Source organism: Colias eurytheme, chromosome 18, assembly GCF_061535395.1.
Source record: "Colias eurytheme isolate Ceu_HAF_F1 chromosome 18, ilColEury1 Martin Lab GWU primary, whole genome shotgun sequence".
NCBI classification, from domain to species: Eukaryota; Metazoa; Arthropoda; class Insecta; order Lepidoptera; family Pieridae; genus Colias; species Colias eurytheme.
This window is the reverse complement of record NC_142997.1, coordinates 5039883-5142172: the sequence shown is the minus strand read 5'-3', so window position 1 is coordinate 5142172 and position 102290 is coordinate 5039883. Positions and strand designations below refer to the sequence as shown.

Genomic DNA, 102290 nt, shown 5'->3' with positions numbered 1-102290 from the left:
GCTCCAGCGAAGCGCGACTGTGTTTGGCAACACAACAGCAGCAAACATAATGACATAATTGGCGGAGGAACGTTGGGGGGCGGCGCGGGGCGCATGCGCTGGTTTGACGGCCAAGGTCGAGGCCGCGCGATTCTGCCGCGCACCGCCGCGTCGGCCAGTCTATCTTGCGCGCCCTCTTTCTGGAAACAAATTCTATGAGGGATATATGCGCAATTAACCGCGAGTGACCAAAGTTTTCATAACAACGTGCCCAAGAAAAGGTAATTGCTAAATCACAAACGAAAATTTCAGATATATGTGAACACTTGCAATCGTAAGGCATTGATTGAGTAATGTTTGTATTCACCATGTTTTATGTTCATACTAGACACGTACAATGTACATGTACCTATTCAGAGTTATGAAATACCTTTACCTACGGATAACGTTCGAGTCGATACTTCTAACGTTCGTTATTTACGAAGTCTATAAATAGGTAGACAATATTGCATCGGCTTCCATCTTCGTTTGAGGATTAAAGATATACCTAGGTACCTACATAGGCATAAGTAAAATCCGCTTAGCACATGACAATGTATCATTTATTTTTAAAACATTTCTCAGCTCTACTACCTACCTAGGATAGGACACCACAAAAAATGTCCAAAATCTCAATGTAGGCTGAACATGCATAGTCGCATAGATCATAATTACCTGGCCAATCTTATACTCTGTAGGTACAAAACAGTACGTAGTACATAGGTACTATCTCTATGACAAAACAAAGGATATTACGTAAGCAAAAATAGGTTGACCCTGACTGACAGATGTGCACAAGGTTTGTTCGAAGGTGTCTAGGTAATAAGTAATTTTTTTAGTAATTGTCATACAAACATGTTTGTGATTTTTCAACTAAAGAGCCAGAGCTTGACCGTTCTATATAATATACCAATACCTACCTAAGTGTTTTGTAGTAAAAAAGGGAGACGCCATCGTTATTTTAAAATGGCGGATGCTGTAGGCCAGCTGATTATGTACCTACTTTCCATCTTAATATTGTTGGATTCGTATTAATAGGTATCTTCTTATTCTTCTGCCTACGTTGGTATGAGCTTTTAAACAATTTAAATTGCTAAATAAAAAAAGTGATAGAATACAAATCAATCTCACTCTTTTCTGATATTCATAAAGTTCCTCTTTTAGACTGAGTAGGTACTTAGGTATAGGACATATGTAGGTAATAATATAGGATGCTGACGGGGTCACGGAAGAATTCTACCATACCCGTGCCCCCGTCGTTGATGCGGCTTGACGGAATACAGTGGGGTTTTGGTCGGTAGGAATCCGACATAACCCACGGCCCCTTCCCCGGAGGCCGTGGGTATCTATGCAAGATTTCCCCGCTTAAAAAAAAAAGGTAATAATATAGGATAAAGTTATTTTTCATGTTTCAAGAACATCTAAAGCTATCCAAATTCAATAAGACCAATCGTCTTTGTTCTAGGTAGTTAAAGTATTGAAAATATTTCACAAGAGATCGTTAAAAAGCAATCTTTATTCTTTACAGAAAATGATCAAAGAGTAAAAATTATAAAATAGGTGCCTACTACCTACCTACCTAGTCAATTTATGAAGACAATACAGAAAAACAAAAAAGGTAGGTAGGTACCTACAATGTTTACTAAATATCAAATAGGTATAAGAAGTATCGTTGTTCTTTACAACGTTGCTTACTGCTTACCTATCATAGAGAAAAAATGCAGACTCAACGGTGTTAAATAGTATCTCATGTCCGGAAGCGGTATTCGATAAGGCTGAAATATAATACCAAAGAATGCGCCTAAGATAATAATATTATATAATAGGCCTCAAGGTGCAACTCGCATCGTTACAAAACTTACAAAGACAAGCATTTACTGAACGCTCAATCAACCTCATTAATCTATGCATATGGCAAATTTCTTTAGGTCATTTTGAAATTATATGATGCGTTTCTAGTCAATGTTTTTTTTTATGTCTATAAATATTTAATATATGGGATATATTATATATATACGTCATATACATATAACATATAACACAGATATAACATGGGTTTTAAGCTTAGAAAAGTAGTGATACAGCCATTTGAAATTGTATTAAATTATTGCTCAATTTACTTTTATTTTAATCTCACACGTAAATAGGTACCTATAAGCATTGAGATATACATATGGAGACGACACCGCCTACACCACGTCTTATGTTCCGCTCACCATAAGCCATATGGCTTCACTGCACGCTCATTTTTTATTTGTTATATAGTGAAACGCATCAAATATGCCTTCGTGTGTGTTACGATATTGCACAAATAATACGGAAAAGTGACTAGCATAACTTTTCATCGTTAAGTACCTAACTAGATAATAATTTTTAAAAATTTGAGCAAAAAAATGGCGCACAGATTTTGTTCGTGGTGTCTCCTCCATACGTAGTAAATCCCAATGCCTCTAATTAAAAAAAATTAACAACATTCGCAATATATAATTCCGTGCCAATTACAGGACTCAAATTATTATATGTATATGTAAAAGTAACACGTACATCCCGGGGAGCTAACAGCCATTTTGCATGACATAATCTGTGTAAATCTCGTTGTATCTGTGTGTGTAATACGCTTGCGTATCCCATCCCCTTATATAGGTCAGGGGGAGCGGGAGGGTGGTACACGTAGGCGGCACATCTTCGTCCCTTATCGACCGCACCCCATCTTCTCCTGAATCCACCCACGAGTTAAAAAAATATTTATGGATTCTCCGGTAAATACAATTGACAGATCTAGTTATATACGCCATTTTGCGTTCGAGCATCGAGCTTCTTTCGTTCTTTGTGTTATGTTTGTACGGGGTTGCTGCGTAATCGGTTTAAATACGCTGAAAATAGACGTTTTAAATTACTGTTAAAGCAGTTTTGTTAGACTGTTAACTTATTATACATTTATTTTTAAATTTAAATTCATTGGTATAATAATAAATTCGAGTTTTTATTTATTTTGATTTGTAAAATATCTAATTATGCTTTTTATCTAACGTTCTAAATTTTTTTTTGTACATCCGTATCCGTATGTTAAACTGAAGAATAAGAATAATAAGTATATTAATATTGAATTATTATATGAGATATAATTACGACATTTACGTTATGGTCCGGGAGCCAGCAGCAGATTTTATGACCAAGTTCCTCTCAAGCGGTAATTAGTAAAATGCATCAAAGTATAGTATTATGAAGCCTCGTGAACGTCAGCTGGAGCTCGGTTGGGGGGAAGAGCGGTTGTAGCCTCCCGTATCAGCTGACGGTTTTTCCACCAAGATACAGCCAGCTGACATATATATTTATCCACAGTTACATATAAGCTATCATCAGGTAAATTTTTGTTTGAGAGGAAATAACGGAAAATAAATTTTTCTTTAAATTTAACTTTCATGTTCGAGACACCAGCTGACGTATAATACACCATGTTGTAACCAGCTGACTATTTTTTTTCGTTGAGATATTGGGTTAGCTACAATTTGACAAATTTTTAGCTGAGAGGAAATGAATGAATGAATGTATTTTTTTTCTTATGTGCGTGGGAGGCTACAACCGCTCACCCCCCCAACCGAGCGCCAGCTGACGTTCACGAGGCTTTATAATACTATACTCTCATGCGTCTGACGAATTATATCTTGAGAGGAAATAGTTAACCAAATTTGCACCTGGCTCCCTAACCATTATCAGTTGTCCTGAAAGCCTTAAATGATTTATAGAGCCATGTAATTATTTACATGGCATAGATTATGTCAAGCATTGTATGCGTGAGATTGATATTTGCATTAAGTTTTGGTCCTTAGCGGTCAATGAAAACGTTTTAATAAAGATGATGCACAATTAATTAATTCAGTGCCATCATAACCATGGTCTATTACGCAAAATTTAAAGGCGCTAAAAATTACAGTTAGATTTGTCTGATGTTGTTCTATGCTTGTTCTATGAAAGACATGTTCTATAGTAGAGCCATTTTAATAGAAATAGAAATAGAAAGCGTTTTATTTGCCACCATGTAACTCTTAGTAATTAATACACAAAACAGAAAAAAAAAGATAGTAATGGAGGCAAAAAGGACTCCCCGTCAGCAAAGCAGCAACCATTGAACCATTATTAAAAATGTATTGCTGCACTGATTTTCAGAGGAGACCAACATTTGACCAACAATAGGCAACATAATTGACAGTTCAACAAAATTCAACAACGTAATCTAGTTACTTCGTAGATTTCACAATAATTTAAATGTAAACCAGTGTTTGAAAATATTTTTTTTTGGATATAAACTTTGTCTTATATTAACCTTCCATTCATCCATCATTACGCCAGCTTCAGTAAGACACTTTAATAGTTCTAAGTATAGAATTTTCCAAGTAAATCAATACAACAAATGTATATTCGCAATCGTGTGGCTTAACCTCGCTATTAACTTACATTGAATTATCGAAACAAATTTCGTTACTTATCTCTTTTACCAAAAAATCACAATAAAACTCATAATTCTAATAAACTATGCATGAAGAAATTTAACCACTCTATATACATCTTATAATATAAAAATGAATCGCAAAATGTGTTGGTAAGCGCATAACTCGAGAACGGCTGAACCGATTTCGATAATTCTTTTTTTATTATATTCCTTGAAGTACGAGGATGGTTTTTATGTAGAGAAAACGTAAATATGTAACCACGGGCGAAGCCGGGGCGGACCGCTAGTACATTATACATATCGTCTTCGGAGGCTCGGGGAATATGACAGTTGCCGAACAGTGTGAGTGACGAATTTTTCTATGCGCATTATCAGTTTGGGAGTTATGTATTCTGTTGTATTTTGTTATGATATGAGCGCCGTTGTTTGTACATAACGTTCGGATCCACTTATTGATCGGCAGATACTGGACTGTTATCGTGTTTAATTTAAATCTATCTATCGCTAAATGATAATATGTATATGGGATGATGTTGAGTGTATTTTTTATCCTTTGATGATTATTGATGAATTGAAGATCAAAGGGAAATCATAATTAATATTTTATTAATAGCAATAGATTAGATGATCAAATTATTTATAAAAAACGACCAAAATACCACGATAGGTACCTACAGATATTTCTTTGCTTTTACAAATGCAGAATCTTATATTATCGCGTATAGTTTTACATTATTAGATATTTATTAAAAAAAAGACGTGTGGCACTCGGGGACTGCCGCAGTAAAGCTATTACCCTTTAGTTCCTGTGATCTGTGGCTATTACATAGCATGCCTTCAAGCCACACCTCCGTGTCCGTCGGAGTGGGGATCGTGAGGTTTTTTCGTTACGGAATTTCTCGATCCGGTCCCCGCACTCAAGGCCCGCTATAGAAGCTATGCAATAGCTTAAAAAGTCAACATTTTTGTACTCTAAACAAAATTAATGAACTAACAAATACACATATATAATTAATAATTAAAAAAAGCTATATTCTGACCTTAACAAACAAGCCCTTCAAGTTAGTGGGTATAAGCCCGGGCTTAACATTTTATTGATAACTAGCTTTCCGCCTGCGGCTTCGCCCGCGTTTTCAAAGAAAAACCCGCATAGTTCCCGTTCCCGTGGGATTTCCGGCATAAAACCTAGCCTATGTTACTCGTGGATAATGTAGCTTTCGAATGGTGAAAGAATTTTTAAAATCGGTCCAGTAGTTTATGAGCCTATTCATTACAATCAAACAAACAAACAAAGTTTTCCTCTTTATAATATTAGTGTAGATGAGTAAACAGTAAACACTGCTCGTAAACATGTTTTGTATTACTTATCTATAGGTATAATATAGACTTTATCAAGATTCTATTTCGCAGGGCACACCTAAAGATAACTAACTACATAGGTATATACAGGGTGTAATCGTTAAGTGTGCACAGGCGATTTTTCCGTGAGTATTACAGATAACAAAAAACTTTAAACTGATATCGAAAGTACTTAACCTAATGAGTAAAATGGCGGTAATAAATTTTTAAAAATAAATCGAGAAATATCAAAAAAATTATCTTTAAACCCTCCCATACATTAAGTATGAAATATGAATATCCCATATACATATTTTAATATGAAACATTTTAGCTTTCTTTTTCTTTTTTTGGTTTTCTGCTTTAATTACTTCGCAAATTTGAAGTGACATTTTCCACGTTTTTCCGGACATTTTCATGCATTTTCCGGATATTTTCCGGGAATTTTCCGGACATTTCCCGGACATTTCTAAGGCATTTTCCGGGGATTTTTCAGGCATTTCCACGCATTTTCCGTACATTTTCACGCATTTTCCGGGTATTTTCCAGATATTTACCAAACATTTTCCGGACATTTCCTTGACATAGCCTGTAAATGCCTGGGAAATGTCTGGAAAATCTCCGGAAAATGAGTGGAAATTTCCGGAAAACCGTGGAAAATGCCTGGAAAATCCCTGGAAAATAAGTGAAAATGTCCGGAAAATGCGTGAAAATCTACGGAAAATGCGTGAAAATGTACGGGAGAAGCGTGGAAAATGCTCGGAAAATCCCCGGAAAATGCCTGGGAAATTCCCGGAAAATAACCGGAAAATACCTGGAAAATGTCTGGAAAATATCCGGAAAATGCGTGGAAAATTCCGGAAAAACCGTGGAAAATTCCGGAAAAACCGTAGAAAATGCCTGGAAAATATCCGGAAAATTCCGGAAAACCGTGGAAAATATCCGGAAAATGCGTGAAAATATCCGGAAAATGCGTGAAAATGTCCGGAAAATGCGTGAAAATGTACAGGAGAAGCGTGGAAAATGCTCGGAAAATCCCCGGAAAATGCCTGGGAAATTCCCGGAAAATAACCGGAAAATACCTGGAAAATGTCTGGAAAATATCAGGAAAATGCGTGGAAAATTGCGGAAAAACCGTGGAAAATTCCGGAAAAACCGTGGAAAATTCCGGAAAAACAGTGGAAAATTCCGGAAAAACCGTGGAAAATTCCGGAAAACCGTGGAAAGTGCCTGGAAAATCCCTGGAAAATATCCGGAAAATGCGTGGAAAATTCCGGAAAACCCGTGGAAAATTCCGGAAAAACCGTGGAAAATTCCGAAAAAACCGTGGAAAATTCCGGAAAAACCGTGGAAAATGCCTGGAAAATATCCGGAAAACGCGTGAAAATGTCCGGGAAATATCCGGAAAATGCGTGAAAATGTCCGGAAAATATTCGGATAATATCCGGAAAATGCCTGGAAATCCCCGGAAAACGCCTGAGAAATGTCTGGGAAATGCGTGGAAAATCAGAAAACCAAAAAAGAAAAAGAAAGCTAAAATCTTTCATATTAAATGTATATGGGATATTCATATTTCATACTTAATGTATGGGAGGGTTTAAAGATAATTTTTTTGATATTTCTCGATTTCTTTTTAAAAATTTATTACGGCCATTTTACTCATTAGGTTAAGTACTTTCGATATCAGTTTAAAGTTTTTTGTTATCTGTAATACTTACGGAAAAATCGCCTGTGCACACTTAACGATTACACCCTGTATATATATTATTGATTCATGCCTTATGAGTAAAGTTACATTATTGTTCCGGGATCTATAGTCTCAATATACGTAACATTTTCATTTTATTTATCTTCTTATATATAAAATTCTCTTGTCACAATGTTAGTCTGCATACTCCTCCGAAACGGGTGGACCGATTCTCATGAAATTTTCTGTGCATATAAGTCTGAGAATCGGCCAACATCTATTTTTCATATGTACCACGGGCGAAGCCGGGGCGCCGCGCGGCGGCCCGCTAGTTTTTTTATAATATAAAATATAACGTATACAACCTACAGTTTGTAACGCGAAAATATATAATCTCACAAATCCGGCATGACAACAGTACCATTGATTCATTACACAAATAACAAGGCGTCCTCGAAACACTGAACTCATGCTTTGTCCGCATGTGCCTATTTTTTGCTATTTGCTACTCGTTATTATACTTGAATTATATTGAAACGTATATTATGTGCGTGAAAGGAAGTTTTACGTAATGCTCTTATGTGGAAAACATGCATGTGATGCTATGAAATGATTTAAAAGAGCAACTATATATATATATGTATATCCAACTTAAATATTTATATATATATATATATATATACAGTAGCACCTCGTTAAGTCGAACCTCGATAAGTCAAAAACCTCCAAATCTCGAAAAAATGTCTTGTTCCCTTCCCTTCAAACCCGAAAACCTCCGTAACTTGAAATCTTGGCCCTCTGTTAGTCGAAATAATCACCGAGTCCCTCCAAGCCATTTTGGTACATATTTTCACTCTATAACTCGAAAAATTAAATTTGACCTCTGTATCTCGAACATTGCAACATTTTATTTTACAATCTTTATAACTTGATCATTTGGACTTTTAATTGTTTCTTAGAAAACATTTTAGGAGTATACGATAATAAATTTATGAATCAACTAAACACGTGTTTGCATTAAGTAGGTATCTGATGACGAAATTATTAGATTCAGTAGCTCAGAAAACCGATACTAATGATTAAGATGACATAGAAGACGTGAATAGTACATGCGCTCCATGCGTTTCCATCAAAGAGGCAAGAACCGCATTGAATACCTTACGAAATTTTATAGAGCAAACCAGTATCTCTGAAGAAGAAGAATTTTCTGTTCTTTATAGATTAGATAATGCTAGAGAACAACCAAATTATCGAAAGCAAAAGAAATACTGACTTTTTTTAATGCCATATTTTAAAGTGAAACTTTTATTACATCTTTATACTATGAGGTAGGTATAAAGCAGTGTTCGGAACCGTACGATAATTATCGTACAAATACGGTAATTTTGTGCCTAAGTTTCACTTTTACCGTGGTTTCATAAAACCACACAACATTTTTTATTTTAAAATGATTTGAAATAATGTTGATTTATAATAAATAAAAACATGTTTGTCACCTCTGCAAGTTGAATTTTAATGTACCTACTTTACCTCTCTAACTCAAAATTTATAAGAATAAACCTCAAACTCTTTATGTCGAATCAAAATTCGCCTAAGTCGAAATCCTCCATAAGTTGAAAACTCTATAACTCGAATTTTTTGGCGTCTCCCTTGATATTCGACTTATAGAGGTGCTACTGTATATATATATATATATATATATACCCTATCACGCGTGGTAGGGTTAAGAAAAAGATGGCGCGTAACGGAAAAATTTTACACTAAATTTTTTTCCAACCCCGATAAAGAAGTTTCAATTAAAAAAATAAATCTAATTAGCGTTATTAATAGGATTGTCTTGCACATTACGCATCCGTCGCGGTAGTTGATAGTACAAATTTACAACCAGTTGAAAATTAAACAGCCACGGTCACCGCGTCCTTACGTGGGTCTAGCAAAAATGCATCACACCGCACACGTAAGAAACTGTATCTGGAATGCGTTATTTTTATAGATTACCAATAACCATGAAAATAGTATCCGCGTCTACCTTTTGATATATTTCAGAAGAATGGATAGTGGATTCTATGTTATCAACAAGCGAATATAGGTAACAAGTTTATTTTGTTGTATTGCTGTTCTACATAATATATTGTGGTAAAGTTTTAATGGATTATTGTCATAATTCATTAATAATGAGGAAAATAATTAACAAGTCAATGAGTACGAGTGTTTATTAACATATTTTTGCCCTAACTATGTCGAGTTTTCATTTTGATCATACTTTCTTTTTTTTTAAGATTTAAATATTCTTCTGCGTATTTTAATGTCGGTTATCCATTAGTTTATACTAGATTTGCCACGTGTTGGCTCAATTTCAGAAATATTTAAAACAGTTTCCATTCATCCATCAAACTCTCTTTAGTTTTCGCAGTATCAAAAAGATAGCAGTCAGTACAATTTTGAGTTCCTTAGGTATCTAACTTCACTCTATTATAAGCTATAATTGTAAAAGACTGGTATAGAGAATCCCATAGTATCTCCCCATAGAAGTCGAGTAAAAACGGAAAATTTGCGTAAACAATGTGGCTAGGAACTCAGCTGGTGGAGGGCGCGCGCCTATCGATTGCCACAAGGGCAAGGCCACCCGCTCCCTTGTCACTGCCGACGGTCTGAAACTCTTGTATTTCACGCATTTCGTTTGCATTTTGTGCAACTTTCTGAAGGTGTTTTGGTGGACGTGATGATTAGTTTCGGTATAGGTACAATGAAAATGGATGCATAGGTACTTTTTTTTGACCTACGAAAAATAACCTACGAATTTATATAATATTTTGAAAAATTCATCTATTTACCCAAAGTATTCCGATACATAATTCACGCCACCATTACAGGTCTCAACCCTCGTCATTCCTGCTGCGGGAACATTCTTCTAATGAATGGAAATTATTTATAGATATAGCGATACATTGAGAATATGCATGTGGAAATTTTTAACAATGCCCTAGTTGGTTTGACGCACATAGTCAGCATCTGTGAATAATTACATCTCAAACAGAAACGCCATTGAAACATTTTGCAAATTATTAACTTTTTATTTTGTATTTCTCATTAGACCGTATGTAAGATGTTTAATCAGAATTTATTCTCGTTTTTGGCAAACAATATGTAAAATTTAATTTAGATTAAACTTGGTTATTTCACCTCTGTTTTTATGCATCAATTTCTATTTTAATAATTTTTACAAGACATTGAATATTACATAAAATTATATTTATACACAAGAAAAACATATTAAAAAGCCTCCCAATTCCATCACGTGTCGAATTTAAATATGAAGAGTCCTTGCAATCTCCAGTGATCGGGACCCACATCAATCAGCCCGAGCCGTCCACCCGTATAAGTCGATCGAGTTATATTTGCGCCCTTGATTCATAATAAAACGCTACTTCTGTTACCGTGGAAATCGTGCTCGATAGACTTCCCTGGGCTAGTCGAGATCGCGCATGCTCGCACCACATCGATCTCTGCCCCCATGCCCCCCCAGCGTGGGACGCCACATCATCCGAATAATTTCGTAACAGCTCAATGGAGGTAACCGGTAATGAAACAGATGTGATGGATTTCGCTCCGGCTGAAGTGAGTGCCTGCTATTCATAGCGATTATGTGATTACCGTTTTCATGTTCTATTTCATGGAAATTCGGCTTTGTCTTTGTTGTTATCCAAAAACTATCAATGATGTTTGACAACAATACATCGACTAGATAGCCAATTTGATAAGATATCTTAATGTCTAATAATAATCTCTTATTCTTATTTCATTAATTTATCGCCTTATTCATAACTGTACTTAATTGTTAAAAATACTGCAATAAAATTATTTTACCCTCCCGCTGTACACATATGCTCACCATATGAGCAATGGATAAGATATTTTAAAAAATCTAAAGATAAACGACACATCGTTTACTGGAAAGCGTAAATTGATTAGCCGGGCCAGTGTGGATATGGAATTAAATCGAAGAAGGGTTGGTCGAGGTGCAGATCCGTGGCACAGAGGTGATCTCAGCGAGGCGGAAGGATGGCGGAGGGAGGGGCGGTGCAGTTGCCGGTGCATCACCACGCCGCGGGCGGGGCCCCGCACCCTCGTACCCCTCGACCCGCGCCGGCCCATTGCCAAGTTCAATGCCAAGGTCATGCGCGAGCGAGTGCGACTGCGCGCCGCAATGCAGGAGCGGCCAACAGCGCGGCTCGCCGTCAGTACCACGACGACGCCGATGCATACCGCATCAAGGCTTTTAACATTCATCAACAATTAACAATATCAATTATTTGTACCGTTATCGAAAAATCATTTCTTTGTTAAATTCGATGTATTTTGCGGCGCGCATGATCGCCGGTGTCGAACGACGTGTCAGAATTCCGCCGGTGAACAACATGTGCAGTTTCTGGCGCGCGTCGAAGCCGGCTCCCAGTTATGCAATAGCTTGAAAAAGCCGGTAAGCTATAGGTTAAGTTGTTAAATCACTTTATAATTTTAGTCTAATAAACCTATCGAGTGCTTTGGGAATTACAGAGCTACATAGGAATTCAGAAAACTTCAGATAGGAATTCAGAAAACTTAAATCTAATCATAAATGTGTTAATGCTCAGCTCAATTCATGCCGGTTAAAGAGTTAAACAAAAAATGCAAGTGGCTGATGTAAAATTAAAAGTTGTTACGTGTCTAGCAGCCGTAGCCATGTTTGTTCTACACATTAGACATACTCGTACCTACCTTAGATTAGTCAATTTTATCTGTGTCGTATGTACATTGTACATCGAATGATTCATTGAAATATCTTCCTTATCGCAATTTCAAACTTAATTTATATGAGAATTATAATAATCGTAAACTATTTCTTGAAACAAAATACTTAAATATTTAGTGTCCATTATCCGTCTTTGTTTTTCAAATTCCTGAATCCAATTTGATGGAGTCGGGACTATAGTAACTATGTAAAATATTCGTCAAAGAAAATGGCTGCCAAAATTCCTGTAGCCCATCAAGGCATCAAGGGCATCAAGAATCCACAAAGGGACCGATACACTGACTCGTATCCTGTTGGCGAGTTCGCAAAAAATGTCGATCTCACAAGTTCAAGGCAATCGGGTGATCCCAGCCAACGCTAGTTTGGTAGGCTACGTTCAATAATCACTACTTGTAAATTGACTGTGTTTGGTACATAGGTATGTTTTATTATCATCTCATAAGCATTTACGTGTGAGCTGAGATTTGAAGTGGTTTTTGATGTTCCTAAATAATAGAATCTTTAGTTTGTACTTTATGAAAATGGATAGAAGAACAATAATTAATGGTTTGAAATTATGGCAAGTGTAAGTTTTAACTTTAATTTCATTATTGATCTTGAAGAGTAGTAGGTACCTATGATTTGAAATCTTAAAAAATCATGTTGATATTTTTAGAGGATAGTTAACAACAATAAAACATAGTTTGGGGCTTCCCACATTACATCGCTTACCTTGAAACGTGCTAGGCTCGTGAAGCCTCAGTAATTGTCACAAATCATTACTTAAACCTGCGTATAAAGCCTCCTAGCGGATGGAGGAAAATAAATCTAAGATCTCACTGTTTTCTTAGATTTATATGATTTTATTTTTCTTAAAGGCAATTATTCTGAATCGTTCTGATATTCAAGAAGTCTTTTTTATAACCTTCCCACAAAATTGCTTGTCATAAAAAAGAACATCAGCATGTTCCGAACTTCTCAGCTCCCTAACAAAATCATGAAATAATTCAGGAATAGTTTTGGCGTCCGTAGAGGTAACAAAGGCGGTTGTTGTGTACAGAGCGTTTTATCGTTCATTAATCAACCTAAAACCGGATTATTCAAACTACGGGTATACAATATGCCAATTTTACATTAGTTGCTGTTTATGCGACCAAACTTGGAACAACCTTCGCGGAAAATAAATAATGTTTGCATGAGTTTGAGCGTCGAGTTGTTCGCTATCAACAATATCAGCTGACGACTAGCGCGTCACGTTGACGTATAGTTCAATTATGGCGGACAATATGGCCGCCAGTTTATGTTTATTTACCAGTATTAGTCACAAGCCACATTTGCAAGAAATATGAATGTTTAATATCTGGAAGGCATTTGTTTTTATTTTGAATTTATTAACACGGTTCTATATGATTATCTATCTACTACCTACTGACGTCTTCATCTGTAATGTACCTAGTACTATTGATTTTTTTATTGCAAGGGGCAAAACATGTTTACGCTACGTGGAGGATATTTTTATTCAATATTTTATCAAGACTAGTCATTGGAACAACAACTTCTTACCAATTTAATTTTTCATCCTTTATTTATGCGCACTTTTTAGATTTATTAATTGATCAAAAAGGTGCCATTTAGTTAATGCTTCAAACGTAGTTATGCATAATAAAACGTTTATCATCACTCTAGGTACCTATAAGTAAGCAATGATCTTTCTAGTGACTTAAATACATTACACTACCTACTAACATTTTACAAAATTGGATTGTTAGGAAGTTTCTCAATATCTATCTTCCCTCTAGCAGTTCCTTTAATACAAATCTAAAAATAAATCTGTGATTAACAGATTGAGGTACAATACAAATTTGAATTGTGGTTAGCTACCTAGTTGATCTACAAATAATGTTCAATATTTATCATAATATTCTTTTCTATTGACCTTTGTTGGAATTGTACTTTGTACTTGACCTATGGCAATTATAGTTGTCATCTATATTTTCAGTATGTACTCGATTTGTTAACTGTATCACGTTGTACATGAATCATGCCATTCATTAGCCTGTTCATTTTGATTAGAAATCATTCTGTAAATAGTCACAATACTTGAGCCCTAATTTTCCTCTTGTCTTCACAGTCTTCACGTTTGATCTTTCCTTGGACAGTTTGGTTTCTTACCTAATAGACTTTTCTTAAAATACGCATTACCAGTTACCACTTATTCAATTATCAGCCAGCAATAGTACTGTTTTTTTAACAATGTTGAAACCTTTATGTCTATAATTAAAGTACAAGACATTTTTCTCTTTAAAACCATAAGACATAAATTAAACATGACATGTAACACCATCATAATTACTTCTCTGTTACCAACAATAAAATAATACGTAATTGTAAATTCAAGGTCAGTTATATAAGTATCGTGGAATTTACACACGGATTGTGGTAAAAACAATTTAACGTCACTCACCACTTCCAAACTCGAATATTTCGGTCATGTCATAATGTAGGTACCTAGAAATCTAGAAATAGATCATGTCCCATCAGTGGGAACGTATATTATATGGGCTGATGATGTCCATGCCCAGAAATAAGAACAAGGCAAAGTGATAAGTAGAAGGAAACCGCCGCAGATGGATATAGGTAGGTCAAAATCCAACGTCCATGATTTGGAAAGAGAACTAAATCATTGTTTAGAACACAGAACATATAATATATGTTCTGTGGTTTAGAACAACGATATCCTAGATTGGAAAAACTTTAATAATCGCCAGCTTACCATCTGAGTAGTTATCTTCTTAACTAAAAATTACTGTAAAAACCTATTTTAATTTATATTAATGCTTCAAGATTTAACTTCGTATAAAGACTACAAAATACAACCATTCTTTGCTAGCCCCACTTTTATTCATATGTCGTGGTCATATCGTAGATTTGCTCATTTCATGATATGATCGATCATTTCGTGAAATGGTCGCATTTCATGAAATGCTCGAATGTCTATTGGCCACATCATGATGTGGTTTGGGCAAATCAATGATAAGAAATCGTTTCTCGATATGGCCCACTAAACGCGCGGTTTTTTCATGAAATGATCAAAATTATTTGATCATATCGTAAAATAGTTACATTAATTATTGGTAGAGGCGCTGCAAGCGCTGTGTTTATGTGATAAGATGGCGGCCGCCGCGCTGGCGAAAATTTAATTATTCGCAGTTTAAAACTTCATAGTTCATTTTATTACAATATGAAGAAAGTCATAGCAAATAATTTACGACGAAGAGGTTCGAGTACTATGGAAAATGCGGATATCTTATATTGAGGAAAAAATGCGTCTAAAATCGTTTACATAAATATATTTATATATCCTATGTTATTATAATTGTTCCTTTTTTAAAAAGCGATTCGCTTCTGGCACTCGCCGGCCGCTACCGCGGCACGCTCGCTTTGCTCGCTCGGCTCGTGCGTTCTTTATTAAAGTCTAACCTAACCTAACCTAAATGTTTTCTATTGCAAAAACCATTCGCTTCTGGCATTCGCCGGCCACTGCCGTGGCACTAACTTATATGACAATAAACAAGTTCTAAAAATATTCAGAATTTTTTAATGTTTTATGGACTTTATATATTTTATACGATCTGGCCAAATGTGGATGACCATATCGTGAAACGTTGACGATTTAACGATCTGACCAAACCATGTTGGCCATTTCATGAAATGCGACCATTTCGTGAAATGGCCACTCATATCATGAAATGATCAAATCTACGATATGACCACGACACATACATGAACAACACGATTAAATTACCACCGGTTTCGATACATCATAATCAGGTAGGTTAACAAATAAATAGGTATGAGAATTGTTCCCAACGATGAATCACAGTGGGTGAGACGGTAAATAAACGCGAAGAATGGCTAAATGTAATGATAACCCTATATGTAGCCCTGAATCATGAACATACTTAATACTGCTTAATACAATAAGTTCTTACTTACGAAGTTCTGAGTTTGAATTGAGTAATGGTTAAAACTTAAAACCAATCGATTGAAAAAATTGGAGAATACCATTGCGGTAAATATTGAGGTAACTATTAGTTATTAGTTATGTCAAAAGAAAACAGTGTTATGTCATAGACCTTGGCAAGCGAAACTGCAGTAGTAATATTTTAGTACAGAAGTACAGATTTGGCAACAAAATTTTCTCCTTGTAGCCAGGTCAGCAAAGTACGTAATACATTATGATGCATAGATCATATTCATAGTTTAGAATTTAAATCATTGCCAAATTTGAAATACGATGTTGCTTTTTCCTGCCTAATTAAATAAGAAAAACAATTTCGTAAAATATCATAATTTCAATTAATACTTGCTAAAGGAGATTATATTTGAAACATGTATCATATTGAAATGTAAGATTTGATCCAGACGACAAATGCCGACCACATGGAGCATGTGTTAGTTTTCAGTTCGTAAAATTTTACAATCGTGAAGTAGAATTAATCTCGCACGTGTACCGAAATTAATTCAACCTCATAAATACATATTACCCCAGTGCGGTCGGAACTTACAAAACATTGGTTTGTTCTGTTTCTGACAGAGCTTTACTACTCGTTGCATTATTCATTTGTCGGTTGCAGTTAATTCCGTTTTACATCTTTCTTTTTATATTGACGGCACTCTTTACATTGTAGTGGAAATATTAAGGATTTTCATTTAAAATAAGCAATGTACTCCCTACTCTAATATCTAAATTTCTTTCGAGGCATCTGATTATATTATAGGCTTTTCAGTTCGCACTATTAATTTTAACACTAGTACGTTTTTTCTTCTACATAATATGCGGATTTATATAGGTTCTTCGTAACTGTAAACTTATTTTTTTCTTACATATTTCTGAATCTGATAAAAATTACCTACTACTTGCACGTGATGTAGCTTCGCTTGACGTTTAACTTAATTATGCAGCTCCTGGTTTGTATTTATTTTACACTACAAATACGTATTTATTTTTCGTGTAGAATTTAAAAAAAAAGACGTACGGGTTGCACTCCCGGAGTGCCGGCAGAAGTGAAAACTTGATCATTAACGTTCAGCATGTTTGATATTTTGGAATGCTATCCGTCTTACGCATGGAATATAAGGGCTAAAAAAAATCCGTCTTACGCTTTTTCGATCAGGCCACGTGTCCTGACGCGAGTTTAAGATTTTATACCCAACGCCGCTAAAGAAGTTTTCACTTCAAAAATGTATGTGACTCAGTTCTTTATATAACCGGCGCTTATTTACTTTCACAAAACAAAGATGTACAACAAAAACACAGACAGACGCGCTAATGGACAAATTGCGAGGTTCGCAAAAAGAGCAAAGCTGTGTCAGCGGTTCGCGAAACTAAGAATATCCAGCTTTATTAATCAGCCGTCACATTAAAGTGGGCTTGTACTAAAGTAGTCCAAGAGCCAATTTATAACTCCCTTTTCATTTGATTTTGGAATCTTTCGGTTTTAGCTCTTGCCTGTTATGAGCAAATATTTTCTTCTAATTAAACGTCCATGCTATCAATTAATTTAAATACATTGTTAAATTTTTAACAACTTTTGATAGTTTTGTGTTATTTCAATTAAATTGCATGATACATCTAATTTGAATACAGTCGTGTGAAACACGTCATTGAGTAATTTTTATGAATAGAATATTTGTAAAAATTCTCATAGTCGTCAACATTATATAAAGCTAACTCAAATTTCGCTTATTTTAGCAAATAACATGAATGCATGAATGGTATGCAGGCCAGACCACCTGTAAAATGAGCTCTGAAGCTAGTCTGCGTGTGTGTGAGTGAAGTTCACACTTGTGTATTACCATGTTTGTGTGCTAGCGAGTGCGACTTGCGAGTGCTCGAGATGCACATGCGCTCGCGGGAGGGGCACGGCCACGGCCGACGAGACCTTGAACGCGCCTAGCAACAGCGCTTATTTATTTCTGTTTTACTCGTCTCCCCGCGTTTACTTGCAATTTAAAAACAGAACGTTTTATGGAGTCGTTACAGCAGAGAATGCGAATGTCAGATGTTCCCTTAGTTAAGACGCTGATGTTTATCGCGTCAGCGCACGATTTTATTATACAAATTTGTATTGTGACAATTCACATGTAAAGATCTAGTGATATTTTATCGCGAACTCGCAGCGCGTCCTTCTACCTTGCTGACTATTGTGTATTAATGAATTTTTATTAAATAAAAAACGAGTGTGCTTAACCACAATACCAATGTACGTATCGGATGTCCAGCGGCTCAGGGTCGTTCAGTGTAATTAACGACAAGCAACCCGCATGGTAATTGAAGCCTAGGGAGTAGGGCTGTAAGTTTACGCTATTTTATGGATTACATTTTTTCCGTTTATTGTAAATAAGCACTAAACGCTCATGCGTTTTATTGTTCTTTAATTGACCTTGAACAAAGTAAAATTATAAATAATAAATTACTGGAGAGTGTATTTTTAAAGTTAGACACCAAAATAAGACACAAAATATTTGGTATGCAACAAAATAAGAGATATTTTATGTATTTAGATTACAATCGAATAAAGCAGGATCTTCATTTTATATTTTATGTGTCATTTTTCATTTCCTCTCATCTACTAAATGTTATCTTAATCAGAGTCAAGATACAATAGTTAATTGGCGTAACAAAAGCAATGTTTAGCATAATACAAAATAAAACCGACACACGAACACTAAAGGTCACGGCCGGAGCTAGGCTACACGAGTCGGGAAATCAATTTAGCGCTATCAGATCCTAGATCCAGGCTCGCCCGGGATCGCCCTTTGACATTTGTGTGGGCGCCCAGACCTGCGCAGTTACAGGCTACAGCCACCCCTACACCCTGCCGTGGGTAGCAGGGTAGATGACGTATGTACGCCTGGCTATTCTATTTTTAGGCTATTTTATTAAAAGCAATGTAATTATATCGTTTCCATCATAAATACCGAAGTGACGAGTTGTGAATTCAATGGAAACTAAATTGATGTTTTGGGATATTTTTAGCGAGTTTTTTTTTATGATATGAATATAAACTTGACTGGTATGCCGTAAATATTCGATTTTCATGCTATTTTTGTCCAATTTTAGCTTGCCTTATTGCTGTAAAATTAATTAGGGGCTATAACATTTTAAACTGTGACTAAAATAACTATAAGCTTTTTGTCGAGCTTTTTAAAGATGCTGTACTACTCGTATGAAATTGCATGGGCAAATGAAATTTTACTTTATCTAACTGAATAATAAAGACAAATAATTAAACTCTTAATTTTGACGGATAAATTTGATAGCGGAACGAAATAATTGGAGTCGGCAGATGTTCGCGTGAACAAGATTTGTGATGGTACAATTCAGTCACGATTTTTTCAACTGTTTGTAAACATGACAGGTATTTCTCTTTTTTCGCATTTAAATTAATTTAAGAGTCAAGCAGTAAACTATATACCTATACTAGCGGTCCGCCCCGGCTTCGCCCGTGGTACATATGAAAAATAGATGTTGGCCGATTCTCAGACTTACCCGATATGCACAGAAAATTTCATGAGAATCGGTCCACCCGTTTCGGAGGAGTATGCAGACTAACATTGTGACACGAGAATTTTATATATAAGATATTAAATGCATTTACCTTATTCATACCGCTTTGAGTTAATGGTGTTTGAAGAATAATAAATAATTAGAATTGAACATATTATAATGAAGATGCATATGATTATAATAGTCATAATAAGTACGGTTTTGTTTAGAATGACATCATTTTATTGTGCTTTATTATATTCCCCTGTGATGAGATGCATCTTTAGCATATTAATAGCAGCAAATCATAATCGTTTAACTATATACCTACACTTGCATAATAATTTTATGTTTCTTGGCATAAATGCTACATTAAGATTTGTTGTGATACAAATTCTTTGTAAATAACTACATAAAATACTTGTATTATTTTTATTTCAAAGGTTTTAAAAAATCATAACCATATTATGTAGGCAAGTAATATGTATTTCTATTAAATAAAGGAAGAGACGTAGATTTTGGATATGTACACAAATATACCTGCTTCCTATCCCAACTTTCTCAATGAAGGTTTGCCAATAAGCAGATATTTTCATCACGATACAATGTCTATGCACAAGTACATTGTATTATCTCTATGGAAACTATCTGTTTGCAGAAATAATTGTAATTTTCAAGTGCTTCTGACGACTATGTAGTGTTTAGTTTGTAATCTGTTGACGTAGTCTCTCATACGATCACGATAAAACATATCGAAGCACATAGAACATATTTATTCAATGTTTCAGAGTAAATAATAAGCTTAATTAATGCTAATTTTTATTGTCATCGGTTCAGCTATTTACGAGTATAATTGATTTGTGTTCATTGAAATATTATCTTAAACAACGATTAGTTTGAGATTTTAATAGTCTTTCTTTTTTTTCAGATAAAACAACATATTGCGCCTTTGTTCCACATGAACTGTAAGTTAAACAAATATTTAACATTAGTTTATTCTATTTTATTTATATTAAGTAACAAGTCAATTTGTGAAGTGAAAATACTACGGTAATTATTCAAAATGAAAATGAGCATTACTAAAAAGTAAAAACCATCTAAAAACTACGAGTAGATACTTGATATAACTTAAAGTCGAATTTATTAAAAGACAAACAAAAAATTAAAATTGTACATATATATTACGTATAGGTATAGTAGTGATATTGGATCCTTTCAGAACCTGTTTAACTAGATACAGGGACTTATTTAGCATAATAAATCGATAGATCAATTAAATTATTAAGATGTTAGAATAGCAAATGACACATACTTGTGTATGATTAAGATTTAAGATGTTAGCTCCAGAAAGTTGACTTTCTCGAAATTAATGGCGTCATATTAAATTTAAAAAGACCACAGGACGGTACTGAATAAAAATTCCCCTTTAATTTACGCTAGATTATATTAATTTGATGAACTTTTTTCAGCATTTATACACATTCTATGACTAGCCAAGTTGCCATGGTCTGTAAAGTCACTATTCTAGAAATAAGTCTGAATATCGATCAATGAATGTAAATATCAATACGAAATAACACAGTTATTAATATATTATCCACAATGAGATGTTGTTTAAAATAGCAGCTCAATAAAATGTTTACAGGGATAGTTCATTCATTAAAAGTTCAAAGGGAACTTCGTGCGGAATTCTTCTAGTTAACCTTTTGTTCATTATTATTTATTTGTCTCGTGTAGTCGTGTAATTAAAAATTGTTACAATGTTCAACCAAAGGAGATGTCCAAAAAATGACCCAGAATCGACAGGAATGAAATGTGTACCAATGGATTCGTAATTAAATATAATATAATGTAGCAAAAGCAGTAATCCTGAAATCGTTATAGTATAGGAGCTAGGAGCAAAATAAATTAAGTAAGAAATTCGTTTAAAAAATCAAAAAATAAGTTTACTTACGTCATGTTGTAGCTTAATATGACGTTATAATAATGTTCACTTCTTTTATACATGATAATTATCATCAACACATTTTAAAAGCAACAGCAACATAATAACATCATGTTCAATCACAACATAACTGACTAAAGATTCCGTTATTAGTAGTTTTTATTTTGGTTCAAGATACTACAATTGCTATAGTACTGTGTGTATTATTGGTGCCTAATTCTGTGGCTAAGGATTGGAAATAAAAAAAAATAATAGGTATAGTATAGGAGTTAAAAGACAATAGAACTGAATAAAAAATCATTTGAAAATTATTATGATGTGGATGAGATTATCGTTGTTATTATAATTTTAATTTTTAATTGATTAATTGCTTTTGCTGGTATATTCATGTGTAACACAATTTGTTGTAGATTCGAATGTAGTTGTTATTATAGATAGGTAGATTATAATATCATTAAAACTTAATAAAATTAGACCTAATTATAAAAATAAATGAATAACAACGATATTCTAATACACAACATAACGAGTTTTTATTATTTTCAAACGATTTTTCACTTTGTTTTTTGGCTCTTAGCTCCTATACTATACAGATTTTTTTTTCAATCTTTAGCCATAGAATTACCAATAATACATAATATAGTACTATAACAATCGTAGTATCTATAAAATAAAAGAACAAAACTACAAAATCGAGTTTTTGTTATGTTGTGCTTTAACGTTTTTGTTTCGTTTCTTGTAAAATATGATATTTATTAAGAGTAACACAAGTGACAAAACATTATAACATCGTCATATTAAGCCACAACATAACGGAAACTTATGTATATTATGTTTTTTAAGGAATTTCTTAGTTATTTTATTTTGCTCCTAGCTCCTATACTATAACGATTTCGGAGTTGCCCCCTTGGTAATATTATATTATACTTCAATGCGAATCCATTGGTACACGTTTCATTCCTGTCGATTCTGGGTTTTTGGTTCATACATTTTTGGACATGTCCTTTACTTTTATTGTCATTCTTTGTATTGAGCAAATTCGTTAGTCTGGTAGTATTTGATAATAAGATTGTACCTTTTTTTTTAATTAAAAAACCTTCCTTCCTTCTATAATTACATTAGTTTTAATTTATACGACTAATATTATAAACTTTAGAATTGATAAACACACATGTTATACCTATGTGTATAAAAATTTAGGAATTTCCACTGCGGTTAAAAATATAATGGTGCATTTTTAAAAAGTAATACCATACATATTTATATACAAACTAGCTTTCCACCCGCAGCTTCGCCCGCGCAGTCAAAGAAAAACCCGCATAGTTCCCGTTCCCGTTGGATTTCCGGGATAAAACCTATCCTATTTCCCGGGATAAAAAGTAGCCTATGTCCTTTCTCGGATATCAAAATATCTCTATACCAAATTTCATGCAAATTGGTTCAGTAGTTAAGGCGTGATTGAGTAACAGCAGTAACAGACATTGAGTAACAGACAGACAGACAGACAGAGTTACTTTCGCATTTATAATATTAGTATGGATTTATTAAGTTGATATTGATAATAAATATTCATAAGATGACGTAAATATTGCTTTACGCATTTCTTTTATCGGTCAAACTTCCAAAAAGAGACCTCTTCTAAGTTGTAAGACTTGTAAGCATGATTTTTATGAGACTAAACTATTTATTTTTATTTTTATCATTGATCGTAGGTGTGTTGACACGTGTATTGTATATAAACGATGATGTCATTATATTATAGTGTACTGATAAGATAAAAATATTGGATTTTCTGTCGCAGACGAGTGTCGCGCAAGTTATAATAAACAGGTATAGGAACTAGGAAGAAAGCGTGTGAAATTGTTAATTTTTATTCTATTGTAGGTATTATTCATTTTTGAATAAATCGCAGTAATATAAATAAATCATCATTATGCATCAATAATTAACACAAGTTAAGTTGTTAACAACTTCACAAGCATTGTACCTATACTAGATGATTGTTGTTCAAGGATATTCCTTTTGTAATACCTATTTGTATTTCTTATGTGTGTGAGTAATGTTTTATTTATTCTGATCAAATTCTTGTTGTATGTCCATTTTAATTTCATCTTTAATGTTTACCGTAATAGAGTTCATATTGTTTATTTTTTAATGGGCCTGTTTTTGGCCTTAAACTTCGTTTTCCCATTCCCATTCCCACATTCCCACAAATAAAAAATTCCCATTCCCACAAATTAAAAATCATTACTATATTGAATACCTTCATATTATACAATATTAATAACACATTACCTACAATATAATTTTATAAACCCAAAGCCCACACTATGTACCTATTACTAGTTATAAAAAACGTGGAACCTCAAGACATGACGTAGATCAAGTGAGATAACATAATATGCATCCAATTTGCACGTGCCGACGTGTACGTGTACCTATGTGTGTGTGTGTGCAGCTGAGCGTGTGTGCGCGCCTCAAGGTCAAGATTGGCGCGTGGTGTGGGGAAGACCGACCCCTTGTTACGTCGTACCTCCCTTTGAAATGTATTTTTACATCTGCCGATTCGCTCAAACAATAACAATAATAATAATGTGATTATTTGACGTGCAACGGAATGTGCAAGTATGAAAAAAGTATGTCAGGCTTTGCCATTTAAATTAATTTAAGTAAGTACATAGGAACACGATATAAAAAATTAAGGAAGTAAAAACATTTTGTAAGGATTAATAACAATTACCAGTAAATTAAAATTACATTTTCATGACTGGTAGCAAGCAGTAACATAATGGTAGTAGTTTTAATTATACATACTTACCTATATTATTTTATTTAAATTGTACTTAATTGTATTATATATTACGTTGTAGAAGTTTGTAATTTCAGTTTTCCTTAGAGTTTTAGTAGGTATGTACCTAGTTACCTACATAAGTATTGTAGTATATGGGTCAATCAATTTTTAAAGGTCCCGATCATAATTTTCTCGTATTTTTTTTTTTACTTAATTTTCAGCATTTTACTATTTCATTTAGAAGATAATTCTTCGTAGATTAAGATTATATAAGCAGCAGTGCAGTTGATTTAATACATTTGTGGATTTACCTTCACGAACCGATCTATGCACGGGAAATAATGTCCTTTGGACAACTTACACAATAGTACTTTTTTAAATGTTAAATTCCCTTAAGAATTAAAACAAATTCTTCTAATATTAAATAATAAATAATATTTTGATATTTGTTCTATTTACACCCAAAATACGAAATATTTTTATTAAAATTGAAACGAATGATGTCTTTTGAACAACCAAATAATGTTTCATATATAAAAAAGTTTCAGTAAAGCGGAAATAGTGATATTTTTTACAAAAAATTATTAAGGCGAGGTTGTTACGTATCGCATTATTGATTTTACTTAATTAAAATGAACTGATTCTCGATATAACTGAATGAATGAAGTATAATGTGATTTTCATATGGGGACATCTTAGTTGTAGTAGTAGCGTCTTGATTTTTGAAATGTTAAAATTACAATTAAACTAGACATAAAATCGCGTAATAAAAATGTGTTCCCGAAACAGCCGAGTAATAAACAAAACATGAACTATTTAACTGTTAAAGTATAAGTTTTATATAATTATTGTCCTAGGTACAACCAAATTGTCCATGGTACAACCACTTTGGTTGGCCCAGTGACTGGTTGTCCGCGGGACATTTTTAACGTTTTGAGCCGCCAAGCAAATACTATTGTTATTTTATATATTAATCTCAGCTCACACTAAATTATAGACGAAAGCGCATCTCGTGTAGTATAATTGATAACAATGCATCAAGTACTTATGCTTTAATCACAGTTGTCTGACGGACTGACAATAAAGCCACCCCACACTCACCAACATCGCTCGGACGACTGTTGCCGTGATTTTATACAAATCAAAATGGCGTTTGAGCCCGACAGTTAATTGTTGTGTTTAGCTTGTTGTTTAGGAATCTACCGCGCCATTTGTGTTTTGTTTCCATAACTAAATTACGGTTGTCTGTGAGACCTGTGCCATGTAGATGATTTATGGGGACAAAAGTAAAATGCCTGAAAAACGTATTATATCCAATAAAAAAAAAATATTTGTATGTTTTTATATCAATAATCATGAACTGAATCAAGAAGTCTATTTGGTATTTATGGTCGTGATAGTATGTGTTCGTGATGCGAAGTTTGTTTATGCATAGTAGCTTGGGGACAAATGTGATAGTACTGGAAAATTGCATTTAGTCTCTGGACAACCATGAAACTACGCACAAATTAATAAAGCAAGTAAAATATTGTTCACAATAATGTTAGAAAATATTAAGAGGAATATAATTAAAACCAATTTAACTCTTTCTGATTTCATGTTTATTAATTATCGTTCAGGGACATGATGCGTGTACCGTCGGACCATTAAAAGTTGATCGACCCATATAAGAACATAATATTTATTTTTGCCTTATGAAGAAGAACACAAGGATGCATACATGTGTGTTTTTTGAGAATTGTTATGTACAATTATTAATAATAAGTGCGTGATGGTTGAAAGATAATTCTTATTAAGTTCCTAAATGACGCAAGTGTTAGGTAAACTTTGACGTCAAAACTGGTTTGTTTTATATTCTTGCTGACGCACCATACATCTCAACCAAGATATTATTGGTAAAGATTCGTTGTATCTTTATAAAAACTCTTAAATCGAGAGACTAGAGACCTCTTTATTCAGTATACGAAATCAGAGTGAGTAGAGTAGTAGTAGAGTTAAATTTAACTTGGTTCAGTTGTAACGCCACAGGTGGCTCTGTAAACTTACAATTCGTTTCTTGAGTTTACACAATAGATGTCGCTAGTGTGCCAGTTTCATCTCTAGTTTTCAAATTGTTACATGAAGCCTGAAGGGGCTTAAAATATAATCTATTTGTATATTACGAAAATGTTATAAAATTATTAGTGTATTAGTAATTATTATGAGTTCGGGTAATTATTTGGTTTGCATCTTTTTAGTGTAATAAATATATGTATACATGTCGTATATATGTCGAGTTGTATTTGTGAAATAAATTAAAAAAAAGAGAATTTACTTCTTGTCACCATATTTTTTAGTTCATAGAAACAAACATCAGACGTATGAAGATAAATACGTACCTAATATAGCATGTATGATGTAGCATAAAATTTGGTTGAGAAATGTGGTGAAACACAATTAAATAACTTTCTTAACAGAAATATACGTTAACATGCATTATTTGTATTATTTAATTTGAAAATAAAAGCAAGAATTATAACTTTGCTACATGAATAATGTGCAGAAATGTTCGGATTGTTTTAATTGTTGACATGATATTTAATTATACCATTATTGTTTTATTAACATCATTGTTACTACCTTAATGTAATTACGTGTCATGTTTGTTAGCGTAAGCGAATTTACAGACAAAAAAAAGTACGAAGAAGAAGCTATCAACTCGAAGAAATTACCACTTGTAATGAAGCCTGAAATCTCCATTCTAGAAGATTCTGGAAAATCATTGAAACCTAGTCCCAGGACTATCGAACGACCGGGTGCCACGCTGTGCTCTCTCGGGATTAGTGGCGAGTGAACACAGCTGGTGGTATCTCAGTTGTTCCGTAGTTCGCCCCGCTCCCTGTTCCTGGAAACTGAAGAACGCAAGAACCTTCAAGACGCTTCTAGAAGATTCCAGAATTATCCAGTCTCCTGTTCGTTGCAACAATTAGTAATCAGATGAATCAGCTTCATTACCAAGTTTTAAATTGGGTTTTTTGTATATTTAGATTTAAGTTTAAATAATTATTTTGATTGTAATGGTGTTGATATTAATATAGAAATTAGAAATAGAAAGATGACCACATAGAAAACTAGACTTTATGTTTGTTATTGTTACGGTAGTATTTACAATTTGAATAATTAAGTACCTACCTATTAATTATTATATCCATACTTAGATTTAATTTTTCCTATTATAGAGACCATAGATTAGCTATCGACTACCTATATACCTAAGTGTACGATTTCTCATATTCAGCCATGTACTAACATAAACAGATTCTTGAATAATCTTTCATAATTTATTTTATTAATTTATTTATTTAGATAAGCCTAAAATAGATGTGATTTTAAACCAGAGAAAGTGAAGCTTGGACTTTTTAATTTTTATGGTTATTATTGTGTGGTGGGGCTAGTTTATTAGTAGGTATAGGTACATAATATATTATTCAGTGTCTAATATGTGATAGTTAAGTTTAATAATTAATTTTTTTTTAATTATTGTACGTTCAACACATCTACAATCATTGAGGTTTAAAAAAAGGTTTCACTCGGCAACATAATGATAATTTCTAACCAACGTTCTTTAAAAAGTTTAATTAAATAACTATTACACGAAATCAGACAATCTAAAAAGCATAATTTATACAAGAATTACTCTGCAACTTTCCTTTATGAAAATAATCGCAAATGATTGCATTATTTTAACCATCTCGGCAAAGAATACAAAAACATAACACGTTCTCACGAAGACGTCACGTGAAATTGTCGTAAGTTCCTCGGAGAAAGTATTATTTACCGTTTACTGGATATTCTTTTATATACCCGAGTGTTAATCGAGTTAGAGAAAAGACGTTATATTGATAAGTAGTGGCGAATGCAGAATGTATGGGAGAACTTCTGTTGAGTTATTGTGTATCGTAGGTAATGCTAATTATAATTGACACAAGAACATAAATGAAATAAGGTTGTTTTAAAGTAGAAATACCAACTTGAAATTAAGGGGCCCTGCTCCGAAATGTATGTTTCTAAATCATGGTTTTTGGATAGAAATCATCATATTTAAAATCCTAAAAAAATATATAGCACAGATAAACGTTTGATCTAGTGACTTTTTTGGATAAAAACACAATATTAAACATTTGACTCGATCAAAAAAAAATCAGAAGTAACATCGATTTTAAAAGCATAATCAGTTTTATGAGAATTAGGGGAACGCTATGTTTATGAAAATTTGACATTTCATTTACTAATCAGGTTTTACAGGGAAATTTTTGGATAGATTTTTAATTTAGCCCTTATTTTTTTCTATATAAAATATAATACGTAAAATGCGACTCGCGCGCACCACGTCAGTGCAGCCAGAGTCCAGCCGGACGTTATCGAGGGAGGACCTGGGGGGTAACCGGCACCTTTAGAATAACAGTCTTATTATGGGTACGTTTTGTTGCGTTCACAAAATAATCTTACTTTTTTGGCACCGGGACCTTCTAAAACATATGGAAACCAATTGCAACAAGACTGTTTCGAACGGTTTCGAGACGTCAATCGAAAAATTGGAACCGGCACGCTCTCTTTGACATTTAGCATTCTTGTTATAATGTCAATAATGACAGTTTTAAGCAATTTTAGTGAAGTTGTAAATATGGAACTTTTATAACATTATTTTGAATATTATTAAAAGAATACACATCAAATTTAAGTGAAACGTATGTAGTTGGAAATCTATTTAATAAATGAAGCTTTTAAAGAAGATAATACATTTATTATATTAAAAATGCAAAATTAACATAACTACATCGGGTTGTTCCAAGAAAAGGCTTCAAACCTTTTGATTTAAGAAGAATCGTGTAAATAATTTATTATTGCGAAGTGCGCAATCATCACGAGTCTCTATGAGATATGGGGGCATCATATTATGAACAATCTTAAAATACAATTATAACCTACAGATTTATCTGTGTAAGATAAAAGTAATGTAAGTACCATACCCAATGCAAATCTTAAGAGTATATTTAAAAATACGTTTGTTTATGTACACATTCTCCACTTGTTATTTCTCTATATAATAAAATGCAACCCTAACTACTTACTTATTCTCTAAACATAAATTTTATCTAATACCTACTTAATGTAAATCTATAAAAGATTGTTTATTATTTCTTCTTGATTCAATTTATTTTATCATGTTATATTATTTATATAATAAAACACTTAAAAGTAAATCTACACTCAAATGCACTACCCATATTATACTTATGTTAGGGATCTCATTTAATTTTGAGAAATAATACCATTATTTATTTCCAGATTCTACAATCAATTCCGAGCACTAGGGATAAGATTACCCAGCGTAACCACATGGAAGCATTGATAGTATTCAAGAAGCTATAAAGTGCCAGCGCAACGAATATATTTTTTTCAATAGGAAGCAATATCATGCTTTAAATGTATTAGTGCAATTAAAAACATATTTTATAAATCCAAAATCTTTATTTAGTCCTTTTTATTTATTCATTGACAAAACATTTGCTCCTTTACTTCTCTTGATAACATTTATATATAAAAAAATGTAATAAAACATGGAATTATTTGAAAATAGATTCAATTCTATTTTGATTAAATATTAATAATTAGGTATATTACTCAAATCCAAATTTGTAAGTAAATAGCATATTAAAAAGACCCTTGATTAAAAAAATAAAGTCTTATTTATAATACCAGCCTTTAAAACTTAAAATGCAATAAACAAAAACTTTATATTTACATCACAATGAATAATTCCTACACTAACAGTTTAATGGTATTTATATTTTTATTTTAAATTTAAATCAATTATTGTATTTGCATAATATAGAGTAGATAAATAATTCAAAAACTTGCAGTACTTATGTATACTTTTAATTTCATTTTTATTAAACTTAAAAGTTAAAATGAAAACAATGTAGGTACTATATTAATGTACAATTAAATTTTTACATTTTCTTTGAATATTTTAAGTGTAGACATTGTGGCGCCTCCCCCAACTTGAAGTTCTCACTACCACATGATCATCTCCCAAGCCGGTACTTCCTTGTTCAATGTTTGGGCAAGCCGGCAATCAACACAACTGTGAAAGATAAATTGGATTTAAACTGATTCTTTGTTGCTTTAACATTTAATAAGTACATTTAATATGTTTACTTTTATTATTAAAGGGCTTGTCATGGTGTATGTAATTTAAGATGTTTTTTTAAACAATGTCGGTATAGTTTGTTAAATAATAAATACTTTATTTGTTAATCATTTTTCAAGTATTTTAACATTTTAGTTGTTTATCTTGCAATTCTTAATATCGTATTAAAAAAAAGTTAAATGTGTAGGTGTGTAATTCCCACAGGTAATTCCTTACAAAACTGTTAATATAAGTAGCTTCTAACCAAACATAGATAGGTTTGCTTATAAATTAATATAAATATTTACTTTTGACCAGCTGCTCTAGTTTTTGTGAACTCCCAAATCATTTGCACTTAAACTTTCAGCAGAGAATTCTATCAACTTCGTCTCATCATAACTTTTACCTCGTTGGGAGTTATTCATGTACCTATCTTTGTCTTTGTAATTTCGGGGTCAGGGAGCTTCGCGCACTCTGCACAATGTTCTGCTGTAAGTTAAATAAAAATTACTTCAATTAAGTAACAATAATCAAAACAGACGAAATTATGCAAAAACCAAAACTTTATTCGTAAAAATATATCTCTGTAGTCTGTTATCATAAATCGTCCTTACTCGTACTTTATCTTACCTTGCTATTTCAATATTGCTTTTTCGCACTTTCTCATTTATCCAGAGATGAGATTCACATATTTAAGTTTATGTTTATCTGAAATTTTAGATAATAATATGAATTATTAGGACAGTGACATGACATTTTGATTTTTGACGTTTAATGTTCGATACAAATCATTACGACTTGGCCTAAAAGCCTCGTAGCCAAGCCATTAATCTTAAAAAAATAGACAAAACTTCGGAATTCATTCGCTCTTTGGACATTGTAGGCAATCGTATAGTAATCATGTTGAAAAGGCTCCCGGTACCAAAATAAAGTAAGATTATTTTGTGAACTCAACAAAACAAGGTTGTTATCATAAAAATGGCGGTGATTGAAAATTAAACGTCAAAAATCCAAATGTCATAATCACTGTCCTCGTATTATTATCTAAAATTTGGATAAATCAAATTGAAAAATTGCGAAAGATAAGTAATATGCATTAAAGAATGCATGAAAGAGGCATGAAAGAGCAATTGAAATAGCAAGGTAAGATAATATACGAGTAATAAATATATCTAAAACATTGGACGATTTATGATAACACAGATATATTTTTACGAATAAAGTATTGGTTTTTGCATGATTTCGTCTGTTTTGATTATTGTTAATTGAAGTAATTTTTATTTAACTTGCAGCAGAACATTGTGCAGAGTGCGCGAAGCTCCTTGACCCTGAAGTTACAAAGACAAAGGTACATAAATAACTCCCAACGAGTTAAAAGTTATGCTGAGACGAAGTTGATAGAATTCTCTGAAAGTATAAGTGCAAATGATTTGGGAGTTCACAAAAACTAGAGCAGCTGGTCAAAAGTAAATATTTATATTAATTTATAAGCAAACCTACTTATCTATGTTTGGTTAGAAGCTACTTATATTAAAAGTTTTCTAAGGCATTGTACCTACACATTTAATTTTTTTTTAATACAATATTAAGAATTGCAAGATAAACAACTAAAACGTTGAAATACTTGAAAAATTATTAACAAATAAGGTATTTAACAAACCATACCGACATTGTTTAAAAAACTTCTTTTTAGACGTTTACATACACCATGACAAGCCCTTTAATAATAAAAGTAAACATATTAAATGTACTTATTAAATGTTAAAGCAACAAAGAATCAGTTTAAGTCCAATTTATCTTTCACAGTTGTGTTGATTGCCGGCTTGCCCGAACATTGAACAAGGAAGTACCGGCTTGGGAGATGATCATGTGGTAGTGAGAACTTCAAGTTGGGGGAGGCGCCACCATGTCTACACTTAAAATATTCATATTTGTATCATACATCTAAAAATGTAAAAATTTAATTGTACCTTAATTATAGTACCTACATTGTTTTCATTTAAGTTTAATAAAAATGAAATTAAAAGTATACATAAGTGGTGCAAGTTTTTAAATTATTTATCTACTCTTTATTGTGCAAATACAATAATTGATTTAAATTTAAAATAAAAATATAAATACCATTAATCTATTAGTGTAGGAATTATTCATTGTGATGTAAATATAAAGTTTTTGTTAATTGCATTTTAAGTTTTAAAGGCTGGTACTATAAATAAAACTTAATTTTTTTTAATCAAGGGTGTTTTTAATATGCTATTTACTTACAAATTTGGATTTGAGTTATATATATCTACCTAATTGTTTTTAATAAATATTTAAGCTAAATAGAATTGAATCTAATTTCGAATACTTCCATGTTTTATCACTTTTTTTTATATAAATGATATCAAGAGAAGTAAAGGAGCAAATGATTTGTCAATAAATAAATAAAAAGGACTAAATAAAGATTTTGGATTTATAAATGTTTTTTATTGCACTTAAACATTTAAAGTATGATATTGCTTCCTATTGAAAAAAATATATTCATGTTGCGCTGGCACTATGGCTTCTTGGATACTATCAATGCTTCCATGTGGTTACTCTGGGTAATCTTATTCCTAGTGCTCGGAATTGATTGTAGAATCTGGAAATAAATAATGGTTTTATTTCTCAAAACAAAATTAAATGAGATCCTTAACAACAGATTACATAAGTATAATATGGGTAGTGTATTTGAGTGTAGATTTACTTTTATAGTCTTATATTCTATATAGGTAAATAATAACATGATGAAATATATTGAATCATGAAGAAATAATAAACAATCTTTTATAGATTTACATTAAGTATTAGATAAAATTTATGTTTAGGGAATAAACTGTAGAGTTGCATTTTATTATACAGAGAAATAACAAGTGGAGAATGTGTACATAAACAGACGTATTTTTAAATAGATTTGCATTGGGTATGGTACTTACACAGATAAATCTGTAGGTTATATTGTATTTTCAAATTGTTCATATGATGCCCCCATATCTCATAGGGACTCGTGATGATTACGCACTTGTTTACTATTTAGGTACACGATTCTTCTTAAATCAAAAGGTTTGAAGCCTTTTCTTCGAACAAGCCTATGTAAAGTTCTATTATTATCTGATAACTGTCAAATTGTCAAATAGATCGCAGTTCGCACCGGTCCCAATAATTGAGTGAACTATTACGAGTGACGTCATCAAAATTGCTAGAAAAACAAAATCAGTTTAACGCTGCAACAAGCTTGCGTTAAGGGTGTCACGGTACGAAAAGACATAGTAATGTTATAATAAGCTTGCTATAAGAGATGCCGGTTACCCCCCTGTGCTAGTTTTGCTCCCGACCACGTTGCAGTCGCCGCTCGCGTATTAGAACCGAGCGGCGAGTAAAACGGCGAGCATGTCACGGTATAAATAAATCAGTAGTTTGATTTTGTTAGTTATCCTAGGATTATTGTTGTAAATATAAATTAACTTCTTATTCTATACTATTAAACGAACAATATTTGCATATTAATATATTTGTTTGTAAATACAGTGTGGAAATTTTCGATGGGCCCTGGGTGAAAGTACTAGAAATACTGGAGATAGCAAATTTCCTTTATTTTTAAAAAGAAATAGAACTGCATTCAAAGATTTTCAAAAATTCATTTTTTTCGACCGGGAATCGAAAGAACTATTAAAACCGCATCAAAATCCGTTGCGTAGTTTCAAAGATTTAAGCGTACAAAGGGACATAGGGACAGTGAAAGCGACTTTGTTTTATACTATGTAGTGATTTAAAATTATGTTTTAAAAATTACCTTGCCTGAGATCCTCTTTTTTATGGGTTATTGAATAAGAATAGCGGCAAAGTTTTGAAGTACTAGTAGAAAGACTATTATGATGTTGGTTGATCTGTATTCAATGAGTATGACAAATATTATTTTTATGAAACAACAATGCAAGATGGCGCCGACGAAAATTTGACTTTTTTCATGATGGGTGTCATTTTCATGGTTTTTGGGGTAGCTATTAACCAATATGAGGTCAAAACTAAAATCCAAGATGGCGCCGACGAAAATTTTACATCTTTTCGTCATGGGTGTCATTTTCATGGTTCTTGGGGTAGCAATTAACGAATATGAGGTCAAAACTATAATCCAAGATGGCGCCGACGAAAATTTTACATCTTTTCGTCATGGGTGTCATTTTCATGGTTTTTGGGGTAGCTATTAACCAATATGAGGTCAAAACTAAAATCCAAGATGGCGCCGACGAAAATTTTACATCTTTTCGTCATGGGTGTCATTTTCATGGTTTTTGGGGTAGCTATTAACCAATATGAGGTCAAAACTAAAATTCAACATGGCGCGGACGAAAACTTTACATCTTTTCGTCACGGGTGTCATTTTCAAGGTTTCTGAATTCTGCTTGAAAAATATGTAAACGGTTGTAAGAAAAATATACTTACCAAATTATCGACTAGTCCATTGAATGAATCCTTCCAAGGGGGGCCTAGAGTGCGTGAGTTAGTAACGTAAGATGTTTCTTCGGAAACATGTCAAAAGTCCCTAGGTTATAAACATACTAAAACCCTGGGACACTAGGAGGAGCCCCGGAGTGGGGGGAGGGGGGAAATGGGTCTATTTTTTCATTTTTCGCTTAAATCTCAAAAACGGTACATGTTAGAGAAAAACTTTCAAGGAAAAGTTGAAAGGCCATAGAATTATCTACAAGTTGTACCTAAATCATTTTTTCCTATATCCTACCGTTTCTGAGTTATACGCAGTAAAACATGATTTTGGCTCAAACAATTTCCACATCAATCGATCAAAAAATATTTCTTTCTTCCAAAAAACTCAAATGTGCAACTTGTGACCAGTACTGATAGATTGCTCTTAATTAGGTCTATAATTGGTAAAATAAACACATTCCTCCATGGAAGCCTTTAGGAGGAATCGATTGTCAAAATATTATATTAGGGCAGTTGGAGTTACTGAACTTGATCTTTTTATTTTTTTCTTCCAAAAAACTCAAAAGTGCAACTTGTGACCGGTACAGATAGATTGCTCATAATTAGGTCTATCATTGCTAAAAATACCAGATTCCACCACGGAGGCGTTTACGGGGAATTGAATTTTATCAGGGTAGTTACGATACATGAACTTTTTATTTTTTTTCTTCCAAAAAGCTCAAAAGTGCAACTTGTGAAGTTGTGACCGGTACAGATAGATTGCTCATAATTAGGTCTATCATTGATAAAAATACCAGATTCCACCATGGAGGCGTTTACGGGGAATTGAATTTTATTAGGGTAGTTAGTTAAAAAGTTCATGTATCGTAACTACCTTAATAAAATTCAATACCTCCTAAACGCCTCCATGGTGGAATCTAGTTTTTTTATCAATGATAGACCTAATTATGAGCAATCTATCGGTACCGGTCACAAGTTGCACTTTTGAGTTTTTTTGGAAGAAAAAAAATAAAAAGTTCAAGTATCGTATCTACCCTAATAAAATTCAATTCCCCGTAAACGCCTCCGTGGTGGAATCTAGTATTTTTATCAATGATAGACCTTATTATGAGTAATCTATCTGTACCGGTCACAAGTTGCACTTTTGAGTTTTTTGGAAGAAAAAAATAAAAAGATCAAGTTCAGTAACTCAAACTACCCTAATATAGTATTTTGACAATCGATTCCTCCTAAAGGCTTCCATGGAGGAATGTGTTTATTTTACCAATTATAGACCTAATTAAGAGCAATCTAACAGTACCGGTCACAAGTTGCACTTTTGAGTTTTTTGGAAGAAAAAAATAAAAAGATCAAGTTCAGTAACTCAAACTACCCTAATATAGTATTTTGACAATCGATTCCTCCTAAAGGCTTACATGGAGGAATGTGTTTATTTTACCAATTATAGACCTAATTAAGAGCAATCTATCAGTATCGGTCACAAGTTGCACTTTTGAGTTTTTTTGGAGAAAAAAAATAAAAAGCTCAAGTATCGTAACTACCCTAATAAAATTCAATTCCCCGTAAACGCCTCCGTGGTGGAATCTGGTATTTTTATCAATGATAGACCCAATTATGAGCAATCTATCTGTACCAGTCATAAGTTGCACTTTTGAGTTTTTTGGAAGAAAAAAATAAAAAGATCAAGTTCAGTAACTCAAACTACCATAATATAATATTTTGACAATCGATTCCTCCTAAATGCTTCCATGGAGGAATGTGTTTATTTTACCAATTATAGACCTAATTAAGAGCAATCTATCAGTACTGGTCACAAGTTGCACATTTGAGTTTTTTGGAAGAAAGAAATATTTTTTGATCGATTGATGTGGAAATTGTTTGAGCCAAAATCATGTTTTACTGCGTATAACTCAGAAACGGTAGGATATAGGAAAAAATGATTTAGGTACAACTTGTAGATAATTCTATGGCCTTTCAACTTTTCCTTGAAAGTTTTTCTCTAACATGTACCGTTTTTGAGATTTAAGCGAAAAATGAAAAAATGGACCCATTTCCCCCCTCCCCCCACTCCGGGGCTCCTCCTAGTGGCCCGGGGTTTTAGTATGTTTATTACCTAGGGACTCTTGACATGTTTCCGAAGAAAGATCTTACGTTACTAACTCACGCACTCTAGAACTTTTTATTCAATGGACTAGACGGTAACATTGGGGATTTGTAAATAGCTGTCTCAAAAACCTTGAAAATGAAACTCATGCCGTAAAGATGTAAAATTTTCGTCGACACCATCTTGGATTTTAGTTTTGACCTCATATTGGTTAATAGCTACCCCAAAAACCATGAAAATGACACCCGTGACGAAATTTTGTCAAATTTTCGTCGGCGCCATTTTGGATTTTAGATTTGACCTCATATTGATTAATAGCTACTCCAACTCTTTGAAAATGACACCCATGACGAAAACATTTCAAATTTTCGTCGGCGCCATCTTGGATTTTAGTTTTGACCTCATATTGGTTAATCGCTACCCCAAAAACCACCCACATTTGCTACTTAGGAAAAGTTCAGATTTAAAGATATCATAGGTAATGTGACGAATAAAATTTATTTCATTCCGACCGTTTCTCGGAATAACATACATTTACTAAGAAGGGTTTAATATATTGCCGGTAACATAATATTATGATGTATGATAATAATTAATAATTCATAAAAAAGTATTTTATACATTTCTTAAAAAGCTTCGATATTGTATACAATAATACAAATCATTAATTGATTATTATTCAAATTGTTGTAAAATAGTCACACTTTTTTAAGTTGGTTGAATACACTAACTTACTTATTACATACTTATAGTCAATTATTATTTTGCCTTTTTTATTTGTTTTACTTTTAATTATTATTACCAATATTTTCAGAAGAAAATAAATTAATGTATCCAGAACGAGAGTTTCATTTTAAACTTTAAATGTATGTATAAAATAGACCAAAAAATTTTTACGAGAAATTAACAATAAATTATCTTTTATATTGTTTCTATTGATTTGAATAATAAAATAAAATTTGAAAAAGGAATGTTTCCTTTCAGAAAAATTTGCTATCCCTAGTATTTCAAGTACTTTCCATTCAGGGCACATCGAAAATATCCACACTGTATATATACAAACAAATATATAAATATGCACATATTGCTCGTTTAATGGTATAGGATAAGTAGTAAATTTATTTATCAACAACATTCCTACGATAGCAAATAAAATCGAACTACTGATTTATTTATACTGTGGCATAATCGCCCGCCTTCATAGGTCACCGGAGTTCATGCCGCGCCGGCTCCTGCGCAACGCTGGCGCGAGCCATCTCAGTGCCGTAAAATGCCTAAACTTTCAGTACAAAGGGCTCTTAAATGAAACAAAACATATAGGTACGTTCTATGTATTCTAGACGTTTGTATAAATTTGTACTGCTCAGATTTTTTCCTTCACGCAGCCAATGCAATAAAGATTTTTAGGGCATTGGTCATTAGGAGACTGTTATGGTAAATAAATTGTCGGCATACATAAAAGAAAATTTATTCCACATTCCACGTCAGGAAAAATGACAAAAACTCCACTATTTCATTAGAGAGAAGCAATCGACATATGTACTTGTATTGAGTTATCTTAGTGCTACTGTATAATCAAGTATGTTCAGTTTATTTCCACTGAACGTTATCAAAACAAACTTCTCTCTATTCTATCTAAATACTAACTACGCACTTTATTTGTGTTTAAATGGTAAACCGTAAAAATAATATATGTGAAACAATGACTGACTTTCTAAAATACTGTCCAAAAGTTTGGCCTAAACATTTCAACCAACAAGCATATTTTACAGGTCAAGCTGTATTTTCTTCTTATTTTTGTTTTATCGAGAATAGGCATGACGACAGTATCCTTATATGATCGTATTTGTTTTTGTAATGGAAAATGTATAATAAATAAATTAAATATAGCGACTTAGAAATCTTAAAAACATTAAGATTAATGAGATTATCAATAAAATAAAACATTGAAATTCTGAAGTTCGCCATTTTGACTAAAACACGCGTGACGTCACGCATAAGTAAACAACTCACGTCAGATGTATTTTGTTGTTATGAATATGTTGAGAATACGCATTTTTATTTATTTTCTATTGTTTCACGTATGCTTTATCGACTCAAAACAGAAATATAATTGCGAATTCACGAATACATGGTTCGGGATTCTCCGCGCCAACTTTATACAAAATTTCTTATTATTTTTTCGCTTGAAATAATTACTAACACATTTTTGAGCATTATTTTTATGTGGATTCACACTGCAATACTGCACACCACTTATAAACTTTGTAATTCGTTCCTATAACACATATTACATAAAGACTTTTTTAGTTTTCTTCGCAATGCGTACAAATAATTACGTATTTACCAAAGTTTGACGTCACGCCTACGCCATGACAACTGCGAGTTGTTTTGGCACAGATATTAAATATTTTTTGAAAAATGGCTTTAATCTTCGTTAAATTTAAGTATATTACCGAAATATAGGGTTTTTCTTGTATAGTAAACGTATACACACATTATGGAAGAGAATTTCAAAATCTTTCGTCATGCCTATTGTTATAAATATTACAATTTCCAAGTACCTATAATTATCTTTTTATATTCTGTACAATGATGTACCACTGAACTCACAAAATTATCGAATAAGTACAGATATTTAAATCATGATACCGATAGTTTTGTGCCCTAAAAAGAATGGGAATCTATATTATCACATCAAGTGGGTAAATTTTAGTTAACACTTCACAGAGGGATAATTATTGTTGTTTTATCCCGAACCTTTGTGTAATCATTTGAATTTTTATCAATTATTAATATAGAAATTCGTATTTCTGTATTATATTGATTTAGACGCTATTTTTTATTTACGCGTAATTGGAGGATGTACGGAAGCTATCTAGGTTCTATGAGATAATGAGAAGTACCTACTCGAACATCTATGTATGTATTGGTTTATATAGCAGGCTAGCAGCTATTTCAAAAGTAGGTGTTCAGATTAATTGAAAAATTATTGTAAACATTATTCACCAGCGAAAAGCTACATAAACATAATATAGTTGTTGGTTTCAGATGTATCATGTATGTATGAGAATTAGATCTCCATGTACATGAATAATCTATTAGATTAGTATTGAAAAATAAGTCGATTGCTTTTCCGTCCGTCTCATTTCGAACAGCGGTAGATGTTTAGAAATTCATATCACAACTTGTATAAATATGAAAGTCTCTAAGGATGTTTAGGAATGAAAATGGTTGTATTATTCAACTAGATATAGCACCGTTCTTATCGGAACTTCGCAGAGGAAAAACCTATAAATGTATGCACATATTATTTGTAATTTAAATCATTTAGATGCACAAATGTATTATAAAAATATATATATGTACCTACAGGATTCATAATAAAAATCCGCACATATTTTCTGCAAATTGACGTCAAACGTATTTCTTAATTTCTTGTAGTTTTATGCATATACCATTCATTTGGTAGGTATGGACCAGCTCTGTAAATTGATATGATTTTTGCGGGTATATCTGTATTTACGAATTTCTTACCTATTCGAAGGCAAACTACGTCGCAGGCAGATAGTTATAGATAGTGATAAAATAATGAACGTATTAGCTTTGGCCTTTGCTAAGTTACCCCGTTAGTAAGAGGCCTTACGTTTACGGTACTGGCTTCCAGTGAAAGTGGTTATGAGAAATATTACGTTGTTACACGCTCCAAGTTAACGCGTGTGAAGTGTTTTATTGTTGCCGACTATTTGCTACTAGCATTATTTTGATGCGCACTACCTGACTAATATAGTATTCACGGAACGTTAAATTGTAATTTTGTCATAATAAATATCAGAATTATTAGGCAGAACCATTTATGGACTAATAAAAACAGAAAGTGTTTTTCCCGATTCTATAAAAGATGCGTCGATTTCAAGTTAATGTGTGTGTTATAAAATTGACTACCTACTTTGTTTTTGCTATATTAATATAAATATAAATCTCCAAGGCAAAAGATCGCCTCTCAGTACATAACATACCTCATTTACATCCCTAAACAGGTTTTCGTAACGCGTCGGTTTGTACGCTCACAGCTGAGAGATTAATCAAACACGAGATATATAACTATTAAATAAAATAAATTGTACTTACTACTTACATTGCTATTTCTATACTTTGCTCGTAATAAGACCAGAGATCTAGTTAAGGCGCCCTAAGAATAACACTAGAGGTTGTAACTGTAAGTAACTTAATTTAAATTTACTATCTGTGGCTTCTATAGGTGGATACTACTTACATAGTAAACATAGTAAAATCAACAAATTAAGGTATAAATAATAAATGTGTGGGAAATAGGCCGAACAACATAAACAGATAGCATAATTAAGGTGTAAAATGTAATAAAGTGAAAGGCAGTTTTTGACTAGCATTATATTCAAATAGTGGTTTTTAAAAGACGTAGAGGCTGTACAAAACATGAAGAGAAATCGTTAAAGCCCTTTAAAGAAGCATAATTACTAATATTGTTTAATAAATGAAATTTAGGTACCTAGTTATCTAAAATAATTGTATGGAGAAATATTTAAATAATTTCTCTTTGAATACTTCATCAAACCCTAAAACTGAATCACAGTCGCCTTTGGAGTACCTACATGTAAATAAAGAATAATAATAAAATCAAATTGAGTGGGTACGTAAGAGTCGCCTGTTCTTGAGATGATGAAATCGCAAGGAAGTCTACATATCCGCAGGTATATCCGTTCAACATCCTTAAGCTGCGGACAGACGGGCAAAACTAGCAATTGTACCTACTTATGTATTTGTGTGTAAACGGCCTTAGAAAATTATAAAACACGTTATGCTATTTATGCCTGCAGAGTGTAACCTAACATTATTAAATATCGTTTGGTTATAATGATTAAAAATAACTTTACAATAATGGATTTAGGTAAGTATATGTGAATTATCAAAATCGGATTAGAAACTTTCATATGTAACAAGATATAAAATATAAATATGTATTGCTTTAAATACTAATTTTAATTAATTTATTCTTTATGACTAGTTGGCTATCTTAAAATAGAATGACCATAAGCTATGATACTTTCCGGAAGCTTTCCGGACATCTCACTTTTCTCAACTGTGGTATTAATAAAATTCGCTAAATGCTCACGTTAAATGGTGGGATAAACTAACAAGGACACTTTCACATTTATAAAATAATAAAGATTACACAATATACACATAAAATACATTTTATATTAAGATATGACACTCCGAAATTTCACCATGACCTTTATAGACTTTTAAATGTTAATAAAACAGTAAATAATTGAAGTTTTAACAACATTTCAAGCTTCACGAATCAGATGAAGTGCAGCTTATATTGTTCATATTGTTCATATTGTTCGACAGTGTACTTACAATAATATCTAAAAGTATGAATAAAGGAAATAAGTTGGAAATTACAGCGGAATAAATAAGAAAATACGTTGACAAATTGTCCCAATAACCCAGTTACGTTATTAAAATAAAGTAATTTTTTTTCATATAATAACGTCTTACTCTCTGTAATTCAATCAGTTTAAAATTAGTCTTAAATGTTTATAAAAGGGTCGAAAGCTTCAATAAAATGAAAACTATTTGATATAATTAACTTTAAAAACATGTACGAATATATTATGTAGGTATTGTTTCTTTATGATAAGTATTATTAATTATTCTCCAAAAATAAAATACAAAATAGGCAAAAGCTTTGTCTATTATATTAATTCTATGTACAACTATAACGATATGGCTTACGAAAGTTTGGCAAATGTGAATTACAATTTCATATATCTGAGACCATATTTTGAACTTAGCAACACTCTGAGGCTGCTGTGAAAGTCACCGAGTACCTATTCATAAATCTTGAAAGTTGAAACTTTTTATATATATTCTCATACGAAGTTTTAGCTGAAACGATTCTACTTCAGCTATATTTCTCTCTTCTTCTTATTTATAAATCGTTAGCCATTATTCTAGCATTGTTGAAGCAAGTATTAGCTTAGAACAATGTACGGTCACGTAGACATGACTGTATTAGTAAACCTTGGTGGTTCTTGTAACTAATTTACATATTTGATGTAATACCACTTTATAGCACGTGTATAAATACGACTATTTACGATTATTTGATTATTTTGACTTAATAATACATATAAATAAAAACAGTGTATGCGAACGGATGTTATGAGCTGTTTTTAGTAAGATAAATAGATTTTTTTATACAAGAAAACCTGTTATCTTTTCTTGGAATTATAAAAATAGATTGTCAACAAAATCTACCATTGAAAAAACATTAGATATGTTGTCAGTTTCCTTTGGAAGTGGTTTCTATTTTTACTTAAAACGAAGAAAAACGTGACTTCAGAATTATTTTCAAAAAGTAAAAAAAAAATGGAAAAGAACTTGAATTGCATATAAGTTCATGTTCAAGTGTCTGTCGTCATCTATGCCTTTTGTTAGATACTAAATCAGTTTGCGTCATTGGGCGTTGCACAGTGCACTATGAACTCATAATAATCATCACGAAAAGTAGTAGCTAGGTAGACGTATGATCTACTTATAATATATAGTATTTTTGGTATAATTTTAATAGGAGTTAACTTTACGTTAATAATGAAAAGTTTAATAGGCTAATGAAGTACCTATACAATAAAAAAAATGATAAAACATTTCTAGTAGCACTTGTGTATATTTTTTTACTTATTATATTTAATTCAATATCCATTGTGATGTTGGTTTGGAATACCGTTTTCCATCTTGTTATCTCATCTCTTCCCTGTTCACATACAAACTTTACGATTCTAATCAAAGAGTCAAAGACAAAAGACTGTTTAGAGTTTAGACCTACCATGTCTTGCGGTATAAACTCAGGTAGAACATATAATAGTTTCTTAAAACTTGACACTGGCGAATAGTTCAATCTTATTGCTATATTAAACGAAAAAAAAAACAGGTTTTGTCAACCACAGAGTCCCAAAAAATATCATTGGATAAAAAAAATGAACATGCAATATATATCATAATATTGTATTGTGTCTTGGCGCCTTCGAGTCTAAATAACTTTGGCTGGGGGCTCACAGAGCAAAGCCAACACTTGTATGCCAACTGTCGCTGGCACAGCCCTTGGTTGCATAAATTGCAGCAAGGTCAGGTCGAGGTGAAGATATCGTGATATCCGTTTGAATCAAAAAATCATAGACAATGATCATTTTATTATCTATGAACAACATAAATACAGTGTCGAAGAGGTCTAATTTCTGACGGGAAAGACACGACACGAATCATCGATAAATTATAAACAGGCTTTGATAATACATGAGTCCATAAATATAGAATAAGTGTATGTTCACCTCCATAATATAAAGCTCAGTTTTGTCCTTTAACCTATGTATAACGAAGTAGATAGTTTACACAAAAATGGCCAGAACGATTCATTTATTATATGAGCTAAATTGTAAATCAACAAAATTAATTCACTCTGTTACTAATCTTGTTAGTTTTGTGTCCAACACTAGTTATTTTCTTATACGACAACAATGCCACAAACACGCCAATGCGATACTTAATGCTTTTAGCCGTCAGCTTATAAAAGGCCACTGAAAATTAAAGCAATTTATGTAACCGGGAAAGCTTTCAGCATACAGTAGGCACTGCGACAAACCCGGTTACGACATATTCAATTATCTGTTTTTAAAAGCACCATTACTGCGACTGGACCTTTATGCGTATGCAATATTTTCGCTTGGTAATGTTCAAATTACGTATACATTGATTTTCTTTTTAAATTTGTAAGATACTTTTCGTTATTACCTTAATCTATAGGTATAATACGGAAAAACCCGGGATTTTCCTCTACGGACAAAAGACTACTCGTAAATGCAATTGTTCAGTTTGCCATTGTGTTAAGTTTATCCGGTCCAATATAATAAGAAATTATGAGTATTTTAATATTATATTTTCAAAAATGTTTAAAAAATACATATTCATCAAAAAATCCGATATTGCACATACAGAAATCCATTCTTTGTATAAACCGCGCCTGCGGACTCAGCGGGGGGATAAGTTCAAGGGCACCAGGAACGTCGAAGCAACAGCTGGATCGATAGAGGCTTCAATCGGAACTCTCCTCATCGCTATAGCGACCTGCAGCCGTGACCTGGAAGGGGGGAGGGGTTGCATCGAGCGGCCGGGCTGCATCGAGCAGTTATTTCGGTGCACCTCCATCGTCGCAGTCGTTCGCCGCGCCTCGTATAGCGCGCGCGCTTTTCACACTCGATGCAAGTTACCGCCCCCGTGCACTCTGCTTTTTATATCGTGTTTTTAATCCTTCAATTATAAAAATATATTATTTTCATATCAATTAAATCAACAGTGCTCCTAAGATTTACGCGCACCTGTTGCGCGAGGTGAAACCGCGTGGAAAACTCTTTTTCTCAGTAGCGGACGCGACTACTTTCACCGTTCACATTCCGCGCCTACGACGCGGACGTTGCAAAGAACCAGTCCATGTTACTTTACACTAAGTTACTGCTAAACTTGATGTGTCAAATTTGATATTTTACTGTGCGTAAGGTATTGTATGATGTCAATAGATGCTTGTGAGAATAATCGGCCGTTTGGGATTTCGAATTCATGAAATCTGAACGTAAATGTACCGATCGGCCCATCTACCCCTGGCCACACGTCATGTGATAATATGTATTATCTAATGAGCGTCAATTATACATCTGGTTTTCGTTCTAATCTTTGTATAGTGAATGCGCTGTAATGTGCAATTGTCGCGTTACGCAAGGGGGGATGCGTTGAAATAGTTTGCTGATATAATTTAGAATGTTGTGAAGAGATGAGTTGCAGCTGGCAATTGGCCAGGGATGCAGCTCTGAAGGTCGCGGGGCGTGGGTGGGCGTTAGGGGGAAGGGGGAGATTATGTATGACTGTTATGCGCAGGTACAGAGGACCTCCATCTCTCGATATGTAGCCTTGTAATTGTTATTCGATTTGTTACATCTAGATTGCAAATTCTGGTCCCTAGGCAATTGTTGCAGTCGCCATTTTGATCACAGCACCGTTTCAGTTGAATGAAGCCGCTTGATGTGCATTATGAATTATGATGACTTCTAATCGTTATATAATGTTCACAGAAAGTAAAGTCCCTGTACAATACAGTCATCTTAAATGGATGTGAATTAAGCAATGAGGAAAAACCTCAGTTGTACATCCATTAGTAATTGTCTGCAATTGCATCCACGTGGAACATGGACCAAATTTTAACTGCTTATATAATCACAAACTAAAGTCCTGATAATGGTCGATGCAATTGAATTCATGCAACTTCCTTGCAGATTTAGACGACCTTCGATATGAAGCCCTTCTTCTACTGAAGTATTTTATTGGAGCTCTTTGTAATCATGCATGTACATTTCGTTTTAAGGAGTATTACTTCTCTATTGTACTTATTATATGTGATGATCTAAATTTCGTGATACTCTTATACATCCTCCAATACAATCCACTACAATTTATACTAATTGAAAAAATAATATCTTCTCAGCATTGATTAGCAATTATTTCATAAGCTTTGTATTGAATTGTATTTCTTCAATATTCGAGGCGTCATTCAAAATTAATTTTAAATTCATTGCAATCTTGGGCACTTAACGTTAAATTTGGCCGCATGAAGTGACATTTACTTGCGTGCTGACGTCACTGATGGACGATCGACATTATCACTTTCATCTCAGCCAGAACTCGTATTCGGGCGTACGTGTACATCTCGATTGCGAAACGCATATAAAGCACACACGTACAAAACTTTCGCTGCGGGACCATTGACCGTGGTTCGACTTTCTAAATGTCGTAACTACGGTGATCGCCCCGACAATTGTAATTCGTGATACGCCTCGACGGTACACGCGACGCTACCATTTTTTGTAATTCCTCAAATCCGTGGAAAGTTTGCGATGCAATTAATTCGTCGAAACTTCCCTCTGTAATTGGTCTGTGGATGTGTACAGTATACACCGTCGCGACTCGAGCGACTAACGTCTTTGGCAACCCACCTGTGGAATGCAATGAATGGTGACAAGCCTTCACAAGTACCTTTGCACGGCATTGAGGCCGTTCCTTTCTTTTCCCATAGAAGCCAAACACGATTTCATGTTGTTATTTTGTATAAGGTTTCTTGAATAACCTAAGGCATATTAGCGATAGAATGTTCCAAGAGAATTTACGACATTGCCACTGTAATAAATGCCAGAATATCACTCATTCTCATTTTCTTCGTGTATTTGATTTATAAATTCTCATAATTGTATATGATTTATGCAATATTACAACCCAGTATTGTTTAAATCAATCAAAGATGCCTACTCGGTAAAATATAGAATTAGAAGTTTTATATAGATTGGTTTGTAGGCCAGAGCAAAAGGCCACTACCGCAATCAAGTAATACATACCGCAATGCACAATAAAAACGTATTCCCTAGATTCTGTTACCAGGCTCCGACCTGACCCTGACCGCATGTCCTAGGTTACCTAGCTGCGTCCTTGGGCGCTCTGCCAGCTCCCCCCGCCCCTCATCTGGAACGCAAGCGCAGGAAATCACCCATATTGCCAATCGACTTCATCAATAGGCATTCAATAACGAACATTCCTCACTATTGGTTGATGCTAGGCTATCTATCTCGTTCTATATTTTTCTCTATTCATCGATGAGTATTGAATATCCGCTCTATACAATATTATCATCGATTTATGGCTCTTTGTTACTGTTTACATTTACTGAACATAGACTTCTTAATATTAAACATAATAATATGGGTTATCGTTATAAACACATTCATCGTGTTCATCAGTAATATAGAGTTCGATTTATGCTTGATTAGTTTTAAATTATTTAGTTTTATTTCATCTTGAATGGATCAACAATATTAACTATGAAATGGTCCTTCTTGTGTTGAAAAAATTAAACTTTACAAAACAATATCAATTTATAATTTACACATAATACAATTACATCTATTATTAACACATGTTGAGCTGACATACTTTATTGTTTCTAACCCAACTTATTTGATACCATAGTACATAATTGATTACGGCCGACAGTAACTGGAGTAAGAATATGAAATGTATTTTGTACAATAGTAGAGTAATAAAAATCAAAAACTTTACTTTGTATTATTTTGAAATACACATCGAAAAATGCTAATCGCGCAAAATGTTGATGTTCAACTAAATGATGAGACATGTGGAACATATTTTAAAGATACATAAGATTTTTAGATTTTCCAGAATCAGTAGGTAGAGTAAAGATTACAATCGTTAATACGATGTTAAAATTCATAAGAACTGTATTATTCAGTTTAATATTAGAAGTACATAAATGCAATAACGTCCGGTATGTTTTGTTAAAGCAATGCATAAGACTGTGGAGGTAAAGTGCAGTGCAGCAGAGCAGCACACGCGCAAACCAAATGATCTGCTCCGAAGCTGAGAGGCGTGAGTCAGGCGACCTTGGGCTCACACCGCCGTGTAAACCCACCTAAACACTGTAATATTTTATTGGTTCACCGGCCAACGAGCGGTGACAGCAGCGAGGTCATCGGGCTCTACCATCTAGTTCCAAACTGAAAAAATTATAAATAAAAACAAGATCTTTATCGCGATATGCAATTTTGCATGCAATGTAAACAGTTTTATTTGACAGCTGGGAATTAATGCATTTTATACTGTTTTGTTTACTCTCGTCTTTTGAGGTTATTTTCTGGATATAGAATGGAATTGTTTTTGCAATGTTTTCGCGTACCGTCGTGGGTTGGCCGTCGAAATGGAGCATCTATTTGTGGCGTTTGAGGCCCGCGGGCGACATTATTGTAACAAACATTTATATACCATACCTTACGCACAGCATTTAACCTATAAAATATAGTTAATATATTTTATTTTACATTGAAATTTGTATGATTAAATACCGATGTATAGAGCAGAGTGTACGGTGACCTAGTTACTGATGCATCTAACGTGTGTCGAATGTTATCTATTAACGTTTGTTGCCTCTCGCCGAATTCTGAATCGAGCTAAAGACAGCAAAGCGTAACCGTTCACTACAAATGAGATTACGTGAATGTGTTAAGGATGAAAGCGAGATACGGGGAAAGTGAGATGCGTGAAATGAGGCAGAGAAACTGCGCGGTGACAGGTGGGCTCTCGGCGAGATCGTCGAATGGCCCGCTCGGCCGTCGCGGCTGGGTTGCGACAACGGCCCGTCTGAATAGCGTATTTCAAGCCGGCTCGCTCGCTGCACCGACCGCTTTGCGAAACCGCGGTTATGCAAGGCGTGCCGGTGCCAACTCGCGGCTCGCACGCCGGAAGGAAAAGTGGAACGAGTCGCAGTGAGGCAGCCGCGCGCGCCGCCTCTGCACGCGCGGACTCCAGTGAAGTGCCCCAGTGTCGTGTTAGTGTCGCTTCTAGAACGTTTGAACTGTGTTGCGCAAGTCCTACGCCTACAGTGGGATTATTTTAAACTAGATAATTAGACGACCTCGCCGCGAGACCGTGCCGCGACTTAGTCGCAACCCCTATCACTGTGCTTAACGACACGTGCAAAAATCACTGTCCGTCACGTGTATTGTCTACACGTCTTCCACTATTCACATATCTTCACTAATGCTAAGTTTATCATCTATAAATCATCCCTTTTTTATGACTGCACTGAAAGATTCATTTAAACTCACAACTATATTAACAATTTAACTAAACTTTTCAGTACCGGCCTCATTAATATTTCAAGTTTCCTAACAAACGTCTGTCCACTTAGAGGTGATTACAATTCATTTGCGTTATTAATATTCGAAACGAGTTAATTATTCCGTTTTTATTAAGGATGTGCTGTTGAAACAAGAGGGAAAGTGTGCTTCAGACCGTGGTGGTTTCCTCGAGCCACTCGCTAAATCGTGACTCGTGCGCAATCGATACTCACATCCGACTTTCGATAATATTATTTGACTGTAATCACTAATTTATTCGAACCGTCCTACTATCGTATTGTACACGGTAGGTTGCTATAAAAATAAACGTCTAAAAGTGTAGCTGTCAGTCGATCGGTTTACAAGCGTCATGTAAAATGACTATAGTCTTTAAACATTGTTGAAAGGTCCCACGCGTTCTAAACTCACACCGTACTAAGCCTCTATCCATGTATTCAAGGACGTTTTAATAGTGTGTACAATGGCAATCAAGCGACATAATTTATCATGTGCGTCGTGTTCTATGCTCGTTGCACAATGCAGCTTATCTAGCCGAGAGAGCTAACAATTATTTGTCCCACTTTCTTATTGGGCTCGACCGAATATGTTTGAGCCGATTCAATGGAAGTCTAATTGATTGACATTTACATAAACATTATGGGACTTCATATATTTTAATGCGCTTACTATTTTAAACCAATTCCAAGAGACCGCGACACCAGTAGTTAAATTACATTGCGCAACATTGCTAGGATTCTCCATCACATTAATGTCAAAGATGAAGTTCTGCACATGATATAAATAATAATAATTACTCGTAACGAATGCGCAACAGGACGTATGCATCATTGCGTCATTCTTTAGTATGCATCGCTACATAGTGTAGGCGGGCCACGCTAGATCTACCTAGTGCCTATTACTGCTGCATTAGTCCTTTATTCATTGAGATAATGACACAGAGTCCGTCTACTTTAATGCATTGTATTGCTGTGTGCAATCATGCTTCTGACTTGATCAAGTTTCACAAGCGTTGTAAGTAGGGATGTAACGATACCGATACCGATACCGATATATCGGCCGATATATCGGCAAACCGATATATCGGTATCGCCGATAATAAATCAACCGATACCGATATTTTTTTATTAAATTCTTTCTTTTCTTTTATGTTTTTGCATTGTATTCATTCATATTGTTTTATTTCTGTTTCTGTAATAGTGTTAAGGAAGAGCGGAACCTCCTGACACAAGCATTTTATTTGCTTACTAGGAGTGTTCCAATCACAAATTTGTTTATGTAAAGGAAAGAAATAAATAATTTTGAATTTTTTTAATTTTTAACGTGATAACGTTTTTAAAATCGTTTTAGTCGGGTGACATGTTCATAAACTTGTGTCACACCGAAACCTCACGAGCGCGATCGCAGGTATAACGAGAGAGAGACGGACCGATGTCCCGTTTCATCTCGAGCGCTGCCACTGCATTATGTTATCACGTAAACATCTCGATCGTAAACCTACTTTACAAACAACCAATTTTTTTGATATCAAATAATTCAAAAATCCGCGCCCAATGAACGATGCGGGAGGACGCCCGCGCGTGCGCACTTTGTTTTCTGAAAAAACTCTACCAATTATAGTAAACTTTTATTAGGTACTGATTGTATGTGTATTACTTAAAGTTTAACTGACTTCGTAAAATAATAATACTAAAATAAATGGTTTTGTTGTTTTTTGATTTGGCATTTTTATTAAAGTGAAACTTTTATTACATCGTCTCAAACTTTTTGGTCTGTCTGAAAAAACTCTACCAATTATAGTAAACTTTTATTAGGTACTGATTGTATGTGTATTACTTAAAGTTTAACTGACTTCGTAAAATAATAATACTAAAATAAATGGTTTTGTTGTTTTTTGATTTGGCATTTTTATTAAAGTGAAACTTTTATACTCGTCTCAAACTTTTTGGTCTGTGTAGCGCATGTCGCGTGTATCGCGGCTGCCGAGTAGGTATACCTACTCGGCAGCCGCGATACACGCGACATGCGCTACACAAAGCAGTGTTCGGAACCGTTCGAACAGTTTCACTTTTACCGTGGTTTCATAAAACCACACAACATTTTTTAAAAGAATACGATTAACAGTTGTCTCTGTTAAATGTTGGTAACTTTTTATGCATAATTCACTATTTATTTTTCTACCAAGCCATCGATATCGGTATCGGTATCGGTATCGCCGATACATTACTACAAATATCGGTATCGGTATCGTATCGGCAAAATCATGTATCGTTACATCCCTAGTTGTAAGGATTACGTGTTAAAAGTTTTGCCGTGGATTGTTTGATGAAACCAATTTCATTTTATCGATTTAAAGCTTTGTTTGGAACTCATGTATAAAATTAAAAAATACCGTAAAATTATATGATTCGCCATACGACGAAGACTGTTTAGGGACATCTATTGGACATTAATATATTTTACGATTCAAATGAAAATGTTTGTTTTGTTGGCGTAATAACTGCCTCTAAAACAAAACATTAGTGCAGCAAAGCCATTTGCAGTTCAAATATCTACTTGAAAGTAATAAAATCTATTATTCTATCCATTAGATGGAGGGCTATGTCAGTCGGAGCTCGGCTGGCGCAAGGCCGCGAGCGCGAGTTTGACCTACTTAGTTCACCTTTGTTTTTAACCCGAGCTACGCGAAACTCGACTTAACATTGCATAGTAATTATAGGCAATTGATGCTCCTCGATCGAATGGAATTATAATCTATTGATATGGAACGCTTTGTGTTTAAAGTATAGGTTCAGCTAGACACATTTTAAATTGCAATTATTAAATAGAGTCTATTCCAGTCATTATAGCGTTCAATGTAAAATGTTAAAGCAATATTCTCTGAGTGCATATGGACTATTTTCGTTAAACAATTGAATTGAAAGTTAAAATCGACGAACAGCTGTGCATTCAATGCAGAAATGCATCGTGCTATCGCCTCTGTTAACTGTTTGACTATACTTATCATATTTGCTCTATACTTCGATATTGATAAATAGTATTTATTTATTATTTACACGTGTCATTTTAGCATGATTTCCATTAGTAGTACGTCACAAGAAAATTATGTTTAATTGTGTTTTGTAGCGAGGGCCTTTTAATTGATGAATGTTAGGAGTGTTTCAATTTCATTACATTACATTGTTTAACATGCAACAAAACAGATAATGCATTTCGATTGATATTATTAATTTTAATTTAATAATAATTTGCCGGCGAATGGGTGCAATGGTTGCTACTTGCTAGGTTTTATATTTTGCATCGTCATAATGTGTAATGGTGGCATTGTCACGTTCAATTTTTTAACATTTTATTCACATTTCACCTATTAAATCCATACTAATCCATAATAAATATTATAAATGCGAAAGTAACTCTGTCTGTCTGTCTATTACTCAATCACGCCTTAACTACTGAACCAATATGCATGAAATTTAGTATAGAGATATTTTGATACCCGAGAAAGGACATAGGATAGGTTTTATCCCGGAAATCCTACGGGAACGGGTTTTTCTTTGTAAACGCGGGCGAAGCCGCGGGCGGAAAGCTACTTCCTATTAAATTGAAGAGGTAATGGAATTTAAGTAAAACGATGTAAACTGAAGAGTTACTTTCAAAGCGTGCTCGTGGAAATTAAACCGTAAAATATTAATAAAATTGTATTGCTAATTAATTCTGCGTAATAAAAAGTAATGCGCGAAATATTTGGATTTATAATTATGATATTTTCTTTTATTTTAATGTCACGTTTTCTCCACACTTTCTTTATATTCTTTAAATTACAAACTTTCAAATCAGTAGTAGATGAAATTATTTAAAAAAAAAATTACAACGCGTGCTTGAAATGGAGTTTGGATACGTGATTAACATTATTTTCATAGTCATAATATGTTGCGACATTACACCTCCATTGTAATGTGTTAACAAGCCTATTCACTATGAATACTTAATAACGAGTAATCAATTAAATAATCTGACAATCGATACGCGACTACAATATTAATCGAATGAAATCAGCGCAATCCAATTAAATAGGGATCTTTTGTTTCGTGACGATCATTCCTAACATCTATCTGACTTATCGACGCACTAACACTAATTATGCTTTAGCTTATAAAATAATAGTGACCCATTAATATAGAGGACAGTAAGTGATAACGGCCAAGACGATCCGTGATGCATAGACAGTTTAGTGCCGCGACTAGTGAACTATCGATATCGACGTTTTCAATACGCCCCTGGGTTCGTGCCAGGAGTGCGTTTGCAACGCACGCGACAAGTTTGCGTTAAGGCAAAGTTGACACTGTAAATGCACTATCTGGTACGACACCCAGGCGCGTGATGCGACGCATCAGACCAACTATTCGGAACATCGGCTACAGTTCCTTGGAACTGATACGAACTATAAGTGCTTTTTAGATTACAGTTCATTTATTTTTCTTTCTATTATGTAACCTTAGTACTATTAATAATTTGTATTATTATATTTTATTTATTTACGGATGTGTTATTTTCTGCTTATTTGATATTAAATTTTACAATTTTAGATTTTTTGTTAATAATTTATTTGTGTATTGATGTAAGCTTTTGTATTTTTTATTTTTATTTGATATGTCTGTTATACCTTGTTTATTTTTTGTATTTTAATGCCTTATTACAGCGCCTTTTCTGTATTTTGGTTTGTTTTATTTCTTAAACCATTTTATTTTGTACTTTTCAAATGTATGCTTTATTGCCAACCGATAGTAAAATTTCAAAAGCATTAAAGTTTTGATATTTTTAATACAAATTAAACCCTATTGACACATTCGACATAATGTAGAAGTAACTACAAATTTCATCAAAGTTCATTTCCGAATAGTTTCTGAAACAAAATATTTTTTTAAGAAATCATTTGATAATGATTATACAATTGATAAACATGTCACGTTCTTAATACATATTTGCAGCTGACAACAAAAGTAACGTTGCATAAATATTATTGCAGACAGTATTGGCAGACGTGTTCCAGATAACTACTTGAACATAGATAATCTCCACTGACACTTAATAATTGGACGCATACATTGTTGCAAAGTAACCACATCTAGACGTTGTTTTAAATATAGCACTATCGAGTATCGATAATTTTATCACATCACTACGCTATCTTCGCGATGCAGCTGTTAATTAATAGAACTATCAAAATAGAATTATTTAACTATTACCTTATCGAAATGTGTTTTATAATAATTTATAGACACATTTGTGTTTACGTTTTGATAACATTCATCAAAGAGCGAAAATCCAATATTTTCTTGAAAAATCATTGCATGTATTTTACACACTTTTTTACAGTAATTTAATAGTAACTTTTAAAAGACATATTAATGAAAAAAACCTTTACATTAAACAAATCCCGATTCTGCCTTTATATTTGTCACATAAATATATTTTTTGAAACCCTAACAATACTTATGAAATTCCAACGAACAAGAGAAGTGTAAAAATGTAAAGTATATTTTACACTATTTTATTATTGGATATAACAGGACAGTGGGTCAAGTATACATGCTCGGTACTGGCGAAGCCCTATGGAGTAATCTCATTTCACTACAAGTGACTATGCTCAGATAAAACCACACAAATACTCTAACAATTATAATTTATATCAGAATAGCCCTTTACTTAGAGACACGACTTTGCTTAAATAGGATATATTTATAGGTAGATAATAATTTGAATAATTTTCACATTGTTTTAGTTTTGTTGGTGATAAATAAGTAGTGTGGACATTTTATTTTGAAAAGTAGAGTCTCGAGAGAAGATCATACATCTGCCAGAATTTGACTTACTTTAACATTTTCACTATTGTTTTATAATTCATGGTACACTTATAATCCTCTGATAATATGTAATAACTTAGTTTTTGAGTAAATTTATTTGAAGGAAAAAATAAGTTCAACTATATCCCATAACCCATTTATTATATTGAAAATAGTGTTTCTTACATTTGAATTATTTTATCTTAAGCAGACGAGATGGCAGTTTTGTGGAGCCTGGAGGTTACCTGAGTTCAACATAATTAAAATAATTAATTCATTCGTTTCCTATAGCAATTAAGAAACGCGCTTCTCTCAACCTTTTAGAACGATGAACTAAGCATCATGGGTCGTAAATCGTAATACCCATCATCGTTATAAATATTTTTTCTAATATAGCCTATCTTTCAAATCAAAAAACATTTTTTTTTATTTATAAATCTAGGATATCACTATCAGTAGGTACTATCAGTAGGTACCCATGCCTTTATTATTGGCGAGTCATTTTTTTATTATTCCTGGGAACTTACATGTCAACTTACAGAAATCATCATATGTAATAAGAAGGGGTTTTTATCATTTACAGATACATACAAGATAAACTTTCACCAATTTAATACTATCTATGTTATTCTGCAGATATTATTCTGTGCTTTGTTTTATTTTTGCTAATAAAATATTTGACTCATTGTTGTTTTATTTATTAGAACTTCGCTTGTTTTTAGTTTTAAATATTATTTATTGCTTATTAGTTGTCTGTTTGATAATGACGTCACCCAGTATCTAAAAGTATTGACCTACTACAGAGTACTTGTAGTAATTAGAAACAATAACATCTATTCTATAATGTACTTTCACAGATAATAACGTCATAGACAATAATATAAGTAATAATTTTCTGTGTTCTTTACGAAATTTATAGGTCAGTGTGGCTTTTCATTTTATAGTATGAATATTACTTGATTAAAACAATGATTAAAACCTTTAAATATTACGTTATACGTATACGATACAACCACAATACAGCTTATTATTATTTTATTATAAAGTAACTCTTGCTTACCACAATTATTTGGCCATGAGGCATTCGTCGGATCGGTCGTTATGGAAATCTTTGGGGGAGGCCTATGTCCTGCAGTGGACGTCTTAAAAGGCTGGAACGAACGAACGAACGAACGAGGCATTCGTCACTCAAAAGCATACCTCAGGTCAACATCTTTTGGATGGTTTTAGAGAAGGATCTAGATTTCCATTTCAATAGTGTTCATTTATGCTTCTATTCATCTCTTTATTTAATTCTATACCAAAAACAGGAGAGACACTTAATACATTTCAACTTTTGGTGATATTTTACCAAGTGAGATATATACGAATACGAGTAGTATGTATTTTCATAAGAAACGATAAACATGCAGTCTGTTGAACTATCCATTGATTTAATTAGAATTCGAAGTAGTATTAAGTATGTAAATCAAATAGTCACCTGCTTAGTTACATTGTTTATACTTGTATTAGTTGCAAACTGGTCATTATTTTGAATATTATGTATTTCATCAAAGGCGATAGCTATTCTGAAAAATGTTTAATTGTTTAATTGCATAACATCACTTCTTAAACATTGTGTTTTTCTCCAATCTCTATTATATTTTTTCACGAAGCTAATGTCTATTTATTTCATTTCGTAAAACATATAAAAAATTGCATTTTAAGCCAGCCTGAAGCTGATACCTAGGTATTTCAAGTTTATAGTCTAACCATAGACAAATATATGCTCTAACATGGCTCTAACGTATAGATATGTATTTCCAAAGGGTACGATATGCGTGACTGCAATAGAAAACGATAGTTATGCCGCAAACGTCATTATTAATATCTTGGCCGCATAAAATGTAAAATATCGACCATACATAATTGATCACAATACACTGGTTCAACTATTCCAACACATGCTGCAGGCCTCACACACTTACCTAACAAAACAAGCAATGGACGTGTGCTAATTAGATACGTATCGCATCGGAAACGTGGGCATTAATGCCACAATTGCAACTTCAAGAAACTTAATATTACAACAAACGAAATGGGAAGTTATTCGATGCATATAACATTTATTCACTTTCAAATAGTTTGCGTAATGGCCAATTGATAAGTTCGTAACGAATGCTAAGCTGACTGCAGCGAATTCGGTCGCGAAATATAATTACTAATGAAATAAATTTCAGAACATTTTGAAACTACACTTAGATTTCTAATGTCTAGCAAAATATTAAGCAACGATTGTTATGTTTCGTAATATTGATAATATGTAGTAGAACTTGTAATAAAATTGAAGGTTGCTATTCGTGGAAAAGCTAAAATAGTGACTTTATTCACGCCATGTTCTCATGTTAACTATTTATAGTTTACCTGAACTTTCTTGAAATGCCAGATGAATTTATCTGGATCTATCTAATTGGGTATATTTGGATAGCATCTATTATTGAAGATACCTCAAATAATTGTAGTCGCATTTTAGGTACCTATAGCTATAGTGTCAACATGGTGTCAACCAACTAAGAGGCTACTAAACTTAAAACGTTTTTGAAACTTGAAATTCTCCTAGGCACATAATTTAATCTATCTATAATGACAGCGTGGAACGTCAACAAAAAAACGTAGATGGTTCAATTCGCAAAGCGAAATAATCTTATAATCTCCACAATAGCAATAATTAGTTGTTGGAAAAAATTGCACTCGACGTCAATGGCAGTGATGTCATACATTTGTATTATTCCGCCAGTAATGCAGACCACCTCATCATCACTTAATTCTGCGTGGAATTTATGGAATCATATTAAAAGACGCTTTAGTTAACGTGTTTTTTCTCGAACATTGTTATCACTATTTTGTATTTGATATTTCATTCTTGAAGAGCTGTAATATAACGAGTGTTTCGAGTAGTTTTTTTACGTTATTAATACGACTAATTCGAAAGCCTAATAAGGTCTACTGTTCTGCAATGATCTGCTTATATTCACCAACAAGGTCCTTCAAAACGGAACGCACATAATATGGTGCTCCTCCATTATCCTACTACATTGATACAGTGTAAAGTAGGTACCTACTGAGATAATAACGCGAATCAAAGCTGGGGAGAATATTATTTTTACTAATTTTCATTTAGAATTACCTATTTCCGAGTTTTTATGGTCGACCTGCTGATACCATCGATGGTTAGCCTAAAGCCTATTTGACACTTTGTGATACAGGTATTCTTTCATAGCTTACCTATCTGTTATTTTGACTAAAGATGAGTTAAACAAGACCCCAGAAGATGGGAAACTGGCCATTAATCTTAAAATATTCCTAACAATCAAACTAGCACACCTTTGTAATTTACTTAGCAAATAAGCAAATTTATTACAATGTATAAAATTTATCTATCTGTCTGTCTACTGAGACCAAAAGTTTAATATAAATTTATAAATTGTGTGTGAAATCTGGTGTAGATACATTTTTAACTTCGTTTATTTTCAATTGAACTTACCTTTTTGGAAAATTTATAATATGAGATGTATTCAAGTTTGCAAACCCCTGACTATTTAATTATTTTTTTTTTGACAATTTTCACACACGGCACAATCTGATCCCAATACTAAGCTTTCGCTTGTGTTATGGAAACCAGATGGCTGATAAACATACGTATATATAATTTTTAAATAAAGTATATAGATAATTAACACCCAGATGCAGAGCAAACATCTATGTTCATCACACAAATATTTGCCCCGGGTGGGAATCGAACCCACGACCTCTGGCTTGGAAGGAAGGGCCACTACCAACCAAGCCAACCGGTCAGTCAGTAATTAAGATGGTTCTAATTATAATAAACTAGATTTCCGCCCGCGGCTTCTCCCGCGTTTTCAAAAGAAAACCCGCATAGTTCCCGTTCCCGTGGGATTTCCGGGATAAAACCTATCCTATGTGTTATTCCAAGTTACCCTCTATATGTGTGCTAAATTTCATTGTAATCGGTTCAGTAGTTTTTACGTGAAAGAGTAACAAACATCCATACATCCATACATCCTTACCTACAAACTTTCGCCTTTATAATATTAGATTTGTAATATGTACCTACTTACCTCGTAGCTGGTACGAAGGTAGGTATGTTCAGTTTTGCACGCCTCATAAGCGAAGCGTTGAGGTGGGTACTACTGTCACTTCGCGCAAAACATCTGATTTTTCAAACTTAAAATGTCTTTATGCATCATACATTGCACTTGTAAGATAATACATACACACACATATTAAGAAAAAACACTATTTTTAACGTTCATGATATTTTTGATGTCATTTTTGTTATTTAAACTAGTTAAAAAACAGTTTAAAAAAGTTCTGTCTTGGACGTCCGTGTGTCTGTATGTGCGGATCCTTTTTCTTGTTAACACGATAGCGACCGAAATACTTTACTAATCGAGTCTTTTTTTTTCTCTTACGCTTGAGTATGCTCAGGAATAGAACCCTTTCATTTTTCAGGGTCTGATTCGATGTGGTTTAATTGTTATTAAATAAACAAAAATAATAATTAATAAATATTTATTAAAAAAAAATTATGAGGCGTGCACTTTTGGATTTTCCAAATTATTTAAACATATTATCCCACATGTGAATCGCAAGTGGAGGAAAATATAATTTCTTACTTAATTAATTAAAATTAAAATTAAACTTAATTGATAAAATATCGCCATGGCGCCAATTACATAATATGTATAAAGTACATTCTCTGGTCTGGTACATACTAATCATTATCACGTAGAAACGCATATAAAGATTGAGAACTTGTCTGACAGGTGAAACTAAAGGGCTTGCTGACATTCATTAGAAAAACGTGGTTAAATAAATTATAAACTGATTGGCTTCGAAATTTATTACTTTTATAATAATGAGGAATGAGAATAAATAAGCCAAGCGCCTATTGCAATTATTATATTTATCACCTAGCTATTAGTAATTAGTATTGAAAGTATAAATAATATTTCAGAATTCTTCATTAAAATACCTACTACATATTACCTAGTTGGTTAATGCTCACTTTTTGATAGAAAACGAGTAAGGTTTTATTTTGACCTCGATCACGACTTCTGTCTATTTCAGATGTTCTATTAATATAATAAAAGATCAAACTGTATGTTTGTGGTTCTAGTATACTGTATACCTAATATTAAAACTCACTTTCTTAGAATTTCATATGATGGATAGATATTTCACTTGTTTTTTTTATTTTCTTTAGAGAAACGACATGGAAACGACAACAGCATATTACTAGTAGTATTTAAAATTACTTAATTTATCTGACTGACCCATTGGTTAATTAGGTAGGTACTGATCTATAGCTCTATGATTAGAAGTGCCGGTTTAATAGCTATATGGACTCATGCATTTTAGACTCATTTCATATCATATAATATTATCTACAGGGTGTAATCGTTAAGTGTGCACAGGCGATTATTCCGTAACTATTGCAGATATCAAAAACTTTTAAACTTAAATCGAAAGCCCTTTACCTAATGAGTAAAATGACAATAATAACTTTTAAAAAATAAAACGGGAAATATCCAAAAAAGTTTCATTAAACACTCCCATACATTTAATTTTCCATACATATTGTGTTCAAAGCAAATGTTCGAAGTGACATCCTCGTTTTGGAATACCATTGTATTCCACATCGAGCTCTATTTACAGTTTCTAAATTAATTTTTATTAAAATTTGCGAAGTAATTTAAGCACAAATTAAAAAAAAGAGCCAAAATTTTTCATATTACATGTTTAGGATAGTCATTAGTCATATCTCATACTAAATGTATGGGAGTGTAAGGGAGTGTTTGGTGTAAAATTTTTGGATATTTCCCGTTTTATTTTTTAAAAGTTATTATTGTCATTTTACTCATTAGGTAAAGGGATTTCGATATAAGTTTAAAAGTTTTTGATATCTGCAATAGTTACGGAATAATCGCCTGTGCACACTTAACGATTACACCCTGTATATGTGCGAGAGATCTACAATTAAGGTAAAAGATAGGTATCCATCGAACTTCCCATCTTGAGTAGCAACACTTACTTATACGGAGTATGAATTTAATAATAATATTCTAATGTTTTCAACTCTTTTTATGTTTTTTGTTCAACATAATCGGAAGCAGAGGAAAAGCGGGTACTGCCCTGTTGTGGGGAGACAATATATTTTATTAAATGCAGTCATAGTTTTTGGTTAGGTCCATGTTAGGTCATACAGTTCTCCTATATTAATACGTCTTTATCCTAAATAAGATGTTACAAAGTGCGCATGTTAATATTATTAATTATCATTTTCAGGCTGTCGCAAGATCATGGAGACGTCTGAAGGTCCCCTACGAGATAACAACATGAAAAATCACTTCGCAAACAACGTGTCATTTCGGCAATAAATATAATTGAAAAGAGTATTAGAGTATCCAATAATATAATCAGGGTTAAAACTTTAAATGTGTGAAAGAGGGAGTGTGTTTTATTATCTCGGAACTGCAATTAATAAAAAATGAAAATAAAAGTTTTTTTAATAATTAATTAAAAAATGTCCTGTCCAGGATTTTCCGAGTCAACCCATTTTTAATACATTTTTTAATACACTGAATTTATTATAAAATTGGGCTCATTCTATTATCAAGCCGGTGAAGGTCGACCTATGTTCGGATCTTAGACCATTAAAATATTTGACAATTATTTTGATACTTTTTTGATGTAGTTGTATAACAGGTATAATCTTGGGTATAACCAAGGGTATAACAAATGATAAAAATTATAGATGAACTAGTTTAGACATAAAAAATTCTGAAAGCAGACATAGGGAATTAACTATCGTAATACATACTAGGTACTAAAATTTCAGTCAACTTGTATTGCTTTAGATTTCTGGATTCGTAAAACATATTTGGATTCAATACTGTATAGGTACATATTTAAATAAACAATGAACAAAGTAAGCTTATATTATGTCAGTAATTATGAACAAGATGTTTTTTCTTTACTAAGATGTTTTTTCTTTATACAACTATTCATTACAAAGGTTAATAGAGATTATTATTACTTAAGTATATGGCATTATATAGGTATTATAGTATCTCCCTATTTCGTAATTATACAGCATCTTTAGAACTTCAGTGCCTTAAATTAGTGCATAGAATAACTTTCATAGAACAAATATAACTACTCTAACAAAGTTTTCATTGAGAAAAGAGTCCAAAAACTGCTTCTGGGAAATTTATAGATTTATATTTATATGAAACTACCCTCATATATCCCATGCTACTTACAACTGTTCAATTTTCTGTGTGAAGATTTGTTACAGGGGCAGCCTCTTATCCTGTCTAGTTCAACACTTCAACTGCTACATGCTTACGAAGATTTAAACATTTCAAGACTTTCAAGACATTTGGGTTTACCGCCTTGGCAGTGTGGTTAGCTGGTTGTTAAGTGATAAGCAACAGCCACTAACGGCACTGCCTCTGCGTACTCCTGTATCACATCAGTTTGAAGATTCGTCGAGCAGAAGCAAGAAATATTCTTCGTAGATTATATGTTCATTCACTGAATTGGTTTTTTAATATTGTATGTTTGATAGTTATGCTGTCGTTAATTATAAATTTATAATATTGTGTATATTTAACTGAATTGTTTTTAATGTTGTATTTGTTGTTATGTGTTAGTAAATATGTGATCAATATGATCAATTCAATATTGTTTTTATCTAAATACCTTTAGGTGCCTTCATGAAATTATGGATACAAATGTGCGGAGTTTTATTAAAACGATATTCCTGTTATATTCTGAATTATTTATTTATCAATTAATTTCTGATAAAGCGATTTTTATGTTATTTTTATTTCCTCAATTTGTTAAATAATAAACTAATAAAAATTGTTTTCGAGTTGAGTTGAGCAAATGTAATGTTAATCGGTACTTAGTTAGGACTGTCTTCCTGAATAGGTAATAAATTATCTCGATATTTGGTTTGTGTAAATTATCTAATAACTCGGGCTTGCAAATATACTTCCAAAGGAAATGTTCCAATATAATAACACAATCAATGTTCATATTTTAAGTATCACAAAGATGTCACATTTGTTGCCTAATTAATTTTTTTTCATAGGTCGAGTATATTATGACGATCTATGTATCTATAACTATTGTTATTCCCTCATTTTTACAACGTTTATTTTATTGTTCAATTGGATAAAATAAATGTGAATATAGAATTTGTTAGTCTATTGCATATCCGAGGTTCCCCAATCCGATGTTACTACAAAATTGAACATGCCAAGCCTGCAGAATGTGGACTAAATCGCCATGGTAGTAGGCACGTTATAAAATAGTGCTTTCATACACAACGTCAACGCATTCTGTCGCTAATGCACTAAAATAAATGCAATTACGTTCAGGTGCATTTATCGGAGAGGTGCCAACTCGACACTCGTGCTCGACACACGTGCCACCGACATAATAATTATTCACAACCATATTTGTAGCGACGTCTTGAGCTAAATAATATGGCTCGTTGTGCATTGACTGTGCACTTTCGAAAGATGAAAATTGTAATCATGTTTCTCATGTTTTGGTTATTGGACTTAAATGAAAATTTGTAAAGTATCAAACGATTGTGTTGTGTAAAAAATATAGACAGAAATAGAGTAACAGAATGTTTTGGAAGTAGAAACAAATAAAGAGAAAGGAAATAAATAAAAATAAGTATAATAAAATGTTTATTACATTTTTCTACACATAAATTACATGTTTAGATGTTCAAATTACATACTGTACAAGTGGCTACAAACTAAAAATGCTTTCTTAATTATTACAAAAATATACGAATCTAACTTATTTTAAGAGACCAAACGCATTGACAAATTAAAAAAAAAACTTTATTCGCATTCAGATATTGGAATTTCTACCAAGATAAAAAGTATATAAAAATAGTATAAGTATATTACACGCTCCTATATAAATTAGTGTCTAAAAACGAGTACCCACACCTAATTTAACATAATATACAAACTGAAGTTGTTCCTACGAGTCTATAATGTAGTCCACTCTTGTATTACTGTTTGTGTTAATGTTAACAATATAATATAACACCTACTAATTTGTTTTATTTATCATCTTATACCCTTGTTATTGTTAAATAAAATTATTGGTGGGTTCGCTAAAGGATAATAAAAACTAGACCACAGTATCATATATTATAGGGCGGAAAACATTGATTCTAATGATAACTGTATCAACCGTGTTTCATTCATAATATAACAATCAAACTTGCATGCTTATATTAAAATGAAAAATATTAATATAATGAGCTTATGTATGTTTTTGATAATTTTGGATGGATGTTAAAAATCATATGCAAAAATTACTAGGAAATGTTTATTAGTAGTTCCGCGTTTCTGCACTAGATGGCATTCATAAACAACTTTTTTATAAACTCGCTGCATTCTTTTTTGATTCCATCGTATTTGAATATTGAAAATGTAACAAAACAAAAAATAGGGTAAATTAAATTATAATGGCATAAGTTTTTATATTGAAAATTCAATATTTTGCCTTTTATTATTTCCAATTTCAACAACATCGATTACACATATGGACAATACAGTGTGAACACGTTAAGACATTCAAAGAGGTAGTTGTTTTCCGTACATTCTTAGCGCATACTCCGATATTAAGATTAATATCGCTTCACTTCCAGTGATTACTCAAATGTAACCTAAGTATTGCTTTTACTACAATACCAGATAAATGTAACAGTGAAATTTAAACCTTAAAGCCTTAGGTTACACTCCATAATCGCTGGTTATGTGAAAATTACCATTAACTATAGCTACATCATAACATACCAAACCAATGGGTCGACTTCTCTAAAACACGCCTCACCATTTTCATAATTTGAAGTGTACCGAAAATAAACCAGTAATGAATTGTGTTTGTGAAAATGTTAAGATAATTTTTATAACATAAAACATGACGAAAACTGCAATTGAAAGTTCTGAAGATATAATCAACATGCATATGACTAAAAATACTCCTAAAGCGAACCTACATTAATTCAGTGATTTGTTATTTCAGTGACATCGTTAAAATCCACTATATAGCCTTAAATTAAAGGTGCAATAGCTTAGATTCTATTTAATCTCCCTAAGCGCAGTCAGTTCCAATTGATCTACAAAAGGTACAAATAAATAACTAGCAAGTGAAAGTACTTACATACAAATATTCTAACTCTATTGATTTGTATATTGTTATAAAACGAAAGTGCAGGTACCCTATGTGGATGGTAAGCGTATCCGATAAATATCCTACCTTGTATATAGAGGCGGAGGGCTTTGCCCCATTCTTATATAATAGACCCAAATAGTACTCCAATTTACGAAGACACGCCTATCATTTGCATAAAGCGTAAAACATTAACGTAAACAATGATGATTATTATTGTTCGGTATGGCTGAAAAAATGTCAAATGTCGCAATGAGTGAATGGTTTCTATTCTCTGTAGTAAACAAATGACGCAGGCGCGTCAACGTAAAAAGCAACTACTAGTACTAGTCGATAGTAAAAAATATGACCTTCAAATATACTGAAACGAATATTCTAATTTAAATAATCGGTAAAGTTATTCTATGGTATGAAATAAATGTTGTTCTTATAAGTGATGTGATATTGTCGATACAAATGAGCTATGTACGAATGTTCATCTCCTACAAAAATATACATTTATAATAGTATAGGTAAAGCAAATATTACAATAGGTTAGTCAATGGGATCCTTTAATCCTGTCCAATTATTAAGACCATTATCATGTATTAAGACAGTAATATTTTTGGGTTGACAAAACAATCTTTAAAAAAATAATTACAACCGAAGAATAATCTACTTTATTCACAAAAAATTTCAAACTAAAAGATGATTGTCCAAAATTTCTTAAATTACAAGTATTCCAATAAACTTAAAATAATGTACTTTTCGAGTTTCGAATTCCAATAAATATGTAAGTGTTCTATCACTTCGACATTAATCACAATAATTACTTATTAGGAACATAACGTTATCTACAAAAATATTTCATTTGGTTCTATTAGTCAATTTTAAGGGAATACAATAATGTCTAAATGAGTCGTTCCTTACCTTACTTTCCCAAACCAGTAAAGTCATGTATCAATCTAATAAAAATTATGAACTCTATGCTGGTGAATATGATGATTAATAAAATAACATTGGTTAAATAACTTGGTGGCAAGACACCCAAATATATTATGTTGATATATGAATCCTATAAATTTATTTATGTCCAAATCTATTCATTGAAGAAACAAGAAAATCAACCAAAAAGAACTGATCTATGGGCATTTAAAAGAACGTCGATTAATCAAACCCAATATGATAAGAAAAGATGTTCAAAATCTATATGCAGTGAAATTTTACTATAGCATTGAAAAAGATTAGCATATAGTCATGTTGATGAGCAGTTAATATTTTTGGTGGAAAACTATGATTTACTACAGGATCAAGTAAAATGTGAATTTTAGAGTGCAAGCAAATAAAAACTATAGTTGTGAGTATGGATATGTAAAATGGATAGACGAATAATGGTATGACCACACTATACAGTCATATAAGTCATATTCAGAAAGGCTATGTGAGCAAAATTAGTTCCCTTTATACGTTAGAGCTTTATATGAATATAATCGACCCTATTAACTACTTCATTTAATACAATTCTGAAACTTTAGGAATCTGTAGTTTTGTTAATTGATGGATATTCTTTACTGTATCAAAGAAATCGTCCATTAAAACCATCTACAAACCAATGACCTTGAAATCCACATAGATATTAGCTATTCTCATATACCACTTCATTCATACTATACAGTAACACGACAGACGGAAGATTGAAGAACACGACATAACAACGCGAACCCTTACCTAAACCAGCTATTTGTAATAATTTCACGAAGATACCATAAACCTTCAATTTATCATACAACTTTATTAAACTATTTTATCAAAACATAGAGCGAATTTCGCCACGAACGAACGAAGTTATTCGGAACAAAATGTCATAAGGTTAAAAACAAACGAACGAGACAACTGAAGTATATTTCCTGGCTTATCAAAATATCAACCAATACATAACGATCGTAACTGTCTGTCTCTTTCTTTTGCTTTGAATTATGTGAGATGGCAATACATTTAATTCGAATTACTTATATGAAGTAAAATATTATTAATTCAATGTTATTTAATTTAATCTCTTATTGTGATAAATTGAATATTGATGTTTTTATGTCCTTCGTGAAATTACGACCACGACCACACGCAACCTCAATCGGAGCCAATACAACAACAACACTTCAAAATTTCTACATCTACCATTCTAAGCGAGGACCGACAAATTTTTATAAATACTTTAGAATAACTCGAAACATTATATTCGTTTATTTTAAAATTACACTTAATGTGTATACATATTTTATTGTTTATTCTTAATTATTGCTTTGTTTCACTTATTCGTGTTCATGTTGGAATACTTTAAAACTAATAAAAATTGCAAAACAGCGAAAGTTTTAAATACGGGAAGAAAAAATCTTATTTGAAGTTCATTATAGAATATTATAATAGTAACCAATCACTTCAAAAATGTTTACAGTAATTATTCAGTATGAAAATTTATATTTAATAGTACTACAATTCCCAATTAAGTAACCCTTAAATGATAATAAACTAACTAAAACATATAACCGAAATTTGATCGAATTCGTTAAAAAATGCAAAATCTACACCCAGCCAAATAAGCCCCATAATAATAATACTGTTTTCGGTTTACACAAATTTAGAAATTTTGTGACGTAAAAACGTGAATATGTACAACTTAAAAGATAAAAAAATAAAAATAATCATGTCAATAAAAACGAAGAATGACTCTTAACAACAGAGATAAAAGAGCCGAAACTAGTAATTTTTATTGACATGATTTGGATCAACGCAATTCTTAAAATTCAAATTGAACTGTATGTCCTTTGTCATTGAGTACATTTTTGCATACTTAATAAAATCCAAGTCAAAATCGTGGAGAAAACGAACTTATTGTTCAGAGAATAAGGTTGATATTTGCGTTGACCTTCAAGAATTTATCGGTACTCTCTTACCTACATATACCAACTACTGCTTACCAAACGTAATATTTCACTAACACACCAAATTAAAGCATAAATTCCAACTTCACATCACGTAAACAAATTTGTTCCTAAATATAATAGTATTAGAGTTTATTTTAAAATGAAAGAGACGGTTATTATATTTATGTTATGAGGGCGCGCTCGATGGCTCCATGCTCACTGCGGTTACTTGCATCTGGAATAATACATAATATATTTTTTTAAATTCCTCCTCCCAGTGAATTAATCTAGTTTTTATCGTGCAAGACTGAAAAAAATAAATATATGTACATATCTGCTGCTATTATTTATTCTGAGTCGTAATGGTAAAATTTTATTTTTATTACATTACTAGCGGTCCGCCCCGGCTTCGCCCGTGGTACATATTTACGTTTTCTCTACATAAAAACCATCATCGTACTTCAAGGAATATAATAAAAAAAGAATTATCGAAATCGGTTCAGCCGTTCTCGAGTTATGCGCTTACCAACACATTTTGCGATTCATTTTTATATATAAGATTAATAATTTCAATCAATTTACCAATCAGATATAGCGGCTCCGTTCTAGTTACCTTAATCATGGGTTCTCATGGGCTAATTAAATAAACCTACTTATGCTACAAAATATACCCCCATTTTTTATTTTGTAAATAAAAAAATGGGGGTATATTTTCCTGGGTCCTACCTAAAAAAGGTAATATTTAAGCTTTTAATGTTATGAAAAAGCTACCTTATTCCTCGGCGATTGTGAGAAAACACATTCGGGCATGTCAAGAGCGCGCTCGTCCAATACGGCTTCTAACGCCGCCGCAAGTTCTGAGCTTTCGGCAAATGTACTGCCGCTTTCCGCTATACAAATAACATGCAACTTTATGAATTATGAGTAGAATAAGAGGTTTTTATAAATAGTACTAGCTTTCTACCCGCGGCATCGCCCGCGCAGTCAAAGAAAAACCGGCATAGTTCCCGTTCCCGTGGGATTTCCGGGATAAAACCTATCCTATATCCTTTCTCGGGTATCAAAATAACTCTATACCAAATTTCATGCAAATTGGTTCAGTAGTTAAGGCGTGATTGAGTAACAGACAGACAGACAGAGTTACTTTCGCATTTATAATATTAGTATGGATTATCTTTAAAAAATACAAACATTAAGATTTCATTCCCTTTTTTGTCTAAGAAAAACTTAACTAAGAAAAGGTACTGTCTTTTTTCATAACATAAAAATTACACATTGTATAATGATATAAAATAACGAAAATAGTACATAATATAAGTTTACCTTGATTGAAAAACTCCGTGAACGCCTCATCAGGTATCTGACTCAACACTGAAGGATCCAGAATGTCATCGGGCGGCACGTGGCCAACTTCTGTTGAAAAAAATGTTGTGTGGTTTTATGAAACCACGGTAAAAGTGAAACTTAGGCACAAAATTATCGTATTTGTACGATAATTATCGTACGGTTCGACCGTCACGCGACATGCGCTACACAGACCAAAAAGTTTGAGACGATGTAATAAAAGTTTCACTTTAAAAATTAATTTACTATCAGAAATTTTTATTTGATTGGAACAAATGAATCGAGTGACTAACCTTATGAATAAACATAATGATTTTCGGTAATATAAAAAGTACTTTTTAACGACACCTAAATACCGAACTAACAAGAATATTTTAATCTGTTATGTGTAAAACCCTCTCGAACTTATCGTAGCAATATTTTTGATATAAATTATAATAACTTACCAAGCTCACCAGAATTATTTGTCATGTATTCGCTCTCACTGAGACCGCCGACCACCGTGTCTTCAGAACTGTCGTACGATGAATTCGAGCAAGCGTTTATTTCTGAAATATTCATTATAAAGCTCTTTTAAACGCATTTAGGGATTTTATTTTACTATAAGTATAAATCAAGCACTTGACTGGAAACATTCATTTCTAGTTTCCACACACACACACCCTCAAACATCATAGGGAATTGAGCTCAGAATAATTATAGTAATATAGGTAGTTAATAAAATGAAAATATTATTGTATTGTTTGATACCTTGTTCTTGTGTACAAAAATTGAATTAAATCTGTCCGTTTAGAGTGGGTTAAAATTGACTTTAGAGGAGTTAATCATATACAAACATATAGCTTAAGCGTTTAAAAAAGAGATGGAAAATGTCTTTATTTTGATATTAAGTGGACTTGAGTAGTAACATCTATTAATTATGTTTGCGTGTTATTTCAATTCAATGCATAAGGAAATGCAACTAGCGGAAAGAATTGTAAATTTTCTATTTCCTAGATATAAATGTACATAGTAATTTCTTGTGAAATTATACAACTATGACTATGATACGGAAAATGTCGATTCCATTCCCGATAATAATAGGTACTTATAATCCTATTAATATTATAAATGTGAAAGTTAGTATGGATGTTTGTTACTCTTTCACGCAAAAACTACTGAACCGATTACAATGAATTTAAGCACACATATAGAGGGTAACTTGGATTAACACATAGGATAGGTTTTATCCCGGAAATCCCACGGAAACGGGAACTATGCGGGTTTATCTTTGAAAATGCGGGCGAAGCCGCGGGCGGAAAGCTAGTAATTGATATTTATATAATATGTACCTATTAGATACGGACTCGCCTATTCTATCCTATTTCTGTGTATGCTTTCCATCAGGAGCATATTTACCTCCGTATCAGCCGTATCAATTATACGGGGGACCCATGGGCCCCTAACGTGGGTGTATCAAAGAACTAAGTTTAAAAATTGAAACCTTCATCTAAAAAGAGCATCAAAAATATTGAAGTTGTCCTACAAACTTTATACCAAAAAAAAATTAGATGGGACCCGTTCATCACGAAGCGCCGCTGCTTTTCATTCTGTAATTGAGTGAGCTTTTTATTATCGAACGTACCTGACAGGCTCTGCGTGTGCACGGGCGGCCGCTTGGGCACGAGTGAGTGAGCTTTTTATCGGATACATACCTGACAGGCTCTGCGTGTGCACGGGCGGCCGCTTGGGCACGAGTGAGTGAGCTTTTTATCGGATACATACCTGACAGGCTCTGCGTGTGCACGGGCGGCCGCTTGGGCACGAGTGAGTGAGCTTTTTATCGGATACATACCTGATAGGCTCTGCGTGTGCACGGGCGGCCGCTTGGGCACGAGTGAGTGAGCTTTTTATCGGATACATACCTGATAGGCTCTGCGTGTGCACGGGCGGCCGCTTGGGCACGAGTGAGTGAGCTTTTTATCGGATACATACCTGACAGGCTCTGCGTGTGCACGGGCGGCCGCTTGGGCACGAGTGAGTGAGCTTTTTATCGGATACATACCTGACAGGCTCTGCGTGTGCACGGGCGGCCGCTTGGGCACGAGTGAGTGAGCTTTTTATCGGATACATACCTGACAGGCTCTGCGTGTGCACGGGCGGCCGCTTGGGCACGAGTGAGTGAGCTTTTTATCGGATACATACCTGATAGGCTCTGCGTGTGCACGGGCGGCCGCTTGGGCACGAGTGAGTGAGCTTTTTATCGGATACATACCTGACAGGCTCTGCGTGTGCACGGGCGGCCGCTTGGGCACGAGTGAGTGAGCTTTTTATCGGATACATACCTGACAGGCTCTGCGTGTGCACGGGCGGCCGCTTGGGCACGAGCCTGCGGCGCCGCTTGGGCTTGCGCGGCGGGCGCGGCGGCCGCGCGAGCCGGTTGCCCGCCCATACGCGCTTGCGAGCCGCTTTCTGTGGACGCCCCTCGCGGTTTAGGAGCTCGTAGTTGTCCTGTGGGATTGCAATACATAATTACATACATTTATAATACAGTACATTACATTACGTATGTATAAGTAGTCAAATTCAAATTTTCAAATTCAAATTTCAAATTTATTTATTTGTTTCACAATTTTTTACACCTTCTATAAATTGTAGTGAATCCCTGGTTAACCCACTAGGAAAAACCTGTGCGGGGTCAACCAGTGACCTCCGTCGGCTTAGCATATTTTTAACAATATGATTTTAACAGTACATATTTAGAGACAGAAATTTTTATGTAGGTACAATCTTCAAACTTAATTAGTCTTAACTTTAAAAAATAAATAAATATATAAATAAATATTATAATATACATATAATATATATAAAGATATTCACTATAAAATGGTTTCTTACAAGTTATCTAATTATGTGAGTATGTGTGTCTGTGTGTGTGAGTGAGTTTGTATGCGCTTGCGTGTACGTGTGTGTGCGTATGTATGTGTGTGTTTGTGTGATTTTAGTAGTTGAGAATTTTTTTTTTTCATCCACTCAGAAGTTTTTTTTATCAAAAAGTAAACATCTTAAACCTTTTGCATTGATATTTTCAACTACCCGCATTGTAATAAAAACCGTGCAAATGTTAGGTTGTATCTCTTCGGTGCACTAGCTGGATACCTTCACCTCATATACATAATCTTATAATATATATAAATCTCGTGTCACAATGTTTGTCCTCAATGGACTCCTAAACTACTTAACCGATTATAATATAATTCGCACACCATGTGCAGTTCGATCCAACTTGAGAGATAGGATAGTTTAAACATGTAGGTACCACGGGCGAAGCCGGGGCGGACCGCTAGTTATCTAGTACTATTATAAAGGCGAAAGTTTGTAAGGATGTATGGATGTATGGATGTATGGATGTTTGTTACTCTTTCACGTAAAAACTACTGAACCGATTACAATGAAATTTAGCACACATATAGAGGGTAACTTGGATTAACACATAGGATAGGTTTTATCCCGGAAATCCCACGGGAACGGGAACTATGCGGGTTTTCCTTTGAGAACGCGGGCGAAGGCGCGGGCGGAAATCTAGTTATATTATATTATAGCTCATTATCCACTGACCCGCTTCCACGCGTGCTCCGGGCAGAGCGGCGTCTGCTCGTGCAGCGGCAGCAGCGGCTGCTTGCAGCGCTCGCCGCCCGCGAACACGGCCGCGCACGCCGCGTACAGCCGCTGCTCGGGCGCCAGCGTCACGTGCGCGAGGCAGTAGCGCCCGCACGGCAGCGGCGTTTCGCTGCACTTCTCTTCTGCGCACATGTTGGACGCGTTTGCGTCCAACTTGCTGCTCTCGCCGCCTGACCACCCACTTGCTCTGTATATAAGTTATTTTAATTTTTTTTTAAAGCTGTTATAATAATGTACTTATTACATGACAGGATGATAAACTATTATAACAAAATGAATCGTCAATCAGACGACAATAGATTGAAGTATTTTTTAATATATTTTTTGTTACTTAGAGAAACATGTCCAAAAGTATAAATTGAATTATTGTCTTGTTAATGGGTTTTGGTAAGTTACAAATAAATTATTTATGAAGATTTGTCAATAGGCCAGAGGCATAAATACAATTATGTATGTAGTTATGTTTTGCGGCAACAATACTTGCCTTAGTTTTCTGCGTTCTTGTAATGATAACGTTGAAGACATACCACGCATCGCCAATAAATGATTCATAGTTTGTTGTGGAAGACGGCAAGAACTTTTTCCATTCAGTTGTCTCTGTAATTATTAAAAACTTTTAATAATACCTCAAAAAATTACATATACTTATTAATAAGTAGTGAATAATGTCATTACCATCATGAATACAGTAATATAACTCTTATTTATAAAAAAAAAAAAACTGAAATAAGAAGATTACAAAATTACCTTAATCTTCCAAACTAAGACGCATTACCTTTATAAGGGTAGCCAAAGCTTTATGCTCATTATGTTTCTTAGTCAAGTGCATGCTGGTAGCCGTTCTCATGACGTGTCTCCTCATGGCCGCCCTCCGTAACTCCAGTCGTGCGCTACGAGACTCCGCTGCACTTTCTTCTACACATACCGGACCGGAGGCAGATTCTAAAAATATATTAAATTCTAAATATTTGAGACTAGATTTCCGCCCGCGGCTTCGCCCGCGTTTTCAAAGGAAAACCCGCATAGTTCCCGTTCCCGTGGGATTTCCGGGATAAAACCTATCCTATGTGCTATTCTGATGTATAAGGTATATTGTGGTAAAGTTTCATTCAAATCCATTCAGTAGTTTTTATGTGAAAGAGTAACAAACATCCATATAAACTTTCGCCTTTATAATATATATTAGATTTAAAATCATTACCATTTCCTATTGCAAGAGACAACAGGATGCATCCCTTTCCATCCAAAATAAATAGGTTATAATTTTTTTTTAATTTTAGCAGTAAAAATTGTAATGTTGCCAATAAATCTTATACATATAATATAAAAATGAATCGCAAAATGTGTTGGTAAGCGCATAACTTGAGAACGGCTGAAACGATTTCGTTAAGTAATTCTTTTTTTATTATATTCCTTGTAGTACGCGGGTGGTTCTTATGTAGAGAAAACGTAAATATGTACCACGGGCGAAGCCGGGGCGGACCGCTAGTTACAAAATAATATTCTTACATTTATTATTAGTTTCCAATGTTTAATTAATAAATTCTAAGTAATAGATATAAAGTAAGTCGGTAAATATGAAAAAGTTATGTTTATTACAATTTTACCTGTAATTGTTTTTAATTTTTGAAACTCAATAAAATAAATGAAAATAAATATTATATAAACTTAACATATGGATAATCCAATAAATAAAGACTTCTGAAAAGACACATTGTGTTTTTAAAATATGTTTTCAATAACATGTAGAATTACTGAGTTGTAATACAACATTTGCAAGAGGTTAAAAGTTCATTGCATTTAGATACTTTGTGCAATAAAATAGACTTGCATTCTTAATCTTATTATACTTTAGCTGTATGACATTGCACAAAGTGAATGTTGTAATTATTATTATTTACTTTTACATTTATACTATTTTAAAATAGCCCGATTTGAATGTTACTCTATAACATTTATATTAAAGGTATAATTTTATGTAAGTATAATAAAAAAATAAATACCATTTCTATTCAAACTAACTACATCACAATAAAAATGTACCAAAATCGGGCAAATTGTCATCATCGCTGCTGCTACTCTCAAGCTGTCTGAACGGATTCCACTTCTGTGCGTCCAAAGGTCCACATTGAAACAACTCTTCATCGGGCGCGTGCCAGGCCTTTATAGGCACTACTAATGCTTTACACTGTGTTGGTATCCGTTGTAACGCCTCATGCATAATAGGCCCTCTACCCTTTTTCACTTTCGCCTGCGATGGTTTAACTGAAAGAGATATGTAATTTACTTGTAAAGACAATTTAACGGATTCTATTAATGAATTTTTTAAAATCTTGGTAGTTTTTGACGTGACAACGTCTTATAATTCGATAGAGCCGGCTGCACGCACGAAAAACCATGACTCATGCGGCGTTACCTCGCTCTGAGGCGTTCCATGTAAGGCTTGAAATGCAAGCGAGAGCGCGGAACGAGCGACAAAGAAGCACAATCGGCTTTAAGACGTTGTCACGTTCAACTATCGTCAGTAAACCGACTTTACAGACAACCAATTTTTTTTTTATAAAAACAACCTATAAACAGAATGTACGAAATACCTTATAAAATAATGAGTTGATATAATTTTGTTTTTCTCTCTATTTCAATTATATTTGAGTAAAGATGTTGAGATAGTTATTTTATTTTTTGTAAACTAATTCTTAATTTAAATTATTAATACTAATTCTTAATTATTTTTTTTTATTTTGACAAGAATTCATAGTGAAACTAACCTGTTGATGGTTTTTTGGGAGCAGGTGTAGGTTTAACAGGTGCAACAATAGGTTCAGTCTTAATGGCTCCCATTTGGCATTCAGTTAAACATTGCTCTCGCTTGAAAACATCTAGAAATGTCTCCTGCCCACCCTTACCCACTGAAGTTGTCTTTTCATTGCTTATATTACTGTTAGTAATACTGACTTTACCAGTCTGTAATGTGGTATGACCCTTTGGGCTATGAACACTTGGCCGTCTAATTGCAGTGACGTTAGCTTGATTCGTACAATTGATTTGACTTTGTTGCTTCTTAACTTTGGTATTTATAGCCTTACTCTCAACTAACTTGTTTTCTGTAGTACTTATGTTCGGTTCATAATGACCATTCAAAACTGGTTCCTTCAATTCTTCCTTTATATCGCCATTGGTGAGCACTCCCAGAATATCCAATTCTTTATTTGGACTATTGAGTAGTTTCATTTTGTCATCAACTCCATCAGCGAATATAAAATTATCATCGGTCTGACTGACAGTAATCTCTCCGGCAATAACATCAGAATCATGAAATGTGTATAAATCATTGTGATCTATTTTGAATTTTGTATGAAAATAGTTATCAGTTAAATGGGGTATATAAGCTTGTTCATCGCCAGAACTATCATGAATGAACATGTTTACTTCACTATTGCAACTTCCAGGCACACTCTCAACAGCCATTTTATACTGGGACGCACAACTCGCATCGGATATATTTTGGGGAATACCACTGAAACTACATGTACAACTTGTATAAGTAATTGTTACGTGATTTCAACATTCGTAATCTCTTTCGAAACTTTATACTTACCCCACATTTTCTGAAGCACTCAAATAGGACATACTGGGTACATTTTACAACCTAATGTTATAAACATAAATAAGTGAAATGCAACAAGGTCATTGGTCCCAATGCTACACTGAAATATAAAGTTGTAGTTTGTTTAATTCTTGAGGATGTTATTTGTTGTAAAATACGTATTATTTTGTTGGAAAACGAGATAAGACTTCTTTTCTACTACAATGACAAATAACATGACATATGTCAAAAATACTTAAAACGATTAATTTACGAAGAATTATTGAATAATTTGTCTGAAGAACGTCTAGAAATAGCATATATTAAAATAATAAATTGTCTTATGCTATTTATCTAGATAAAAATCACTGCTAAGCAATTACAAAAAGAGAATAAGCCAACAATAAAATATGCGTCTCGAATGTTATATATCACGTTTAAACTTCTAACATATATTGAATTACCCGTTAACAATAACAGTACTGAATATTTATACTATATAAACAGTATTCTACACACAAATATCTTTTTAACGAAAAGCTTTGTTGTACAAACTTATTTCAATAACATCAAAATGATTAATGATTGACAGATCACAGAAAACCAGATAGGACAGTTATGCAATGCGTTCAAGTTTAAATTATTTGTTATACATTTCGGGGTATGATAAAAATAAAAGCAATTTTATAAATTGATTAAAATAAGTAAAAATTACTTCTACATCGGTGGTTTTTAATACTTTAAGGGCTGATTTTTCAATCCTTGGTTAAAACTTATTCGTCGAATAATGTATAAAACTACCATTTTAAAAACGTATTCTAATTGCCCGTATTTGACAGCTTACGTGACATTTTAATATTATCGTGTAATACTTTATTGGACGGATAAGTTTTATCCAAGCATTGAAAAGTCGGCCCTAAGTGACCAGTGCAAACTTAGCACCCCATCTATGGAATTTTGGGTCGAAAATGACCTAGATCGTTAGGTCCCCGTTAGGTCCTTTAAGGTCCACCAATTTTTTCGTTAGGTCCCCTTTAGTTTTTTTTTAAATAATTTTTTAAATTTTAGGTATAAAAAAATTACACTTTAGCACCCCATCCATAGAATTTTGGGTCAAAAATGACCTTAATCTATAGGTCTTCGTTAGGTCCTATAAGGTCCCACAATTTTTTCGTTAGGTCCCCTTTAGTTTTTTTTTAAATATTTTTTTTTTAATTTTGGGTATAAAAAAATTACACTTTAGCACCTCATCCATATCAAAATTGGCGAATTTTATCAAAATCGTATTCTTTACCGTTAGGTCCGTATAGGTCCATCATTGAAATTGTTAAATTATTTATTTTATTAAAATCTATATATTTATAAGAAAGTCGTGTTAGTTACTCCACTTATAACTCAAGAACGGCTGAACCGATTTAGCTGAAAATTGGCAGGGAGGTAGTTTAGAGCCAGGAGAAGGATATAGGATACTAAATATGTACCACGGGCGAAGCCGGGTATATATAATAAGTTATAAAATAATTGAAACCTGCGCATGCGCCTTAGAGCATTAAGACATGCGCACATCATACATAAACAGCGCGAAATTTGTAATTGGTATCGTTTCATTTATTAAATCAATAAATAAATCTATACTAGTCACGTCTGGTTCGAAAGATGAGACTGGCTTTTTATTTCGAAAATTTATTTGGCAACACTTAACAGTTAACTGTCATTAAAACCTGAGTTGTTGATGTGTCAAAGCTTGTCAAAGTGATTTTATTTTCTGCGATTTTAGCTTAGGATTTTAGTGATTTCTAATAATTGAAAACTGAGTTGAAAACATGACGAAAACTTTAAACTATGATTAATAAATTTAAAAAGAAACAATTTGAAAGAGATGTAGTTTTCAAGGAAAAACACACAGTGTGACTTGATATTTTGATACTTTTCATCTTGATTGCATTGCACATTATATGATTTGTTTAATATTATTATTATTATTTTGCATGGATGATACCAGTAATCCAGTTATAAACTATTAAAGCAACAATATAAAATTGAACGATCTGTCCGTTCAAAATGTTTAAAGACACAAAATCAGTATCTCAACGAGATTTCTTCTATGACCGAACCATGTTATTCATGTTGAAGAGCAGTACAAAAAAAACAAGATGGAATAACTGCAGAAATGGAAGAGTTAATGATGTCAGAGATAATGATAGTGATTCTTATTCTTTATTCGCGGCTGAACGCGGCTTTTAGATTTAATATGATTATATTGATTAAACAAAATTTAATTGTATTTTATTATGTTTTTTATTACTTTCACTAGCTGTTCTTTTTTTTATCTGTATCAGATAACTGTACCAGATTACATATATATAATATTATATAGATGAAGAGTTTGTAGAGGTTGTTAATCTCTCAAAAAAACAAAGCTCGTAATAATAAATTAAAGTATCAAAACTTTATTTCCAACTATAACCTAAGTTACCATTAGGTTACCTTAATATGATGATTTTTTGAATTTGCCGCCTTTTCCAGTCTTATCTTTCGTTAGCCGGACTATCACCACAGTATCACCATATTTCCTACAGTATGGCGACGAATGTACTTGTGCAGAGAAACGGAGGGGAACTGGCGGGGGGTCGGGCGACGCGGGCCGCTTAATGCAATCACGCTGAGTTTGCATTAACTATCGCGAAAGGACGACGCAGTCGTATTTTTTGTGTAATAATTTTATTATACATAGGTACTTACATATTCTATTATGGCGCGCAAAAACTGTTCCGTTTACGGATGTAAATCTACATTGAAATCCCAGAAGGAAACAATATTTCAGAAAGATTGTATTAATAATTGTATCTGTTGAATTAAAATCAAAGCTATGTATATGTTGTCCTCATTATTTTCTAATCAGATTGTACATCCCAATGCGAATGCATTACTTCTTAAATGGTATAATATACAATTAAGAACATCCAAAAATAAAGTGTCCACGTAAATAATATTTAGCAGTGCAATATCTGTAATTATATATTTATGAACAAATGATTACATCAGATTTAATAATCGCAATTATTTTGAATGTACATATGAATAAATGATTTCATCATAATATTAATAATCACAATTGTTTTATTTCCCATTTGTTGCAACCCTAGCGTATTTTCGTGTGGCAGCGTAAGTACCTACGCTGGCGGCGGCATCGCGCGACATCAAAGGCGTTTCCTTACTGTAGGAAATAATATTGTAATACTGTGCTATCACTATCATTATTATATTATACATAGTATAAAACAAAGTCGCTTTCTCTGTCCCTATGTCCCTTTGTACGCTTAAATCTTTGAAACTACGCAACGGATTTTGATGCAGTTTCTTTTAATAGATAGAGTGATTCAAGAGGAAGGTTTATATGTATAATAACATCCATTAAATAGTGGAGAAGTACTGCTATTTTTGAGGTTTCTAATGTGATGTCGTAAAAACCAGCCTTACTTATAAAAACTGACTGATCTGTTGCATAAACACCTCTCAGTTAAATAACTCTCAACTCCTTAAACAATGATTAAAATAATCTTAGGTACTTATAAACCTATCTCAGCAGTCTCTCAACTAAGTTACGTCAATATATGTATTTTTTTCTAGTAACATTATCGAAATCTCTCTCTCTCTCTCTCTCTCTTCAGCCTTTATCCGTCCACTGTTGGACATAGGCCTCTCCTAAGGCACGCCATTTGGCTCGGTCTTCAGCTGTTCGTCGCCATTCTGTACCAGCAATCTTGCGTATATCGTCGCTCCACCTTGCTACAGGGCGTCCTACACTACGTTTGCCGAGTCGCGGTCTCCACCTCGTACTAATACCTAATCTGTGGTCTCCACTCTACAACGCGTTTGCCCCAACGGTTATCCGTTCGGCGACAAATGTGGCCAGCCCACTGCCACTTCAGCCTGCTAATTCGCTGAGCTATGTCGGTAACCTTTGTTCTCTGGCGAATGACTTCGTTTCGGATTTGATCCCGCAGAGAAATACCGAGCATAGCTCTCTCCATAGCACGCTGAGCGACTTTAAGTTGGTGGACTAGCCGCACTGTGAGTGTCCACGTCTCGGCTCCGTATGTCATGACAGGTAGGACGCACTGATTGAAGAGTTTTGTCTTTAGGCATTGTGGGATTGACGATAATAAGACCCCGCGCAGTTTTTCACGTAAAAATTCACGTAAAACTTGACTAAAAATGTACTTTTTGACAAATATGAATGGTAGACTTTATTTTGTATGACGTTTAACTGACAGGATATTGATAACTTTCAAATTTCAAACATTTGTACAGATTTGAGATTTTTGATAAATTCAAATTCAGTTTTAATTTAAAATGAGTTCAATGATCAATAAACGTTCTCGTTCGACGAATTGGAGTGAGGAGGATAAGGTACGTAATGTACACAAGAAATCTAATAGAATGTACTTATTTCCTTACATGTTTTAATGCTTATTAATAAATATATATTGCTCTTTATAAAGTGCTTCGAAAATAATTAGTGCTCGAGCGAGCACATATTATATTAGAGAATAAGGATACGTCGACTAATACAAATACAGCAAAAAAACTTGCATGGGAAGATGTTTTGTCTTGGTTATTTTAGTTTTACTTATTCTAACAGTTTCTTGTATTTAATAAATTGTTACAGTGTAATAACATTATTATTGTATTTATATTTCAGTTATAATATCATTTCACTCCATAAAAGGGACTTAAGCCAAATACAAAATCAGTGGAGGAATTTGAAGAAAGCTAAGGCTTCGGAACACAAATTTAGAACGGCAAGAAACATGACAGGCGGGGGACCTCCGCCTGAAGATCAAGAGCTTATAGCAGCTCTTCCTAATGAGTTTGTGGTTGATAACAATCCTTTCGATAGCGATGCAACACATGGCCAACAGGTTTATATTTTTTACATTTTCTACTGCTATTATTCCTTAATTTGGAATATCCATTAAGGGATAATAGCGCTATGCATATATAGTTTTTTATTGTGAGATTGAGTAATTATATTTTATATATTTATAGGAAGTTACTAAGGAGTCTGCTGATGATACATTGAAATTGAATGAAAATGATGAAAGCACTGCACATGCATAGGTAATCATATTATATAATAATTTGTATAATATTTTTATCAGTTATGTTATACAAAAATATCAGTATTATAAATAAAATTTATATTATTTTAAAATAATTATTATTTTTTTATTTTTAGCCTGAATTGCCAAATTTCTCCACTGAATTGCCACGTATAAATCCTACACATCATATTTTCAAAGCTAAACCAAAAAAAACGTAAGTATGTAATGTTGAAAATAGAATTTCATGAAATTTCCTGTGCTTATTGTTCAGCTGTGATTTATGTGAAATAATGTTTAATGTTTATGTTATTTTTACAGTGGGAAATCAAATTCCAATTACGAGCATCAATTATTCCTCCTTGCAAAAAAAAGCAGGGAGGAATTAATGAAGCAACAACAAGAGTTGCATCTATTAAGAATAGAGCAAGAGAGGGAGCTTCACCTATTAAGAATAGAACAAGAGAGGGAGCTTCACGAGAAGAAGCTCCAAATACTTGCATTAGAGGAGGAATATTTAAAAAAAATAAATTTTGAAAAATAATAAAATATGGTTTTTATTGATTAAAATAAGTTTCAATATAAATGGCCCTGTTTATATTTTCGTCTTCATCTTCTATATTATCAGGGATAGTTGGATCGATTAATAATTGATTTTCAAGGCCTGAAGGATCTAGAAAAATACAAAATAAAGAATTAAAATATGCTTATTTTTTATGTATTGGCATTATTAAATATACTTTGTTTACATATTAGTTTGCACAAATACCTTGATTTAAAATAGACTCATTAAAGAGTATTGCTAAATTGTGCAAAACTGCACAAGCAACAATAGTGGTCTTGATCACTTGCAGAGACCCTCGCATTGTTTCGTTGAGTATGCGGAATCTTTGCTTCCACACCCCAAAGCAACGCTCTACAGTATTCCTCGTTCGTATGTGACTCAGGTTGTACCTTTCTTCTGCCTGTGTCCTTGGTCTTAATATTGGTGTTAGAAGATGCGAAGTACAAGGATACCCGCTATCTCCAATCAGCTTCCCATGAAATTCATTCTCCTCAAACCTCCGCTTTATTGAGCTTTCTCTATATATGCGGGAATCATGTGTACTTCCTCTCCAGTGACACACAATATCGCAGATTTTAAGGTCAGAGTCACATACTACCTGTAATTATTGTCATCAATATTATTATAAATTAGAAACACATAATAGCACACATAACAATGAAAATTTATTACTTTAAATACACTATGATCAAACTAAAATGTTATTGTACAATGTTCATACTTGAGTGTTAATGGAGTAATGTCCCTTCCTATTAACATAGTACTGTCCAGCCTCTCCACTCACTTTGCGTATCTTAATATGAGTGCAATCTATTGCACCAATGATACGCTTCATCCCGCATATTATGGCCTCAAATTTCCTAATTGCTTTGGCTTCCTCGGTTGAGTTCGACGGCATATTAATATAACGCGAACTTTTAGAAGCTAACGCAATAGCAACATTTCGGGACAAACGGGAAAGTGTCTGTTGACTCATTCTGTGAATGTCAGCACAATCTTCTTGGATCTGTAATGTAATAGATCGTTATACAGGCTTTTCTATTGTATATATCCAAAACTAGAGCACAAGTCACATCTACCTCATGCCGGCCCCAATATCGAATAACTGCCATCACTTGCAGTTCCACTGGAATACCGCCCCCTCGAGTGTCCACGCGAAGGTCATCCCGAATCAAATTAATGATTTGTTGCATGTTATTCTTTCCGAATCTATACCTCGACCGTAGTGTGGCCCTGTGGCCGCTACAAAAAATATATTGACACCATAGATTGACACTAATACCAGGTTATTTTAATTCTAGGTTGAAAAGTAGGTTTTTAATAAATAAGCACTCTCAGAACAATAGATTTATTTAATAAATGAAACGATACCATTTTAAATTTCGCGCTGTTTATGTATGATGTGCGCATGCCTTAATGCTCTAAGGCGCATGCGCAGGTTTTTATTATTTTATAATTTTAATAAAATAAATAATTCAACAATTTCAATGATGAGCCCATACGGACCTAACGGTAAAGAATACGATTTTGATTAATAAAATTTGCCAATTTTGCTATGGATGGGGTGCTAAAGTGTAACTTTTTTATACCTAAAATTAAAAAAAAATTATTTAAAAAAAAACTAAAGGGGACCTAACGAAAAAATTGTGGGACCTTATAGGACCTAACGGAGACCTATCGATTGAGGTCATTTTTGACCCAAAATTCTATGGATGGGGTGCTAAAGTGCATTTTTTTTTATACCTAAAATTTAAAAAATTATTTAAAAAAAAACTAAAGGGGACCTAACGAAAAAATTGTGGGACCTTAAAGGACCTAACGGGGACCTAACGATCAAGGTCATTTTCGACCCAAAATTCCATTGATGGGGTGCTAAGTTTGCACAGGGGGGTAACCGGCACCTTTAGAATAACAGTCTTATTATGGGTACGTTTTGTTGCGTTCACAAAATAATCTTACTTTTTTGGCACCGGGACCTTCTAAAACATATGGAAACCAATTGCAACAAGACTGTTTCGAACCTCGGAGCAATTAACTAGCCTGGAGAAGTAACAATTAATTGAACAATAACGCACTAGTTTGGCCTTTTTAGCTTATGGCAAAATGTCATGCGAAAAAAGAGGACAGATATATGTCAGTTCGACAGTTTGAAATGACATGGCCCATTTCAATTTGTTTTGATCACCAGTCTGGTGATCATCGCTTGGTTATTTTAATTATTTTTTTTTGAAGTGTAAAACGAGTGTTTTAGTTTAATTTGTTATTTGATGAAAAGACAATTGACTAAAGATAACATGGCTTCCCAACCAACAAATCGTTGCTCTATAGAAGGGATAAGAACGTTTCAGAGGTGCTAACTGGTAGTTCTATAAGGGTGATAAGAACGTTGTATAAACCCCAAAGTGGCGCATTTATAAAGCCATTTGATGGTATTGTGTTGCTGTAGCAGCAACTCAGATGCCAATTGGACCTATAGAAGAGTACACTTATAGAATCGCGAGGCTGTTATAGAGCGAAGTAGTGATATAAAAGGAACCGCGATGCTGTTACAGCGCGAAGTTGTGTTTTAAGAGTAACCGCAAATCTTTTGTAGCACGAAGTTGCGATGTACAAGTCACTGCGACGCTATAATTATAATACAAAATGGTAAATCGTGTACCAATTGATAATACGAGTAAATGACTATAGGAACCATCATCGTGGTGTCGAGTATTAATTTTTGTTACACTGTTAATTATGTTAGATACATAAACTCACTTGTGAATGAAATTTTACTGATAGATTATATGCATAATTACGCTGTTTTTTTCATGCCCCCCTCGAATTATGAGTCGTTTTCAAAATAATTGTACATTACTACAAAATGTTTGTCCCCCTAAAAAACCTTCGAAAAAAATATGGTTACGACTGAAATAAATCATTGTTAACGTTTTACAGACTAAACTTAAGCATACTGCATATCATTTCTGATAAAAAGCAATGAATTGCGATTCAAATTCTTACATAAATTTAATGTGAAAATAAAGTAACAAAAAAAGCTCCATACATTTTTTTATTGTCCCCTATGTGGGCGACAATGAAAACCAATATTTTTATCAGAATTTTTGTATGAAACTTCCTATTTTTTTGTATCATAATTAAAAAGCAATGTTTGAAGTGTTATATCTGATAGATTAAACTATTTAAATTACCTTAAATAAACGAAGAATTACATATTATAAAAATGTCCCCATCAATCGTTACAATTTCGTGACACTGATTTATTGACATATTTAACCAACTTCTTGTATCACAAAGAAGAGGAATCTAACTCTAATCATTGGCAACAATGGTCATGTCACGAAAAGTAAGGTCACATTAACGCGCCGCCATTTTGTTCGTCATCCAGACATGGAAGAAGTCCAGTAGTGTGCTGTGCAAAAAATTTAGTTACAATTTCCTAACGACGTATTCTCAACAAAAGTAAGTACATTTTGAAGAATTCACCTACCGCAATTGTATTATACTTAAATTATGACTAGAGTAATAGATTACACTTTCAATCTAATGGTAAATGTGATTATGTTTTGTGTAAAAGTATTTCTTAGGTTATTTTTTACATGTTACTGACGAACAATTTCTTGACATTTACTGACGTCAGTAAATTGTAGACGGTAAAGCTGTGGTCTCATGTGTAAAGTATGAAAATAAGATACATATTAAAATGTGTGTTAAATTAATGTAACGAATAATAATAAAGGAGAAAAACAATAAATCTCTCAAGATTATTTTTTTGTAACTACAGGCCATACTTTTTTAAACCATGATGTAGGGTTAGTAAAGTCGGGCTTAGGGACTTGACTTTTCCTGGGATCTGATAACTTTTTTATAGTGAAAGCGGATCAGTGAGTCTTGGCCTCCAATTTTACAAGTGGTTTCTGATGGGATAACGCTTGCCTTATTGCATTTAGTGTTGATCGCTTTTCCACCCACACGAGTGATGCTTACTTTTGTTTTTATTTTTATTCAAAATACATATATCCAACAGCTTTTTTTAGTTTCAGAATGCCGCTAACCGGTGCCGAACTGCAAAAAAATACATTGAAAAACTAAAAAAGCAAAACCCTGAAAAATATGAAAAGAAAAAGAAAAAACACCTCGAGAAAGTGAAACAAAGACAAAGAAAAATATCAGATCTTAATGACAGTGAAAAAGAAGCTCGAAGACAAAAATGGAAAGAAGCTAATGATAGAAGAAAAGAAAAGGAAAAGCAAACAGAGAATTATAAAAATTGATTGCTTGTTGATTATTTTGTAACTAAAAATATATATTTTTTTTAACTAGTGACTTCTTACTTTTTTATATGTAATATTACCTTATTCTGAATACAGCCTTACTTTTACAACTTCCTGACATGTCCTAACGAAACAGTTTACTGACAATTTCGTGACGTACAAATATTTTGAAAATGACCCATATTGAGTTTTAAGTAATTAAAAAACTAATTTTACACCAAATTGCTGTATAGGATGCCAAATAGCAACTCCGTGGCTATTATACGTCCGCAAACGAACGTAGTTTTGACAACTGTCATGCCATATACTGGATTAAATTAGTAGGGTTCCCTGATGTAAATAGAAAACCCATAACATGTTTTATTTTGTATTTTCTAGTGTAAATTCCGATTTTTAGATTCCGATCCCGAAGTGTCAAGCAAAATACTAGTGTCTGAATGGTCTGCTTCTGAATTATCACAAACCACATGATGGCTGTTAACTTGGTTCTGTTCATAGGATGTAACAGATTGTACGGAATCATTGTCCGTATTCGAAGCCTCACCTTGAATTTGTCTGGTGTCAATCGTTACTGAAGCTGCGATTTTTTTAAATTCATTCAATCCATGATTATTAAATAGAACCCTTCAGTTATTTACGAGACGGTGCTGACAATATGGCAGGTTTTTGTTGTTTTAAAGTGAAAGAAACTCTCTTATAGGCCGTATATCTCTCGTAAGTGTCGCATTTTACTACATTAATACGCCGTTTTTGTTACATAACAGAGTTATTAACTCTTTTATACAGTAAATCAGTCCTATAACTCTGACCACTCAGCTATGAAACCACTGCGTTATAATGGGCAGAAAAACACTAATATAATTCAATTAGGTTACAAAGAAGTGATATAAAACTCGGATATATCACCTAATTGCTCTATTATGGAGTTTCAACAACCATGAAGATTCACAGTGCTATAATAGTAATAAGGAAAACCATTACAACACTAAATTGTCCTAATGTAGATTTTTTTACGCCTCTATAGGCATGGTACTATAAAGGTTACCCTAGAATCGTTTATTGCACTAATTTGCTGTAAAAAAGAGACCACCAGCGCTGTTATGTGATAATATCGTCCTGTTATTGCTGTACCAAAATCTGGATAAGAGCTGCTCTATAAACGCCGTATAAAATAGTGATATAAACGTTTACATCACCTTGTTATTGGACAAATTTGCTGTGTATGATTATAGAGCAAAATCATCTCATTAAACGCTATTATACAACAAGCTTGTCACCGCGACACTGTTATACGTCATTTAAAAAGCTTTTTAGTGATGTAAGTTATTGTTATAGGACATCTTTGCTGGTTGGGTTGTGTTGCTTACGGCTGTAAAAGCCGTAGTAATGTGAAATCGGACGAAGATAGAAATTTGTCATTTCACAGGTTAGTGATTTTGATCAATTTTTGGCTAATTGTATTATAAATCAGTGAATTTAAGTTATTTTCTAAATCATCTATGTTTTATCTACCCTTGATCATTGAAATGAAATCATAATTAGCTTATTTTTGAGAGAAAATGCAAAATATTACTTCCATAGTGTTGTGCAATTATCGATACTTGAGTAGGTACGAAGTACTTCATTGATAATGACTGCTTTAGGTTAGGAGAAAAAAAAAGGTATTTAAGTATGGATTTTATTATTATTTGCAGGTTTCTGGCTTGAGAACAATTAAAAGATGTTTTGGGTTAAAGCTATAGCACAGGGAAAATTGGAAGCCTTCAAAACATTCTCGGCCTTGTTCAAATCATTTCGAATCAGACGGGAAGAAAAGTAAAGTGCTTTGCAGAGATGCTGTGCCACAAGTTTAAGGTGGCATCTATTTTAAATAATAAATATTGTAATTTGGTAATTAAGTGTAGGGACACACATATGCAATTAAAAATTTTAAATTTTATCGAAATAAAATGTTGTACAAAAAATTAATGTTTATTTGTTTTATTTGAAGCAATTTATTTTAAACGGAAGAATGAGTTATTTTCCCGCGGTAAATTGTAGCCTATATGTTATTCTGATGTTTAAACTATATAATTGTAAAGTTCCATAAAAACTCATTCAGTAGTTTTTACGTGAAGGAGTATCAAATGTCCATTCTTATATATTTTTGCTTTTATAATATTAGTAGGATACGACAATTGAGTTGTTAAAAGATCAACCAGGTGGAAGTCGATCCGCGCACGAAGGGTTCGGTATAATTCTATGAATGAATCTATGAAAACAGGAAAAAATACGTACCTTTTAACGAAACCATAAAAATAACCTAAACCGAAATACCTAATAATATTTTTTATAAATACCACTACCATACAATGCAAGGCAGTCAATAAGCATCGCAAATGAATAATTCCAAATTAAACGAATCTTAAAATTTGGAATTACCTATCCATAATCCAAAATTAAACGAATCTAAAATTATCTTCAAGCAATTTTATAACTTAATTTTTTTATTTATCGATATTTTAGTATTCGATAAAGTGGCAAGCACTACCTTTTTAGAACAAAAAGTGGCTACATGTGGATTTGAATGCCAAGCAGATAACAGTGTGTTGTCTCTTTCTATCGCATTAATTAGGGTATTGAATAAAAGAGAGCCACTATATAAGAAACGTTCAATTAATTGTTACTTCTCCAGGCTTGTTAATTGCTCCGAGGTTTCGAACGGTTTCGAGACGTCAATCGAAAAATTGGAACCGGCACGCTCTCTTTGACATTTAGCATTCTTGTTATAATGTCAATAATGACAGTTTTAAGCAATTTTAGTGAAGTTGTAAATATGGAACTTTTATAACATTATTTTGAATATTATTAAAAGAATACACATCAAATTTAAGTGAAACGTATGTAGTTGGAAATCTATTTAATAAATGAAGCTTTTAAAGAAGATATTAATACATTTATTATATTAAAAATGCAAAATTAACATAACTACATCGGGTTGTTCCAAGAAAAGGCTTCAAACCTTTTGATTTAAGAAGAATCGTGTAAATAATTTATTATTGCGAAGTGCGCAATCATCACGAGTCTCTATGAGATATGGGGGCATCATATTATGAACAATCTTAAAATACAATTATAACCTACAGATTTATCTGTGTAAGATAAAAGTAATGTAAGTACCATACCCAATGCAAATCTTAAGAGTATATTTAAAAATACGTTTGTTTATGTACACATTCTCCACTTGTTATTTCTCTATATAATAAAATGCAACCCTACTTACTTATTCTCTAAACATAAATTTTATCTAATACCTACTTAATGTAAATCTATAAAAGATTGTTTATTATTTCTTCTTGATTCAATTTATTTTATCATGTTATATTATTTATATAATAAAACACTTAAAAGTAAATCTACACTCAAATGCACTACCCATATTATACTTATGTTAGGGATCTCATTTAATTTTGAGAAATAATACCATTATTTATTTCCAGATTCTACAATCAATTCCGAGCACTAGGAATAAGATTACCCAGAGTAACCACATGGAAGCATTGATAGTATTCAAGAAGCCATAGTGCCAGCGCAACATGAATATATTTTTTTCAATAGGAAGCAATATCATGCTTTAAATGTATTAGTGCAATTAAAAACATATTTTATAAATCCAAAATCTTTATTTAGTCCTTTTTATTTATTCATTGACAAAACATTTGCTCCTTTACTTCTCTTGATAACATTTATATATAAAAAAATGTAATAAAACATGGAATTATTTGAAAATAGATTCAATTCTATTTTGATTAAATATTAATAATTAGGTATATTACTCAAATCCAAATTTGTAAGTAAATAGCGTATTAAAAAGACCCTTGATTAAAAAAATAAAGTCTTATTTATAATACCAGCCTTTAAAACTTAAAATGCAATAAACAAAAACTTTATATTTACATCACAATGAATAATTCCTACACTAACAGTTTAATGGTATTTATATTTTTATTTTAAATTTAAATCAATTATTGTATTTGCATAATATAGAGTAGATAAATAATTCAAAAACTTGCAGTACTTATGTATACTTTTAATTTCATTTTTATTAAACTTAAAAGTTAAAATGAAAACAATGTAGGTACTATATTAAGGTACAATTAAATTTTTACATTTTCTTTGAATATTTTAAGTGTAGACATGGTGGCGCCTCCCCCAACTTGAAGTTCTCACTACCACATGATCATCTCCCAAGCCGGTACTTCCTTGTTCAATGTTTGGGCAAGCCGGCAATCAACACAACTGTGAAAGATAAATTGGATTTAAACTGATTCTTTGTTGCTTTAACATTTAATAAGTACATTTAATATGTTTACTTTTATTATTAAAGGGCTTGTCATGGTGTATGTAATTTAAGATGTTTTTTTAAACAATGTCAGTATAGTTTGTTAAATAATAAATACTTTATTTGTTAATCATTTTTCAAGTATTTTAACATTTTAGTTGTTTATCTTGCAATTCTTAATATCGTATTAAAAAAAAGTTAAATGTGTAGGTGTGTAATTCTCACAGGTAATTCCTTACAAAACTGTTAATATAAGTAGCTTCTAACCAAACATAGATAGGTTTGCTTATAAATTAATATAAATATTTACTTTTGACCAGCTGCTCTAGTTTTTGTGAACTCCCAAATCATTTGCACTTAAACTTTCAGCAGAGAATTCTATCAACTTCGTCTCATCATAACTTTTACCTCGTTGGGAGTTATTCATGTACCTATCTTTGTCTTTGTAATTTCGGGGTCAGGGAGCTTCGCGCACTCTGCACAATGTTCTGCTGTAAGTTAAATAAAAATTACTTCAATTAACCCATTGACCACCGTAAGGCCCGATCGGGGCGCGACACAATAGATTTTCTATTGTGTCTGTGATTCCGAGGACTGATGGATTAAGTAACAATAATCAAAACAGACGAAATCATGCAAAAACCAAAACTTTATTCGTAAAAATATATCTCTGTAGTCTGTTATCATAAATCGTCCTTACTCGTACTTTATCTTACCTTGCTATTTCAATATTGCTTTTTCGCACTTTCTCATTTATCCAGAGATGAGATTCACATATTTAAGTTTATGTTTATCTGAAATTTTAGATAATAATATGAATTATTAGGACAGTGACATGACATTTTGATTTTTGACGTTTAATGTTCGATACAAATCATTACGACTTGGCCTAAAAGCCTCGTAGCCAAGCCATTAATCTTAAAAAAATAGACAAAACTTCGGAATTCATTCGCTCTTTGGACATTGTAGGCAATCGTATAGTAATCATGTTGAAAAGGCTCCCGGTACCAAAATAAAGTAAGATTATTTTGTGAACTCAACAAAACAAGGTTGTTATTATAAAAATGGCGGTGATTGAAAATTAAACGTCAAAAATCCAAATGTCAAAATCACTGTCCTCGTATTATTATCTAAAATTTGGATAAATCAAATTGAAAAATTGCGAAAGATAAGTAATATGCATTAAAGAATGCATGAAAGAGGCATGAAAGAGCAATTGAAATAGCAAGGTAAGATAATATACGAGTAATAAATATATCTAAAACATTGGACGATTTATGATAACACAGTTATATTTTTACGAATAAAGTATTGGTTTTTGCATGATTTCGTCTGTTTTGATTATTGTTAATTGAAGTAATTTTTATTTAAGGTTGATGTTCCGACCGTCCCTCCATACATTTTTGATTACCTCTAAACACTTAACACAGACACTATTTCTTTAAAACTATTCATTTTATCACTTCTCTATAATGAAATGTGTGCGCGTTCGACCTTTTTAATCAATAATTTACAATATTTACTTAGAAAAACAACAGTAAAATACCGGAAAAATTTGACACTTCTACAGTAGTGTGCGTGACTTTTGCCAAGCGAAACACGACATAAAGCACGACATCTAGCGCATAGACTATATACTTATTACAGATCTAGCGCGTCAATGTCTAAACGAAAGGCGATGTTTAGACATTGACGCGCTAGATGTCGTGCATTCGCGTTCGTTATCTTATGCATAATGAGCATAATTCTAATAAATCAAAGTTCTGTGTAAAAATTGAGTAATTTCATTTCCAATCGTTCAAAGAAAATAACAATAAAATAAAATAAAACTAATGACCTTAGAAAGTATGTTTTTTTTTATTTATTACTCATTATTGTTCGTCCGTCGTAGGTCTGTAAACTGTATTGTACACTGAAGGTAAATGGTACTGTAGGTACTTTAGTTCGGCGTCGTCGCTCGTCGGCTTGATATAAAATTACATTCTTGATTTCATTGACACGCGCTATGATTTGCGCGCGGAATTTCTTGTGTTGTGAATTTATTTTTGTATGCTAAGCATTTTAATTGATTCAAATTGCAATGTTTCTCTAGTATGCATTTGAGACTATATTGTAAATTGTAATAATAATTGATCGTGGGTATAGTAATTAATTATTCTAATAACGCAATTAGTAATATATGTATTTTCGGTGGGATTCAAAACAAAAAATTGGCCCGTGATTTTTATGAAATTTCACCACATTGCAAATCACATCAATCATAGTTCATACACATGTATGACGAAAGTGATTAGTATTGTGGCTAACATTGACTCATCAGTTCATCACTGAAACCAGTGATAAATCAGTACCTATATCATATTGTGTTTGAATATTTTTAAACAATGATATAAGTATACAATTATTATAAATCGGTAAACTATCAAAGTAATCACAAACTTGCAAACATTGGTAAAATGTCCAGTAGTTTATGAGCCTATTCATTACAATCAAACAAACAAACAAAGTTTTCCTCTTTATAATATTAGTGTAGACAAACACTATGAATACGATCACGAATGCAAATTCGGGGATTTTCTAATTATTGCTAAATAATAATTGAATTCGTTTTGAAATACTCTATAATTTTTAGTGTATAAATAGACATTTATAATGTGGTGCTCATTTTTTTTGTACTGCTAACGCTATTGTAGGTACCTATTTTCGTTGTTTTATTTCAAGTGAACACGGCCATACAATTTTGTCACGAGCCGCCTATGATTGTAGGTACTTTTGTTAGGCTCCTTCGTCGTCCGCGTCGGCTCGAAAGTTCTTGATTTCATTGTCACGCGCTATGATTTGCGCGCGGATTTTCTTGTGTTGTGAATTTATTTTTGTATTATTATTATTTTTATTTATTTTTTTATTTTATTGATTCAAATAAAATATTTCACTAGTATGCATTTGAGACTATATTGTATTATGTATAATTTATCGCAGGTATAGTTATTCTTATAACGCAGTTATATTTTCGGTGGGACAATTTGACCCGTGATTTTTCTGAAATATCACCACGTTGCAAATCACATCAATCATACACACGTATGACGAAAGTATAGTGGCTATAATTGACTCATCAGTTCATCACTGAAACCAGTGATAAATCAGTACATATATCATATTTTATTGTGTTTGAATATTTTTTAAACAACGATATATACAATATTATTATAAATCGGTAAACTACCAAAGTACTTCCGAATTTTCAGACAGACAAACAAGTAGTTTGAACACGCAGTTTTCTTATACTAGTAGCAAAAATCAAAACCATAATATTATGTTTCCCTACTATATTTTACTAAAAGTCGAGTGCGTCGAAATCGTAAATAATAATATGTTTTTCACCTTCCTGGTTATTTTCCCATAGTAAATAGTGTTTTAGGTTTGTTGTTGTAGGTAGGAATAATAATAATTATTCTTACATGTTGGTTATGAAATGTATATTGAAATAATTTACTTTTACAAATCATTAGTGATATAAGTTTTGAGTGAAAATGCTTGGATCAGCATAATATTATATGGTACTTCAAATACATGTTTTGATAAAAAAAACAATAGTGTAATAAAAGAAAACTGCGTTTTATTGTAATCAATGTTGACAATTTTAAATTCCAAAATTATTGATCAATAAAATAGTTTACACCAACAAATATAACTTTTATTTTTATAACAATCGTTCATAATATAAACCGTAGCAGGTGGCGTTTTGAAGTTCTGTCTACTCATACAGAAAAATGGAAAACTTGTTTTTTTTGTAAACAATTTATTACTCATGTTGTTTGCGTTTGGCAACTCGAAGCGTGGTCGTCCGTCGTAGGTACTTTTGTTCGGCGTCGCGTCGTCGTCCGCGTCGGCTTGATATAAAACATTCTTGATTTCATTGACACGCGCTATGATTTGCGCGCGGAATTTCTTGTGTTGTGAATTTATTTTTGTATGCTATGCATTTTAATTGAATCAAATTGCAATATTTCTCTAGTATGCATTTGAGACTATATTGTAATAATTGATCGTGGGTAGGTATAGTAATTAATTATTCTAATAACGCAATTATATTTTCGGTGGGATTCAAAACTAAAAATTGGCCCGTGATTTTTATGAAATTTCACCACATTGCAAATTATATATTATACAATTACAATTACAATTATTATAAATCGGTAAACTATCAAAGTAATTACAAACTTGCAAAATATGCTTTTCCGAATTTTCAGACAGACACACAATTTTATTAGTTTGTTTTAGCAAAGTAGGTACCTATACCTATACGCTTACGTCGCGCGTCGCGTCGTCGAAAACGGTGCGCCCAGAAACAAACATACCTAATTCAGTTACAATCCTTTTTTTGTTCCGTAATTTATTGTATTTATTCTAATACGATTTTTTTTATTCGTCGGCCAGTTCTACTAGGTATAAAAAGATAAAATTGAAATATAATTATTGTAGCGACAGCCATGTTACTATGTTTTCGTAAATACGTTTTTCACCTTCCTGGTTATTTTCACATAATCTTATCTTCTTATATATAAAAATGAATCGCAAAATGTGTTGGTAAGCGCATAACTCGAGAACGGCTGAACCGATTTCGATCATTCTTTTTTTATTATATTCCTTGAAGTACGAGGATGGTTTTTATGTAGAGAAAACGTAAATATTATGTACCACGGGCGAAGCCGGGGCGGACCGCTAGTATATATATATAAATGAATCGCAAAATGTGTTGGTAAGCGCATAACTCGAGAACGGCTGAACCGATTTCGATAATTCTTTTTTTATTATATTCCTTGAAGTACGAGGATGGTTCTTATGTAGAGAAAACGTAAACATGTACCACGGGCGAAGCCGGGGCGGACCGCTAGTCTTATATATAAAAATGAATCGCAAAATGTGTTGGTAAGCGCATAACTCGAGAACGGCTGAACCGATTTCGATAATTCTTTTTTTATTATATCCCTTGAAGTACGAGGATGGTTCTTATAGCTAGAGAGCTAGTTAGTTTAGTTTTAGTGCAGTGGCAGTGTAAATGTTGTTGTTGAGGTTATGTAAATTTAACACTTTAGTTAACTACCAAGATATAAAGAAATGAGGATAGGACACAATAACTATTGGTTGAGGTATTTATAAACTCATAATATACTTTTAAAAAAATCACGTTTTAATAAATTTCTAGAATTAAATTAGAACAGCTGATTCAAAATAGCCTAAAAAATCTTAATAATAATAATTACGCTTCACAGCAAGAAGAAATGTACCATATGTACCCGCACAAAGTCGATATTGTGTTGCCTACCGTTCGACTCAATGGCTAGGGTTGTAACTACCTTTAATAATTATTACCAAACTAATAAACCGAGTGATGCGAAATAACCATAATTCTTTTAGAGTTTGATAAAATGATCAGGCAGGTATTTTCTTTAATCCTCTGAATTCTCGGTTACTAAATTGTATCGTTGAAATTATTCTTAATCGCGTAAATTTAATAAATAATCATATGGAAAACACTTTTCATTTGTTTTTTTACTTTCACGCCCAACTACTATACAATAATTATGTTGTTTCGGTATTTTGACGAGAAAACGCAGGAAACATCCGTTGTATCATTTTAGATAGATTGTATATTTTGTATCTGTAGAATTGAAATCAAAGCTATGTATATGTTGTCTCCATTCTTTTCTTATCGGATTGTTGATCCCAATGCGAATGCGTCACTTAAATTTTATAAAAGACAATTAAGAACATCAAAAATAAAGTGATACGTAAATATTTCACAGTGCAATATATTATGTAATTAATAATAATTATATATTTATGAAAAAATAATTACATCAGATTTAATAATAGCAATTGTTTTGAATGTACATAATATGAATAAATGATTACATCATAATAGTAATAATCACAATTGTTTTATTTCCCATTTGTTGCAACCCTAGCATATTTTCATGTAGCAGCAGAAGTACCTACACTGGCGGCGCGGCGGCATCGTGCGACATCAAAGGCATTGCCTTACTAGGTAAGTTTATAATGACTCATTTCTTTTATTATATAATTTACGTTTTACTTTTACAGAATCCGATTCAATGGATTATGAAGACGAGTCACACAACGCCATACGATAGTGATGATGAATGAACATTTCAATAAATGCATGCGTGTTTTTTTATATTGTTTTGTAATTGTTAATTGTTTCTTAAATAAAGAAATAAACTAAATATTTAAATGATGATTTGTTATTTGCAACACAACTTTATATTTGAGATTCTTTACAAATGTATATTTAGTTTTGTATCATCAAATTTATAAATTTTATTCCATAGTTTTCAAAATTAAATGTAAATGACCATAAAAACATTAATAAAGTAAATCATTGATGTAAGGTCAGGGAACGTAATACATATATACATCTGACCATGTAGAAGCTAAGTCTTGTTGACTGCTGAAGTCTGTAAAGTTTTGTTGTCTGCTGAAGTCTGTACGCAATGAAAATGTCTGCCGTTTCGAAAATAAGTTTTTAAGACCCTAACAAATAAAATATATGAATGGCAGATCTGGTCAAATACTTTCAAAATTGTATTTTTTTCAGCACTTTCATAAGTGTCTGCCAGAATGTTATCCGCGTGATAATGGTCTGCCATTGTTATTTTCCGATAGTAATAATAATCTATTTTCAAATATCAAAATAGCAGACGTGGTCAAATGGTTTCAAAGTTCGCCAAAAATTTCCACCTGTCTTACCTAAGCGCGCGCCCCGTCCACCACTCTGGGCTTAGTGACTCCTCATCTCATGTATAGTAGGTATAGGGGAATCAACACACAAAAATCCAGGTCTGGTCAAATACATACAGGTAGCTTTGCGCTAGCTCTCTAGCTATTACTTCTTATGGAGAGAAAACGTAAACATGTACCACGGGCGAAGCCGGGGCGGACCGCTAGTAAATAATAAAATAATAAATAGTGTATTAGATTTGTTATTGTATCTTGTATACCTACGAATAATTATTCTTACGTCTTGTTGGGAAATGTTCAAATACCTACCTATTGAAATAATTTACTGTTACAAATCATTAGTGTTATTAGTTTTGAGTGAATAGGCATGGATCAGAAATTCAGAATATAATATGCTACTAACTACTCAAATACATACATGTTTACACAACAAACACCACTGACCTCTATAACTATAAGTTATAGAGGTCAGTGACCGTCAGTGACAAACACTATGGATACCTACGCTCGCGAATGCAAATTCGGTGATTTACTAATTATTGATACCTAGTCATTGAATTCGTTTTGAAATAGCCTGTACTTTGTAATTTTTAGTGTTATAGACATTTATAAAATGTGGTGCTCATTTTTTTGTAATAAATCATCCCGAACGCTACCTCTTGTATTTTCGTTGTTTTATTTCAAGTGAACACCTAGGTATACAATTTTGTCACGAGCCGCCTCTGGCCTCTGGGTGAAATAAACAAGTCAAATGATTTTTGTTCTAATTGTATTTTGGTAGTAGTTTGTTTAGAATTTACATTACCATTGTTTAATTTTTATTTTGTATTTGCAGTAAAATAAAAAGATGAAAAACTTCATTAGGTATATTGTACGACACCTCACTCTGAATCGCGCTAGCGAAATTTTTTCGTTACAGAGCACATATACAACTTTCGGACAATCTTCATTGAGGCCGGCCGGCAAATCGAGTATGTCGAGAAACTTCACTTATTCGATGGAGGTATTCTACCTTCCTTCCTCCACAGTTGTGGGACCCCGACGTGCATTGAACACGCAGCTTTCTGATACTAGTAGCTAAAATCAAAACCACAGATATGTCTGTGATCAAAACCATAATAATATTTTTACCTATTATTTTACTAAAAGTCGAGTGCATCGAAATCGTAAATATGTTTTTCACCTTCCTGGTTTTTTTTCCATAGTAAATAGTGTTTTTGATTTGTTGTTGTATGAATAATTATTCTTACTTGTTGGTTATGAAATGTATTTTGAAATAATTTACTTTTACAAATCATTAGTGATATTAGTTTTGAGTGAAAATGCTTGGATCAGCATAATATCATATTTGCTACTTCAAATACATGTTTTGATAAAAAAAAAAACAATAGTGTAATGTAGGTAATAAAATAAAACTGCGTTTTATTGTAGGTAATCAATTTTGACATTATTTATTTCCCAAAATTACAATAAAATAGTTTACGCCAACAAATATAACTTTTATTTTTATAACAATCCTACTTCCTACTAATGCGAAAGTTCATACATGTTTCAAAAGAAAAACTTTTACTTTTACTATTATTTCAATTTATCCGGTTTAATTAAGACTTAATATTGATACATATGATCATTATAAATACAAATAGGAATTAACAATATAACGAATACGTGGCACAACTAAAATTTTACCGATACCACCCGTGGTCATTCTCCTTTGTGGGTCATTTGTAACAGGATGGCGGTTCTACAGCGAAAAAAGAAAAATGATGGTCAGAACGCTGATACCGGATACCTTAAGATACTGTAATATAAAATATTACTAGATTAGATAAAATATTATAGGTAGTATCTTCACCGTGTGTGACGCGCTTTACATTCACGCCATCTAGAGTTAAATCTTTATCATTTTTGTATACGTCTGTGTGTGTAAACGACCCTGTATGCAATGACAGATGTTAAAACGCATAATTTTACCGAATTGGGTGGATTTTAAGGCAATGATATAACATATTTCAATAAAATATAATATTCAGTAACCGCCATGACTATTCCTAGGTTTGATGACTATTCCAATTACGCAAAAACTCAAATAAACTAGAAATGTAGAATTCAGCGCCATCTAGCGGGATATTGGCTGGGAACAGATCGTTGCAATCACCTTAACTTGCAGCAGAACATTGTGCAGAGTGCGCGAAGCTCCTTGACCCTGAAGTTACAAAGACAAAGGTACATAAATAACTCCCAACGAGTTAAAAGTTATGCTGAGACGAAGTTGATAGAATTCTCTGAAAGTATAAGTGCAAATGATTTGGGAGTTCACAAAAACTAGAGCAGCTGGTCAAAAGTAAATATTTAGGTATATTAATTTATAAGCAAACCTACTTATCTATGTTTGGTTAGAAGCTACTTATATTAAAAGTTTTCTAAGGCATTGTACCTACACATTTAATTTTTTTTAATACAATATTAAGAATTGCAAGATAAACAACTAAAACGTTGAAATACTTGAAAAATTATTAACAAATAAGGTATTTAACAAACCATACCGACATTGTTTAAAAAACTTCTTTTTAGACGTTTACATACACCATGACAAGCCCTTTAATAATAAAAGTAAACATATTAAATGTACTTATTAAATTTTAAAGCAACAAAGAATCAGTTTAAGTCCAATTTATCTTTCACAGTTGTGTTGATTGCCGGCTTGCCCAAACATTGAACAAGGAAGTACCGGCTTGGGAGATGATCATGTGGTAGTGAGAACTTCAAGTTGGGGCAGGCGCCACCATGTCTACACTTAAAATATTCATATTTGTATCATACATCTAAAAATGTAAAAATTTAATTGTACCTTAATATAGTACCTACATTGTTTTCATTTAAGTTTAATAAAAATGAAATTAAAAGTATACATAAGTGCTGCAAGTTTTTAAATTATTTATCTACTCTTTATTGTGCAAATACAATAATTGATTTAAATTTAAAATAAAAATATAAATACCATTAATCTATTAGTGTAGGAATTATTCATTGTGATGTAAATATAAAGTTTTTGTTAATTGCATTTTAAGTTTTAAAGGCTGGTACTATAAATAAAACTTAATTTTTTTTAATCAAGGGTGTTTTTAATATGCTATTTACTTACAAATTTGGATTTGAGTTATATATATCTACCTAATTGTTTTTAATAAATATTTAAGCTAAATAGAATTGAATCTAATTTCGAATACTTCCATGTTTTATCACTTTTTTTTATATAAATGATATCAAGAGAAGTAAAGGAGCAAATGATTTGTCAATAAATAAATAAAAAGGACTAAATAAAGATTTTGGATTTATAAATGTTTTTTATTGCACTTAAACATTTAAAGTATGATATTGCTTCCTATTGAAAAAAATATATTCATGTTGCGCTGGCACTATGGCTTCTTGAATACTATCAATGCTTCCATGTGGTTACTCTGGGTAATCTTATTCCTAGTGCTCGGAATTGATTGTAGAATCTGGAAATAAATAATGGTTTTATTTCTCTTAAATGAGATCCTTAACAACAGTGTAGATTTACT

General features: G+C 32.9%; 1 protein-coding gene and 6 long non-coding RNA genes across 13 annotated transcripts; 4 read left to right on the top strand and 3 right to left on the bottom strand.

The window, feature by feature from the left end:
- The first annotated feature begins 11752 nt into the window (after positions 1–11752).
- Positions 11753–62469, top strand: LOC149900614 (uncharacterized). The gene is made up of 3 exons (XR_016457716.1): positions 11753–11973; positions 20745–20781; positions 62278–62469. It is a non-coding gene; the product is annotated as an uncharacterized LOC149900614 (long non-coding RNA).
- Positions 30586–31485, bottom strand: LOC149900617 (uncharacterized). Its single transcript, XR_016457734.1, has 3 exons — positions 31355–31485; positions 31033–31213; positions 30586–30679 (listed from the first exon to the last, which is right to left on the bottom strand). It is a non-coding gene; the product is annotated as an uncharacterized LOC149900617 (long non-coding RNA).
- LOC149900616 (uncharacterized) lies at positions 31730–32660 on the top strand. The gene is made up of 3 exons (XR_016457735.1): positions 31730–31867; positions 32017–32190; positions 32531–32660. It is a non-coding gene; the product is annotated as an uncharacterized LOC149900616 (long non-coding RNA).
- Positions 45402–54798, top strand: LOC149900615 (uncharacterized). Of its 6 annotated transcripts, none has more exons than XR_016457773.1 (3): positions 45402–45598; positions 49400–51104; positions 52377–54798. It is a non-coding gene; the product is annotated as an uncharacterized LOC149900615 (long non-coding RNA). The 6 variants fall into 6 exon arrangements; XR_016457771.1 differs by having other exon boundaries at positions 45408–45598; positions 49310–51104; XR_016457770.1 differs by having other exon boundaries at positions 45408–45598; positions 49305–51104.
- A 6702-nt stretch (positions 62470–69171) lies between the features above and the next one.
- LOC149900613 (uncharacterized) lies at positions 69172–78269 on the bottom strand. The gene is made up of 12 exons (XM_090112202.1): positions 78159–78269; positions 77707–77815; positions 76877–77631; positions 76152–76373; positions 74884–75050; positions 74593–74705; positions 74046–74295; positions 72773–72938; positions 70895–70996; positions 70428–70517; positions 69876–69994; positions 69172–69339 (listed from the first exon to the last, which is right to left on the bottom strand). Exons 2-12 carry the CDS (start codon positions 77736–77738, stop codon positions 69292–69294), a joined length of 2064 nt encoding a protein of 687 aa, XP_089968328.1. The 5' UTR covers positions 77739–77815; positions 78159–78269; the 3' UTR covers positions 69172–69291.
- Positions 78270–81949: 3680 nt separating this feature from the next.
- On the top strand, positions 81950–83348 carry LOC149900612 (uncharacterized). Of its 2 annotated transcripts, none has more exons than XR_016457739.1 (5): positions 81950–82107; positions 82400–82619; positions 82747–82818; positions 82937–83016; positions 83121–83348. It is a non-coding gene; the product is annotated as an uncharacterized LOC149900612 (long non-coding RNA). The 2 variants fall into 2 exon arrangements; XR_016457740.1 differs by lacking the exon at positions 81950–82107 and adding an exon at positions 82205–82311.
- Positions 83349–91822: 8474 nt separating this feature from the next.
- On the bottom strand, positions 91823–93059 carry LOC149900611 (uncharacterized). Its single transcript, XR_016457760.1, has 3 exons — positions 92676–93059; positions 92270–92450; positions 91823–91916 (listed from the first exon to the last, which is right to left on the bottom strand). It is a non-coding gene; the product is annotated as an uncharacterized LOC149900611 (long non-coding RNA).
- Between the last annotated feature and the right edge of the window lie 9231 nt (positions 93060–102290).

Bases quoted from the DNA above. Each gene is read 5' to 3' on its own strand.
- LOC149900613 (XM_090112202.1), bottom strand. From the start codon at position 77,738: ATGTCCTATTTGAGTGCTTCAGAAAATGTGGG. The intron at 70,518-70,894 runs GTAAGTTATTAT...TTTTTTCAACAG, and splicing joins AAATAATTCTGGTGAGCTTG to AAGTTGGCCACGTGCCGCCC. The intron at 69,995-70,427 runs GTAAACTTATAT...TTATTTGTATAG, and splicing joins CACGGAGTTTTTCAATCAAG to CGGAAAGCGGCAGTACATTT.